General features: G+C 44.6%; 3 protein-coding genes across 12 annotated transcripts; 2 read left to right on the top strand and 1 right to left on the bottom strand.

The window, feature by feature from the left end:
- The first annotated feature begins 1,835 nt into the window (after positions 1-1,835).
- Positions 1,836-43,169, top strand: Dyrk4 (dual specificity tyrosine phosphorylation regulated kinase 4). 8 transcript variants are annotated; one of them, XM_042274148.2, is made up of 16 exons: positions 1,836-2,043; positions 6,871-6,964; positions 10,677-10,706; positions 19,191-19,271; positions 19,990-20,106; positions 21,332-21,470; positions 23,424-23,587; positions 25,237-25,373; positions 25,673-25,813; positions 27,384-27,522; positions 31,127-31,208; positions 33,499-33,671; positions 34,862-34,922; positions 38,492-38,621; positions 41,865-42,043; positions 42,815-43,169. In XM_042274148.2, the coding sequence occupies exons 1-16, from the start codon at positions 1,979-1,981 to the stop codon at positions 43,042-43,044; spliced, it is 1,962 nt and encodes a 653-aa protein (XP_042130082.1). In that variant the 5' UTR covers positions 1,836-1,978; the 3' UTR covers positions 43,045-43,169. The 8 variants fall into 8 exon arrangements, with proteins under 8 accessions (XP_042130082.1, XP_076424128.1, XP_042130084.1 ...); XM_076568013.1 differs by having other exon boundaries at positions 1,851-2,043; positions 41,790-42,043; XM_042274150.2 differs by having other exon boundaries at positions 1,861-2,109.
- A 1,790-nt stretch (positions 43,170-44,959) lies between these two features.
- Positions 44,960-75,663, bottom strand: Akap3 (A-kinase anchoring protein 3). 3 transcript variants are annotated; one of them, XM_006987881.3, is made up of 6 exons: positions 71,672-71,839; positions 69,098-69,203; positions 68,216-68,326; positions 64,881-64,976; positions 58,399-60,696; positions 44,960-45,308 (listed from the first exon to the last, which is right to left on the bottom strand). In XM_006987881.3, the coding sequence occupies exons 4-6, from the start codon at positions 64,974-64,976 to the stop codon at positions 45,153-45,155; spliced, it is 2,550 nt and encodes an 849-aa protein (XP_006987943.1). In that variant the 5' UTR covers positions 68,216-68,326; positions 69,098-69,203; positions 71,672-71,839; the 3' UTR covers positions 44,960-45,152. The 3 variants fall into 3 exon arrangements, with proteins under 3 accessions (XP_006987943.1, XP_015861891.1, XP_015861892.1); XM_016006405.3 differs by lacking the exons at positions 69,098-69,203; positions 71,672-71,839 and adding an exon at positions 75,273-75,663; XM_016006406.3 differs by lacking the exon at positions 69,098-69,203 and having other exon boundaries at positions 71,672-71,832.
- A 5-nt stretch (positions 75,664-75,668) lies between these two features.
- Ndufa9 (NADH:ubiquinone oxidoreductase subunit A9) lies at positions 75,669-101,909 on the top strand. The gene is made up of 11 exons (XM_016006408.3): positions 75,669-75,799; positions 78,317-78,487; positions 78,838-78,935; positions 80,884-80,975; positions 82,471-82,612; positions 86,349-86,451; positions 87,929-87,996; positions 89,942-90,018; positions 94,870-94,965; positions 98,158-98,224; positions 101,661-101,909. Exons 1-11 carry the CDS (start codon positions 75,751-75,753, stop codon positions 101,829-101,831), a joined length of 1,134 nt encoding a protein of 377 aa, XP_015861894.1. The 5' UTR covers positions 75,669-75,750; the 3' UTR covers positions 101,832-101,909.
- The last annotated feature ends 8,622 nt before the right edge of the window (positions 101,910-110,531 follow it).

Here is a 110,531-nt window from a genome sequence, read left to right as displayed (position 1 = left end):
CACCCAATCTTACCTAATTCCAGTCATGCCTTGAAAACAACTCCTTTGGCTCATGCAGCACTTCCCTGCCCACTACAGCTTTCTGGTCTTGTGTTACCTAACCCCACTTGCCACGGAATCATGTCTGTGTTTAGACTTAACTACATCTTGCTTGCAACATAACCTATTGCCTAGGCCATTGATAGCTGATGTAAATCAGTCTCTAGAGCAGTGGTTCTCAACCTTCCTAATACTGTGACCCTTTAATACAGTTCCTCATGTGACACCAACCATAAAATAATTTTCATTGCTACTTCATAACTAGTTTTGCTACTGTTAGCAATCATAATTAAATATCTATTTTCCGATGGTCTAGGCAATCCCTGTTGGACAGCTTCAAGGGGGTCTTGACCCACAGGTTGAGAACTTATCTCAAATCTTTCCAGGTTCACTAGCCTGCCTGCCTGCCCTCCTTCCTTTTCTCCCATTTATTTTTCTTTTACTTTTAAAATAAGCTTACAGAGTGATAGGTTTCCATATGTGGGTTTCATTCATATTTCCTTTCAGGTGATTCCCCTCCTGCTCCCCCCCCCCCAATACACACACTTACCTCCCTCTTCTCCCAGGCTATACTCTATTCTTGTTTTCAGTCTCATGGGTCTCTATTTCCTGGTCTTCACCCATATTTTCTCTCCCTAATGGATATACATATTCACAATAACAGAAGCTAGGATCCCCATAAGAAAACATGCTACTTGAGCTCCATTATTTAAAGTAGCTTCCCAGTTCCATCCATTTTCCTGCAGATTTCACAATTTCATTTTTCTTTAGCTAAATAAAGTTCCAGTGTCTGTATGCCACTATGCTGTATACTGCTAGCTGAGTTTATTTCCTTGCTATTGTGAAAAGAATAGTAATGGACATAGCTTTCTGTTAGTTACCGGCACCACCATCAGCACAAGTGCCCAAGTGCAATTCTAGGATTTGTAGTACATTTGCTCACCTTCACAGCCAGCCACCACTGTTCCACCAACCGGGTTCCTCAAAGCTGCTCTTCATCTGCCCTGTTCCTTCCTCTCACACATCACTGACCTGTGCCCTCGCCTCTACTCTTCACTCCTTTGCTTATCCATACTGACACAGCATTCCCAAAATAAAATCAGCGTGAACAGTGGATGTGGTGGCACACACCTTTAATCCCAGCAGAGGTGGGTGCATCCCTTACAGTTCAAGGCCAGCCTGGTCTACATAGTGAGTTCTGGGCCAATCGGCTACATAGTGAAACTGCCTCAATTAAGAAAAAAAGAAAAAGAAAAGAAAAGAAACAAACAAAAAAATTAAGTCAGCATGGACCAGCCCTGCTTACAGTCCACACCAACACGCCGCAGTCTGTCCTCCACAAGCTGCTGCGGGTACTGCCTTGTTAAAGGGCTAAGTACTGGAACACTCAAAACTCAACTCTGCTTCTTTTCAGTGAGTCCCCTCCTTGCATCAGAGCCCTTCAGGACAAGCCACTGTCACTTATAATTCCATATGGTGCTTTCTGAAACTTGGAGCAGACTAAACACTCATGGACATCTCATGAGGAAATTCTATTCAGGGCTTTAGTCTACTTCTACATACTGTTTCTGAAGGGGCCTGGAAATTTTCCAGTCTGGTCTGTCCAACCAACTTTAATCTCGGGGTCCTGGAATTTCTTTCATATCTTGGCTGATCCATGAATTGGGAAGATAGAAAACGAGGAGGTGAGGGGGAGATGTATTCTTTTGGCTTATGTGAAAGATAGTTTGGGCCTTGACTGGGGTAAGCCTGTTCAGCTCAGAGTCACAAAAAGGGCCTGAGCCGTTTCTACAGCAACGGAAAGAGGGTGTGGCCCTCCTTGGGCTGGTGGCTCACCCTAAGCCTCTGCAGGGGTCCCTGTCTGTGACAGCCCGATGCAGCTCCTCCCACTTCCTGCCCTCACCGGGACAGAGTAAGCGCCGGGGAGAAGAGGCTTGCGATGGGCGCGAACCCTGAGCCAGCTAGGGCCGGGTCCTCATGGGGCAAGTGGAAAGGGAGAAGGAAGTAAGAGAGAGGGATGGGCCGGGTGCGCTAAGCAGAGGAGCTTCAGGCCTCGCCAGCTGCACGCTGGTGAGCGCCCTGACCCTCCTCCTGATGGAACTTTGTGTTAGGGACGCCCGCGGAGTGCCGGCAGGGAGGCGGGGCCTGACTCCAGCAGCTTGGGGCCTGAAACCATTCTTTCCCACGTTATCATTATCACTGCATGTGGATGTCGTTGTCACATACACACACCACACAAACACACACAGAGAAACACACACAGCTCAGCCCTTGGACACAGGAGTGTAGGGACCACATGTCCAGATCAACTTTCCTCAGTGGGACTTGCTTGCACTGCAGGAAAATCCCCAATATTGGCAATAGGGTTTGTTTTGAGAGGTAGTGGGCACACAACTCTGAGCATTTAGTATCTGAAATGTCCAGGCCACGTGGGGCTTAGGAAACTTCATCCTTTCAGATAGGTTTTAAAAAGCATCAGCTTCCACAATCTTAAGTTTGGATAGAAACATCTCTTGAGAACGTCCTTTGTCTTGCTAGAGAGGTGAGATGGGGGTAGTTGGAATTCTAAGGAATCTTCAAACATGGCCCGTGCCTCTAATCTCAGTATCCAGAGGCAGAGAAGCAGGAGGGATGGGCGGTAAGTTTGAGGCCAGCCTGGGTAATATAGCAAGTGTCAGGCCAGCCTGGGCTACAGAGTGAGATTCTGGGCCATGCCTTACTGGTCCTGGGACTCAATCCTTCTCTATTTTCATCTTTATCCAGAAGAAGATGGGAACCTAAAGGTCTGTCTGGCAGTAGGCCAACCATTCCTCTGACTTTACGCTCTCCAACTCCATATTGTCTACACCCAAGCTAAAATGCATGCTTCTCAAATGTGGAGGATCCGGGGCAGCCAAGCGTGGTTTTAGCTGACTCTAGCCCCCATGTAAGTTGGTGTGACCAGCTAAAAAGGGGGAAAGGCTAGCATAGACGATACTCAAGTCACCAGAACCATCAAGGGCTGCAAACAGGCACAGTGCCTGAGCTAGCGATGATAAGAACACAAGACTCCTGGAAACGGTAGCCACTTTCGAAGAGATCACTGAAAAAGGAGAAAATAGAGTAAAATAACCACAGTGCAATCTTAACCTGCCATGCCTGTGGGATGCTCTTATCATGGAAGAAGTTTGGACAAAACCCCACAGGCTGCCTGGGATGGGGTACACATAGGGTAGAAAAGTTTTTTACGTTCTGAACACTCAAGAATTCTTGGACAGAAAGGAGGATAGATTTGGTCTTTGTGCTTTTTTGAGGATAGCAGAGAGAGGTGGGGAGAATATCTTGTGTAATATCAATTACCCTCCTCACAAATATTTAACAAGAACCTACCATATGAAAATTAACTGCTCAGTATGAAGTGGGCTGTTGGGAAAAAATGTTCACTGTCTCAGGAACACTCCAGCTCTGACAGGTGATTATCAGGGAGACTAAAGGTCCCTGCACTACATAAGGGCATGGAAGAGAGGGTTTCCCCAAACCTCCAGCTCTTACAATTAAGTCACTGGACCATGAGGGGTTCAAGGACTCTCATAAAAGGGCTGAGTTGAATTTGCTTTGTCAGGGGTGTCACTTAAGTAATTAAATAATCATGTCCCTTTTTGAAAAAAATGCAAGGAGAGTCACTCTACCCCTATTCTACCACCATATCTGCCCCAAAGACAACCCCAAGGTCACAAAGGTCAAGCGACTGTCACCTGCAGTAGAAATCATGAAATCACAATAGGTAACCTCAAGAGATATATTTTCCCTTTGGACATTAGTATCCTTTATACACAGATGCATATGTTTAAAATTCCACACAATAGGATTTTAGTAATGCTGACACCTCCGTGGTTTCCAGATTCCAAACTTCCTGAGAACAAGAAATCCATTTTCCTTATCTTTCATCCTTCATACTTAGTACAGTTGTTAGCACTTGGCCGATGCTCTAAGTTCTTTGGTGAATTAATTTAAACTCTCTTAGCTTTCTATTCTTTCAGCAAATTTGTACAAAGAGTTTTCAATAGAGACATATCACCATGCTCAAGCTTATGAGGAACTGAAAAAAAAAAAAAAACAGCTCACCACCCATGGTCCCACGAGACTCAGGATCAAGATGAGACAAAAATTTGAACCCCTTGCCAAGACAAGTGACACTAACGTTGTTAACAAAGGGAGTTCACACAGAAAAGTGCTGCTAAATCCAGGAGGAAAGAGAATGGTGTGAGGAGAGGAGGAAATTCTGATCTGTATGTAAGATCATCGTTTACATTTTAGATTCATTTTTCAAATGGTCATCACTCCCGCTCTGGGCAAAGTTTGTTATCTTCAATCATTCCTGTAATAAGATGCAAAGGAAATATTAAGTAATTTTAATTTGTTTTCTATTCAGCTCATTGCAATTTTTGTGCACTGTGCTTCAGTGGACCCCAGGACCTTATGGTGTGCTCTACCACTGAGCTACATCCCAAGCCCTCATATCATATTCTGAAGATTAAAAAGCATTTGCAAAGTTTTGAGTCCCACTTAAGTGTTACAATTAGAAGCCAGATAATGCATAAATGGAAACACAGAATACACAGAATAGAATCTTTGGTAATCACTGAATCATCACAGGGAAAGAAAGAAAGAAAGAATTTACAGTTCCCTCTCTATCTTTGTCTCTCTCTCCCTCTGTCTCTCTGTCTCTGTCTCTGTCTCTGTCTCTGTCTCTCTCTCTCTCTCTCTGTGTGTGTGTGTGTGTGTGTGTGTCTGTGTGTGTCTGTGTGTGTTCAGCCTGACAGTGTATTGTAGGATTAGAATTAAAATTACTAGAAGGGTCTTTAGAGTTCATTCGGTCTGGTCTTAACATTTTACAGATGAGGGAATGGATTACAGAGAAGACCAAATGGCTCATTGGCCTCTTGGCCACATGGAGATGAGGCTCCAAGGTCCCTCAGCATCATCTGTAGGCCTTGGTCTGGCTTTTTACCTTCAGCTGCCAGGGAGGGAAGAACAGAGGAAAGAACCCCAACTATATGAAGGATGTACTTTACTTCACCCACCTTTCTTGTGAAGTAGACAAAGAAGGATGTGGTACAGGACCTTGACAGGAGAAATTGTCTTCATTTCTCCCCAGGGTTGGGAGCTGACCAATGCTGTATCCAGTTGAAGGCCAAAATTCTGCCTACTTCATCTCTCAGCTTATTTCCTAGTCCAAATGTGCCCTCTGTCCCTGCCTTGACTGAGACCCTCACTATGCATCAATAGGTTCACAGAACGGCTTCCTAACCAAGTCCCTCCAAGCTGTGCCCCATGGCATTGCCATGAGATGATCCTAAAACACAGAGCTATTGTGTCAGCCCAGGTGTAGAGAGATAACACAGGCCACAAGGCTAACCTGGGCTATGTGACCCTTCACCTATATAGCCCTTCAGAATGTCTCAGGGCTACTTGCAATTCCTGGAAAGCCAGAGAATGATCCTTCATACTTTGTTTTCTGTGTGTGCCTTTGCCTACCTGCTCTTCACTCTGTCCTCTCTGCTCACTCAATTCTCCAACTTTACTCCCTGGAGGAAGGTTTCTTATCTTTGTGTGTTGTGTTTTAGTTTTTAACAGTCCTCTCCTTCTAGATTCTTTTAGATGTCTGTATGGATGTTAGCTTCAAGCCTCTTATTAGATAAGTATGCGATCCTATTACATACTGTTCTACTGGTTTTACTCAATTTGCCGTGGGTATTGTAAGACCCACCTCATTTTAAAACTAACTATCATATTCCATAAAGCATATATGTCATGTTTTTAAATTCTTATTGGATATGGAAAGGTAAAATCTTGTTTTAAAAAAATGTAATTCCTCAGTGAATGTGTACCTGCTTGTCTTCAGTTCTGTGAATAAATGAAAAACCATGGTGCTGCCATGACTAACTGGCTATAATGCTTGCAAAAGCTAACTATAATGACTTTACACTAATCTTCATTCTGGTCCTGTTTCTTGTATTTTTTTTTCAAGTTCCCTTTGCTCTTGCCAGAGCTGGAGACTGTAAAGAGACTCCATGAGACACAGCAGGATTTCAACAGTACTCCACGACTAACAAGAACTAAAAATGTCCTGAGAGTTCCCCAAGACTTGCCTTCCATTTATATACCACAGCTCTGTCTAGAGTCCATGACCATATGCAAGTCTTTTCTTATCTTGTGCAAGTTAATTATTCATTGAGTTGTGCTTTGAATGAGGAAGGCGCAAAAAAAAAAAAAATGGTGACAGGACATCAGCTCTCCCTTTCTTTTTTGTAGACATTAAATCACTCAACTATCCACTCTATGTATGGGGCATCCATATCATAGGGGCGGGGAAGGTGTGCTAAGAGAATGAGATTGGCTTTGCAGTCAGCTAGGGAAATGGACTCTGGGCTGGCCCTTGTAACTAACTGCTGCCAGCTAACTTTGCCGCCCTGCTTCTTGGCTCCTGCCTCTCCCTCCACACTCTTGTCTTTCCTGAGCCCAAGAAGGAATACAAGAGGAGCAGAGCTTGTCCTTGCTGTAAGCTGGTCCCTGATTTTCTCTAAGCTCTTCTGCTTTAGTTCATCCCCAAGTGCATAGGCCTTTATTTGTATTTTATCCCTATTGCCACCTTGCTGTTGAATTATTACCGCTTCCACCTTCATCATCATTACCATTATCACCACCACCATCTTTGAGACAGAGTCTTCTTATGCAGCTCAGGGTAGCCTTGAACTTGAGATTTTCTTTCCTCAGATTTCTAGTTCTGGTATTACAGGTAGATGCCTCCATGCCCAGAGTCAACTTTATTTTTTGCTCTCTCTCCTGCAGGACTCCGATGGATGGAAACAAGCCGAGGAAGCGCAGTTTGACGACCTTCCCGATTTTGAAAGCAAGGAAGAAGCAAAGTTTTACCTCTGTGAAGGTAAGCACCATCAGGTCCCACATGAAGAGTGGAAATATCTCCCAGAAGATGTGGAGAGCCCCAGACCCAAGGGGGTTCTCCCACCCAAGCACCTCAAGGATAGTACTGAGGTGAAGATATTCAGGACCCAGTTGGATGGTAGAGCCAGTGCTGACTTTTTCTAGTTGCTATGGCAAAATAGTTGAAAAAAGCAACTTGAAGGAGACAGGGTTTGTTTTGGCTCCGAGTTAGAAGGTACAGTGCACTGTGATGGGGAAAGCATGGTCGGTGACAAGAGCTTGTGGTGCCTGGTCACACCGCATCCGGAGTCAGAGAGCAGAGAGATGAATGGTGGGGTCCTGCTTGCTCCCTCTTTATTCATTCCAGGGCTGCAACCCATGGAGCATCACTGCCCACATTCAGAGTGGATCTTTCCCTGGGAAGCTTTCTGGAAGCATCCTCCCAGCGCTGTGCACAGATTTGTCTTCTGAGTGGTTCTGAATCCCATCAGGTTGACAGGATTACCCATCACTGTGGACTCAAGGGAAAAACAGCCAGACTTGCGAGGCCTCCATCCAACAGGCGGCTTGTGTTGGAGAAGCTGCCCGGCCAATGACTTGTCCACAGTTGCTGCTTCTCCCTTCTGTCTACCTGGGACTACCTCAGAACGTTCTGCCATAGTTCCCAATAAGTATTCAAGTTCACTTCTGGAAAATATGTTCTTTTTCCTGACAAAAACATCATTTATTTTTTTCCTCGGCCACAAACCTGAATGAAAGGCGCAGCACAGACGTTAGATCAGGATGCAGTAACCATGTTCACCGTCTATGAACTAAGTAAAGGGGAGACTTCTTAATTTAGTACAATTTAGTGTGTTCAGAATATTACATTGTTGAATGTTGAATTTCAGAATGTTTTGCAGCAAACTTTAGGCCAGACCCATCAGGTGTGGAGACCTGAAGTCCACCCCTGCTTCCGTGGTTGGAGGCTCCAGGATTAGCAGCCTTTGTGGTAGCTCCAGTGACCACTTGTCAACTCCCTAAACCTAGGATTCCATACCTCCTCCAAGTAGTGTTACTGATTGACCTCCCCAGCACCTCAAGATTATAACTCACCAAAAGGATCCAGGCAGGTGTGGTGGCACAAACCTGTATTTCTAGTGACTGGAGGAAGAGAGTTGGGCTTGGGTTTTTTGAATAATGTCGAGACCGTTAAAACTTTGAGAGTTCTTGGTAATGAATGGAATGAATTTGCATTATTAGATGAGAATAAGCCTTTTGAGGGGCAGGGACAGTTTGAGGAGACACGTGAGTATCAAGTTGACGAGAGATAGGCTTACCTTAGGTAACGCCCATTGCCACTTGATTGGTTTGAGAAGGCCCAAGTAGATTTAAAAAGCACACTTGTGGGCACATTTGGGAGGGAGTCCAGAGAGAATGAACTAAGCTGGGAAACACCTTTCTAAGTGTGGGCTGCCTCATCCTACAGGTTAAGTGCCAGCATTCCACCAAAGGGAGGAAATGGAGAAAGCCTTCATTTCTTCAGGCTCTCTGGGCCCCCTTTTTGGAGCCCATGGCATGGCTTGCTCTGCTGTGTCCTCTCTACCACAAGATACTAAAACCTCTGAATCCATGAGCCAGACGAAATTTTCTCCCTTTCAGCTAGGCCAGGCTTTCTGTGTTTTTCAAGAAAGCGATGAGCACGATGAGCTTTGCAATTCGAATTGTTTTAAGCTTCTTGAACTTGCCTTCATGGATGAGATGATTCACAGATGAACCTGAGAGGCAGGTGTTCTCCTTCTCCCCATTTCACAGATGGGAAAACTGGTAACAAGCAAGAATCCCCAGCTCATGCGGGGAAATATAGGGACTGCAACCCAGAAGCCAACCCCACATTCTTTTTTTTTTTTAATATATATATATATTTTATTTTACAATACCATTCAGTTCTACATGTCAGCCATGGGTTCCCCTATTCTCCCCCCTCCCACCCCCTCCCCTTACCCCCAGCCCACCCTCCATTCCCACCTCCTCCAGGACAAGTCCTCCCCCGAGGACTGTGATCAACTTGGTAGACTCAGTCCAGGGAGGTCCAGTCCCTTCCTCCCAGACTGAGCCAAGCATCCCTGCATAAGTCCCAGGTTTCAAACAGCCAACTCATGCAATGAGCACACGACTTGGTCCCACTGCCTAGTTGCCTCCCAAACTGATCAAGCCAATCAACTGTCTCACCTATTCAGAGGGCCTGATCCAGCTGGGGTCCCCTCAGCCTTTGGTTCATAGTTCATGTATTTCCATTCATTTGGCTATTTTTTTTAAATAACTGAGTAAAACTGAAATTTATTATATGCCACAGTCATTCTAGGGACCTCCATGCTATATATATAGCCTCTATGGTTCTATGGGTTGTGGTCTGATTGTTCTTTATTTTATATCTAGAATCCACCAATGAGTGAGTACATACCATAACTGTCTTTCTGAGTTTGGGTTACCTCACTCAGGATGATTTTTTCTAGTTCCATCCATTTGCCTGCAAATTTCATGCTTTCATTGTTTTTCTCTGCTGAGTAGTACTCCATTGTGTATATGTACCACATTTTTTTCATCCATTCTTCCGTTGATGGGCATCTAGGTTGTTTCCAGGTTCTGGCTATTACAAATAGTGTTGCTATGAACATAGCTGAGCATGTATCTTTATGGTATGAATCAGCATTCTTTGGGTATATGCCCAAGAGTGGGAAGGCTGGGTCTTGAGGTAGTTCGATTCCTAATTTTCTGAGAAACCGCCATACTGATTTCCACAGTGGTTGTACAAGTTTACATTCCCACCAACAGTGGGCCAACCCCACATTCTTAATCTCACTGTTCTTTGTCTCTGAGCTAAGAGGCATCTGCTAAACCAGGAGGCAGTGGTGGTGCACGCCTTTGATCCCAGCACTCGGGAGGCAGAGCCAGGCGGATCTCTGTGAGTTCGAGGCCAGCCTGGGCTACAGAGTGAGATCCAGGACAGGCTCCAAAGCTGCACAGAGAAACCCTGTCTCAAAAAAAAGGCATCTGTTAAATGTTGCTTTTTTAAATTTTGTTTTGTTTTGTTTTTAGAGACAGGGTTTCTCTGTGCAACCCTGGCTGTCCTGGAACTCACTCTGTAGATCAGGCTGGCCTCGGACTCACAGAGATCCACCTGTCTCTGCCTCCTGAGTGCTGTAAATGATGCTTTTTAAAGTTACTTATGTAATTAATTTCAAAAGCTGGGCATGATGGTATTAATGAGTGATATTAATTAATTAAGAAAGTATTAATGAGAACATGAACTCTTTGGCTGGCAGATCCTGCTATCTCCCCTCTCTGTTTAACAGAGAGCAGATTCTTGTGAGAGGCATCATCCCTCATCCAAAAAGCCCAAGGAAAAAACACCAAACCAACCATTTGCTATTGCAGAGGGTTAGAAATCTCAGATAAAACCAATGGCACACAAAGCAAAGGTCTCGCTTGTCGATCGGCTCTAGCTCTTTTACGCGGCACATTGGTATCTAGGGTGATCCATTCATACTTTAAATGCAAACAAAAGGTTCAGAGGAAGAGTTTGCCATGATCACAGAACATTTTAAATAAAAGCATCTGCTAGAGTTGGTAGGTGATGAAAGCCCAGCGTAGACTTCTACCCAGTGTACATCTGGATGAAACTTGGCATCCTGAAGAGGAACATTTACATCTTTTTTTCCATTCTCCCTCAGGGTCCTACCCTTCCTCCTGAGATCTACACGGTGAGTACCAGCTCCTCTGCCTTCACTCTCACAGATGCCCTACTTTGGAGAGAGGGGAACAAAGGTTTGAGATTACCATCAATTGCTGTGTAAAGGATATTAACATAAACTGTCATAAGAGAGTGTCTCTGAGTGCTGGAATTCAGCAGAGCGAATACATACTTCAGAGGGCAGCATCTCTAAGTTGTGAAACAGCATGTTAACAGAGAGGATAGAGATGTTAGAAATACAGCGTGGCTTTGGCTTTTCTTATTTTCTCCTTACATCTGTGTTGAGATAATCTCCCTCAGTTCACAGAGAAGGAAACTGAGACCCAAAGAGATTAAACAAGGTATCTAAAGCCAGCCTGCTAATAAAAGCTGAAATCAGGACTCAAGATTTATTCTGTAATTATGAGTATTTTAAAAAATATTTTCATTATAATGTATTTTAAGATCTATTCTAAAAAGAACAATACACAATGATCCTCTCATGTATCCAGCATAGTATAAGTAGTCACCTCAATGTCCCTTCCCATTTCATTTCATCCCATTCCTTGTCCTCCGAAATCATCATTCTCTTGAGTTTTACATCTATTATCCCACTGCTCTCCCATCTGTGCATGCTCACGTGTGTCTGTGACCAGTGTCACAAATGTGATAGTGTTTCCAGACTATTTATCCAGGGATGGGCACCCTGGGTGATGAGATTTGAAGACTCTGAACTTTAGCAGATATTGCAAAATCTCCCAACACTGTTATCAATGTGTTTTGCCCCTGGTACTGTATACAAGTTTCATCTCCTCACCATTTTGATCAGTTTATACCCTGGAAGGCTATAAACTTTGTGCTGACTTTGTCTAGGAGGAAGTTTCTCTGTGTCCTGCCCAGCTCCGCAGTCATGACAAATCTCTCCTACTAGCAGTCCTGCAGCTGCTTATAAAATAATTACATAGAGCCTTATATTAATTACAAACTGTATGGCCTATGGCTTCAGCCTCTTGCTAGCTAGATCTTACATCTTAAATGAACCCATTCCTATTAATCTATATGTTGCCACGTAGCCGTGGCATTACCGGTTGGCTGGCATCTTGTTGCTCCTTGGGAGGTGTGCTCTCGTCTCTCCCAACCCTGCCCTTCTTCTCTCTCTATCTCTTTAGGATTTTCCCACCTGAGTCCATCCTCCCCTGCCACAGGACAATGTAGCTTTATTTATTACCCAATGGGAGCCACACATTTTCACAGCATACAGAAAGACATCCCACAGCAACTTTGAAACTAAGTGACATTTTAATTGTCTTTAACTTGCACTTGATGATTGTACTAATGAGATTGAACTTCCTCTCATCTGCTCATTGGCCATTTGTGTCCTTTTCTAAAAAGGGCCTGCTCGTGTCTTTAGCCCTTAAAGGTTTTTCTGTGGTGCCACCATTTCTATATTGACGCTAGAATATTTTATATGTCTATCTACTAGACCTTTGCCAGTTGTAAATGGCATCTCCACATTTGTTGGCTCAAATGTTTTCCTATACTTAATAGTCATACAGCAGTTTGGGATCTATTAAAAAATGGAGGACAAAATTCCTCCTCACCTGTCAAAGTCTACCTATTATTGGCATCTATGGCAATGTATAGCTGTTACAATTGATGACACAATACTGGGAAGTTATTATCAACCAAAGGGTGTAGTTTATATGTGGATATGCCCTTTATATTGTGCAAAAATTTGACAGTGCATAATGTCATGTATTTATGTTCACAGTATCACAAAGGACAGATTCACTGGCCTAAAAATTCCCCATTCTCTACCTATCCACCCATATCTTCTCCTCTGTGACAGCCCTACCCACCACTTTTCTTATGTCAATTATTTTATCTTTTCCAGAATATCATATAGTTAGGATCATACAACATGCAGCCTCTTCAAATGGCTTCCTTTCAGTTAGCAGTAAAAGTGCTTTCACATTTTGTGGCTTGATACGGTTTCCCTTTATTAATAAGTAATACAGCATTATGTGAATGCAACAGCTTGATTACTCACCAATTAAAGGACATGTTGATTGCTTTTCATTTTTTCAGAAGTTGTGTGAATAATGCTGCTGTGGAACATTCATGTGCAAGTTTTAGTGTGGACAGAAGTTTTTAATTCATCTGGGTAAATACCAAGAGCTTGGATGCTGGGTTGTAGGTTAGTGCTACAATTAGCTGTTGTAGCTAGAGTTTTCCTGCCTGGCCCACAGTCAGGAGAAATCTGTCACCCGCCAGTCCCACAGCCGCTCAGACCCAACCAAGTAAACACAAAGACTTATATTGCTTACAAACTGTATGGCTGTGGCAGGCTTCTTGCTAACTGTTCTTATAGCTTATATTAATCCATTTCCATAAATCTATACCTTGCCACATGGCTCGTGGCTTACCGGCATCTTTACATGCTGCTTCTCATGGCGGTGACTGGCAGTGTCTCTCTGCCTTCCTGTCCCTCAATTCTCCTCTCTGTTAGTCCCGCCTATACTTCCTGCCTGGCCACTGGCCAATCAGTGTTTTATTTATTGACCAATCAGAGCAATTTAACATACAGACCATCCCACAGCAAGCTGTTTTCAAAAGCAGCCAGACCACCTCCTAAAGCAGCCACAGCATCCTGCCTTCCCAGCAATAGTGAGTGAGAATTCCTGTGGTTGTCACTTCCTTTTTGTCTTTTGATATTGTCAACATTTGGGACTTTAGTCATCATAAAGTGTGTATAGGACTAACACATTTACATTTATAATTGGCTAATGACTTCCGATGTCAAACATCTTTACCTATGTTTGTTTAAAATGTCTGTATATTTTTGATTTTGAGACAGACTTCAAAGTCCACATACTATTATTCTTTAATCTATGATTTGTTAAACGTATTATATTTAATTTATTTAACTGTATGTGCACATGCACATTAGTGTGTGTATGTGTGTTGGGGGATGAGTGTGAGTTTGGCACAGCATGTAAGTGAAGGACAGAGAACAATTTCTAGAAGCCAGTTTTCTCTATGCATTGTGGGTCCTGGGGTTCACATTCAGGTCTTCAGGTTTGGCCGAAGGTACCTTTGCCCACTGAGCCATCTTGCCAGCCCTATGATATGAATCCTTAAAGACCAGTCATTGGTGGACTCTTTTAGAAATCATTCTACCAGAGCCAGAGCACTGTCCTCAGTGCTGTGAGACAAAATGATGCACTTCAGGCCAGACTGCACAGTAGAGACAGGCATGACCATGCACTAGACAGGCACGGCAGGGTACAGTAAAGGCTCTCACTGAGGAAGGCATGATGAGGGCTCTCACTGAAGTCGAAGCAGGTTTCTCCGGCAGTTCAGTGAACCTCTTCTTCAGCTACTGTCAAGAACACTCCATCGTGGTTCACTAATGGACCAGCCAGCCACGACCTCATCACAGAGTATAGAAATAGGGCTCATTCATTGTATTGTCTTCTGTTAATGCTGCCTGGAGTTGTTCAAGGAGGCTGCGTATGAGGTGGAGGGGAGCATTTCAGGAAGAAGTAACATAAGCAAGGTCATGGCATAAACCTAAACGAACAGAACACAGTATTAGAAATTATCTCCTTTACTGCTTCCATGGTACACATACCTCTATGTTGTGGTATCTTAGTGTTTCATGCAATAAGTAATAGATAATTTCTGAAGCCATATCCAGATAGTATCTGCATAAAAATATGAAATTTACTTAAAGATTTATTTTTTAAAAATTTTTATGTGCATTTGTGTTTTTGTCATGGGTGTTGGGGTCCCCTGAAACTGGAGTTACAGACAGGTTGTGAGCTGTCGTGTGGGTGCTGGGAATTGAACTCAGGTCCTCTGGAAGAAGAGTCAGCGCTCTTAACCCCTGAGCCATCTCTCCAGCCCCTTATTTTTTATTTTATGCGTGTAAATGTTTGCTTGTATGTATGTCTGTGTACTGTGTGTATGTCTGGTGCCCAAGAAGACCAGAAAAGGTATCTCATCCCCTGGAAATGGAGCGACAGATGATTGTAAGATGCTATGTGGGTCCTGAGAATGAAAGCCACGTCCTCTGAAAGTGCTCTTACCTGCTTCAGCCTCCTGAACATATTTTTAATTCGAGAGTTTCAGAGAAGAAGTATTTCCTATTTCCGTGTCCCTCGGCTTTGTAGACCATGAAGAGGTCAGCTGGGGTAGCCGCATGACTCAGGAAGAGGGCATTTGAGGGCTTGGGTTCCAGACTCAAGTTTGCTACTGTCGGGGGTGGGGGGGGGGGCGGTCATCTTGGACAACTTATTTGGATAACTTTGGCTTTTCTTTCTCCATGTGTAAAACAAGGCCATTCTGTGACATATTTCCAAAGACTGTCCCCTGGCAACATGATTATCCAAGATTCATTGGTGAAGTCATGAGGGGATGTGTCCCCCGATGCCAGGCACTGAGAAGTAGGAAATGACTCCAAGTGTCTGCACTTTCAGGCCTCGGTTTCTGCCCTTCTCTCAAGTATGGCCAGGTGGCTGGTGGGCAGGTCTCCTGGGAGGACACTGCATCCATGACATGGAGCTGCCGCTCCCATGTGAATGGTCACGTCCATCCCACTAATGGGTCTCCAGAGTCCTTCCTTGTCTGTGGGAGGACCCAGGAGGCAGTTCCTTCCTGCTTAGGCATCCTGGGCTTCCTCATGCACAGCAAAGGAGCTTTCAGCAAAGACTCTTAGCTAGAAATGGCAGTCAGATAGAAACCTTGATTAGCTGAGATCTGCAGCTAGTAATGTAGCTTAGTCCCTTTGCTGGGCTGCAGGATCAAGGCACCTTCCCCTTTCCCAGCTCTTTGTCTGGCTTGGATGGGCCTAGTCATCCATTTAAATTGTGTTCAGCATCAAATCCCTAATGATTTTTCTTCTCTCTCATCATCACGCTCTCTCCTTACAGCAAGCGTTTGTTTTGAACTCATGTTTGGTTTTTTTCTTTCCTGGTCTCTTGGAGAAGATTCTGGAGCCTGCAGGGAGGAAGCTGTGAGCTGATAGCAGAGAACTTAAACCTCATCTGCCTGCCAGGCTCATCCAAACTCTAGGGATTTTTTTTTTTTTTTAGAGAGAGAGAGGTGGGGAGAGAAGGAGGAGCCAGTTGAGAAAGCAGAGAAGTAGCCAGTGAGTAGTGACTAAGGCAGTGTTGTTTGATGGTGTACCTCTGAAAAATCTAGGTGGCCTAGGGGCATGGGACCAGGGGAACTGATGCCCACCTAGAGCCCAGATGCTTTCTTCCCTGGACATCACAGATGAGGACATCCAAGGCTCAGTCCAAGGTAATAAGACCAGGAGATGCATCTTGGGATCCTGTTAAGACTAGATCGGAATGGGGGGAAAGAGCCATTGTCTTTCAGCTCTCAGAATAATGGTGTTGGACATAAATCCCCCCCCCCCCCCCGCCCACCGTGGCCCTTGTAAACAGCACAGAGCTTTTCATCTGAGGTGGGGGAAGGGTGTGCGTGTTCACTTGGGACCTGGTGTGATGTGAACAAAAGCCAGAGGAGAAGACAGAATGTCACTGGGTGGCACTGAGGATTTCATCCTCGTATGGTTCTGGGGAGTCCATTCTTCTATATCCCGCCTTCATTCTCCCAAAGAGGTCACGTGATCGGGTCGGTGTGACTCACACGGGAATGAACACCTGTCTATTTAGGCTTTCCAAGACTGGGTTTCCTAACACGGACCCCTTGTTAAGCCCCACAGCCCCTACACTACATTCAGAAGAGATGCATTTGTTGGGAACAAAGCAGTGAGGGACCAAAGGACAATGCCAGAAAGTACGCCACCTAAAAAGAAAATTTTGTTCTGCATTGTGGATGTGGGAAAGCACAGTCGCTTCCTCTTGTCCCTTGAGGAAGCTATTGTAGAATGAGGTGCGATGGGATCTCATGCCTCTTGAAAAAAGTGGTCTGCAAGTCCATCATCTGGTACAACACACCACTTTCCGAGGCTCTCTGCCCCTGCCCTTGTGTGTGTGTGTTTGTGTGTGTGTGTGTGTGTGTGTGTGCTAATCTATGTATATGCACCGATACAGAAGGATTTCTGTGTAGCCATCTGTAGGTATATTAAGTTAAATGCGAGTTCTTCTGTATCTAGTCCTAGTCAATTATGACATGATGGTGATGGAACCTCGCTGATAATGTAAATCTTCACCTCAACAATGAGAAATCTGCCATCTTCCTTCCAGACACTGCATTCAGTTCCAGTGCACATGTCGGGCAGAATCTGATGTTGTCTCCCAGAAGTTCTGTTTTGTTTTATTCTTTTCTCAGGTTAAGCATTATGATACTTTAGGTTTTGTGGCCACATCATCTTGTTCACCGTCCATCAGGTCTGTGTTCATAGCTTTTCCTGTTTCAGGGAAAATGAGCAAGATCACCCCATGCTCTTCACAGCTAGAGACAATGAACTCCAGTCGGCAGTCTCAGTGTGTGTAAGGCACAGGTCTCAGCAGGTTACATGTATACTTTATTCCTCACACTAGCCCTCTGAGGGTTTCATGGATAACATCCCCATAATATACAATGAACGACTGATAACTGCCCAAGCTCAGTGATTAGTGGAGTTGTTGAATTAAAAACTGTCACCAGGCATGCACCATCCTGGCATTAGAAGGAGAAGGATGAGGATGAGGATGAGGAGGACGAGGACGAGGACGAGGAGGAGGAGGACGAAGAAGAAGGAGAAGGAGGAGGAGGAGGAGGAGGAAGAGAAGGAGGAGGAGGAGGAGGAGGAGGAGGAGGAGGAGGAGGAGGAGGAGGAGAAGAAGAAGAAGAAGAAGAAGAAGAAGAAGAAGAAGAAGAAGAAGAAGAAGAAGAAGAAGAAGAAGAAGAAGAAGAAGAAAAGAAGAAGAAAAGTGGCGGCGGTGGGGGGTTTTGGGGGGTGATTTCTGAATCTTCATGCCCCTGAGCATTATTTTATTCCATACCACTGCTAAAGGGGTCCCTCTGAAGTACCACTCTGCACATATGGTATAAACTGCCAGTGCTTCATAGTTGGCCACGGGATAAAGGCCAAGTTTCTTTGCTTTGCTTCCGGTGCATTCCAAAATCAGCCCCAGGCTACAAGCATGGGCAGTGGAGAGCCCTAGTGCATGCCAGACACTACCACTTTATGCCATAGTATACTCTCTCTCAGCCCCCATGTCTTCCAACCCTCCCTGCTCCTCAGGCTCGTAGCTCTCACACTGGCATCTCTGTTGGTGATGTCTGATAGTTACGTATTATTAATATAATTCTTGTTAATCTGTCAGTCTCTCCATTGCATTCTCAAGACTAGCTTGTTGATCTGATGGTCATTTATGAGGTTTAACCCCCATAAACACACTTAGTAACATTCTTTGGGTTTTAAAGTTAATTTGCAGCATTTCTCCAGACACTAGGGTCCATTTGACGGACAGGAAAATTCTGAATTTAGCACACACTGGCAAATTAATGAAGGTGGTCTGAAACCATAGCTATTGCCCTTGTATATCCCTTTCCTTCAGTCCTCTTCCAAAGTCTAGGAGATCACAGCTGACTATTGAAATAGTCCCCATCTGTACAGCTCTGAGGAGGGCTTAGCTAGAGGGTCATAAATTCAGGCATTGTACCCAACTGCAAAATTTTACAGAGGTAGTCTGTCTCTACTATATTTTTTACTTAAATTTTAATCATATCCCTAATAATAACAAGCACATAATCCAGGCCCACTGTTCTGCTAATAGCTTCCCAAGTGGATCATGGAATGAAAGGCATAGCCACTGGACCACTGTTTATCTGTGTGCAGCACACAGTGAGGCCGTTTACCTCCGTGATGGCTTTCTTGACCTTGGTACACACTGTTTGAGGAGTTGATTTTTCTCTCTCCACCCCATTCTAGATGTGAATTCTCTTCTAATCAGATCATGGGCATTAAGGCTGGCCATCTAGATTCGGGAAGGTTCCACTGAGGTGCCTTCAACATATTGATGGTAAAGACAGTTCTGAGTTATAAGCATTTTATCATCTAATGAGCAAGAACAACTTGGATTTTATTCCTTTCCATGTCTAAGGATTCTGATAATGTTTTGTTGGTGAAAAGGTTATACTGACTACTTTGTTTTTGAGATAAGAATTTTCTTTATAGTCAGGCTGTCCTAGCACTCACAATCCTCCCATCTCAGGTATTCCACTGCTGGAACTACAGGCAGGTGTCACCCCACTTGGCTTTACATTGCTTCCATTCTTTTTTTTAAGTGTGGCAATTATAGGAATTAGTCAGTTGATGCTTAACACTTCTGGAAAGAGCGTTTCTTTGGATAACAATTCATACATGCATTCACTGAATAACAATTCATTCATGTATTAATTGAGTACTTCTTTTAGCTTCTCTTGACTTTTCCTAACTTTAAAGTTAGGAGAGTTGACTTCAAGGGCACTTTATCATAATGGAAAAAAAAAATGCACAGATGGTTTGGGATGAAAGCAGGCAAGCTCTATTTCAATTCTCTCCCGCCTGACCCAGGTTGAGAGTAAGCCTTTGGTTCAAGTCCAGAAGCCATCCTCCAAGATCAAGAAGCTAAGAATGACCCGGTGTTCACATAAGGTAGGACATGATGATGATGGCCAGTGCCATTTCTCTAGAAGAGGGTGAAGGCAAGTGGATGGTTGGGACACAGTTTACCAGGCCATTTTGTTTAACAATGACCACACTCTAAATAAGGCTGTGTGTTGATAGGTGAATTCCCATTCAGTCCATAGACCAATCAACATAGGATAATAGGGATCAAATTATAATGTACCTGTAGAGAAGATTAGGGTTTGTGTTGCACATATAGCAGGAAGAACTTCTCCACATTTTGGATGCATTTTCATAGCATTGTATGAAAGTCAGACAAACACTTACTTTGAGAGACACATTAAGAAACTTACTATTTCTTAACTGAAAATAAATCCTGGTTGGAGATAGGTCTTTTAGGTCCCTGATATTGCAATGGTGATAATAAGGCCAGCACCTTTGGAATACTCTACATATATTTCCCCATAAAAGTCTTATGAGGTAGGTCCCATTTTGTCACCATGGTAACAAATGAGGCTTAGAAATCAATATGACCTACTCGAGGCTTACAGTTCATAAGTGGTAGAGGGAGGATTCAAACCCATAGCCCAACTGATTGATTACTCTGCTCTCTGGGATCTGCTTTTTCTTATGAACCTGAGTTAGGTGTCACATTATTGTGGAGTTTAGGATAGAAGAGATAACCCAGAGTACACTTCCTTTCCTGGGATGATGTTTGTAACATATTCCCTTTCTCCTTTTGTAGAGTACAAACACCAACATCACTGCACTCCCTTTTGTAGACACAAAGGGGAAGAAGAACACAATTAACTTTCCACACATTGGCAACAAAGTCCAGTCAAAGCCATCCACGCTGTATCAGGTGAGTAACATGATGGTCATGCCCTAAGCAGATTTGAAGCCTGAGTTCAATGCAGGTCTGGGGAGGTCTGGATTCTAGACTTCTCACTTGATAGGAGTAAAAACTTGAACAAACGTGCCTTGACTTTCTTTTACCTATAAAATGGTCTCTCTGTGGCATCATGAGCATTCATCAAGGAAAAGAAAATGAAGTCCCCGCTGTATAAATGGCAGAGCTATTCAAAAGATTGTCTTCTAGTGTGTCCTCTACTTAAAAAAAAATGTAATTATGTGTAATGTCTGTGGGTATGTGCGTATGAACGTAGGTGCTCATGGAATCCAGAAGAGCATGGGGTCACAGGCAGTTGTGAGTCACCTGGTGTGGGTGCTGGCAATGAGACTTGGGTCCTTTGCCAGAGCACTATGCGCTCTGAGCCCCATCCCCCATCTGTCCTCTACATTTCCTGGGATGACCCGGTGAGACACTGTGAGCTAGGAACAAGTTGACCAGAGGCTAGTCTCACCTCCATTGAAGGCCCTGTAATCCACTAAGTCACTTAGCTTATTTGGAATTGGCCTATACTAGTTACTTTTCTCACTGTTGTGACCAAATGCCCGAAAGGAAGCAACTTGATGGAGGAGGGGTTTATGTTTGGCTCAAAGTTTAAGCCAGTGAAGTTCTTCATGGCAGGGAAGGCCATGGGCAGAAGGGGCTCAAGGAAGCTACTCACATTGTGTCTGTGGGCAAGAAGCAGAGATGAATGCTGGTGATCAGCTCAGTTTCTCTTCCTATTCAGTCTCGGGCAACCCCCAAATCTCCCTTAATGGTACTGGTGCTTCCCACATTCAAGGTGGGTCTTCATTCTTCATTTCAGGAAACCTCTTGTAAACAAATCAAGAGATGTGTTTCCATAGTGACTGTAAATCCAGTCAAGTTAATGCAAAGTAACAACCTTATGGCCTCCTCAAGAGAAACAGTAAACACTGTTGAGTCTCTCTCTACAGAGACATGCCACTGGGTTGCCAACTGCACAATGTAATACAGTGAATCTTCCAGGGAATCGCATGAGAGTCGGCTACTCTTTCTAGAAGGGCCAAGAGACCCACAATCTCTTAACTCATAACTGTTTTCTCCAGGGAGTGGTAGGACATGATCCGGGCTGGAGGTAGGTCTACTGGGTCAACTGGATGACCTGTGACCTCCAAGAGAATCTAGTCTTTTATTACAAACTTGTTTCCCTGGACAGGAAAATCATATTCACAATCAAGTGCTCTCCTCTGAGGTCAAGACTTCTGAAATACCTTACAACTTTAACCCTAAAGCCCAAGACACCAAGCCACATCCAGAACTACCAAAGAAACACAAGGTCCCTCTTACAGCAGCAGGTATGCCTTTCAGGGAGGAGCGAGGTAGAGTGGTGGAGGAGTAGAATGGTGGGGGAGTGGAGTGGTGAGGGAATAGAGTGGTGGGGGGAAGCATGGTTATAGATGTCTAAAAGGTTGAGAGCTGAGACAAACTGAGCTGAGCTACGGTGATCCAAGCTTCCACATACTAGAGTTATCAATTAAGGCAAAGAACCAAAATGAACAAAATTAATCCTGGGACCTCTCACTGTGGCTGGCTAAGCAGGAGGCTAAGAGGGAGCAAGCACCAGCTCCCTGTGGTCCATTGCTCACCATAGAACTGACAAGGTCAAGGTCGGCTGTGTCAGTGGAGACAGAGGAAGGGCACTGTCTCACTATGCTGCTGTATGGACTCAAGGGGGAAAGGCATGCGAGTTAGAATTAAGGTTGACAAGCGCTGAACGGTCACAGTCAGGTGTTTTGAAGCTTCCTCTTCCTCTTGATAGGGCCATCTACACAGGGAAGCCTGAGGAAAACCTCAGTCAGGGCCAGGTAGAGGGTTCCAAATGGCAGCACATGTGGGGTGCAGGGAGAGAGTACTCCTGGGTTCAACATGGAGGTACATAAGAATGCTGCCTGCCAGGGAAGTTTGATCCTGGGCTGTAGCTCTAGCAGGAGACCACCATGTGTGTGAAGTGCTTTGAGTCAGAAGGGAAGCTGCCCTGTGATGCCTACCAGGGCATTGTGCATTGGGCATGGTGGAGCCTGAAAAACCAGAAGCCAGACTCCTCCTTGGCTTCAGAGACTCGTGGCTTCCTTCTTAAGGCTCAAAGCAAGAGAACCCAAGTCTTCTGAGTGTCTTCCATGTGCCAGCGTTTCCCAGTCTGCAGCAGTTCCACCATAGAGCTGAGCTGAAATTGGCTGTCCTCCTTCAGCCATCCCAGGAATGACCCCAAAGCAGACAGCTTCTGTTGTGAACTAGCTCTGCCTTTGCAGGGTGTGATAGCTGCTTTCTTGCTGACTCAAGCCTTGGTTCTGCCTCTGAGTGGAGAACAACCTCTTTTAGTCTCTAGGTGACTGACTGGTCACACATAGGAAGACAGAGACCATGTGCTTCATTGTCTACCCCCCAGTAGTTCCTTCTGTCATTCTTCAGTTAGCAAAACAACTGGCGCTCCTCCCGAACCCTCTGTCCTGAGAAACCCCCATATATTAAAGTTGATATCACTGGGGCTGGAGAGATTGCTCTGGCTGCTCTTCCAGAGGACCCAGGTTTGATTCCCAGCATCCACCAACATGGCAAGTTACAACCATCTTTTACTCCAGTTCCAGGAGATCTGATGCTCTCTTCTGGCCTCTACAGGTACCAGGCACACATTTGGTCCACAGACATATATGCAAGCAAAATACACATAAAAATTTGAAAAATTATTAAAGTTGACTATTACCCAGAGTATTCCACCCCTGCCCTAATACACACACACACACACACACACACACACACACACACACACACACACACACACACACCCCTGCTGTGATCTGATCATCTAGTACAAATATTCTTCCCTGTGTCCTGAGGTGCTGCCTGGGCTGGCTCGGCACAGATCTGAGTGGGAAAACTTGCCAGGACAGAAACTATATTAAAGTTGTACTTACACTACCAGTCTGGCTCCAGTAACCATCACCACTTTCAAATCCTCTCTTGAGTATTATATGATTCCACATGAACTTGGGCAAATGACACCTTAATACTGCTGTTGCCACAGAATTTTCTCCTGAAGCTTTCCCCCCATGCTGTGGCACACCATGGTCTTGGGTTGCTAAATTCTCCTTGACATTTATCCCTGGTGCATTTCCATGGGGTTACAGGTTCTCTGTGTGGTCCTTGGGAAGCCAGTTTGCTGGGAAAATGCACCCTGAACTAGAAAGAATCTGTGTCTAGGGCAGATCTCTATGTGACTCAACTGAGCTGACAATGTTTTCCACACACAGAGGCCCTAAAGTTTTTTAAGAATCAGCTGTCCCCTTATGAGCAAAGTGAAATCCTGGGCTACTCAGAGCTGTGGTACCTGGGGCTTGAAGCCCAGAAGCTAAAGGTGATGCCGGAGAAGTTCAGCAAGACAAGCTTTGATGATGACCACGGCTCCTACCTGAAGGTGCGGGGCTAGGAGGACTTGTCTGGGATTTGGGTTGGGGTGGGGAATATTGTATCTAGAGGAAAACAGAGGGGGTATTTTACAGTACTTTATACTGGTGTACTAGGGGGTAGGTTTCCCAAAGGATTCTAGTGGGTCCTAAAAGAAATGCTATACTAAAAACAAAACAGGAAAATATGTGATTTATCCTACAAAACTCTGTTGTCAGAATACCAATGTTCTCTATGAATGCTGGGGCAACAGACCTGTATGCTGGGTGAACTACCATGGGCTCCTCTGAGTAACCCTGGACCCATTAAGAAAGGAGTAAGAGACGTCACCTTTGTGTTCCCTTTCCCATTCTCTTCCATACAAACCCCACTTGTGGACTCTTTTTCTATTTTATAGTGAGAGTCATTTTCCCACCAGGAAGGAAAAAAAGCTTTTGGTATTGTGGTCTCTGATGCACAGTACTGAATTTCCTTTTGTTTTCAAATTTTGATCGCAACAGCTCCTCTTCCACCTCTCTTATTGTTCCTCTGGGGTCCTGGGGCAATGCCTTCTCCCAGCCTGAAGTGATCCCCGCTTTTGGTAATGTGTGAAGGTGATGCTTCACCCACCAGACTGCGGTTGTCCAGAGTCTCCTCTTTGGGCATCTCATTGTAACTTGGTCTTAGACGTCAATCTTCGATGGTGTCTTAGAAGCAGTAGGTTTTCTTAATGGCATGTAAGCCCTGTTTCTCAACCTACTGTGCACACAGATCAACTAGGGATCTTGTTAAAGAACAGATTCTTATCTGACAAGATGTGATGGATAAGGGACTTCACGTTTATAAGAAGCATTTAGGTAATACCCAAGGTACCAGCCAGACCACACTTAGAGAATCAGGCATGTCATTTCTACTATACACACTACAGGAGAGGTCAGGTTCTCAACAATTTTAAGTCAAGGATCCTTTGGAAATCTAATAAAAGCTATAGTCCCTCACATCCGGGGTGGTGGTGGTGCATGCCTTTAATCCCAGCACTTGGGAAGTAGAGGCAGGTGGATCTCTGTGAGTTTGAGGCCAGCTTTGTCTACAGAGCGAATTCCAGGACAGGCTCCAAAGCTACACAAAGAAAACCTATCTTTGTGTGGCTTTGACTGAATGCCTGCTTCCTGCTTTCTGACCAAGAATTGGATGATAATTCTCTCTTCGAAGATGTTTTTATTCTTGGCCAAGAAAGGCCCAAGTTCCTCACTGCTTTCTCAGGCTAGGATTAAATCTAGACAAATGGAGGAGGCAATGCCTGGCCAAGAAATGGCAAAGCAGGCACCCAGCTTTCTCTTATGGACTGAGGGCAAAGCAAGGGTCAGAGTGGAGCTAATCTTTTTCTACCACAGGCCCTAATCCTACGGAAACACCAGTTCCCCCAAAGAGCATCCCGTGCTCTATTAGACACTATCAGACATGGATGAAGCCTTGTGGGGCATTTCCTGGTACCATATGTGTGGTCTGGGGTCCAAACAACCTAATCATTTATGAGGAGATAAGTTGAGAGCAGGAGTACAGAACCATTTCCTCCCCAATAGTGAGCCAGAATCTGGGTGGTGGGATCCAGGGGCCCTGGAGTGAGGTGAATCCGAGAGTCCATGGTTCTCTCCCTCACTGCTGGCCTGACTTCTGCAGGTCCTGCATGACCACATTGCCTACCGATATGAGGTTCTGGACATGATTGGCAAAGGGTCCTTCGGACAGGTGGTCAAATGCTTGGATCACAAAAACAATGAGTTGGTGGCCTTGAAAATTATCAGGAATAAAAAGAGGTATGGTTTGACAGGTGACATGTAGACACTGGACCATGTGACTCTGGCTGCTTCCAAGAGCCAATTCCCTTCTCCATTGCTCTTCTCATATCTCTCTTTGGCTTTTGTTGTTTCTCTCTCTACCTCTCTGATACCACAAAGGGGCAAGAAGAAGCAAAAATGGAGTTTTGGATGCATTCTGACATCTTAGACATTTCTGGGGTCGTTAGGCGGGACTGAGGATTGTCTGCAACAATGTGATATGATGCTTGTTTTCCGTTCTTATTGCCCACCACCCTGATCACTCCCAATTACCCCAGATTTCATCATCAGGCTCTGGTGGAGCTGAAGATCCTAGAAGCCCTCCGAAGGAAGGACAAAGACAACAGCCACAATGTGGTCCACATGAAGGACTTCTTCTACTTCCGGAATCACCTCTGTATCACCTTTGAACTCCTGGGGTCAGATGCTTTTTCTTTGTTCCATTACAAATGGTTGCATAACTGACAGAAGAGAAACTGGGGTCAGAATACTAGAATCTGGATGTGGTACTTAATGTCTAGAGTGGGCCTAATAGCCACTCAGATAGAAAGGAGGTTGACATCTCACTCCCTGCCTCAGTTAAGGCTTTCACCTGCTTGTATCCATACTTATGCTGGGCTTCCAGGATGCTCAGTATTGCAGTAGTGACATATCACAGCCCTTGCTCTCAAGATCAAAACTGAAGCGTGCTGAAAAGGACATCACTTTGCTTTCATGTCCTCCTGTCCTGGCTTCCCAGTCCTGTGGTGCAGAAATTAGAACACAGAATCACAGGCAACTGGCTACTTAGAGTGGGCAGATGACTTTGAACTAGAGTAAAGGCAAGAACAGAATTTTTTTAAAAAAAGAAAACAGGACCCTGAGTTATGCTGGTTGGCAGCAAATGACTGAGTATGGATCTGAAAAGACATGCTTGTGGGAAGGGGCCATGCTTATTTGATTATCTTTCTTTCAGTGAACACTGATGCATTTCAAGTCAAAGCAGAAACCCAGAATGCATTTCTCAAAGGAGAATGTTGAAAGGGAGCTCTCAGTAGCCAGATGTTTCTGGGTCATTGATTTAGTAGCTTGATGCTTCCATGACACTGTCATGGGACCTGCTCCACTTCAAGGAGAGAGTGGACATTGTTACCCTTCTCTGGTGACTGCAAAATGTAATCTACTTTCCAGTATGCACAAGTGAATTATCTCCCCTGTGGTCAAATAGACAGGATAAAGTACCCCTCTTAGCCATTTAACACCATGCCCAGGTAGGATGTCATTGTATTTAAGAGCTATGAGAAACCCAGCTACATTGGGGAGTTGCTCAGGGTCAAAGGCTGGGGTGTCTAGAACCAGCTCTCCTGTCTGGATTGTGCCTCCAAGACTGAACGGCTTTCTACACACTGCCACAGATCCTTTCAGAAATGAAAGAGGGGAAGGGAGTGGCCTGGTGTTGATACACATGCCCTTTCCTTCCTGCCCTCATCTTGAAGTCTGCACAGAAGAAAAAAGCCACCAGCTCACAAACGTGTGCTTCTTTTAAAGTGCTTGGCATGCATTTCCAAGACTTGCAAGTCAGCAGCTTTCACACAATACAGCATGGGTTAATGGAATGTTGAAAACTTCCACTACTGTGGAAAACTGAGGATCGTATGGGAAGAGGCAGCTTTTACACAGTTAAGAGGCCGAGTAGCCATACTTCGGTAGAGTGGGGCCTCCCTGGTTTATGGGAGCTTCCGTTGGCCCATTCTCATACCCCGCACATGTCACGATGCTGAAGTACTTGGCGAGTCCTATAGGCTGGGTGGGGCAAGTGTGGCTGCTTTGTCGAGGGCTCCCTGGGTCTTACCCAAGAGCTGGAGGACCTCTGGCTGTGTGGCCTTGCCTCCTGGTTTATGATCTGTTTGATATTAGAGAGAACCGTGTGACACAGGGTATACATGTGCGTCCAAGCTGAGCAGGATGTTTTGACAGCCATCTACATCACTTTCCCTCTCTTTTTCTCAGAATCAACTTGTATGAGTTGATGAAGAACAATAGTTTTCAAGGCTTCAGCCTGTCCATAGTTCGGCGCTTCACCCTTTCTGTTTTGAAGTGCTTACAAATGCTTTATGTGGAGAAAATCATCCACTGTGATCTCAAGCCGGTGAGTACAAAGTGTCCAGCAGGTGGGGCTGGCTGCCATCACTGGCTCCAGGGTGGAAGATAGGCAGTGTTCATGTGCAGGTGGGGATGCAGTGAGGACTATGGCATAAATGCTAGGGAGAGAAAGGGGGTGATATATTGAGGTATCTAGGAACAGGAACTCCTTAGGGCATTCCTACAGAAGTGGGGGCATGTTTGATGTCTTGAGCATCAAGGTGTACTAGAAGTAGTCCCAAGAGTACTCTTTTGGTACTTTGGATTACCAGTTACTGCAGGCTTTAGGAGTGTTCTTGTCAGTTAGGTGTGGTGGGAGATCAGGAGTTCAAGATCATCCACAGTTTATTAGCGAGTTCAAGACCAGCCTGAGATACCTGACACCCTGCCTTAGACTCCCTTTCCCAAATATTTATTACTGTATAATGAATGAGGGAATTGGAGATTACTCTATAACATGCCTCCACAAACAAAGCCAGTAAAATCTTGTTGGAGTAACTCATGCATAGCCACATTGGAAAGGCCCATCACGACATGTAAAGGTAGGTACATCCCTACTGATATCATACTTTGCATATTCAAAACTGGTGGACACATGGGCATGGCACACATGTAGGCAGATGGTCTCCATTCAATTCTCATCCTTACTGGCATTGTGTACATAGCTCTATAGCTGTACTGGTCACTTTATTCAGTAATTGCTTCTTTGGGAAGGGGTTGGGGTTTTTTTTTGTTTGTTTGTTTTGTTTTTTGTTTTTTTGAGCCAGGGTTTCATATAACTCAGGCTGTTCTCAAGCACCACATCTAGCTGAGGCTGACCTTGAACTATTGATCCTCTTGCTTGTATCTTCCTCAAGCGCTAGAAGTACTGGTGTGCACCACTGTGCCTGGTTAGGCATCCTTAGATCTGTGCAACCACTGGACTACAAGCTCTTCCTAAGAGCAGGGACCACTTCTTCTCCTCGTTACGTCCTCAGGACCTAACACGGAACCTAGTACCAGAAACAGAAAGCAACAAATGATTGTGACTTGGGTAATGGCTGTCAATTCAGAGCGGTGGACAAGCTAGAAAGAACTAATTCATGAACCAGCCTGACTCACAGAGAGGCAACTGTTCTCTCACTCTCTCTCTCTCTCTCTCTCTCTCTCTCTCTCTCTCTCTCTCTCTCTCTCTCTCTCTCTCTCTTTCTCTCTCTCTCTCTCTCTCTCTGGTTTTTCAAGGCAGGGTTTCTCTGTGTAACAGCACTAGCTGTCCTGAAATTAGTTCTGTAGACCAGGGTAGCCTCGAACTCACAGAGATCCTCCTGCCTCTGCTTCCCAAGTTCTGGGATTAAAGGTGTGCATCACCATCACCCGGCTTAGGGGCAACTATTCTTAACTTGTTCTTACTCTCTTCTCTTCATCCCTAAAAGTGGTTAATTATTTTTGAAAACTGTCAGTTCTGGGGCTAAATTTTTGCGATTAAAGATTTCCAAGGTAGATGCTGTCATAGCTGGTTGGGGTCTCATAAAGATGGAAACATATTGATTTATTCATCACACCCCGTTCCAAATCATCAGCTTTCCAGCTCCAAAGGGTCCAATAATACCTATGGTCTTTAGATTTAGGGGGCTGGATTCCACCAAGGAAATCTGCAAGATTTTTTCACCAGCCCGACTATCGGGTAACAGATTTCTTTGAGACATGAGTCGAGAGTACTCAGTAAATGTGTCCCTTTGGAAAATGAAACACAACCAGGAGGATGTTTTGTGAATGTGGATTAAATTAAAAAGCAGGGGCTCGTTCTGGTGTCTTTAGTGTTTACAGGGCATGAGTTCTGAGCACCCATAGCATTCCCCCTTCTAAGAGAACTTTCTCCCAGTGGGAATGGAGAGGGGAGGGTGTGTCTGTCGGTCTTCCATTGCGGTGACAGAATACCGATGGAATCAGCTTCTAAGGAGTGGGTAAAGTCTGTTTTGGCTGATGGCTTCGGTCCTTGGTTGTCTGGAGCATCACTTTTGGAACTGTGGCAGAGCAGAACATTAGGACAGAGGGAAGCTATTCCTTTCGAGGTGGCCAGGAAGAAAGGGAGTGGGGGAAGGGCTGCCTCTCAGTATGGCCTTCACTGCCAGGCCCCAGGGAGCTGACCTCCTCCCACCTGACCCCACCTCCTGAAGTTCCCACCATCTCCCCACAGTGCTGCAGGCCAGCAACTAAGCTTGCAGCACCCAGGCTGGTGGGTATATATAAGATCCAAGGCACAGCCTAGGGCTAGCCCCCATCTTGTGAAGGAGCCTCTCTATTGAGCTGGAGACACACAAGAAGTTCTTGTTCTTTTAAGGCTTCTGCTGCCCTGCCTATCTTCCCTGGGTTAACAGGTATTCTTCTGAGGTGCCAGAGGCTTCAGATTTGCTCTGCTATGTCCTATGTGTCCTTAGCTCAGTAAGCAATCCTCTGACAGGGAGACCTTTGAGACATGGGACATCTTTCTTCCAGCCCTAGCCAGCACAGGTTCACACTGGGACAAAGGGTTGGGGATTTAGCTCAGTGGTAGAGTGCTTGCCTAGCAAGCACAAGGCCCTGGGTTCTATCCTCAGCTCAAAAAAAAAAAAAAAAAAAACAAAAAAAACCAAAAACCAAAAAACAAAAACAAAACAACAACAACAAAAAAAACCCCACAAACTCAAATTGAGACAAGAGGCCAGAGCTCTGCCTTGATCCATAACTTGACTTAACACCTGGCCCCCAAAATTCAGTGTGAGAGCCATACAACCCCATCAAATCATTCTATCTATCTATCTATCTATCTATCTATCTATCTATCTATCTATCTATCTATTATCTATTTACCTATCCATTCATTGGTTCTATACTATCATAGCAGAGTGTTAGCGATAACATTTCTTATAAACATTGCATATATTCAGCCAATGGCATTTGTGAGGCCTTATGTAAGCCAAGCAAACAACCAGGTACCAAAAAGCATGTAAATAAACTGGTAATTGTCAGAAGTTTTTGCACAGCCAGTGAAGGGAGAGACAAACTATACACAAATGAAGGAATGCAAAGCAGTGAATACTGGTCCAGATCAGATACTGACCACAAGTCAATGCAAAATCCCAGGATGGGAGAACAATGGGCCGTGGAGAAGAAGTGGGAAGAGGACCTTTGAGGTGGTTGTCTTTGAACGGGACCATCCATGTACAGGAGTGTGCTGTGGATATTGCTCTGTATAAATAAACACTGATTGGCCAGTAGCCAGACAGGAAGTATAGGCGGGACTAACAGAGAGGAGAATTGAGGGAATGGGAAGGCAGAGGGGGAGACTGCTGGAGCTGCTGCCAGGACAAGGAAGATGTAAGGTACCAGTAAGCCATGAGCCACGTGGCAAAGTATAGATTAATAGAAATGGGTTAAATATAAGAGTAAGAGCTAGACAATGATAGGCCTGAGATAATGGCCAAGCAGTTTAAATAATATAAGCGCTTGTATGTTTATTTTATAAGTGGGCTAAGGGACTGCCAGGGCTTGGCGGGACCCAGAGAGAAAACTCCAGCAACAGGAGGTAGGTAAGAAGAGAGCCTAGGTAACATTCATTTCAATAAACTTAACACACATTTTCTTCTCTCCAGGAAAACATCGTGTTATACCAGCGTGGCCAAGTCACTGTTAAAGTTATTGACTTTGGATCAAGCTGTTATGAACACCAGAAAGGTAGGCCCTTTGCAAACCTCTTTATCTAAGTTCTGCTATTATAAGTTCTCTGATCTGCAGCGAACTTATAACACCAGGTTACCTGGGTGCTAGCCTGGGCTCAGTCATCACAACCGCCAGTGTACATTTGAGCCAGGTGCTTCATATCTCTGAGTCCAAGTTTTTCATTTGTAAAAGGAGAGAGTTGTATCTAGGGAGCATACAGACTCTCTGAAGTTCTCAGAGTCCAAAGGTATGGAATGACCAATGAACATTGGGTCCCCAAATTGACTAGATATGCTTAGAATCACTCCAGGGCTCTGGAACATTATAGTTCCCAGGCGCTCACCTTACATGTGCCAAATCAAATTTCTGGCAGGTGCTCAGGAGATTGCACTTTAGAAAATAGTCACTTTACAGTTTAGACTCCACTGCCCTTGAGTCATTCTCTGGACCTTTTCAAGCTAGAACCTAGAAAAGAACCCTGGAGCAGATTCACACCAACCTTCACTCAATGTAACTTGATTTATCATCTGCTTCTTTTCCTTTCACAAGTCTGATTTAGAGAATATGTCCCAGCTATATGTCATTCATTAGTCTAGGTACAAAAAGACAGAACCCAAAACTCTAACATTGTCTCACAAAACTGAGATAGCATCTGGCTACGTGTTCCAGGCTGGCCGGGAACCAGAGGTCCTGCCTCTACCTCTCAGATGCTGGAATCACAGATATGTGCCACCACACCCAGCTAAATTCATGTTTTAAAATGCCTTGTGTAAGATAGGGGATGTAGCTCAGTTGGTAGAGTGCTTGCCTAGCATACACCTCGGAATTAGTGCATCCCAGTACCACATAAACCAGGCATATTAAAGGATTGCAGCATGAGGAAGGTTGACTATCACCATTCTAGGTAGTATTCAATGCTACATTGTGAGTTTGAGGTCAGCTTGGGCTACACGAGATCTTGTTTACAAACAAACACAAGCAAAACCAAATGAAGGTCTGTATGTATAAGTGCTCTTGACAAATCAAATCAATTTTATAAGCAGGTAGGGTAGAATGATCTAGTTTTTAATAATGAAATCTTTAAGTGGAGGGATTAGTATATCTTCCCTTGACCAATTTAACAACAGAGATGTGATTATGGGACCATTGCCTCTCTCTGCACCCACTCAATAATCAGAAATCACGGTCATTTGGAAATAACCCAAAAGTTCTGTCTCTCTGCCTCCAAGCTCCTCATGTACAAAATCGAGGGTTCCTGTAGCAACATTGTCTGTGTGTCCTCCCCTGCTGAGCTTTACTGACTCTTTGTCTCTATGTTTCATGTTACACCACGAGTCATACATAGTGTATCAATAGACATTCAACTTAAATTACAGGGTTTTTTTTTGTTTTTGTTTTTTTTTAAACAGGGTCTCTAGTGTGTAGCCCAGGCTGGCTTGGAACTCACAACTCTTGCCTCAGCTTTGTGAGTGTATGGGCTACCGGGCCTGGCTCTGAGTAAATTATGCATTTTGCAGGTTTCCTTTCCAGTTGTGACTTGCTTACTTCCATAGCAAATGGCAACACTCTCAGAAGCTGTCCGCCCAAAATTTCAAAACTTGGTTTATATTAGCTTTAAGGTTTGCATTTGCTGTTACTGTTTTTTTTTTTTTAATTTTTATTTTTAAGACAGGATCTTTCTATGTAGCCCAGAATAGCTTTGAACTAAATAAGTAGCCATCCATCTGCCTTAATTTCCTAAATGCTAGGAATAAATGTGGATAGCACCATGCACACAGCTGGTAGGTTTTTGGGCAGGGGTGGGGGGTTGGTTGTTGGTTTCTTTCTTTGGTTGTTATTTTGTTTATTTATTTATTTATTTATTTTAAGTTTTATTTATTTATTATGTATATAGTGTTCTGCCTTCATGTACGCTTGCAGGCCAGAAGAAGGCACCAGATCTCATTATGGATGATTGTGAGCCACCATGTGGGTGCTGGGAATTGAACTCAAGACCTCTGGAAAAGTAGCCAGTGCCCTTAACTGCTGAGCCATCTTTCCAGCCCTTGTTTTATTTTTAAAACAGCTAATTTAAATGAACTTCCTTGGTATTTACTACTTTGGAGTTCCTTATCAATAAGATGGCAATAACAAGCAGCTACCAGGAGGATTAATCTATTGGTAGATAATGGAATAGGACCCACACTTTCTTCTTCCTGAGAAGCCCACAGAGGGGGTCCTTTACGAGGGTGAAGCTCTGAATTAGTTACCACAGAGGCATCTGGAGAAAGCTTTGTGGCGATGTTTCTCTCCCTTTGCATCACAGTGTATACGTACATCCAAAGCCGGTTCTACCGATCCCCCGAGGTGATTCTGGGCCACCCCTACAACATGGCCATTGATATGTGGAGCCTGGGCTGCATCATGGCGGAGCTGTACACGGGATATCCACTGTTCCCTGGGGAGAATGAGGTGGAGCAGCTGGCTTGCATCATGGAGGTAAGGGGGAGGGTCAGGCACCAGCGTAGATGATGTCCTGGGATACATCCTTTCTCAGATACTGGGTTTCATCAGATTCAGCAAGGGCAGTGCCCTGCATGTTCCTCCTACATCTGAAAGCATTTTTGAAGTGATGTACCGCTTGTATTTTGCTGAGCTGAGAGCTAACTTTTTCATCATGATTTAAATAGTTGCCAATGATGTCCTTTCCTTTGCTGCAAATACTGACATTTTCAAATGAAACGGTGAGCCTAGTCTTCCAAATACATCACCATAATGATGATAATAACAATACTGAAGCAAGTGTGGTCTGGTACCCACCAAATCTACCTGAAAATCAGGTGACTGTGTTCTTAAGCAACCACGTCTTTCCCTTGCCTTATGCTTCTTTCTCCTTGAAAAGGCAGGTAGGGTAAAAATAGCTGGAAGTGGTAGTCAATGGTAGTTAGCTGGTCTAGGAGTTAGTAAACCAGGGGTCCAGCCTTGGATTTATCTTTATGGCATGACACATTGTTTGCTGTGGACTGTTGAAAATGAGGGTCAGGGTATGTGTTGTTGCTAAGGCTGGATGGAGTACTCTTGAATCATCCTTGTTTCTAACACATGGGAAACTGGAGTGTGTGAGCTGTTTCCTACTGCTCTAGGACCCACTCTGTTTCCTTTGGACCTCTGAAGGGCTGCAGAACCAGAGGGTGGGGTCATGCCTAGGCTGTGTCTGCCAACCAGGGTGGAGGGTGTGCTAGCTAATTTCTCTTTGTCTGATACACATGTAAGTTTCAGAGAAAACAGTGACCAGTCAGTACTAAATTTTCTTTCCAAGAATGGTCTTTTGTCTTCTCAGGGTCTAGGGCTTCCCTCCTTCCCCCTTCCCAACCCAGTGCTCCAGGCTGGGAGAAGTCACTCCTCATTCCCTGTGGTCTGCATGGGCTGACAAGGAACCTGGATGCTACCACAGTGCCTTACCCATCTAGCATGGCCAGTGTGCATTCGTAGGATACTGAGGCAGCCTGGAGCAGGAACTGTAAGACCTAGTGTCTGGGTCTGCTCTGCCACTGATGTGATGCTGTTACTTAAATCCTTTGAGCTTTAAATGTAAAAGACAGAGTTTGGCCACAGTCCCACCTAGCACTTGCCAGCCTTTGGACTTGTGACTCCGTGATAGTGACACAGCCACACTGTACTTGTTGAAGGTGCTGGGTCTGCCACCTGCCCACCTCGTCCAGACGGCCTCCAGGAGACAAATATTCTTTGGTAAGTCCCATGATCTCTTTGTCCCATTGCGTCCAGTGAGGCGTCACTGGACTTGAAGACACCCCAGGCAAACAGATAGGCAGACTGACGGATCTTTTTCTTTTCCCTGGCCCCATATGGAAGTGTGATGAGGAGCTGAAGAGATGATAAGTGGTACATGGTAGTGTGAGAGAGGGTGTCTCCCAGTGGAAGGGGGTCTTCACAGTACAATACCAGGAGCGTGGAAGACCCTGTTCTTCAGATATATCAGCTAGTACTGAAACCACAAAAGATTAAAAACACACTCCCTCCTAGAGGTGCTCCCCAAACAACTTGGCCTCTCTTGCCATGCACTGTCCTAAGAAATCAGGGTGGAAACTTCTGGCATAGTGGGAAATTCTGTTTATAGTCTCCCACTAATGGAGAATTATTATTATTGTTAAGTTTGTATGTGCAGGGGTGGGGTATATGTGTATGGGCACATATGTATGTATGGGGATGCCAGAGTTCAGCATCATCTGGTCCTGTTGTGTGACACTGTTCTGGGGACGGGGTGAACAAACATAGACTCACCCCAGACAGGGAACTGACGACAGACAAAGTAAGGAGAGGCACCAAGTCCAGCTGGTGAGCTGATGGGTTTTACTGGGGTTATTTACAGGGGCCTGGGTGAGGGTCACAGGGGGCAGAAATGACTTCAACACAGCTGCATCACCCTAGCCCAATGTGAGTGACAGCTGGAAGTCTGAAGCTCGCTGCACAACCTGCAGGCACCTCAACAGGTTGGAGAGTGGCTCTTTCAGGCAGCCCAAGTGGTCTGGGCCTCTTCCAGGTAGCTCAGCTGGTCTCTGCTTCTTCCAGGCAGGAGAGTTATCTCTCTAGGCAGTTCTTATAGCTTATAAATGTTTGGGGGAGAGAAGGGACTAGCAAATCTGTTTCAGGGACTTCCTGAAGCTTTTGAATTGCCTCTTGAGTCTATTGAGCTTTGCTGTAGGTTGACATCCTTCACCTCCCTTTGGAACACCCCAAGTCTTAAGGAGCTTCCCTCTAAGATGGACGTTTACCTTGGAAGGAATTGCTACACAATGGGTATATTCTCCTGTCACTCTGACCTTAATTTTGAGACAGCACCTCTCTCACTGAAGCCAGCACCTACATTTTGGCTATACTACTTGGCCAGCAAGCTCCTGGGATGATCTTGCCTCCATCCCCTGGTGCTGGAGTTACAGGTGCTGTCCTATCTACCATTTCCATGGGTGCTGGAGATCTGAACTCATGTTCCCATGCTTGCACAGCAAGCACATCACAAACTCAGCCTCTGAGGGTTATCCAAGTAGAGGAAAGCCAGACCTGAAGGAGCAGAGACTCCGCAGGCCAGGGGGCATTGCTAAGCAGCCACTGTTGTCAATCAGGCTTGCCAGGCTCACACCAGCTATGGGATCAGAGTCTTTTTAGTCCTCTCTGATTGTTGACTGGGAGTGGTCTCAGAAAAAGTAGGAAAATCATAGGTTACTCTCAGCCTTCTCCATCAGCAGGAGAGTTAAAATTGTCCCCACAGGAGGCCACTAAGACAAAATGGTTTCAGTCTTGTTGGTCAGTATGTATTGGTTTCCCCTCTGTACCATTCAGTAATGAGCCATGACTTCAGACTTCCTGGCTCCTCCCTTAGGTTTCCTCGGATGCTCCATGATATAAAAACCAAAAATTGAAGGCCCAGCAAGCAGACGTACTCCATTATGATTGGTCTGTCCCACGCCATTCCAGTCTTTCAATCTCTTAAGTGTCATCTCATATTTCTGGCTAGAGATTTGAAGACCGTGCCTCTGAGCAGGGCAGTGTCCTCGTTCCCTTAGAACAGCACCCCCATACTTACCGTTCCTCCCCACACTTTGAGGACAAGCACAGGCTCTGGCTGACTCCCTGGTGAACTGATGTGAGCTGGGCTTTGGACTGCAAATGCTCTTCCCACTAGCTGCTTATAGAACCGAGTCTTTAGGCCTTGAAGAACGTGAGGGGCAAACAATGGGGATGGGGGTCCCCCCTCTTGCTAGACTTCCCTGCTTCACACCAGGGGAGAGGCATATCTTAAACCTTTAACACTGACCTCAGGAGACAGCATCCAAGTGGGGACGTAAGGGGGTACAGGGCTACTCTGCGTTACACTCCAACTCAGCAGAAAGAGAAGCTGCCTCAGGGTAGTGTGATCAATGTTCCAGGTAGCAAGAAGGAGACGGGGGAGAAGAATTGGATAGTAATTGGGGCCAGAGGAGAGAGAAAAAAATTGGACAAGAAAAACAACCATAACAATGACTTTAAGTGCTAAGTTACTTACAAGGCCATGAGCTTGATTCTTCCTTTGCAACATGGGGAGAAGATGAGTGCAGGGGCCACCTCTAAGAGGAACCAGAATTGGTGTGGGGTTATAGGCACTATATAATCCTCTGGTCCATTCATAACCTTGTCAACACAAGGATATCCATGTCCACACATTCCCATTCACACACTTCTGGAGTCTCTCCTCAGGAATTCAGTCAGAGTAGATATTTTGGAGACTCTGCAAATTACATTGGTTACAAAGCCAATGGAACAAAATTGAGCATGGGGTCTACAGCTTTAATTCTCAGAACTCAGGAGGCAGAGGCAGATGCATCTCCGTGAGTTCAAGGACAGTGTAGTCTCCACAGCAAGTTCCAGACAAGACAGGGCCACATAATGAGACCATGTCTCAGAAAAAGGAGTGGCAGGGGTGAGGAAAATAACAGAACTTCACTATGTGGCCTCCATGATGCCCACCACATGAACACCACTGTCTCTGAGCACACAGTGAAGTACACAGATGTGTAGACACACATATTTGCTCACCCACTTTACAAGGTGTGAGGTGAACAGCCAGCTCTTCTGAACATCACACAAGAACTTCAACATGCAGTTGGTTTCACCTTCAAAGCACTGTACAAAACATCCTCAGGCAATCTTTAGAATCTTCTGGACTTCACACTTTAGGCATGTCAATAACCACTCCAGTTATTGACAAAATTTTGGTGTGACCCCAAAGAATGAAGGAAGCACATTAGCTTGTGTGGCTTGTAAATGAACTCTGAAAGCACTGTAAAATGTCTTCCTTTATTCTGCCCCTGAATGGCCTCATTTTTACTTTATTGGGCTAGTGAGTATAGATAACCCAAGAAGATGTATCATCCTTCTGCCCAGAGGTGGATACTCTGGCCATTTGAAACTTATTTTTATCATCAGCACTCCCGATATCTGCTAAGACTGGTCAGTGGCAAGTGATTTAAACTATTTGCCTGCTGTGGGAAGCGTGTGGTGAGAAGAGGCTCAGAACATACAGGATAGTAGGAGACGTTGTGGTTGGCATCAGTTGTATTCACTACATGACGTATGTGGACTGTTTCAACCCAGCTGAGACTGTTGGATGCCTTCATGTGGGTGGGTGGAATGGGGCAGGCATGTCAGACGGGACAAAAGCTGCAGAGAGGCAGGCAAGAGGCAGCATGGTTGAGTGGACAGCTGCGAAGTCATCGGTGAGTATTCATGCCTGCAACTAACTACAGAATGTTGTTTCTCTGAAGATTCCAAAGGCCTTCCCAAAAACATAACCAACAACAGGGGAGAGAAAAGATACCCAGACTCCAAGGATCTCACGATGGTGCTGAAAACCTACGACACCAGCTTCCTAGACTTTCTCAGAAGATGCTTGGTGTGAGTTTGTCTGGGCGTCTTGGCCTGTGGGTTTCCTGACTTTTAAGTACTATGCTTTCCCACGTGTCCGCTAGTGAAAGTCTAAGGCTGGGAGATAGGTGTTAAGAGTCACTGCTCTCATGGTACAGCTTTAAAGTATTCAAGTCATTTAATGTGTGTCTGGTCAGACATTGCTCTCCCGTAAGTCTAGGCTCAGCCATTTTCTCTGGACTGCCGTGTATGTGTGGAAATTGTTACTATCTTAGTCTCAAGCTGCCTGACAAGGGACTGCCTGGCAGTCCTGCCATTGGGCACTTCATGAACTAAAGCCAGCTCTTCAGTGGGCCTATTGCATTGTATGCCAAGCTATGCCATGTACCCGGCTCAGGACCCTTTTGAATACCCCCTACATTTAGTGTCCAGACCTCCACATACTGGTTAGTTAGAGCTGGGTGAGCTGTAGACTACTATGCACAGCTGTTTAGTCAGAGTCTGAGAAATCAAGTTCTTCACCTTGGTCACATCCTCATGAACAAGGAGTGGCCCATGATCCATGTAGCCCTGTTCCAGTTCTATGGTGTTCGGCAAAGCTTGGCCGTGGCTGCTCTCTAAGAGGACTTGCCAGCCTGTCTCTGTTGAGTCTAAGTAAACTGGCCATGTGCTTTTTAGTTAGTCACCATTGCTCTCTGGGCCTGTTTCCTTTTCTCTAAAATGAGGGATTACTAAGGTACCTTCCACCTATCAGCCCTACAACTGTTCAGTGTTTTCAGAAGAGTGTGCCTTTATAATCGTCCATTCTTCTGGAGGAACAGAGTGACTTTAGCAAAATACTCTGGGTACTCATGCCTTCCAGAACTGGGGAAGCAGCCCAGATGGCAATCAGTATTGCTAGAAGAAGAACCCTCTCTTCCATGGGGACAGTCATATAACACAAATTGCTAAATGGTCTTATTAATAAAAAACCCAGAGCCAGATATTGGGGTGATAGCCGAAAGTTCAGAAAAACAGAACAAGCCAGCCATATTCTTACCTCTATGAAATCCTCAGCCTCAAGAGAGTGAGTTGCTGTTTCCTCACGCCTTATATACCTTTCTGTGTCTTGCCATATTACTTCCTGGGATTAAAGGTGTGTATGCTTCCCAAGCAAAGACATGAGATCTCAAGTGCTGGGGTTAAAGGTGTGTGCTACCATGCCTGGCTCTATTCTCAGTGTGGTCTTGAACTCACAGAGATCCAGATGGATCTGTCTCCCGAGTGATAGGATTAAGGGTGTGTGCCATTACTGTCTGGCCTCTATATCTAATATATAGTGGCTGGCTCTGTCCTCTGATCCCCAGATTGGGGTGCACAATATATCACCACATAGTCATGCGATTTTCCACCTGAAATCAAAGAGAGGGCTCCTGTACCTTATCTTTACCCTCCTATGTCACCCCAACCTCTGGCTAAGGCTATAGTATGAATGTCCCTTAAAAAATGACAGAAACCATCACTGAGACTGGATTTGGGTTACCCAGAACTCTAATCATCTAGAACCTAGTTCAAGAGCAAGACAGATTTATTTATTGTTTGCTTATTTATTTATTTATTTATTTATTTATTTATTTATTTATTTATTTATTTATTATTTATTATTTATTTATTTAAAAGGATCAACTGCTCTCAACTCATACAAGGCAGCAATGTTGACTGGGCCTGTTACTCAACCCGAAATCGCTAAGCAGCAAAGCTTTGGAATGGCAGGCTAGAGGTTCTGAGCCAAAGCCAGCATGTATGTGTTAGATGGAGCATGTTAAGACCTGCTGCCTAGTCTTAGAAACTAACTGTAGAAGTTCAGGAGAGCGGAGACATAGCTCAGCAGCAGTTCACTTGGCAACCAAGAGCTTGTGTGGCTGATGACTTTGATGAGCTAGAATGTTCACACTGCCTCCCTGTAGTTGGAAGCTCTGCCCAGCATGCTGGACAGAGATGGAAGTGCCCACCATGAAAGATGGCCAGCCGACAGAACCACAGCAAACAGCCAATAGATTGTGGTGACTGAAGTTTGCAGAAGAGCGTGTCTTTCTCTGTCGTTCTGGAGAAATAGGGTGTTTTAGCACTAGTTTTCACATAGTTCAAAGGACTAGGACCTAGAGGCAGGGTCAGCTATTTTATCCTGTATAACGCGAATGGGCAGAATTTAGACTTGGGTGAAAGTTACAGGGCGATAAGTCGATCTTGGCTCCATAAGATTGAACATGAAAACCTTTATCAGATTGGTGTTTTTCAGCTGAGTGAGATGGCAAATGTATATAAACCCAGCTGTTTGGGAAGCTGAAGCAGAATTTAAAGTCTGAGTTCAGCCCTGGCTAAATAAGATCCTTTTTCAAATACAATTGAAAAGTACTAGGGTGAAGCTCAATGGTAGAGTGATTTCTGAGAGTACTTGAGGCCCTGGGTCTGTTGTCTAGCATGAAAAAAACAAAAGAAATTCAGAAAACTTCAAAATTGAGATCTGTGCTAGTATAGTTCCTGAAGGCATTTTACAGTGGTAGAATGGTTTGTTAGAGTTCTATAAAATGCATTTTGTTACTATGTTAGAAATTTCCTTGAATTACAGCCTCCATGGATAGCTTTTTTTTTTTTTTTTGATACATGATCTCATGTAGCATAGGCTAGCCTCAAATTCACTACATATTTGAAGCTGGACTTGAACTTCTCTGATCCTCCTGCCTCCACTGCCCCAGAGCCGGGATTAGGCATATGCCATCATACTCTGCCTCCATATGAATCTGATATCCTACGATTTTCTTTTCCCTTATCTTTGGAGCCCCAAATCCCATAGTTTGAGAAGCATGCATCTTGTTTCCATTTTCTTAACTTGCCAAATCATATGTTTAATTGGCTAGGATTCTTTAATATTTCTTCGAATTGTTTGTTGCAGTTCTGGAGACTGTACGCAGGGTCTCACACATGCTAGGCAGGTGCTCTACTCCTGAACTACACCCCCAGCCCTAAACAGTATTTCCTGTAAGAGAATTTCTAGGAATTCTAGACAATTTAGTATTAATAGAGTACTTGGTTCATTATGCAGCTTTCCTTTAAAAAATATCAATAGCTGTTTGCAGCCATTTTACAATTATGTCATCTCCTCTGTTCTTTGACATCTCTGAGATACAACACAGCTAAAATGGAAAACATCTTGATCAGGTTTACAAACTGTTTTACTATGAGAAGGGTTACGTCAACAGCAACAGGCTCATGTTGGGCTGTCTTGGTGTCCAGATGGGAGCCTTCTCTCCGCATGACCCCCGACCAGGCCCTCAAGCATGCCTGGATTCACGAGCCACGGAAACTCAAAAGCCGGCCCAGGCCGCAGATCCTAAGGAAGTCCAGTGTCTCTACTTCTTCTGAGATGAGCAAGGACAAGGTTGAAGAGCATCGGTCCAGCAAATGCAAAACAGGTACAGTCCAAGGAGCCAGGCACGGGTGAGCGAGCCCTGATGTCTGCATGGGATGTGGGCTGATTCAGCCCCGACTACACCAACAGGAGCTTACCATTTCTTATTTTTGTGAGTTTCCTCTTTTGGGAGACTTCATTCTAGATGGATTCCTCCTTTTGGCCTTTTGCCATTAGGATTTTCCATTTTTCAATATTCAATTCCCTTTCTCCTTCTTCGTTCTTTTATTATGCTTACCCCTTGTGTCCTATGACCACCTTTTATGTTCTTTTTAAAATGCATTTTATTATTTTTGTGTGTGCTGGTGCCCACAAAGCGTTCCAGAGTCCCTGGAGCTGGAGTTACAGCAGTTGTAACCTTGTATGTGGGTGCTGGAAATGGAGCTCTGGTCCTCTGGCAGAGCAGCAAGTGCTCTTAACTGCCAGGCCATCTCTCCACCCCCTTTTACGTCATCAGAATGACATACAATGGCATGAGGCAAATTTTTCTTTGCAGTGCAGCCTAGTAAGACAGATCACTGGACTCAGGTGGGACTAAATTCTGCTTCTGCAGTACCAGGTGTGGCTCTTAGGCAATTGACCTCTCTCTGTATCAGCTTATAAACATATGACAATAGTGCTTATTCTGTGGGGATTAGAAAGGGATCAAATGGATAAGTACAAAGTGCTTAGAATAATGCTGGCCACAGAATGTTCAATTTCCCTAAACTGATGTAACGTCTAGTACACAGTGGCTATTGTTTGAAGGATTCTCTTTGTTCCTTCCTTCCTGCAGAAGAGACCACCAAAGAAACTACAGACAAACCGAAAGATGATACTGAGAAGCACGGTCAGAACTCAGGCAAACGGCAGAGCTCTCTCCAGCACACAGCTGACACAGTCCAGCTGCCTCATCTAGCAGAAGCTTCTGGAAAGCCAGAGACTGTTTCTGGGTCAGAGGTGTCCACAGAACAACAATGCACCTCCTCCCCTAAGAGCACTAACATTTTACCACCCATCATGTGACCCTTGTGGAGGGTGCATCCTGTTCCTTTCCACCAGCGATTTGTATTAGAGAAGGCACTTCGATTGTACAATACTTCACATTGCTTTTTTAATGCATAAAGGTTTGTAAGAAAAATCAAACTCTATTTACATGGTGAGTTGGCATGATTCCTCCAGTGAAGGTTGACGGGGGCCGGGGGAGGGAGGGGCTTTACCTGAACTTACTTTTTAAGGTGTGTGTATGTTTGTGTAGGGGGCAGCGTCAGATGCTACAGCCTCATTCACGGAACTCCAAATAAAATCAGATCTTGTTTGTGACTGTCAATCGGTGCCAATCAGGATTCTCTTGTTTTGTTCGTGCGCTTGTATATATGTGTGTGCAGGTGCACATGGAGGCTAGAGAATAACCTTGGGTGTCATCCTTCTTACTGTCCACATGGTTTCTTGAGGCAATTTCTCACTGGCCTGAAACTTGCCAAGTAGGTCGGACTGGCTGGCCACTGAGCAGAGATCTGTCTACACAGATCCTCTGGAGCTGGAGTTGCATGTGGTTGTGACCTGCCTGATGTGGGTGCTGGGAACTGAACTCGGGTCCTCTTGAAGAACGAGCAAGTGCTCTACCACTTAGCCATCCATCTCTGTAGTTCCATGTCTGGTCTTTTTCCATTGGTCCTGGGTATCGAACTCAGGTCCTTATGCTTATGTGGCAAACATTTTGCCAGCTGACCTAGGTCCTCAGCCTGGTGTTCTTGTTGGAAAATGCTGGCTGCTGTCATACCAGCTTGTTGATTTGTACAGTTAAGGAACAGTTCAGATTCCCCATTCATCTATTAGCCTTGCCTCTGGCCTCCCTCTGCTTCTCTGTAGCTGGCTTTGTTCTGATGACAGGCTCAGCCGGGAAGTTAAGGGATTACACACATCCTCTCCAAAGTGCAGTCTTGGGGTTGGGGATACAGCTCAGGTGGTAGAGCGCTTGCCACATAAGCAGGAGGGCTTGAATGTGGTCCTTAGTACCCAAGTGAAAAGCTGGCTGCAGTGGTGTTTTGACTGGCTGGAACTCAGCCAGCTCTGGGTGAGGTAGGCTACTTCAGAGCCCACCTCACCACCAAAAACATTAGCCGCATCCTCTAAAATAAATCAATAAACAAATGTAAAAGAAAAAAAGTCTGGGTTAGCAAGATGGCTCAGTGGGTAAAAGTTATTGCCGCCAAACTTAATGAATAGTCTGCGTTTCTTTCTTGCCAGGAGTAAGAGCCCCAGACCTCACATGGTGGAGGAAGAGAACTGATTCTCTCGAGTTGTCCTCTGACCTCCACACCCGGGCTGTGGTAGGCACGTCTTGCCCCCAAATAAATGCATAAATAAATGTAGTTTAGAGTGGAACTGGATATGGGGCAGAGGATCACTTTAAGCTACTGAACATACTGTCTGCACTGCCCAAGCGCAAGCATTGCAGCCTGAACTACCACACTACCGAGAACTCAGCCTTAGTCCAGTGCTTTCTTTTTTGCCACTGGGATGAAACCTAGGATCACTGTATAGGATCACTCGGGCTACATCTGCCACACCCACAGCCCCTGGGCTGTTTCAGCTCTACCTTGAACTGTGGGTACGGTTGGAGGCGGGCAGTGGTTCCACAGCTGTGCAGACCACATGAGGCCATACCCACAACAGCACAGTGTGAATAATTTTGCCTGGCTGTTAGAAACTGTTTTCTGGTTGTTGTGGTTCTAAAGGATGAGAACGAAATAGTAAACCCAACTGTGGCTTATTTTAAGGGACTGGTTTAATCAGCTCATAGCTGGGGACGGCAGGGAACTGAGTGGGTTGCTGGGCCGTTCTTCTCTGCCATTCGGTCCCTGCCCTCCCTCCGATGGCTTTCTCTGATAGAGAGTGCAGCCTTACCTTTCAAACAAAAGTAAGCCAAACTTGTGCAGCCCTTTAATTGTAATCTTTTAATTTATGTCCTTGCTCGCATGGACAAGAAAATCTGCAAAATCCAGTGAGTAGCGTTAGATGGTGCATCTGGTGTGGGTGGTGTGAAGGGAACTTTAGGGCTCTGGGTGACAGGGAGGGGAGCTGAGGGAGTGGGGACATGGCCCACTGCTGGAACACCAGGTGGGCCCCAATCACAGGTTTGCCATCAGCCAGTCCAGCAGCTGCAGTCGCGTGACGTTTCCCACCGCCTCATCCAGCTGTCGCTCCTTCTCATACCTCAGCACCGACTGCAGAACCTCCCCGACGCTGCGGCCTTTCTCCACAGCAGCGGCTGAGAGCTGAAGCAGCTGTGGAGAGCGGAGAGACAGGTGTTGGAGGAGTAGAATATCCCAAAACAGGCCAAAAGGAACCTGCGTGGCTGCAACCAAGAAGCCATCCAATGGGGGAACTGAAGTAGGAGGGGCTCAGGAGTTGAGGACAAACTCTCAGGGATTCACGTAGCTAAGGCTGGCCCTGAACTGCTGATCCTCCTGCCTCCACCTCCCAAGTGCTAGGATTACAGACATGAGCCAGCTTGCTCTGAAGAAATGGATTTTAACTATTATGGTTCAAGGACCATAGCTAGGGCTTTCTGCATGCTTAGCACTTAGCCCAGCGCAAGAAGACTTTAACTCTAGCTGCTGTTGCTAAAAGGAAACTTGTCTCATCATCCACAGTACAAACAAGTGTTAATATTCCCTGTTCATGATATGGATGTAATCTCTTACTGAGTCAAATCTTCCCATTTTCTTCTTGAAGATGGCGCTTAGTGAACGTTTGTCAATACTGCTCTTGTTCCCCAGTGCTCACCCTAATGCAAGTCTCTATTTGTGATGGTTTATATTGATTGCCAACTAGACAAGATCTAGAACCACTTTGAAATCAAACTTCCAGGTGTGGTGAGGGGTTTTCTGGCCAGGGTGACTGAGGTGTGAAGGCCCGCTCTGAATGTGGGCGGTGGCTCTATTCCAGAGGCAGCACAGAGAGGAAAGCTAGCTGGGGGCAAGCACTCATCTCCCTCTACTAAGGGGAACTAAGTGGGAATGTTAGGGTTGAAAATTACATTAAACACATAAAATGTGAGGGTATCAGATGGAGGAGACCACAGAAGGAAGATAACAGAATGAAGAAATTATCCAAGACCAAAGACATGATAAGCAGAACTCAGGGTCCGAGAACATGACTCAAAAGGTTTAATGTTCCTATTCTTAGAATCCCAGAGAGGAGGTGTGGTGTGGGACAGCATCTGAAGGAATGCGGCCCAAGAGCTTCCTCAGTTTACCTCAAGTCAAGAAGCTCAGCATAGTTAAACAAAAGAAACTCACCCCAAGACCTACCACAGAGTTCTCAAAGCTAACTTTGTTTTCACAAGACTTATATTATCTTACAAGGTCTTATCTGTACTCTGGGCTGGCTTCGAACTCATGGCAATCCTCCCAAGTGCTTGCACACCTATGTCAGGCAGCTCATAACTGCCTGTAGCTCCGGTTTCCAGGTATCTGATCCCTACTCTAGCCTCCACAGGCACGCACACACATACATACATATACATTTAAAATAAATTAAAAAAACACCTCTAGAAAGGCATTAAAAATATATTTTCGAACTGGTGATTGAACTGAGGACCTGACATATACTAGGCAAACACCACCACCAATGAGCAACATTCCTAGAGCAGAAAACATCCTGAAAGCAGCCAGGAGGAACTAGAACATCACTTAAAGGGAACCACAATTCAAATGACATTGCATTGTTTTTAATCAAAGACTAGAGGAGTCAGAGGAAGGGGAATATACAGAAAATGTTGATGGAGATAGGGGCTGGTGAAACGGCTCAGAGGTTAAAGCATTTACCATGCAAGCAAGAAGACCAGAGTCTGGGTCCCCAGGACCCACATAAATGCTGAATGGGTGTGATGGCCTGCCTGAAGTTCCAGCCTCAGAAGACAGTGGTAAGGTGTTTGAACACAGGATCAAACCTGCTAGTTGTAAGAGTGTCTCAGCAAGCTCTGGATTTGATTCAGAGATCCTACCTCCAAGAATTAAGTGGAAGAGGAATTAAGAAAGAGTCCCAACATCAACTTCAGGTCTCCCAGACATGTACACACATGTACTATACCCATACACATGTGCACACCCACGTGTAAACTCACATATATACACATGGGGAAAAATGAAGACAGACCATGCCAACAGAAGAGAAAGGCCAAACCAGAACTCTTCATCCAGCAGAAATACATCTCGGGAATGACAGCCAAATAAAAACATTTTCATACAGTATTTGCGTAGTGTGGCCCACACCCAGGTTTGAACTCTAGTACAAAACAGACCATGACATTCTTAGATTAAAGAGACTAAGAAAACTCATTGGCAGCAAACGTATTCTAGGAGAATCACCGAAGGAAGTTCTGTGGAGGACCACACTAGCTGAAGCCAGCAGGAGAAGCAGTGGCTCCCAGTGCAAATGGGTGACTGTCCTTAAGTCTTGTGGAGCTAACACAGATGCCTGGGGCACATAGAAACACATCTTGCAAAAACAAAGCAAAACAAGCAAACAAGAAACCAATCAAGACACCTCCGAAAATATCACCAAATATTGCCACAGTAGAGAAATCATAATGGAACATTGGAAAATGTTCAAATAAACTAAAAGATGCAGAAAAAGAAAAACAAAGAACGTTAGACAAGAACTGATCCAAATGCCAACAACATTTCTGGTTTGGCCTTTCTCTTCTGTTGGCAAATGATGTGCACAGAATCCACATCAGACCTGATGAGGGAAGTTGTAAGAAAAACCATAGGGAAAAAAAAATGTAACACACAATTGTCTCTAGCACCATGACCTCTTAATGAAGGGGCTGGAAAATTCATAGGGATTGGATACCCATGGCCAACCAATAAGGCAGAAACATCCGCATATCCTCCCATGAAGGAATAAATTTATTCCCTTCCTGCCAGGTATGCAGAAGCTAACTCAAAGTAGACCACCTATAGGTGGAGCTGTAGCTCAGTAGTAGAACCTGCCCAGCAGGTACAGGGCTATGGATTTAATCCCCAGCACTGAGAAAACAAGATCAGACAAAGAGCAAGGACCCCACATCAGCACACATAAGAACACAAGGAGGAAAATCCATGTGACTTTGGGATGGGTCAGGTCGGTCCGTGCTGTTCCCTTTACAGGTTCACAATTCTTCACTGTGAAGCTGCCGTGTGCTTTATAGATGCTTAATTATGTCCTTGGCCTTCTGCTTCACTAGCAACTGTCTTCTCCATTTTGACAGTCAAATTTCCCCTGGGGACAAAACTGCATGCAGCCAAGAAGCACCCGAAAGAGTTGGGGTAGAATGCCTTGCCTAGCATTTGAGGCCCTTGGTTCAATTCAAACACAACAAAGATAAAGAAAAGAAACACTAATTGGGCAGAAACTATTTATATTATTAGATGACACAAAAAGCACACAGCTTTAGTACCCTGAGGTGGAGGCAGGACGATCAGAGTTTAAACTCATCCTTAGCTACTATGTAGTGTGAGGCTATCATGAAGACAAGGAACACATAGCAAAGCCAAACAAAAACAAAAAAAGCAAAACAAAAGGACCCCCCAAAACAAAAACCAACAACCAGATAAATCAGATAATTCATCATTAAAAACGGTTGCTCTTGTTTCTAGAACATATAGAGAACTTTGGGTGGAGGGTGTGTAGCTCCGTTGGTAGAGTGTTTGCCTACCATGTACAAAACCCTGAGTTCAGTCCCTAGCACCACATAAACCGGGCACAGTGTCAGACACCTGTAACCCAAACACTGGCACCTAACACATGCTAGGCAGGAGGTTAGCATCAGAGGTTCAAGGTCATCCTCAGCTATAGAAAGAAGGGGTAGCCTAGGATACATGAGATTCTGTCTTTAAAACCAGGCAAACTAGCCAGGCAGTGGTGGCACACACTTAATCCCAGCACTTGGGAGGCAGAGGCAGGAGGATCTCTATGAGTTCGGGGCTAGCCTGGTCTGCAAAGTGAGTTCCAGGGCTGTTCCACAGAAAAACTGCCTTAAAAAACAAAACAAACAACAAAAAACAGGCAAACAAGCCTCTTTCAACTCCAAACCAGAAGAAAAGAACTCAACCAGAACGCGGGCAAGAGTTCTTCACAGACTTGCTGGCGATTGATTGCACCAAGGAATCTACAGAGGGGGCGAAGGAGCACCTCGGGGTATGTTCAACAGCTTTAGTCATTGGAAGTTACATTGATCAAATCGACCCACAGTGATCTGTCACTATGATTCCTATAATGAAGTCATGCTGAGGAGAACAGGAGGAGTGGAATCCCATCTAAACAACCAGTGAGACTATCAGACGAGATGGCTACTTTAGAAATCTCTCACCATTTTATTACTATTATTTTAAGTCAGTGTCTTAAAATATAGCCCAGATAGTCTCCAGTTCACTGTGTAGCTCATCCTCCTGCTCAGTCTCTCAAGTGCTGGGTTCTAAGTATGCATCATTATTCCCAGTACAGTTGAGCAGTTTCTTAAGAAATTGCCCCTATCATAAGATAGCAATACTCCTTTTTATCATTCAGAGCTAATGAAAACACGTGTCCACACAAAGGTGTGAATGGAAATGCTCATAGTGGCATTATCCATAACAGCAAAAATTGGAAACAATGGAAGAAATGGACAGTGTATATTCATAAAATGAAATACTATTCAACAATAAAAAGGAATGAACTACTGATACAAATGACATGGAAAAGCCTCAAAAAATATGGTAAAGGCAAAGAGCTAGATGTAAAAGACTACATATTTTGCTGGGGTGCTGGTGGTGGTACCTTTAATCCCAGCACCTGGGAGGCAGAGGCAGGTAGATCTCTGTGAGTTCGAGGCCAACCTGGGCTACAGAGTGAGTTCCAGGAAAGGCCCAAAGTTACACAGAGAAACCCTGTCTTAAAAAACAAAACAAAACAAAACAAAAAAGACTACATATTTTATAGCTGAATTAATGAAAGATGAAAACTTAATAAAAAGGTCAACAGTTGTCTTTGGGTAGGAGCGGTAAACACACACACACACACACACACACACACACACACACACACACAGGTAAGCCTAGTGCTGCAGTTTGAATGTGACCATAGGATCCTGCAGTGGGATCCTTGGTCATCAGATGGTAGCACTATTACGGAAGGCTGTGGAACCTTTAGGAGATAAGCATTGCTGAAGGAAGTGAGTCACAGGGGAAGAAGGCACTTGAATTTCTTAGCCTGGCTCCACTTCCTGTCTGTAGATACATGTGACCAGCTGCCTCAGCTCCTGCCTCTACGCCTTCTCTGCCTTGGCTTGTATCCCTCTTAAACTGTAAAGCACAATAAACCCACCCTCCCTTCAGCTGTTTCGTGTCACAGCCAGAGAAAAGTCACAGATACAACCACCTCAAACATCGATACTGACCATCAAGGAGTCTTCAGTGTTAGGAGACACTTTAAAATTCATAAGACTACAATAAAGAGTCTGCCATTGGCCTAAGAGTAGACAGAATGGACAACTCAATGGCACAGAACAGAAAGTTCAGAAAGAATCAAGCAGAAGCCAGGGGGGAGGGTAGGAACATGGACAGATGATGACAACAGAGATCTGCCTCCCTACTTTCCACTTTATAGAATGCAAACAAAAAGAACAAAGCTGTAAATACTTGAAAATATTTTAAAGCGCTAAAAGAAAACCCAAGCAGGATCCAGGAAATAATAAAAGGAAAAACGATCTTAGACTAAATTCCATATGGTGAAATCAAATTAAACTCCAAACACTAATACATAACCTAATGGCACTTGGTATGATGAGGTGGAAGCCTGTACTCCCAACACTCAGGAGGCTGAGGCTGGAGGCTGAGGCAGGGGTTTGAGACCAGTCTGGGCTACATAGTGAGTGTAAGGCCATCCTGAGCTATGCAGAAAGCCCCTGTCTCAACAAACAAATTAGAGAGCAAAACAAAAACACAAGTATGAAAACTCTGTTTGGGAGAATGTGTATCTTCACATATATATATATATATATATATATATATATATATCTATGTAAGTTATATCATATGTGTGCATGGGTATTCTATCATATTTATGTGTGCATGTACATATCATATGTGTGTTTCTCTTAAATGTATGTGTGCATGAAATTATATGTATCATATGTATATGTTGCATGCATATTCTGTCACTTATATAAGCATGTAACCACTTGTATTAAAGAAAGACAAACATACATTAGCTCTACATGTACATACATATGTATTTCTGGAAGAAGAATAGATTGAGTGTGTTTTTTCTGCAGGAAAAGTAATACAGAAATGATCTAATGAGGAGACAACCTTTATTTTTGGTGTTCATCCTTTTTTAATTTGGGGTTTGATCTTGCATCCATATGACCTATTAAAATAAATTCTATAGTGTTGAAGGCAATTGGGTTCCTGGGCACCCCAGTCTTACTAGGTTTAGTGAGCTGCATCAGCATGATGATATTTGCATACAATAGTTTCTCCCCCCACAGCCCCAAAATCACTTCAGCTGGTTTCTTTGTTGTATGTCTCATTCAACTGGACTGACATGAAGAAGTCAAACTGCACTCCTTCTACTTTCCTTCAATAAAATAATAGGTGGATATACCTCTCTTCAGAATTAACAAAGCTGTGTACAGGGTCTACAAATCTATTTTCCTATTTAGATGAATACATTACAGAATTCTAGTTCAAAATCTACCAGTAAAATGTATTATGCATGTTACATAGGGTAGGTATAACAGAAATATGGCTATAGAACTGAACCTTCTTCACACATTGCACATGGAGGCTGTGCTTAGTTTTTGCTTGTTTATTAGTCTAAACTGTTTCCAGACTCTAGTCTCCCTTCCTCTTGCTCATCACCATGGGCCAAAATAGTTGCGCTGTATAGACCAGAAACACTGAAGGACACAGAATTTGCTGGGGTCCCTGTGGAACAGATCCAGTGTCGGAGCTAGAAGATGACGGGTGACTGACTGGTTGACTGCATTTTCTGGCTACTAGACAACCTAGTAACTCAGTTACTGAGGCCATATGCACATACATCAGTTGGGTATTTTGCTAAAGATGAGGATTGTGTCCTAGTAGGTCAGGAGGCTCAAGCTCCTGTACTTCTAATGGACTTCCAGGGGTTGCAGTGAGGATGCTCCATAACACCCACTGAGTATCAGCTGTAGCCTTGCTGAGACTGGAAGAGCTGACCACACTGAAGTTAAGCTCCACTGTTTCTTGATACAATCTAATCTGCATGCTGTGCAGTTCCGTGTCTTCCCAGTCATTAGATAAACCCAGTTTCAGGGGTGATTAATGCAACTTATTAAAAGAGAAAGCCCTTTTCCTCCATGTCTTCTGGTTTCTAAGAGGATATTTTTTTCTGTTTGGTCTGGAGGTTGAACCCCTCTATCTCCCCTGTCTATTCTAGGCCTCAAAACAAACAACAATGACCACAACCACTAAAACCCAAGATGGTTAGAACACCCTACCCCCATCTCTTGACTTCACCCCCATGTATTCTTGGAGACACTTCTAAGGGTCACCACCAAAGGCTTAGAAACTCTGGTCTGCATATAAAAATGCCACTCCTTCCTTCCTGTGTCATTGATGAGAGTCTAGAGACTTGTCTTTCTCCTTAGGATCATCGTGGGAAGTTTGTTTCGGTGTTCTTAGACTCTCTGTGACAAGGTAGTCTCAAGAGTTAGAAAACTAAAGAATAAGAGGCTAATGTTTTACTGTAATATTGTCTGACCTCAATATAAGCTGGGTGATAGGAAAATTTGGCCAAAGGCTGGAAGCTTAAGTTCAAGTACTCCTCCAGTGGATCTGTTCTGGAGGCATCCAGGAAAATAGTGTAACGTGCCAGCCTTTACAGCCTCTCCATCAGGAAAGGGGCTATGGCAAAGAGAAGCCCAAAAGAAAAACTCATAATCTTAGATGATCCTTGTCTTTGTCCAAACTCTACTTTTCAAATGAGAATCAACAGAACACAGGAACCGGAGGATATACCTTCTCCTACCCCAGGGAGTTCCACTCCATGCCTACATTTCCCCCAAGCCACCAGAAAAAAGAAGCCAGCCCACAGGGCACAGTGAGAGTGAAGCCTTCTTCCTATTGACTAGCCTCTCATGCCTATACTACTCCCCTTAAAACAAGTGCCGATCCCATGAGATTATCCACATCTACATCCTGTTTTCAATCAAAGACCTCCAGCAATGCAAGGAGGAGCTTTGAAGGACCCACACAGATTTAACAGTAACTTTCAGACCTTAACTTTAGTCCCAAATTTTGATTCCTTGCTGTGCCCCTGGGGAAAAACAGACACTCTGGGAAGAAGCTAAAAAGCAGGCAGACTATTAGTCAATGTCCTAATGTGCAGGAACTCACTGATTCTAACAAGCTAGCAGAGAACCACAGGCATAGAATGATGATAAACAGCCCCAATACATATGTAAACATTTGTTTTAAAACTATTAACTATGACAGTATCAGAGAGGACACACACACACACACACACACACACACACACACACACACACACACCCCTTATTTCTCAACAGGCTAACTGAAGCTTTCAGGAAGTCCATCAAATAATCTCTCATCTCCTAAAAGACAAGTCCTTTAAGGTCAACATTTTATTAGCCTGTCAGCTATTAGAATTTCTGTAGAAAGCTTCAGAAACCACAGATGGGACCTCAGACCCCTCAGGCTTAGCAGTTGGATACTGTCTTCTGAGATCAGGAGGGAAACCAATGAAGAGGAAAAACAATGCGAAAGGAACCCAGATGACCGTACTTGCCCCTGATGGCACTTTTGGCTAGACCAATACACCAAAGAATCCTTATAGTAAGGCCCTATGTCATGCCTGCTTCAAGTGCAAAAGCCCAGCCATTAGAAATGTTACTAAAGCAACATCTCCTTTCCCTGTGGTCATGTCCGACATGTAAGGACCCAAGGGCCTGCCACCAGAAGGTAGACTGGACAGTCTCAAAGTAGGAAGGGGCTAATCCCCAACATCATGGCCACCTTGTAGAACTGAGGGTGCCAGGGGACAGGCTGGATCCAGTTCCTGACATATCCAACTCTGCTGAAGCGGCTCAGGATGCCATGGACATGACAGGTAAGCAAGTTAATCTGCTCAAAGATACTAGGGCCTCTTGCTCAGTCTTTACCATTTTCTCTGGAACTTTCCTCCCAATTTATAGATAGTAGGGATAGAAGAATTTTCCCACACACAGTATTTTATACTCCCAAATATCCTGTCAATTTATATAGTTGGAGAGAAGAAACACCCCAATTATACTATTTCATACCCCCTCCAGTATTCTGTCAATCTCAAGACCAGGTCAATTATACATTCCTGGCCACTTCTCAATGCCCTTAGTCCCTGTTGGGAAGGGACATATTGAGTCACCTAGGGACAATCGTGCAATTCAGTCATGAGAGCCCTAGCCTCTGAAGTTCCCTGGGGAATTCTAACAAAGGTGGACTCAGTTATTTGGGATTGCTTACCCAATAAAACCCATTTAAAGCCTGGAGGAAGTTATCCTAATGAAACACTAGGATCCATCAGGGGCAGGCTCTAAACTAGGATTATGACCTATCATTAAACTTTTTTATCAGTAAACATACCTTACTGGTCCCATGTAGGTCCCAATCCTCCTAGTAGTCAAGCCAAATAGGGAATTCCACAGGATGCAATCCTGACGCATCAGCGGGTGGTTAATCCCTATGCTCTACTACTCAAGTCCCTGAAGCTACTGAATGGCATATAATACAGGTTTTGGACTTAAAGGCCGCTTTTCTCTTTTCCTTTCTTTTGCATTCCTTTGCACCCTGACTCTGATACCTGTTTGCTTTAGAATGGGAGGATGCAGTCACTAGAATTCTCTGGCAGCACATGTGGAGAATCCTCTATCAGAGGTTTAGGAACCTCGTTTCCCAGGATGCTAGAAAAAGATCTTAAGGACCTAGTTTTTTCAGAAGGAGCCACCCTACAATAGGTAAATATTTTGATATAAAGCTCTACTGAGGAACATTTAGATCAAAATATCAGCGTCTTATGTGTCCTACTCTCTTGAGGCTAACATGTCTACACACACACACACACACACACACACACAGCTCAGGTAATCAGTAGGAAGTATACTATGTTGGATGCATGTTGGCTCTGGAAGCATGGCAATCCCCCTGCCTCCAATGACAGCAATAATTAAGCCAGTTCCACCAAAGACAAGTAGCTTTGACCCTTTAGGGAATGGCTGCATTTTTATCAAATCTGTATTTTAAATATGAATTGGGATGAAAGCTTCTACAAGGGGTTTTGGCTCTTAGCCCTTAACTGGGACAGCCAATTAGAACAATCCTTTCATCAGATAAAGTGGGCTCTGACAGAAGCCCCTGGCACCGGACATGACAGCTTTCTAAACGCTCTTCTTGTTATCTGTGGCAAAGCAGCGAGGCTTTGCTCTTCCGGTGTTGACTCAGTGCCTAAGGACAGCATGGGAGGCTATCGTGCTCCAAAGAAATCAGATGCAGCATCAGGGTGGCCCCTATCTCAGAGCTGAGACAGCCACCACAGTGCTTTTGGTTGAAGACATCTTAAGATATTTGGGGGGTAACCATTAAAAGCCCTAAAAGCCTACCAGGTAAAGGTCATAGTAATTAAAGGTAATGTAGTTAGCTGGAAATAGACAAATGAAACATCAGATAGTCCTCCTAGAAGCCCAGAAGGAACTGTTAAGATATGTGGTACTCTACATCTTGCCTCACTCACACCAGTGGAAACCTTTTTTAATCTGCTACACTGGGCACTAAGGCCATTTTCTCCACCTGTCCAGCTGGGCTGACTTCAGTGACCATGCCCTGGATCATCCAGAGGAGTATGGTTTGCGAAGGAAACAGTTATGTTCTACAAGGATAATGTGAGGCTCTGCTAGAGAGCAGTAACTCAATCTTTCTCATTACTCCCTTCTACCTTGGCCCCAAAGGCCAAACAAACAGCCCCAATGAGAGGACTCATTTTCAAAAACGGAAAAAAGATTAGTATCTACCATGATTTAAAGAATGCCTTCCTGGTCTATGTGCCATGCAAAGACTTCTGATATCCAACAACTCATCCATAATATATAAGTAAGAAATTCTAGGTCTACGAGACACATTCCAACTCTAAATATCTCCCTGTACAACTTCCGCACCATTTATATTAAAAAACAGAGCACTATACTGGGAACTGAAGAATGATGAGGACCCAGGCTATAAATCCTCTAGCCTAACTTTCCCTGTGTTCTGGAGCAGTAGGGTGTCTAAATATACTTACAGGAGACATTCTTCATACACAACATTATTAGTCAAGGGTACCGAGCACAAACCGTTTGCATAACTCTCTGAGGGTAAAGCTTTTGTTACCATTCAACCATGTTAAAGCCTCCCATGCCATTTTCTGCAATTCAGTCTTCTTATCTTTGTCACCAGCATGTGGTCCGTGAAGCTCCCCACAGTGGTTCCTCCTCTCCTCCAGTATGCACAGAAGATAATTTCCTTGGAAACCATCTCTCTTCTGGTGGGCCTCAGGGAACATAGGATCCCTCTGTCTCACCTCAGAACTTTAACATATCTGTATCTCATAAATATATTTGGATCCAAGAGTCAACTACTGCCGTAAGATTACATGGCACTGGACACTTTCTATGTGGAACAAGGGCATTTCTATCCTCTTCCAAGATGGTGAGGTTCCAATGTACTGTTGCAGCTGCCTTCCCAGATCTAATAAAGTGTACCCCTAATATTTCCCAACTTCTGGGTATCTTACCAACTTGCAAGTCTATTCTCCAGATCTTGCTGTTACACCCTCCTTTTAAAACAGATAAGAGAAAACAGAGTAATGGCCCTAGGGTTACCAATGATTCTTGAGTTTAGTGGCCTGAATACTGAGAATCCACTATTCCTGACTGATCAGGAATGAATAAGGGTACACCAAGGTTTATTCCCAGTTTCAGGAGTTTTAAGTTTAGAAACGTCAATCCAAAGCCTGTTCTTAGCACCACAACAAACATGGAAGGTCACTGTAGTTGCTACTGAGGCATGAGAAAGCTTTAACTCTCTTAAACATATGGTTCCACAGAACCGAATCACAGGTTCTAGAGAAAAGATCTCTTTACCTGATATGATTCAAGTGTCTTTTTCATTGTGGAAGTGTAAGAACCTGGAAGTTCCAGCTGCTGCCCTCTGGATGCAAATCCACACCTATCATGGTACTATTTGTTAAGTCCACCAAATCTCCAGTACCACTAGACAACAAGCTGAGAGACTAGTGACAGGTTTAGCTGTCCATAAATCAGGCTTGTAAGATGGCTTAGTGGTAGAGGTATGCTTGTTGCTGTTCCTGATGAGCTCAGTTTGATCTCCAGATCCCAATAGTGAAGAGCTGACTCCTGCAAATTGTCTTCCGTTCTCCACGTCCTCCACATATGTAACTTGCCGTGCACGTGCACACACATAGACATACACACACACACACACACACACACACACACACACACACACACACACACACACACATACCATAAAGTGGATAAAATAAGAGGTCATTAAAGCCAAACCCTGTTTTCTTCCTCAACCTGTTCCAGAAGTAACATTTCATGTTTTGGGCAATCCTGCTCAATCGAAAGCACAGCATGTGGGGCTGAGGAAACGGCTCATTCAGTCAAGTGCTTGCCACACAAGCATGAGGACCAGAGTTTGATTCCTCGAGAACCCATGTGAAAAAAAAAAAACCCTGGGTGCAGCAGTGCACGCCGGTATTCCCAGCACTACGAAGTGGAGACAAGAGGATTCCCCAGGACACACTGGCCAGCCAGTCTAGCTGACAGGTTCAGAATGAGACCCTGTCTCAAAAATTAGGCTGGGATGTGATTGGGGAGGATATCCAATGTTGTTCTCTGGTCTCCAGGTACACATGCACACAACTGCACTCATGAAACCCAAGTACATGTGTGTATACACACACACACACACACACACACACACACACACACACAAAGAAAGAAAGAAAACAAAAAGTCAGCCTAAAGTACAGACTTTTGTCTGATTCCTACACCAAGTCTCCTGGAGAATCTTAACTTGTGCTCCTGGCACCAATAAATTCAGAAAACAGACAACACTCCTTCTCGCCTGAGTGGGTTTCTGATTACTCATCATCTCCTCTCAGTTTATTCTTACCTGCCGAGAGGCACCATCTTCAAACTCCTTCTGTCCAGTTCTCCCCTTCCTACAGCTGTGTTCCCATTCAGAAAAACACACAGACTGTAAAACCCAAGTTACCACCCAGAACAGCTTTCTGGTTTTGCTTTCTTACCTTCTCCTGGATTCCTTCATCATCACCAGCAAAGTACAAAATAGGGACATTGAGCTCTGAGGCAGCTACCCACTGCAGGACAGCTTGCAGCTGCTTGTTCTGAACAGTGTCAGCCAGATTGTGGTTGCTGACGATGACCTTGGGTATCTCGCATCCCTCGGGCGGCTGTCCTGACAAACCTCTCAGTTCGTTATGGATGGCTTGGTAGGCAGTCTGCAGGAGGGCTTCGGCTGTCCCCGTGCCCTTGACTGGTAAGCAGCATTCATATAAGTTATCTGGGAAGGCAGAACTTGGCCTGCTGGCATCCCCACACTTTTCATCTCCCAGCTCGGCCAAGGGAGAGTCACAAGATTTGGCAATAATGAGGCATAACTTCATCACAGAGTCCATGAGGTGTTCCACCATCTGCCCATTCATGCAGCCATCTAGCTGGTTGGCGACCATCTTGGTTAGTCCAGAAAAGGCACCATCAGTCTCCTCATCCTCACAGAATTTCGGCGCAGGAGGGGTCATAGGCCTTTCGCACATATTGATTTCTTCTTCCTTAACGTTCTGCCCCTTGGATTCACTTCGGTTACCCTTGAAGATGGTCTCACTGAGTAAGTTCCGGATAAAATTGAAGATGACACTCATCAGATCCTTCTTTTCTGTTTGTTCTTGGTCACATATCTTATGAGGAGACTTAAGTCTGGACTCATCGTGAACTACGGGCTGCTTGTTGGCGGGGAAGTTGGTGCTGGCAGCAGCTTCCAGGAAGCTCTGAGCATCCATCCTTCCTCCCTGGGCCAGGTGGTACTGAATCAGAAGCAGGGCTGACACAATCAGGTCCTTGGCCCAGGTGTCTGATTCACACATAAAATTTTCAAAAGTCTCTGGCTGCTGTGGAGGAGGGCTTAAGTCACAAGAGTCTGGAGACTCAAAGGAAACCTCTTGCTGATGAGGGCCACCCTGCTTTGCGGCACGATCGAGGCCAGGAGATTTACAATCGTCTTTTTGATGAGTTTTGTGCCACATGCTCAGTCCCTCCTTAATAATGTGCTCGCCCAGAGTTTCAGCACATGTCTTCTCTTTCTCTGGTTTGCATGCAGCAAACAAACTTTCTCTCAGTTTTGATTCTGATTTCATCGCAAAGTTCAGGTTTGGTTGCCTTGGGTCACCACCCCGTGATTTCATGGAGATAAGGGAATAGCTCTCAGACTTGTCCTTGGCTTTTCTGCTCTCAGGGAATTTCTTGGCAAACATCACATTGTACAGCTTACCCATCATGGCATCCATGATGTCTGTGGCCTTTTGGCTTCCATGAGAAAAAAGGCTTCGCTTCACGGCTGAGACAAAGTCTGTGTCAGTCATTAGGCTCCCTGTGACATTGTGGAGGTTCTTCATGAACGAGTCGATGAGATCAGAGACGACCTCTTTTGCATGCTTGATCAATACCTTCTTCAGCAGAATAGTGGCAATGGTTGTGTCTTTCACCTGGATCCTCAAGGTCTTCATGATGGAGACCATCATGTCAGATACCACACTGTTGGCATAGGTCATAATCCCTTGACTGACAGAGCTTGTAAAGTCATCAGTTCTGTCCTGGCCCCTGAATATCTTTCTTTCTCCAGGAAAGGACCTTCCACCGTCCTTGGCGTCCCCTGCATTCCGAGATTCAAATACTTCCTTATAGAAGAAAGACTTCTTAGACCCAGGCTTGTCATCTGGACACTTGCCATCCTTGGTGCTCTCCTTGATCTTCAAAGTGCTTTTGTATCTTAGACTAGGGCTCTGTCCTGACCCCAAGGCTCTGTCTCCAGAGCCTGGAGCTTTGTCACCAGTGATGTTCTTGGAACACGCAGAGACGGTCTCATTCACCAGCTCAGAGGCTACTGTACTCAAGCTTTTGTGGGGCGTGGGCTCATCCCCCATAAACAACGACTGATGGATACATTTGTTTTCAGAGCCATGGATCTTCTCATTGATCTCCTTCCGGGCCATGGCTATCACTAGGTTTGTGAGGCGGTTGGCATAGAAGGAAACTTCATCGATGGAATTCCCATTACCAGCTCGGACACAGGGGCCTTGGGAAGGGATCTCCTTGTGAGTCATCTCAAAATGCAATCTCCCTGGACTGCCCTTGTGGGTGGTATTGTAATAGTCGACACAGAAACCTTTGCGTTGGTCTCCCGGGACGGGCGCTTCCTCCATAATTGATGACTCTCCAGGCTTGAACCTCGAGTCCTGGAACCCTGCCGTACTTTTTTCCAGGTCTCTGCGGAGCCAGCTGAGCACTCGGACAGGATCTGTTGATGCATCCTGAAAAGTAGACATGGTTTCACCCAGTTGTAGCACAGCAAAGATATGAGGCGTTCAGGACAACCTTGAAGGCCAGCCTCCCAAGCTGGCTCCAGCATCACAATTTACTGTGCAGTCACTACACATTATCAGATGCTGAGGATTTGAGGGCTACCATCCCCTTTAAATTACCTTCACAGTAAACTCAAATGTTAATTCTCTTGCTTTCTTCATTTTACAAGGGGGAGAAAGAACTGAGAGATTAAGTTAGTGAGTCATTTGAAATTATAACATTAATTGGTGATGAAGCTGGAATTCCAATCAGGCCATCAGCTCCTACATCATGTTGCTTCTACTGCGGCAAACCAGCAAGATCCTGATGACCATGGGGAGTTGCTATCTGAACTGAGCTGGCACTGATGCTCATCACTGCCTTCTCAGATCTATCTGTTGGGTTGTTATTGTCATTTCTTTTTCTTTTTTGAGACAGAGTTTCTCTGTGTAGCCCTGACTATCCTCAAACTCAGAGATCTGCTCATCTCTCCCTCCTGTGCCACCCTCATCCAGATATGTTGTTTTTAAATTTATGTCTTTTATTAAAAGTACAGTTTTAGAAAAAGGGGAAAATTGTACCTAATTATTTGATACAGCAAAATCTTGACATGCTATGTGGCTTCCCATGACTAATTGATATTAATGAATTAATTTATAATTGGGGATTAATAACTGTGGGTGATTAGTTTTTTGCAGTTAGACTCTGATGGATGTGAGCTGTGATGAGCGCGTGTGCGCCAGCGCGCGCGCGCACACACACACAGTTATATATTTACTCTGTATCTGTATGTGGCAAAAACTTTAAACCTGAACATAGTACCATGTACATATTTATGCTTTCTTTCCTATCAAATGTAAAGAATTTTGTCAATCTAAGAATGACTACAAATATGGCCATTTTAAAAAGAATAATGCTTGGTTATAAAATTGCTAATATATCTTCAAACTACTAGTTTATTATGAAAGTAAAAGTTACTAGCTACTGGGCTAGGGGGATGGCTCAGTGTTCAGAGCACTTGCTGCTCTTTCAGAGGACCTGGCTTTGATTCTCAGCACCCATGATGGTCACAATTGTCTGTAACTCTGGTTCCAGGGACTCTGACACCCTCTTCTGGCCTCTACAGGCACCAGGCATGTGCTAGGCACACAGACAAAACACCTGTACCCATAAAATAAAATGACATGAAATAAAACATAAAGTACTTAAAAGTTACTGGCTACTATTTGTTCCATAGCAGTAATTTAAAAAAGTTTTCTTAATTATTATTATTATTATTATTATTATTATTATTATTATTATTTTGTGTGTGTGTGTATATACATGCACGTGGGTGCTTGCAGAGGCCAGAAGAGGTGTCAGACCTAAGTGTGCTCAGGCCTGCTGCAGACTGTTTTTCAGACTTGACTTCTTCATCTCATGATGGCAAATAATAGAGAGGGGCCTTTTCAAGTCCACCCCGAGCTTCCTCAGAACTCCCAGCAAAGCCAATGCCATGAGGCAGTCAGGCCAACACAGATGTGATCAGCCTCCTGTTGTAATCAGCACAATTCTTCTTGGAGGTTGTTATTATATTTTATCCAAGTGGAATGGAAGAGACTTGCAGAAAAAAAACTTGTGCTTTATTATAAAACTATAGATTTGTCTATCATCTATGTCCAAATGCAACGTATTCTCTACACTATATATGCTACCTGGTTCTGCTTCTGGGGATGCTCTTTAGAACTCTCTAGGCTGCATGTACTGATGGAAACACAAAATCACCTGAGTTGCCTTGGAGACCAAGCACTCCGCTTTCTCTTCTGTCAAGAGTGTGCTGGTCCTGCAGCCCCCCTCTTCTTACTCAATAGTATCCTGAGCTGTGTGCCAGGAGAGTGCCAAACCACTCTTTCCCCTTTTCAAAACCAAGACAGTTTCATGCCCATGAAGGAGTGAGCGCACAGAAAAGTGAATGGGCTCAGTTTCTCCCTTGGTCATGGTCTGCTTCAGTAGCTTAGTTTATGCTAACTAACTCCCCAGCCCTGCTTTTCCTTTCCGTGTCTAGCTCGTTAAAGATACCTAACCCAATTGTTTTCCATCTCCACCTTCGGAGTGCTGGAGTCACAAGGCATGTCACCGTGTCCTGCTTGCAGTGACCCATTATTTAAACTCTAACAACTACTGTTCGGAAAATTACTTAGCAAATGACCGTAAACTGCTTTTTTTTTTAAATTAATGTCCAATGGTTATTTACATAACTTCAAATGCCAGATTGATATAAAATTATACTTACATCTTAAATTATATTTAAACTTTACATTATAATTATATTTCCCCATGAGTGGTAAGGTTCACCATGGCAGAATTTAGTTTTGTTTTTGGATCTCCTAGGGTACTTCTTGCTTAGTGAAAGGTGTTGGGGTTTTGTTTGTCTTGTTTAACTGAATCTGATTTGTATTTTGTTTCTCTACATAAAAGGGCAGAGGTGGATAAAATATCCAACACAGGCAGTTTGGGGGTCTTTGGCAATTTGATATGAGTGTCTGTATGTCTTATGAATATTTCTCAGGGTTTTTGGCTCCTATTGATAAGAAAATATTTTTGGTATAAAAAGAAGATGGGTCACATGACATTACATGCAAATATGTATTGGGCAAATGTTAGTATTCTGAGCAAGGATACAATGATGTATGCATTGGATTAAGTCATCTTTAATTTTACAGTGTGTGTGTGTGTGTGTGTGTGTGTGTGTGTTACAGTGTGTGTGTGTGTGTGTGTGTTACAGTGTGTGTGTGTGTGTGTGTTACAGTGTGTGTGTGTGTGTGTGTGTGTGTGTGTGTGTGTGTGTGTGGAGATGCGTGTGCGAGGATGAAGGAGGACAAACTGTGGGAGACAGTTCTCATCTTTCACCCTTTCAGCATGTGGGTTCTGGGACACGAACTGAGGCATCAGGCTTGGTGGCAAGCATCTGTACTCTCTGAGCCATCTCATTGGTCCAAGAACTTCAAAAAGAGAATTCTGTCCAATTTGTTTAGATGTTTCTGATACCAGAACCTGCTGTCTGTACAGGTCCATATATGGTCATTTAGTGCAAATTTGTCTCGCTTTGTGACTCTGGACTGACCCCTTTAAGCATCTCTCTCCTTGGGCAGTGGCCTTTGTTAGCAGAGGGAGAAGAGAGCTGTGCCCTGGCCCATCTGTGTCCAAACAGCCGTGAGTGAAGGCTCTCACTATGAGTTTCAGCTTAACAGCTACTTTCTATGTTAACTTCTAGAATCCCAAAATCCTTGTATCTTTCAGGGATTACCTTTTCTCAGGAAATAATTTTTAAACATTAAAGCATAGGTGTGGTTTATTATTACTTTATTTTTATTTATTATTTATTAATATCTTCTTATTGGACCCTGACGGATACAGAGACCCCTTCTTCTCCCCCACCAAGAGCTTAATAAGTGCTTACTGAACACCCAAGGAGCAGTGGCTGAGAGGGGAGTTTAAACTTCTCAGAATTTTAAGATTTCCCGAATTTCAGGAATTATTTCTGATGAACCTTGGAAACATTTATTATATTTCTTACACTGACTGATTGGGAGCAAGGTTTATTCCACAACATTTATATGGAGGTCAGAGGGCAATTTGTCCCGAGTTAGTTCTCTCCTTCCACTGTGTGGGTTCCAGGGGTCTGATGGCAGGCACCTTCACCCACTGAGTCACCTCTCCAGCCCACAGGCACTTCTGATCCGTGGTTGTTTAAAACGTAAAATGCTGTCATTGTAATACATACTTTTTATTAATCATAGCATATTTCTCTACTAAATACCAAACATAGGCTCAGCAGTTAGGAGCACATGCTGCTCATACAGAGGACCAGAGTTTGGTTTCCAGTGCCCACACAGTATCTCACAACTGCTTGCAGCTCCAGTTTCAGGGGAATCACACCCTCTTCTGGCCTCTGGGGTACCTGCACTCACATGCTCAAGCCATGCTCCCAGAACACATAATTAAAAACGAAAGTGTCAAATATCATAAGCTGCAGAATTTGTTGCAGTAGATGGGAAATTTTTGTTCTACAGGAGCTCATTTTAACCACCTTCAAAATGAAGGTCAGAATAAGGCTGCTCTTGAGGACAGTCCAAATGTCCCTAACTAGTGCTGCTGAAGAAGGAGACCTTACCATTTTCCAGTCCTGGTGTTGGTTGTCTCCAGGTGAATAGACATCAACTTTGCATACGCCATTTTGGCTTTGTAACCAGTCAACCCTATCTGCCATCTGGCAGCATTAAAAGAAAAAGAAAAAGAAAAAATCACCAAAAGGTTACATGAACAGTAGGAGAAACAAAGAGAATGGCAGAGATACAGGAAGCAGGAGCCATGCTTTCCACAGAGACCTATAGAAAGAGCTCCTTCAGCCCTCTCAACCAGTTATCATCAGCCTCAGCTCTCACCTGCGACACAACTTCTCAAACACGTTTACATCTCTAGAGATGAAGCTGATGCCTGGACTGTATTGTTCATACTTAATTATTTGTTAAATGAACGAATCTGTCAGCTGTGTCTTACTTTGTTCCCTACCAACACCCCGCTTCTGATTTTCAGTAGACACTCAAAACCAAATGTGACCAAACGGATTAATTTACATTTTCCTTGCCTGTTCTGTCTACATGAGCTAGTTTTTAACAACGGAAGCTTTGTTTCTCATCCCTTTCTAGAGCACTAACTTACACTGGTAATCTTCCTTGAGATCATTCTCTCTCCAATAAGCTAAGATGCTGGGAGATGCTCAGACTCCATGGTCCAGGGTCCAGGATGCAGTGGTGACTTGGCTAATGCGTCCTTTCACGGCCCTCTTGACACTTTGCTCTGTTCTCTCATTTCAGCAGTGGTGCAACCAGCTACCTGGTCCTCTGGCTAGAAGGCTGAGATTCATTTTGCCTGGCATCCTCTACATAAGATACCCGCCCTCACCAGCCGCTAATTCTTTCACCCCCAGTCGCCAGCCATTGTCTTAACCCTTGCTGCTTTACTGCCTCCCTCAGAGTCCTTAATCCAAATCCTCTTTGTTTTCAGTCTCATCCACTCTTCAAAACCTGGCATTCTACGTTGTAGTATTTGAAAATGTAGCCCAGTGCCACAGAGACTTATGTATCCTGCTTGTCAACCTGAAGTGGCAAGAAAGGTCTCTTTGCCCTCACTTTCCTTTCCCATGCCCAACTTCCCCTTCTGGGTTCCACACTGAAAATTCCCTATTACAAACTCGGCTCCCATCCATACCCTTCAATGGCAAGATGAAGTAAGACGTCCAACTCCCCCCACCCTCCAAACGTCCTGACAGTCTCATGAAACAGACATCTATCTGTAGATTTGGATTACAGCAAAAAACTGCTTTAAAATTCCATTAGAGTAAAGGTCAACATCTTGCTCGAAGCTGACATCATGATCACAAACAGCTGATTGAAAAGCATGGCAATTTTTAGTGGTGTTCATCTGATTAACTGGAAATGCTTGTTTGAACAGATGTTGGCTGACGTGGGGGCATGCACCCTTGCTCAAAATGAAGACAAACTCAAATCCCAGGTCACCAACCACATGCTGAAAAAGTAATGAAAAGGAAGGTCTGCCGGGATGACGCCTACAGGTAAAGATGTCTGCTGCCAACTCTGATGATGTGAACCTGACCCCTGGGGCCCACATGATGTAAGGAAAACTGACTCCCACGAGTCTTCTGTCACACGAGCACCACAGCATGTGTGTGCCTGCCTCACTGCCATACCCGTACAATCAAGAAAAATATAAAAAGAAAAAGAGAATAATGTTTACAAATATATGGGCATGTTGCCTTTGTTTTGGAAGGTTATGGATAATTATTAAAGGGAAATCAAAATATAAAATCACTCAAGAGCTGTTTTCTGTTCTCACAGAGATTCTCATTTTCACACTCTACTGTCTCTATTCTCATCCAGATGACAGAGATTATCTGAGGAAACATTGGATTTTCCAAAATGAAGAACTCATGCAATTACTCAAGAGTGGAAAGAAACTGAATCTGGGGCTGAGGGTATAGCTAAGCAGTAGAGTGCTTGCCCAGCCTGTGGAAGGCCCTGGATATGACTCTTAGTAAAATAAATAAAATAAAATAAATCTATCTATCTATTTTATCTATCTATCTATCTATCTATCTATCTATCTATCTATCTAGAGAGAAATAAAAATTCTAAATAAAAATCTCCTTTCTTATGGTTTTTGCATTGAGAGAATTTAGGCATTAGATTTCTTTTTTTTTTCTTTTTTTTTTTTTTTTGGTTTTTCGAGACAGGGTTTCTCTGCGTAGCTTTGCGCCTTTCCTGGAGCTCACTTGGTAGCCCAGGCTGGCCTCGAACTCACAAAGATCCGCCTGGCTCTGCCTCCCGAGTGCTGGGATTAAAGGCGTGCGCCACCACGCCCGGCGGCATTAGATTTCTTAAAAGGGGCCAGCGAGGTGTCTCAGCAGGTAAAGGGCATCTGTCACTAAGCCTGACAATGAATTTAATTTCCAGGACCCATGTGGTGAAAAAAGATACCTGACTCCTACAAGTTATCTTCTGAGCTCCACATGCACATTATGGCATGGGGTACCCCTTCCCCCAAATACATGTAATAAAGAAATCGTATATAAAATGTCCTCACACGCTTTCTGGGTGATTCTGATGGACAACAAGAATGGCCTGTGGGGCAAATCTATGGGGCACTTTCTAGATCAGTAATTACTATAGGATGGCCCAGCTCACTGGGGGGATGTACCATGCCTGGATAGATTGGCCTGGATTATCTAAGACATGTAGCTGAGCAAGCCTGTAAGCAGCACTCCTCTGGGTGTCTGCTTCAAACTCCCGCCTTGGCTTCCCTTGAGGAGAGACTCCTTCCAACCTGTAAGAAGAAATAAACCCTTTCCTCCCCAAGTTGGTTTTGGTCAGTGTTTTACCACAGCAACAGAAAGCAAAGTAGGACAGATAATTTAGAAGGTTTTCTAATCTTTGAAATTTTGTATTTTAATAATTTGTTCCCTTTGCAAAGAAGTTTATACCAATGAAGTTAAACCATGTATTGTTCTCAGTAGCTCATGATTATATACACATTTTCCTTTTTTTTTTTTTTTTTTTTTTTTTTTTTTTTTTTGTGATAGTGGTGCCAGAGATGGAGTCCAGGGCCTCTTACATGCTAGGCAAGTGCTGTATTCATGAGTCACACCTCTATATACATATTCTTATGCTTTGTGTCATGGGCATGAAGAAAAATGATGAATAGTACTGCTATTTGGCCAAGAAAGGCAAGATTTAGTAGCAGCTTGACCTAGAATATTGATAGTATAAGATCCACAAACAATGGTCTTTTCATCTCTAGTTTATATTTCATCTAAGCAGGTTGCGTCTGGTAGAGAACAACTACATCAACAGAACATTTGCCTTATTCAGGCTACCTACATACTAAAATTAAGACAGATATGAATTAAGCGCAAAAAAGTAAGTCACTTACTCTTACTGAGGATGGCTTCTGAGATACAAGGAAGACTCCAGATGAGCTTTGTTGGTGTCTTCACTATCCCTAAGTCTACCCGCCCCTCCTGCCATGTAATATATAAGGACTCTGTAAAGAAAGACACAGAGAAAAATGACTAAGTTTACACATGGACCCCACTGTTCTTATTACCAAATGATGACTCTAACTTATTTTCATGTATACATAGAAGTGAGGGGCACAAAGTAACATGGAGACTTCTGGGAGGGATCCACATATTACTCTTGGTGTATTCTGAAGAGTTCTTAGATAACAAATCATTCAACTTTTGGCCAATGATTTCTTAAGTGACTACTGTTATTATCTGCTCTTAAATGAATGGCTTACTGAATGATGAAAACAATTGGTTAATCTCACACACTTCACTTGGAAGCTTGAAGATGAGCAAGTGGGATGGGAGAATTTTTGGATTTCAAAACGTTTTGTAAGCATTTTTTTCAGAAGAGAAAAATATATGTTCTCATAAAGAGAGTTCATAAACCACGTCTCCAGTTCAACTAACTTCCTTAGTCTATCTCTTCTGAGACATTAATAGAAGACATTAATGCATTTTCTTCTTGGAATATCTACCCAGCATTAACTGTACACATGCCTCCAAGATATTCCTCTAAATCTCATCCCTACTTGAGCCCAAGCCACAGTTATCCTCCATGACAAATTTCTTAAGTTTCTAGTGGAAGTACTGCTTCTCCATCAAAGTCTCTAACATAATTCATTTTAGATTCCCATCCTACCTAATATGTCAAGTGTTCATATGTATCCTGTCTGCTTTATTAAATGGCTTCATGAAGACAAAGCAATTTTCCTACTCATCTTGGTATCCTTCATAATAGCTAGTACCTTTAAAGTTGGTGCTTAGTAATTTTCTGTTGAAAGAGTGACTATACAAGTCCTGCCCATTTGTAATTCCAGGCAGCTCATTTTCTCTTTCTTAAAATTGGAGAACCTGGGAACAAAAAAGAAATGGCTTGCTCAAATGAGTTATGATGACAAGCCATCTATTCTGATTTTTTTTAAATCCAATGCTTTAGCAATAAGTTTACCTCAGAAAGTTACTTTATGGTCAGATCTTCCTATTCCAGTAAAGCAAAGACATGAACATCCCAAATGTTCATTACTCTTTTCACAGAAAATGTTTTATTAGTTTAGTATATCTTGCAAACTCTTAGCTTACATATATTCTAGTGTTTTTAGTCTATTTTCTGTATGTTTATCTGCAAACATAAAGTTTGTTTTAGTCAGCTAAAACTCCCTAAGTCATCTGGAAGAGGCATATATACACAGGCTTGTAAAAAACTTTGCCTTTTGTTGTTGTTGTTGTTCTAGTTCTAGACCATCCTGAGTGACAGAGTGAGACCTTGTCACAAACAAACAAAATCAAAAAGTAACAATATACTGGAGTCACAGCTCTATGTTATCTACTAAATCAACAGAGGAAAACAAGTCAATATATAAAATGTAAATGTCATTTACTTTTCAATTAATTCATACTGTCATCTTACAGATTGGGAAACTGAAGCCCAGAAGAAGAAGATTAGAACCCATGGACTTCTTTCTTTAGCTATTCTAGCTCTTTATGTTAACAGCTTGGGAGATTTGGCATTTTCTGTGGTCACAAAGGACTGACTTAAAATGTTCCTCAAAAATTCCAAAGTGAGGCTGGAGAGATGGCTCAGGGAGCAGGAGTACTTGCTAAGCAGCAAGGAGACCTGAGTTTGAATCTCTAGCTAGAAACTCAAAAGCTAAATGTGACTGCTCATTTGTGCCTGTGACTCCAACCCAGTGTTGGGGGTCGGGGGAGGCTTGCTAGTTTGCTGGCTACCAGCCTAGCTGCAGGTTCAGTGGAGAATGAGGTAGAGAGAGATTAGCAGCACACTACTATTCTGGCCTCTGGGCATGTAGGTATAGATGCATACACCTGCGCGCTCGCACACACACACACACACACACACACACACACACACACACACACACACAGAGTGAGGGGGCTGGGAAGATGGCTCAGTTACTAAAATGTTTTGCTATATAATCATACAACCATAATGATCTGAATTTCATCTCCAGCATCCACCTAACAAGTTGGGTGTGGTGGTTCACATCTATAACTCCAGCACTGGGGTATCTAACCAAACTGGTAAGCTCCAGGGTCAGTGAGAGACTGTCTCAAAATAAGTGGAGAGCAACTGATGAAAATACTTGATGTCAACCTCTGACCTCTCCACGCATGTTCTTTCTCTCACACACATATGTACATCACACAAATGCCAAAGAGACAGCTGGATCTCAGCACTTGGAGGCTGTGGCAGAATGGTGGCTGCAGGTTTGAGACCAGCTTGGACTCTACAGTGAGCTCTAAAGCCTGGGGTACAGCTATGAGGAAAAAAAGATCAAAAACAAGACCAAAAGATGGGGTGGTGTCAAAGTGATTGTTACCTCAAACTGAAGAGGAGTGCAAACCATGAATGCCAGCAGAGAGCTGAGTGAGGCAGGTACTGTTAGCCTGCTCTACACCAGGCCACAACTCTACCCGAAAACCCCCCCCCCCCAAAACCCATTTCCTAATTTCTCAAGATTTCTAAACTCATGAACAAGCTCAATTGTAGGCTATAGAAATGAGGCCCTTATGGGGTTGCTTCATATCTGGTCCCATCTTGAAGCTCTTTCAACCAAAGCTTTTTAGTGTTCATTTTAATATGGATGAATGTCTCAGTCTCCATCCCAACTCCCTCCTCTGTCTGCTCTTTCTGTCTGGAACACTGTAGAAACCCAACAAATCTTGTTGACGCTGACACTGGAGTTTCAACTGATTTTCTCACCAAGGACATTAGGAGTGTGCCTTTCAGTATTCATTGAGCCTTCGTGTGGCGTGCCTGTAGCTTTACTGTCCCTTAATAGTACTTTCTTGCCTCATATAGATGCTTTTCCATGAGCTACAAATAGCTTGCCCATTCCCAGGGCTCTGCTGTCTAACTAAAGCTTCAATTTTTTTAAAAATGGGAGGCTTCAAGTGGGTAAGAGTCGGACTCGGCTATAGCAGCATGATTTTACTCAGAGCACAGGAGAGAAAAGAGCAGGGAAATTAGCCACACAACAGAGCTGGAGAAGCCAGCAGGCAAGCAACACTCAACACCACACTGGGGGGAGAGAAGGAGTCAGTCCCTCGGGCCTCCAAAAGGATGGCCTGGGATATCAGGCCAAACCCCTACATAACTCAGAACTTGAGGAGGAGGAAGAGTGTGTGGGATGCTGCTGAGGGAGTCCACTTATTTCCACAGTATTCAAAGATGAAATTAAAACTGGCAGGGCTGAATCATGAAGCTAAGTTGGAAATAAAAAAGCTGTCCATCGCTTCTCCTTTCTAACCACAGGGGATCAGAAAATGGGCTGTTCTACCAACCCAGTGGGCTTTCCTACCTCTGTAGCTCTGGAATAGTGAACCACAGAAGATTCCAGAATATACTTTTAAAGTCAATGAAGATGCTGGGATGTTCTTGCTCAGCTGAAGATCTTGTTTCCTCCCCCAGCCTTCCATGCACCTCCTCCTTGTTGGGACTAGGGAGTGACATCAGAATTGCAACTGGTGACATCACTGTTCCTATAGCAACAATGGGAGGCTGCCTAAGATTGAGTGCTCAAAAGGATAAGAGGAGGACTGGAAATACACTTAATGGCTCTGACATTTAGTTAAAAGGACTGGGCTTGCTTTTTCCTATTAATTCACTTCTTTGAGTGTCTGAGATAGGGGAATACAGGGGGGACATCATGCCAATGGATTCCATTTAAAACAAACAGCAGAGTATTACCAACAAATTCAGATGGCAGCAGAGGAGAGGATCCTGTTTCACACTGGCTCATCCTGAAATTCTCGTGTGTGTGTGTGTGTGTGTGTGTGTGTGTGTGTGTGTGTGTGTGTGTCAAAGCTAGTGGCATGGCCTAACTGTGGGACTGTGTCTCTATAATTGTTGCTGCTGACTATATCACAGGCATGAGCCACCAGGAAAAAAGTTCCAATGAAGATGACCTAAACACACACACACACACACACACACACACACACACACACACACACACACACACACACACCAAACAACAAAACCCCAAACCAAATAAAAACTCCAAACCAAAAAACCCTAACAGATTCAAGATTCAAAAGTAGCTGGTTGGTTATCGGCATCCTTCAATAAAGCTATTTGTCAACTATCACTTTTTTTATTGTTGATCTTTTTCATCTTTAAAAAAAAAAAAAAAAAAAAAAAAAAAAGGCGAGTTGGCTTCTGCAGAGCCTTTCCAGCTCAGGCACTCTGCATCGGGTACTTCCCTGGTGTTTGAATAGGCACACCTGCCAACAGCACTTTGCAGCTGACAAAGGTCCTTTTTATTAAGTCATGTGAGCCTCTAAGCTTTTGAGGCAAGTAGCAAGTGTTCCTTTCCCAGTTAGGTATTGAACTGAAAAATGGATCTAATATCTGGGTATAAAATTAGTTAGTGGTTTCACTATTGGATATCACCTTGATACCCAAAGTATGAGCAGGAGGCAGCGCTTGATGCCAAGATATCAAGTGACACAATTACCACACAGGGAGATAGGGCAGCTGCAAAAGGGGGTGAGAGCTGTCAATTTACCAGAATTTGGAAAGTATGTTAATATTCTTATCAATCTGAAATCAAGCACTAGCAAATTGTAAGTTCTGAGTCGTGAAAGGATAAGGCCAAGAAATGCAAGGCAATTTGGCATTACTGAGCTTTGCAGTTAAAGGGTTTCTTCTAGATTCAATCTGGGAAATGACACTTCTTATAAACAGTAGGGTAAGCTGGATCTGGTGGTGTAGACCTGTAATCACAGTGCCTCAGCTATTCGGAAGAACTGAAGTTCAAGGTCAACCTCGGCTACAAAGAGTTTAAGGTCAAGGCAACTCAGACACTGTCTCAAAACAAAGTACAAAGAAGACTAAAACACTTGCTTTGCGTATCTGGTGCCCTGATTTCAGCCCTTGGTACCTTAAGTAAAAAGCAAACAACAGTAGGGAGCATACAGATCTTCCAACCCTACTCACAAGCAGTCCCTGCTCACTGCTAGTCAGCTGCCTATCCCAGCAACACACACTTTCTTCCCGGAAACGAACAACGGACACTGTTACTGCTGAACACTGAAAGAATGACAAAGTCTAGAATGATTCCCCCAAACTAGGCAGTTTATTGATAAGTCCGAGGTATGTTTGACCATATAAAAACCAGCTCACCTCAAAGGGGGACAAGAGGTAGTTTATTATGGAGCCAAATATGAATGACCAAATCCAGGTTACCCTAAATACCATGGTCCAACAATGCAAGTTCTTGTAGTAACAGAACAAAGAGAGTTACAAATAAACACCTTTTAGATACATGTGTAGAAGCATCAGGTGGGCAGGTTATAGTAAACCAGGACACCCTGGATACAGACAGACCTCAGATGCTCTCTGGTGACATTCTTGCTCGGGGTTAGTGAAATCTAGTAGTCACCTGATACAACCTCAAAGGCTTCAGGCAATGGTCACAAAGATGTTAGAGCACACAAAGGTGGACAATAAATGGCTATTTAGAAGGTTAAGGATGGGCCATGATAATCTGGCTTGGGGTCTGCAATATTCCAACCTCTCCACTATCATTAAAGTTCTAATCAATTAGTTGGCTTTTCTAGGATGCTCAGTGTACTTGCAGCTTCTTTCTGAGAACTCTAGTTCACTACTGGTTGTCTACTCAGGTATATCAAGGTTGACTGGGATGAAGTTTTAAATTTTTTAAAATTTGAGACAAAGTCACCTAGGTTGGCCTGGAACTCCCTGTCCTCCTGACTCTGCCTCCCAAGAGCTGGGATTACAGGCATGCACCACCACATCCTGAAAAAGATTTTAAAATGCAAGTGCTTTAACTTTTTCAGAATATCCTCAGGCTCCAGGTGTCTCTTTCTAGAACTATACAGATTTTCAAAGAGACCCAGTTTAAAAAACAAACAACTGCCTGTGGTGGTATTGTGTTCCCCAAAATATTGTGTACTTTAATAAACTTATCTGGGGTCAGAGAACAGAAAAGCCACTAGTTAGGCAGTGATAGCACACGCCTTTAATCCTAGCATTCCAGAGGCAGAAATGCATCTGGCATCTCTGTGAGTTCAAGGCCACATTGGAAACAGCCAGGCATGGTGACTCACGCCTTTAATCCCAGGAAGCAAGCCTTTAATCCTAGGGAGTGATGGTAGAAAGCAGAAAGGTATATAAGGCGTGAGGACCAGGAATTAGAAGCATTTGTCTGGTTAAGCATGTGGCTGGTTAAGCATTTGGCTGGTTAAGCTTTCAAGCTTTGAACAGCACAGTTCAGCTGGGATTCATTCTGGATGAGGACTCATAGGCTTCCAGTCTGAGGAGACAGGACCAGCTGAGGAACTGGCAAGGTGAGATAGCTGTGGCTTGTTCTGTCTCTCTGACCTTCCAGTGCTCACGCCAATAACTGGCTTCGGGTTTGATTTTATTAATAAGAACTTTTAAGATTCCTGCTACAACCGCCACCATCAGTTTTTTTTTTCCATAAAAAAAAAAAGTGCTGAATGACTTGCAATTTTATATCTCATTTCAGGAGGTTCACGTTTCAAATCCATTTATGTATCCCTAGATCAGCCCGAGATGGCGACTCATGCCTGAAGTAGTGCTGTGAATATCACAAGTTCGAAGCCAACTAGAGCTTCATAAGGAAACCCTGTCCGAAAATTCCAAAAGAGATCTTTCAGATTCACAGGACAGGTAGTGATCTGTGCGCGTCTATAAACAATATTCAAAACCAAACGAACACATAAACCCCAGCCAACCAAAATCCATGATACGGGGACTGATCACCACCTTGGAAAGGTCAGAAGTCTCTGGAGAGGTCACCTATCAGCAGACTTGAATTGGTGTAGACACCTAAGTAAGCATTCTATGAACTGCGACCGTGAGCACTGAAGCCCCAAAGAAAGGATGTTCTCACGGCGTCCACGTGCACTTACTTTGGCAGCGGGGGGCAGAGGAGGGCACCTCTGCGTTCCTGTATCTCTCCCCGACTTGTGCACTCTGTGCAGACTCTCGCTTTGCTTTTTCAGTTTTTCCTCCCTTCAGCTTGGCGAGTGCGGGGCCACGTCTCCGCCTTATCCCAGCCCCTAGCCCGCAGGGCTGTCTGACACTGTCTGGTAACAGCCCACCAAGTGCTGGACTTCGAAGGCTGGGCATTTTGCATGCAGACTCCCCAGCAATATAATGATCTTCACAGCTCATTCCAGAACGAGGATTCTGTTTCCCCCTTCCTTTTCGTTTTCTCTCCTCCAGTCCGCTTTCACTCCCAGGCTCCCTTGTCTACATACACAACCTGCTACCCGCCAGTTCCGTCCTCAGTTGGCGCCTGCGCAAAGAGGTCCGTGAGATACCATTTGGCCCTGCGTTGTTGCCGTAGTTGGCGGAAGCTCCGGCCGTGGGGCATTGTGGGAGAAGATGGCGACCACCGTCCACTCCCGGGTTGTCCGAGCGCTGCCAATGTCACGTAAGTGTCACCGGGCGCCGCCGCTCGGTGCCCGATTCCGCGACGGGAACCTAACCTTTCTTCCTCATACTCTTGGTTTATGTGTGAAATTGTGCACTCGAGAAGGGGTTGGCGAGCTGAAGCAGCGGGGAGGAGAGGAGAACCTGGGCGCTTAAAGGCTCGAGATAGTGCGGAAATTGTTAGGAAGGCTGAGGTCAAGGGAAATACTTATTCAGGGAGGAAAAGGGGGTCGGACAGCAGGACATCGATTGGCTTCATGATAGTCATCGCAATGGAAAACCTCCCCTCTGCAGATGGAGACTGTTAGGTTGTGGCACTAGGGTCTGCAGCAGAGAGAAGCTTGTGGAGAAAGAATTGAGAGGTGAAAGCGCAGAAAAGTGAAGGATAGCTTAGAATTGGGCGGCATTATTTATTTACTCTTCTGTTGTGATTGCATTTGGTCTCAGTCCTCAAATGGAAAACATGCATTTGCTCTTCCAAAATATTGCATTCAGTCGTTACGCCTCCCCGCCTTTTCACCCTCCACCCCACAAACGTGCCCGCTTCGGTTATGTCTTTTCCAGAGTGTCTTTTACTCATGACCGAATGTCATTCGCTGTCAGGATTGCTTCATGTCAGAATCACTTAAAAGAGCTTTGGAGGCAGCGAGAGAACGTCCAACAGCTGCTAACCAGAGAGTCAGATGTCCCTATGACAGACACTGCCTCTTTCATCGCCATTTCTACTGCTTCTTTCTTCGTGTTGCCAACTTAGTCCACACTACTGAAAGCAGACAGAAAAGGCTACTCCGAAGAAGCCTTTTATTAGGCCCCTTTGCTACACTACCGGGAAAACCACAGAAAAGAATGTCTCTCAGGAGACTCACCAAAATGAGCCATGCTAGAGAGGCAGAGAAGAGATGTTTGGAGCGAACACAGCCTATTGCTTTCCCCTTTAGTACCAGTCACAGCAGGCCCTCTGTGCCCATACTCTGGCCTAGGTGGAAATGTTTGCAGGGTCATCTAGAATTAGGCTGTGATAGCATAGAAGTCTGGTACAGACCGTTTCAAGTAGCCTGGCTGAAGTGGGGCTTTCAGGAGTCAAGGCAATCGGCTTTGGTCCTGTAGTTTTCTCAAGGCATCCTGGGATATGCCGGCCCCCGGGTGCTGCTGTAAGGGTAGGTGACTGTTTGATAGTCTTTTTGCTCAGGGTGACCAGAGCGGCAAGAGAAAATCCAACAGCTGTCAACTGGGGAGTCAGATGTCCCTGTGCCCCAGTCTTTTCTTATTTACTGGTTGGACATCAAAGGAACACTTAGAGGAGGAATGTAAAACAAAGGCATGGTAGCTCACACCTGTAACTCGGTACTTGAGAAGCTGAGGCAGAAGGATCATTGTGGGTTCAAAGGCAGCTTGGACTATGTAGGGAATTCTAGGCTAACCTGGGTTACAGAATGATAGCCTTTCTCAAAAAACTTAAGTTTTTAATAGTGGATAACACCAGCCCAATGCCCTAGGTTGAGGTGGCGTCCTGCTGTGGATACCTGCTTCTGTCTTAGTTATACTAATTTACATTGTCACCAACCCCTCACCAAAAATTGCTTTTCAGTGGTTTTTACATCAAAACTGCACTCCTTTTGTTTATCTAGTTTTCTGTATGTGTATTTATTTTGGGTAGAAGCATCTATATGTGGATATACTTGCGTGTGGATACATGTGAATATGTGTGCATGTGAAGGCCAGAGGTCAATGTCTGGTGTCTTCCTTAATCACTGTCTACCTTGTCTGTCTGTATATCTCTGTCTGTCTGACTATCTATCTACCTATCTATCTGAGACAGAATCCTTCACTGAACTTGAAAACGCTGATTTGGCCAGATTGGCTTGACTGAGCTGTAGGGATCCACCTGTCTCAGCCTCTCTATCACCTATCACTGGGATTACAAATGAGTGTCAGCATGCTTGGCAGGATTTTCTTCTCTTCTCTCTCTCTTACCTGAGTGTCAATGATTCAATCTTCACACCTTCATAGCAAGCACCTTATCAACTGAGCTAGCTCTCCAGCCTTTTTTTTTTCCTTTTTGAGATGCCAAGAGTCTTCTGCCTCCAACCACATCATCACCTTTACTTCTCACTTGCCATCAAGTTTCAGTCCTGTCCAGATAGTCTTTTGCTATCTCTCCACTCCAGTCTTACTCATTCTTACTTCTACTTGGTTGTGTATGTTCTGTGTTTCTCATGGGATTCTAGTTTGTTATTCCCCTTTAAAACCTTTCTCAAAACACTTTACCCAGAAGTCCTTTTTTATGATAATATGGCTTAAGGTTATATATCCCATAGGACATGGTATTTGCTTTCTAATTTTATATAGTTCCTGTGGATTTTATGCTGCAGTAATTTGTGTTTACTGTTGTTGGTACTTAAGTCCCTAAGGTACTATTTACAAAATAAAGTTATAAATTTCTAAGGAAAGAAATGTATTTATTGGTTGCTTTATGGTAACATGTGCCATGTTTGCTGGCTCTGCTGTTTTCCTGAAGGTCCTGCCATTATTGCAGCAGCCACATCTGTGTTTCGTGGCCCACCCCATCGCCAGCTTCATCATGCTGTCATGCCTCATGGGAAAGGTGGCCGCTCATCTGTCAGTGGAGTTGTGGCCACTGTGTTTGGAGCAACAGGATTCCTGGGACGGTATGTGGTCAACCATCTTGGTAAGTCAAATTCTTTTAGTTCAATGTGCTCCATTGCCCTGAACTAAGATTGCCCCACTTAAGACTGTGAGCCATAAATTTTTGTTTTAAGGATATTACAAGTTACTTTTATCTTAGCTTTATATAAATTTTATCTGCCTTTGCATATAGAGAACATTCATGCTTCCTCTATAGGACATTATGGGAATAAAAGACCCTGAGAAGTTATGGCATCTCTAGAATGCCAGAATATACTTTTTATTAAGCATTAAATTAATTTATCTTATTCAAATTTAATATTTTATAAGACACTATTGTGTGACATATCCATATTATGTTGATACTGATCCTTGTTTCATTTCATCTTTTAGGACGAATGGGGTCACAAGTAATCATACCCTATCGGTGCGATGTATATGACACCATGCACCTTCGCCCCATGGGTGACCTGGGCCAGATTATCTTTCTGGTAAGCCTTTATAATGGGCATTGGAGTTGTTAATGTAATTTCTGAGGTCATTGTTAGGGGTATGAGGCAGTGTAATAAAGCAGTAGTTTAACCCCAGACCAAGAGCATCGGCAATTCTCCTAGGATCCTGCAGATCTTATTTAGCATGCAGACCCTAGTCTGATCATAAGCAAACTGCTTTTGTAAAGCATTACACAATGAATATTTACAGTTTGCAGATGATAGAATCTCTGTCAGAGCTGCTGAGCTCTCCTCTTATGGCCCGAAAGCAGTCATGACAGGATGTGAATGAATGGATATGGCTGTGCTCCTGTATTACTTTATAAACTAGGTGGTAGGCTAGAGACGGTCTGTTGGCTCTCGTTCGCTAAGCCCTGCTCTAGACAGGTGCTTCTGGGTGGTAGACGGTGCCCTGTGTAGCTACTGAGCACTTGAATTGTCCTTAGTCTAAATTGAGATGTACTATAAGATCAAAATACAGATTTCAAAGACTATATGAAAATTATATTCAGTATAAGCAAATATTTCTTGTTTCTCATTATTACATATTGAAATATTTTAGATGTAATGGGAGAAATAAAATATTAACATGAATTTCTCTTGATTTTGTGTTTAATTGTGGCTAGTAGAAGATTCTGAAAGTAGTAAACTTAGGATTATGTGTATGCCTCATATGATTACAAGGTGGTTTACAAAGAGCGTCCCGAGGAAGAAGTTCCAGAACTTGCTTCAGTTGCTATGGATTTAGCTCTGAAAGTCCTTTCTCAGCATCCCATCTTGTTTTTCTTTGGTCTTTAGGCTTTTTAGGCCAGGAGTTGCCAGAGCGCTAAAGAGTGATCTAGCTCTTCCTAATCCCTGTAAGGGAATGATTAGGTTGTGTGGGCTCTTTCGTTGTCCAGTGAATGATGAGCTGCTTGTAAATCATGTAGATGTTCAACTCAACTCATAAACTTTTCCATGGTGACTAATGGATTAAGTAATCTCAGGAAAAAAAAAAAAAGAACCAGAATTTTCTATACTAAAATGAAAAGTAGGAGTCTGAGACAGGAGGATTATTGTGAGTTTGAGATCAGCCTGGACTGCATAGTGAGTACTAGGCCATTCAGGAATAGAGTGAGGTTCCACCTTAACAAACAAGCAAGAGCTAGGCATGGTGGCACAATCCTGTAGTCCAAGCAGTGGAGATCAGGAGGCGATCCAGGTTAGCCTGGGCTATGGAAGACCCAAGCAATATTAACAACAGAAACTTGAAGTTTTAGACACTTCATTTCTTTAATTCTTGTTTTCATGCTTTAAAATAGATCTGATGTTATAAAGAGTACTAGGGGCTGGAGAAGTAGCTCAGTTGGTAGAATCCTTGTCTTACGTGCATGAGGTCCTAGGTTGGACTTCCAGCACTGCAATAAAAATGAATGAATGAATGAATGAATGAATGAATGAATGAATGAATGAATGAATGAATGAAAAAAGAAAGAAAGAGAGAGAGAAAAAGAATTGAAGAGAAATAAGGAAATTGTCCTGAGTTCCCTAGTTCTGTGCTGCTCCTTTTGGCCATCTCCAGTGGTGGGTGCCCAGAAGGTTTGCTTACATCCTAAATCATGCTTCTTTACACTCTTGGGGAACAAAAATTATTAATGCCTCCATCATTGGCCTCAGTGAGCTGGACGTCAGCTTGAGCCTCATAAGACCCAGTATGCCCCACTAAATATACACAATTAGATATGAGCTTCCTCTTTCTAGTGCTTGATTTCATGAATGACATGAACTTTTACTGCCTTGTCTAGCAAGAGTGGGAGAGTGAGTAAGGAGTCTGAGACATCAGCTCCATCTGTTAAAATCAGTGGAGTCTCTGAAATGGAACCATACCACAGATGACCTTTCTGAAAGCTGCTGCAAGTGCTGAGGTGTACCCCATGTGTTTTAATCTGATTGGTTCCTGCTCTTGTAGGAATGGGATGCAAGAGACAAAGATTCTATCCGGAGAGCAGTGCAGCACAGCAATGTGGTCATCAATCTTATTGGGCGGGACTGGGAAACCAGGTAAGTAAGTCTTAGTCTCTCCTGGGTACTTTGTATAAGTCTTAGGGTTCAGTGGCATTTACCAGAGATTTCTGTGTGCTGGGGACTATGTGTCAGTTTCAGTCATACCATCAGTAATGGTGACTAGGTCCATTGGCAGCATGTCCTGTGGATGTTAGTGGTGGTGGGGGAGGGAATGGGGGAATGATGCATCATGTCAGTGTGGTTGGTGGTGGGAATTTGACAGTGACCAGTGTTGACTCTGCTTGAACCTGTCAATCTGGGGTACAGTTAGGATGTAGGATTTGCTTGACCCACTGTTCACCAATGTTTTAGATTGCCTCTGCATCATTAACTGAAAATGGTGTAAGTATTGATTTGAATGTTTAGTTTTTATAGGGATTATCAATAATGATTTATTGTTCTTCTTAAAAGACAGGGTCTTGTGTATCCCAGGCTGGCCTTAGACTTATAATTATCCTCTTCCACCTTGCAAGTGCTAGAGTTATAGGTGTGTGCTACCACACTGGGCCAAATAATGTTTTAATCTTATACTTTCATAGTCCTTTGTTCACACTTCTTTTTTCCTTTAGCATTAATTAAATGTCTGACTTAGTTTTTTTGGTTTTTTGTTTTGTTTTGTTTTGTTTTTTAGTGCACCTGTTTCATTAAATAGTTAAAATCTTTGATGACTTGTAGGGTTCTTTCAACCTTATGTCTCTGGTAGGGACTAGCACAGTGACTTGTACAGAGTAATCATTCAACTAATGTTAGACATGGAACTGTGGTGTAGCTCCCTCCCTCCCTCCCTCCCTCCCTCCCTCCCTCCCTCCCTCCCCTCTCCTTCCCCCCTCCCTCCCTCCCTCCTTCATTCCATCTCTCCCTTCCTTCCTCTTTTCTTTCTTCTTTCCCAGTACTAAGTACTGAACTTCAGGCCTCACTCATGGCAAGCATATGTTCTACCACTGAGCTAGATCCCTAGTCCTCTGTTTCTTCTTAATTTTGAGATAAGATCTCAACTAAGGTGCCCAGTTGCCCAGTTAATCTTGACTCACTCTGTAGCCCAGGCAAGCCTTGAACTTGTGAGCCCCCTGCCTCAACTTCCATGTAGCCAGCATATAGTCCTTGCCGCCAGGCTCAGCCATGACTGATTTTTTTTCTCTTTAGGGAAACAAAGTTTGATGAGAAGTGAGTCCCTTTCCGGACCCCATACATCCCTGCTTCCCTCTAGCTAGAATAGTCAGGTTTTCTTGATGTGCCTTGGCCTCACGACTCCTTGAGAATATAAAGTACTTCCTATGCTGGATTATAACTTGGAGTAAGCCTTTAGCTAAATTTATTGATAATAAGCAGGGCTGGAAACCTTGAGAGAAATTACTTCTGGCTTAGAGTTAAGGCATTACTGTTTAAAAGTTTAATTGTTACAAATTCTAATACTGTCATGAAAACCAAAGAGTATAGAACACTTTGAAATCCTCAATCTTCTTGAATCCTGAACTGTTACCCTTTCTTCCAGAAACTTTGATTTTGAGGATGTTTTCGTGAAGATTCCTCAAGTAATAGCTCAGTTGTCCAAGGAAGCTGGGGTTGAGAGATTCATTCATGTTTCACACCTGAATGCCAGTATGAAGAGCTCTTCTAGGTACCTGAGAAGCAAGGTGAGTGCTGGGAACTCAGCAGGCCCTCCCTCCACAGGCCAACGGAAGTGCTTTGGAGCCTGATGGGAGTGAGAAGGTTTTCTCCACATGTGTTGAGAAGCCAGAGGGTTTCTCGTTGGCCTTCTAGAACCAGGTGCACTTGTGTTGTGGTTTTAATTTGTTTGGTTTTTGGTGTCGAGAACTGAACCCAGGGCCTTGGCCTTGCTAGGCAAGTGCTCTATCCTGAGCCGTGGCTCTAGCCTCTGTGCACATGTTGTGACCTTTTGGTTCAGTGGTCTTTCGAAGAGTTTCAAGTATGGTGGATCATATTACCTGCCTCCAGATGCTTGAGGTTGTGGGGAGACCTGATAAGAGACACTCAGCAAACACCAGCAAACGTAGAGTATGGTTCCTGCCACAGGAGACATGCCTGAGTCACCACCTGTGATTACGGGACCCTCTTTCCTTCTGGAACCTTCTGTAGTCACAGGTTTCTGCCAATCCCATTTGGGCAGTGTGAAGGCTGGGAATGATGGGAATAGACAGTGCTAGTGAAGATGCTCTTCGCATAGTTCATCTTTTCCTCCTGCAAACTCCACTGGAGTCTGGGATTGGCCACCATGGCTCAGGCCATCTGGAACCAAAAGTGTCTTCTTTGACCGGGCTCATTAGTGTCTGGGCCCATCCGTGAGCATTTCTCTTCTGCCACAGGGAGCTTGTCTCGTGTCATCCTGACAAGGACAGCAGAGTTCTTGATAATGACTCCAGGTTTTTGACCCATTGTATATATTTATTGAGAAAACTATTAAGCACCAGTTTTATGCTGTAAATTCATGCAGTTACTTATCTAACAGATCTGATTCTAGCCCCATTAAGTTTCTAGTCCACCAGGCAAAACGATGCCAGTGGCATGAAGCTTTGTAGAGCAGCAAATGTGCCAGAGGAGCAGGGAATACTGGGGTGGTGGAAGTGAACCACACCTGTGGCTGGTAGCATTTAATTGCTAGCATCAGAAAATTCAGGGTAAGGCTGGAGAGATTGGCAGGCAGTTAAAAGCATGTACTGCACTTGCAGAGGACCTGAGTTCCCATGAGGTCACTTACCACTGCCTGTGACTCAAGTTCCAAAGGGTCTCATATCATCTCCTGGCCTTCCTGGGCACTGCAATCATGTGCCTGAACCTCCACTCTCAACACACACATGTTCACGTAATTTAAAAAATAATAATTTTTTTCAAAAAGGAAAATTGGATGTAAACATAAAAGAAATTTATCGGCTCACATATCTAAAACCAGCACTAGGTAATCTTCACCATGATTGGTGGCAACACTTGTCAAGCCTGTAGCTTGTTCCTGGGATGTTTCTCAGCTCTGACTTTCTTTTTATAAGCACTGTCTCCCATAGCCGCAGGACTGGCTGCCAGCTCATCTAGACCCCCCCCCCCCCCCCATTACACTGGAGGGAAAAACAGGAGCAGTGAAAACACAGCATGGCTGCTGCTGTTCATTGAATCACTTGACGTCACAGCTGCTGGAGGGGTGGGGAGGCTGTATTTGCTTTAAGGCACCTGAGGCTGCTGGGACTATTGAGTAAGATGGGAACACTTGAGTGGGCTAGGATTTAGACCAGTGATCCTTAGCCTTAGTCACACATTGGAATCACTGAGGGAGATTTTCAAAACTCCAGTCCCTGCTCTGTACCCCTGACCAACAAAGCAGAATCTTTTGGGGTAGAACTTGGATGTCACTATTTTTCAACTCTATATTTTGCGTGATCTAGAGAATGATCTGTGGAAGCTGTGCTTTCTGTTTTGAATGAGTGAGTTTATTAAGAATATAGCAAGCAAAAGTACAAGACTATGCAGCAATTCTCAGATAGAGGGAAGCAGCAGGTGGATGTCAGAATGTCATTAAATCAGATGGTCACAAAGTCTAGCTGGAATGACCGGAGTGGCCCAAAGGAGAGAGCAAACAAAAGCAACATCACCAAACTAGGGCCGACAGACAGACATCCAGCAGCAACTGACTTGGGGAGCCCTCTTGAGACAGTCAGCTGGAATTTCTGACCATGCTTCAAGACCCAGGCGGAGCAGAACATCCCCTCAAAGGAGTTTTCAAATAAAAGGACAGACAGCAGCCGATAACATCATCAGGTTGAACTCTGGTAGTCTCTAGCAGAAATGACTGGGGAAGCCTTGCTGAGTCACTTGGGACTTCCTGATGGAGAGTTCCAACCTGAGCAGAGCATTCTCCATGCATGAGCTTCTGGCTTCTCTCCCACTGCAGGACATTGTTACATCTTGAGAGAAACAGTAGTAGTCTCTGTTGGAAACTGCTTGTCCTCTAGCTGTTCTTAAGGATGTGATGCTTTAATACCTTTAGGTGCTGCTGTTTTCCCATCTCCCATTACAGAGCCAAGCGTCCAGCCTGACATAGAAAGGGGTGTTTGAAAAGTACTTGACATCCACATGCTATGTCTCGGGGAGGGGCGGGGACTCAGCTCTGCTCCCAGAGCCAGCTTCTCAGCAGCCTCAGAAGAACACCACACTTGACCAATGTGATGCTCATTCTACTCTCCAGGACATTCAAACTCAGCCCAGATTCAGAGGGACTGTTTTACTTGAGAGAACGCAAGGGGGCCACGTTTCAGACTTAGGTTTCAGTAGTGTCCCACAGGGTTTATGGCCCCGGAGCTCCGAAGAGAGATCTGTGCTGGAGATAAGTTGAGAATCAGCAGAATCTGTTTGTGGAAGAACAGGAAGGTATAAGAAGGCTGACCAAGAAGAGAGCTCTGAATGGGCCAGAGGCATGCCAATGCTTGCAGTATGGTGGAGGAGGATACTCGCAAATCCCAAAGCTAGTCACGTGGACATGTGTGGTAGACGGGAAGCCGGAAGAGAGCAGTGCTACCGAAGCCTGCATCACAGGAGGGAGGAGGCACCGTGGGTGTCATCCAACAGTCAGAACTGCAATGTCAGGGCTGTGGACATCTATGATCTTATCAAAAATAGTTTCAGATCAGACGTTGAAGTTGTTGAAGCAGAATCCAGAGTCAAAGTGAGTGGAATGTGAGCTGGAGCTTGGTGGTGGCGCAGGAAGGGTGGGCTTAGGTCTCTCTGGCTTGGCAAGAGAGAGAAGGCAGGAGAGAGGAGTTTGTGGTGGAGTTGGATTTTTTTTTAAGGGTAGAGGCTCTACCTTGTTTATGCATCGAGTGAAGGAGTTGGTGAAGAGAGGGAGACAGATGTGGACGGTCAGGAAAGTGGGCAGGTTCTGTAGACAGTGAAGGAGGCCACTGTCCCTGCCACCACACTGACCTCTGTCAGCCTGCTGGGTTATTGACACAACGCAGAGAGTCCTTAAATAAGACAAAGGAAGTGAAGGCTGGAAAAACCATACTCCAATTTTCCCCTTCATTGTGGGGTTCCCTAGCATAAGAATAGGAAGAACCTCAACAGAATTTCTGGGCCTAGGGTGTTTGTTCTCTCTCTCTCTCTCTCTCTCTCTCTCTCTCTCTCTCTCTCTCTCTCTCTCTCTCTCTCTCTCTCGTGTGTGTGTGTGTGTGTGTGTGTGTGTGTGTGTGTGTGTGTGTGTGTAACATTGTGTTAATTGAGTTTTATGAGTAATACAATTATCTTCAAAATTATGGTCACCTAATGAAAACTGGGCCTTGGAAATGTCAGGCAATCTGGTGGTGGGGAGCGGGAAAGCTCTGGGCACTGGCTGCAGAACTTAGAATGCTTTTGTTTTTGGTTGTCTAGGCAGTGGGAGAGAAGGAAGTGAGAAGTGTGTTTCCTGAAGCCACCATCATACGGCCGTCTGACATCTTCGGAAGGGAGGACAGGTTCCTCAATCACTTTGCAAGTACGCGTCTTTCTTCCCCAGGAGAGGAGTACTGGTGACTTAGCATGGCAAGCTGAGCACCAGCTGACCGTCCTCCCCGAGCTGCGGGGCCGAGTTCTAGTTCCTCTGCAGTTGCCTTTCCCCTCAGAGTTTGATTTTCATCGTCATGTGGTCCTTTCTGCTCTGGGTGATGAGGGTCAAGTTCAAGGTTGTGGTGTGGGTTTCGGGAGGTACAGTTTTACTCCCCCCAGCCACTGAAGGCAATGGTCATGCTTGGCTCAGAGCTGGAGACTTGAAGTTTAAACTACAGTAACTCTGTGACCTCGGCAGAGTACTAGCAAATCTCTTGAGTTCTACAAATTCCCTCTTATCTCTGTCCTGGGTGCCTGCCAACCACTGATCTTTTTACTGGCTTGGTAATTGTATCTTTTGCAAAATACTAAGACATTATAGTCACACACTCTGAAACTTTTCCCATTGACTTATTTCCCTTATATGCATTTAGGACTTGTCCCTGACTCCTGCGGACTTGTTCTTTGTGTGGCCGGATAGTATTCCTTTATGTGGCTATACCCATTTGTTGATGCAGTTTTGCTGTTTTCTTGTTTCTCCCTCTTGATTGTGCTGTCTGGAATTCTGCATTGATTTCCACTTTGTTTTTAAATTCACTGTACACTGTATATAAAATATAAAACTTATCATCTGCTAGTTCTTTCGGTTAAAGCTTTAACTCCTGATGTAACTCAGTGTGGACAAAGGGATTTGGAGGTTTTGAGTCTACATGATATCATAAGGGTTAGGTACTAGTTGATGGGGTTGGTGGCTGTACTAGGAGAGAAGGTCTCTGTGTGCACACACTGAAGAAAGGCCATGATGAGGACACAGTAAGAAGATGACCACCTACAAGCCAGAAAGAGAGCCTCACCAGGAACCTGCTGACACTTTGGCTTTGGACTTTTCAGCCTCCAGAGCTGGGAGAAAGTACAATTTGGGTTTTTAAGCCATCTAGTCTGTGGTATTTTATTGTGACAGTCTGAACAGACTAGACAGATCTGTGTGTGGAGAGGCGAAATGCTGACAGGATCTGAGGATTAGTTGGCTGTCAGGTAGGCTAGAAGAGCATGGGAGCTGTGTGGACAGGAAGAAGCTGTGCTGGCCATGTTCTCATGGCTGTGACTGAGTACCTGGCAGGAAGTGCCGTAGAGAGGTTTATTTCGGCTGACATCTTGAGGGACTCCAGTCCTCCATGGTGAGGAAGGCGTGGTAGTCGGGAGGGGAGGCAGCATGCACCATCACAACACAGCCTCTTTTTACTTGTTTGTTTGCTTTTGTTTATTTGTTTATGAGCCATCACAACCCAGCCCCCTTTCTACTTATTTATTTGTTGTTTGTGTGTTTATTCAGTCTAGAGCCTCAGAGTCTGCTGGATTTGTTACACTATTTTCGTTATGTAAACAGCTTAGACATTCTCAGGACAGTTTCTCTTTTCTTCTTCCAGATATTCGTTGGTTTATCGGTGTCCCCCTTATTTCTTTGGGTTTTAAGACAGTGAAACAACCAGTATATGTAAGTACCCTGCATGAGGGCTTAGCATGGGTGTTAGCTTGATTCAGATTTCGTTCAATTTTCTGTTTTCATTCTCATCTACTGACTTTTTTTTTTTAACTTGGTCAACTTGCTTCAGCTGGTTGCCTCAGTTTACCTAATAGGTGCATGTCTTCTCAGTGTCTTCAGTTGTCCATTCACCTAAGAAAGCTTAATTGGAACAAGTTGTGCCAAGTTGCCCAAGCTAGCCTTGAACCCAAGGTGTAGCCCAGCCAGGCCTTGATACTTACAGCCTCATTTTGCCAGGTAACCAAGGTTGTGTGCCTGGTTCTCCAGTTCTGATGTGTTAGTTCAGTAATTGCTTAAACATGTCTTATGATTTATATAATGCGCTGGCACCCTATGTTTCTGGGCGCATAGAAAAGATAACCAGTCAGACACACAGTTTTGTCCTCAGGTTCTTCTGAGGTAAATAAAACAGTCGTTATCCAATATGATAAGTGCTAGGGGAAGCAGAAGGTTTTATGTCATTGTATGAGAAGGCCGTGAAATCCAGCTTTGGACTGGTTCAGAGTCAGTTGGTAGGCCCGGGGCTCTGTTCACAACCAGGGAACAGTATACACTAGGGCGCAGAGGGCAAGGAGAAGGTGGGGCTCCATACTGGTCGGACTGGGTTGGGCCAGGGTTTCTGTCTTAGAGTTTCTATTGCTGTGACAAAACACCATGACCCAAAGTGAGTCGGGAAGGAAAGGGTTTGTTTCACCTTACAGCTTAGAAGTTCTGCACTTGGGAAGCCGGGACAGGAACTCACACCGGTCAGGAGTCCACAGGCAGCAGCTGATGCAGACTCCATGGGGGGCGCTGCTTACTGGCTTGTTCTCCACGGCTCACCTTAGGGCCACTTGCTGTTCTGTAGACCTCAGGACCACCTGCCTAGGGGTGGCACCGCTCAGAGTGGGCTAGGCCCTCCCACATCAGTCTTTAGTCCAGAAAACGCCCTGCAGATTTGCCTACAGCCCAATCCTATGGAGGCATTTTCTCGATTAAGACTCCTTCTTTCCAGATGACCCTACCTTGTGTCATGTTGGCACGAAAACTAGCAGTTTCCCAGCTGGCACTACTGGTATTTGAAGCCAGATAATTCTTCACTTCTTCATTGTGGGATGTTGAGTAGCCACTCTGACCTTTAGTCAGTAGATGCCAGGAGCAGCCAGCCATACCCCACCCCCATGACAAAAATTTCCATCGGTTGTCAGAAGGTTCCTAGAATCAAAAACCACAATTCTGGTTGTGGATTCTGGGTCTCTGGGTCTAAACTGTATGTAGTTCCTGTTTTGAACAGAATGGCAGAGCATCAGCAGCTCCGTGTGGTTCAGCCTCTAGGTTATGGTGGTTTAGGACAGAGTGGGGAAAAGTGGTAAGAGATCACATGGCTGAGATGGTGGCCTGGCCAAGTCAAGAAGGCCTTAGACTAACTAGATAAGAGTTCTGACTAGGACACTACCTGGATGAGCCTTGACTATGATTATTTGAACACCGGAGTAGACAAGTGCTTCCTTAAGGTGTCTGAGAAGAGATGGTGTCATTGTTCAGTCCCGTCCCGGTGACTGCAGCACCTGTGGTCCTCTCTGCCTTCCTTTTTCTTCCTGTCCTTCCATCTCTTTCTAAACATTTGCATATGTATGTTTGTGATCCCAGGGGTGAACCCAGGACAGCGTGAATGTCAGGCAAACACTCTACCATTGGGCTACACTCCCACCCCAATACTACCACCTCACTTTAAAAAAATGAGACATGCTGTTCTGAGTTGCCCAAGCTAGCCTTGAACCCAATGTGTAGCCCAGCCAGGCCTTGAGATTGATTCTTCTGGCTTCATCTTCCCCAGTAGCCAAGGTTATGAGCCTAGTTCTACAGGTCTGATCTCTTAATTCCACAATTGCTTAAACATGTCTTATGATTTGTATAGGTTGTGGATGTTTCCAAAGGGATTGTTAATGCGGTTAAAGATCCAGATGCCAAAGGAAAAACCTTTGCCTTTGCTGGGTAAGTGCCTAGAGTTTGCCTTTATGAAAAGATGATGGGGTTTATAAAACAATACTTTGGGCTGGAGAGATGCCTCAGCGGTTAAGAGCACTGACTGCTCTTCCAGAGGACCTGGGTTTGATTCCCAGCACCCACATGGCAGCTTACAACTGTCTGTAACTTCATTTCTAGGGGACCTGACACCCTCAGACAGACATACACACAAGCAAAGCACCAATGCATGTAAGATAAAAATAAATTTAAAAAATAAGTAAATAAAAAAAAATAAAAATAAAACAGTATTTCCTGAACAGGTCACTCACAGGATCAAAACACCTGGTGCTCACACTCAGCAGCTGGGAGAACCCAGGACTCTGCCTGACAGACATGCATGCATGAGTCTGCTAACAGTCTGAGACTACTACAAAAGCAGTCAGCACTTGGTATCTGTGGGTTCCTGTCTGCAGATTCAACTTTTTTGATAAAATATTCAAAGAATCCAGGCATGGTGACTCTCACCTATAATCCTAGTGCTTGGGAGCTGAGACAGGAGGATCACCACAAGTTTAAGGCCAGCTTCAGTTACATAGTAAGTTTAAGGCTACCCTGAGCACATAGAAAGACCCTGCCTCAAAAAGCAAAATAAAACAAAAATCACAGGGGGAGATGTCTGCACTGACAATGTGCCTTTTTTCTTAATTCCTAAGCTCGCTGATTAAGCTAGACAGTCTGGGCATCAAGCCCAAGGTACCCGCCTGTTTCTGCCTGCCCAGCATTGGGATCGCAGACATGCTCTGCTGTGCCCGGCTTCCTTATGTGGGTGCCGGGGATAGAAATTCAGTCCTCATGCTTGTGCGGCGAGCACTTAGCAACGGAGCCGTCTCCCCAGCATTTCCTAGGTTTCTGGTAGTATTAGTTGTATTGCTTTATTCTGTCATCCATTAATTAAGGATCTATAAAACACACAGGGACACACGCATATGAGAATTAATAAACAAGCTCAGTGAAGACACAAAGTAGATCAATATAAAAATCAGTTTTCATCGACTAGCGAGTAAGCGATCTGCAAACAGAATTGGGTAAATCTTACTCACAGGCTGGGGAAATGGCTCAGCAGTTAAGTGCTTGTCATGCAAGCAGCAAGACCTGAGTTTGATCTCCAGGCACCTGGTGAAAAGAAAAACAGCCAAGCAGGGCCTGAGTCAGGAGGCTCCCTGGAGTTCATTAGCTAGTCAGCTTAGCTCTATCAGTGAGCTCCAGGTTTAGTGAAAGACTGCCTCAAAAAACAAGGCACAGAGTGGTAGAGGAGGACCTCTGGCCTCCATGTGTGTGCTCAGGTGCACTCACACACGTGCCCACCTAAACGTGTACATGCACCACAGAAAGTCGTGTTCACAATAGCATAAAAAGTAGAATACTAAGGTAAATTTAGTAAGACATGCACCTAAAAAACACTATGAAAGGAAAGCAAGGAATAAATGATAAGACCTTCCAAATTCTTCAGTTGGAAGTGTCAATATTGTTAAAATGGTAGTTGTCCTTAAATTGCTCTCTAGATTGAATCTTGTCAAAATCTAGCAGTCTTTTGCAGAAAGAGACAAACTCTAAGTTTAAACAGTAATAAAGATAATATAAATCGGTAATAGGCTAAACCCTTGATCTTCCCAATTGTAAAACTTACTCTAAAGCTGTAATTATCAAGACAGTTAGTGCTGAATTAGTAAGATTGGTCGGTTAATCAGAACTGGCAGTGCAGAAACCACCTTTGTTTGCTTGTTTGTGACAGGGTCCTGCCACCTCGGTAGCCCGGGCTGCTCTAGGACTCACTGTAATCAAGACTAGTCTCATACTCCAAATCCTCTTCTTTCTTCTTCCTGGGATTATAACTCTACACCACTGGGCCCAGCTTCCAAATCATATTTGTGGACTATTGACTGACTATGAGCAAAAGTACTGTGGCCCCTGAGTGGAGAGAGGGTCGTCTTTTCAACAAGAAAAGACTCTTGGACTTCATACTCTGTGCAGAAAAGAACAGAAACGTAAGCTTTAAGTTATAAATATTTAGAACAAAACATATTCTAGACCCTGGGTTAAGCAAGATGTTTTTAGCTATATTGTCAGAAGCTTAATCCATAAAAGGGAAAAAGTTAAGTTCGACTCATCAGAATTTGAAACTTTTGTATTTCAAATGATACCATGTAAAAACGGAAAGACTGGGGCTGGAGAGATGGTTCAGTGGTTAAGAGCACTCTTTTCCAGAGATCCTGGGCTCCATCCGCAGCCCCCTTATGGTGGCTCACAGTGCCCTTGTCTGGCTTCCGTGGTCACCAGGCATGCACATCGTATGCAGATATACATGCCCACAAACAGCTCGTATACGTTAAATTAACAGAAACTTGAGTGAAGAAGGTAATATGAATGTTGAAAAAGCATATACTGAGACGGTTGATATCTTGTAGTTTCTAGGGAAAATGTAAAGTGCATCGAGGGAGCATATCATAGAGATAATAGCAAATGATAGTGACAGTGTAAAAAAAAAAATAGGAAATCTTGCAAATTGCTGCTGGCGGGAGTGTAAAATTGCACAGCTGGCCACATGAGGTGGGCCTGAAGGTGCACCTAGGATCCTAGCACTCTAGAGATGAAGGCAGGAGAATCAGAAGTTAAGGGCAGCCCGAGGTACATGGTAAGACCCTGTCTCAAAAAAAAACAAGTAAAAAAGTTAGCGTAATGGGTATGAAGGTGGCAATGGGGGGGGGGGGGGGAGAAAAATAGTCTAAGGCTGGATTATGGTTATGGGTGTACAGTTTTATAAATTAAAAAAATTGAATTATAACTTGAAATGGGTGAAATTTATAGTATATGAAATATTCTAAAATAACGAATTACACAGATAAGGGTTCTGTTTTGATGGAGCTGATAGACTAGTTATAACACCCATAAGTAGTAAGCAAAGCCATATAAAATAAATCCCCAAAAGGAAAGCCCAGTGAATAGAGAAGGTGGCAGCGAGGGAGTGACAGTGACGTTGGACGCTGCAGAGGGGGGGTGGCAGCATGGTGACCTGTGGTCACCCGCTGCACGTGAACCTGATTGTGTTGGATTCGGGGGTCTCCTTGGGAGGATAGGAGGTGGAGGCAGTGGGCAAACAGCTCCAAGGAGATGGTGGTGGGGCTGGCCAGACGGCTTACAGGGTAAGGGCACTTGGCACCACATGGCTGGCCTCAACCTCACAGCAATCCTTTAGCCTCAGCCTAAGTCACCATGCCTGGCTTAACCAGAATTTCTTTACTATACAAGACCAATTTTTCTTCATGTTTTCGGTCATTTATACAACTGCCTCCCGCAAGTTGTCCTGACACCCACGTGCTCACCGTGACGGACATTGTGACCACACACAAGACACACATGGGGGAGGGGGTCAGTCAGGGGAGGTCCCAGCAGGGTTTAGACTGTAACGATTGCTTGTGTGTTGAAGAATGATCCAGTGAAGAGTGAAACAGTTGATTCCAGGGGCAGAGTAAAAGCGGAGGCTTCAGGAGTGATACATGGGACAGTGCAAAGGACGGCCTAGCCACCCCTAAAGCCATCCTTCCTCCACCTTGCCAGGGACCAAGTGAGCCTATGTAGACCGCTGTGAGAGACAGGAGAGTATCGGCTGGTAGACAGGATGGCTTGGCTCAGAAAAGCCAGTGGAAATGCTGAGGTCATAGGTCAGTTCCCCCAAGAACTCAATTGACAGGCAGACCTGAAAGTATCATTTGAAATCACTGAGAGAGATGAGAGGTGAGGTCAGTTAGTTGGGAGGTTTTCTCTCCTTTTGGTATTTTTTCCTAGAGAAGGAAGGCAGTATCTACCTTAACCGGTGTAGGGATTTGGCTGACAAGCATAGTGGAGAGGGTCTCGGACACAGGCTTTGCTGAGGATGTCTGTGACGATGATTCTTAACGCTGAACTGTGACCTGCAGGCTGGGAAGGATGTCGGCTCCCAGGGCCCCTTTCTCTGTGAGCAAGGGGTCTTTGCTTAGTCTGGTCACACTTAATGGGACGTGTTGCTGGAGGAGGCACCTTGCACACAGGTAGCTTAGCCCTGGTCTAGTGCTGCCCACAGTGTACAAACCAGAGAGCCTTGAAAACCCTGCTGGGATCTAAGGGCTTTTTGAGGGTTCTGTGTGATACTTCCTCTAGCTGACATCAGCATTTCCTTTTACATGGTGGTTTTGTTTTGTTTTTAATGTTTGTTTGTTTGTTTGTTTGTTTTTGTAAGCTGTTGAAATAATAAGGTTTGTAACAAATTCTCTTCACTTTGCTCTCAGTAATAGATCTTTCTGAGGCAAATAGCGTTAGGAAGATGGGTGGGCAGAGCTGAAATGTAAGTGACGGTTAGTTATTAAAGCTGGGCCCACATTCATGTGTGGAAAACCTATGTGGAAAGGCTGACAGTTCAGAAGATGGCCTTGGTTTTGGTCATTGTAAGGGAGAGAAACTATCAGGAAAGAAAGGTGTATAAATGACCAAAAATACGAAGAAAAATTAGTTTTGTATATTAAAGAAATTCTGGTTAAGCCAGGCATGGTGACTTAGGCTGAGGCAAAAGGATTGCTGTGAGTCTGAGGCCAGCCAGGGAGGGCTACATAGTTTGCCCCAATGTCAAAGGGAACAAAAAGATAAATGCATAGGGTGCATCATAAACATGTGTACGAGGATGGGAAGGGTGTATAAAATAGGTCGTCTTTGGCAGTAAGGTTAACAGGTGATTTTTCTTTGCTTAACTCTGTTTGTTGCAGTGTGCTTCTTTTTTTGTAAGTGTTAATTGTTTAAAAAAAAATTGTAGGGGGCAAATAATATGAAGTTCTGTGTTTTGGTTTCCAGACCAAATCGATACCTGCTCTTTCACCTGGTGCAGTACATATATGGCATGGCCCACAGGACCTACATCCCCTACCCCTTGCCACAATTTGCCTATAGGTAAGTACAGTGCTGTCTATCTGTCTGCTCACAAGAAGGTTGACTTGAGATGCTATTCCTAATCCCTTCCCAGGGTGACAAGAAGTACTTTTACAGAAGGCCAGTCTCCACACCTCTAATGAGGCTACTCCTGTTTTAATACTGACTAAGAAAGGAACTGTGGGTGACCTTAACAAGCAAGGATGACCTTGACAGCATTTGTTGGGTAGTTCTTCAGATTGTCCAATTTAAAACCCTAGGGCTGGGGATCTGTCTGAGAGGCAGAGCATTTGTGGCAGTGTGAGGCTCTGGGTTTGATCCCCGGTGTCTTGAACAAATAAGCAACAGTAAAAACTGGGTTTTGATTTGGAGAAGTGTCTTGCTTGGGACCTGGTGAGGGAACAGTCAGCTCTCCTTTCTTTCTAGCTGCCCACCAGGGAAGGCTCTCATCCCTTGTTAAGGCAGTCTTGGTGTTGCTGGGGAGGAGGATGCTGACCTAGAACCGGCTCTTCATCTTTAGTCTCTCCCTCCCTCCCTCCCTCCCTCCCTCCCTCCCTCCCTCCCTCCCTCCCTCCCTCCCTCCCTCCTTCCTTCCTTCCTTTCTTTCATTCATTCATTTCTTCTTTTTTGGGGACTACAATTTTAGACCTTCTGGGGATGGTAGCTCAGCATGTGCAAGGTCCTGGGCTCATTCCCCAGCATGGTAACACTACATTCATTCTTCCGATATGTTTTTCATTCTGGACCCATCAAGGCACGTCTTAGTAGTCTTGGCAGGAAGATTTTCACATCTAATGTGCCAGAGATGGATTTATAAATCATTTCTTCATTTACTCAGCAAATATTTATTGACTGCCTTCCATTTCTTAGGTCCTGTTCTAGGCACCTAAGACATTACAGCAAATACTTGAGTAGCTTGTGGTCTATAGGCTGTAGGTATAGCTCTGTGGTTGTACGGTGTGCTGAGCACCAAAAACAAGACAAAAGAACTTCAACAACAAAAAACGCAGCACAGCATGCTGCCTTTAGAGGCTTTTCTTTGACTTCTTTAACACTCATAAGTCAACAGGGATAGAGTGTGGACAGAGGGAGCAGAGGAAGGCCCCAGAAGCCAGAAGACTGGCCACACTAAACAGGTAGCAGATGATGAGAGCTGCTGAGTGGAGGATGCTTAAAACATCAAGAGAGGTCGAGAGGAAAAGTCGTTTTGTTTATTTCCTGGCTCCATATACCACACTAGCTTGGAACTTGCTGGGCAGGCTAGGCTGGCTTTGAATTTGGAACAGTCCTGCTTCTGCCTCTGGAGTTCTGAATCACAGGTGTCTTTTTGAAGGGTTGGTTGGTTGATTGGTTTGTGGTGCTAGATCAGACCCTGAACCTCTTACATGCTAGGCAAGCATTCCACTGCTGAATTGAGCCCTCACCCAGGAAGCGGGGATTAAAAGCACAAGCATCTGAGGAGGAGAATGCTGCCCTTTTGTTCACACTCCTGTCTCCAGTATCTAGAGCAGTTACAGAGGAATCAGGCCAGGTGTTTCTTGGCCTCTTATCCTAAGGGTGGAAGATAAGGGCTCACTTTGCAAAAGTAGCAACACAACTATTCAAAGCAAACTGGTGGCGCAGATTAGAGAGGGGTATGCTGTTAATACTGACGGCAGGCCACATCAGAGAAGGTACTTGGGGGGACCAATTATTGTTTTGGGATTCCTCTTAGGAGGTTCAAGAGAAGGAGGAATTTGGTTGCTAAGGAGAGTAGCTAGTGGAGTTCTTCATTTTGATTAACAGATTAGGTCATATAATCATTTTTCTATATGTCTATATCCATAATGCAACTGATTTTAGTCACATGCAAGCCCCGCTTTACATAGATGTGAGATGGTAAATTGGTTCTTCTTAAAAGTTTACTTGAGGACACAATTTTACTTGACTGTGTATGCACTCAAAACCAGTTCAGGCTGGATCAGAGTTTGCATTCTTTGTACCCAAGTGCACTGGGAATACATTTGAAGAGAAACTGCCCCAAGATTGATGGTCATTAGGGAAGGAGAAACTAATCCATTCAGAGAGGAGTAGATGGGTAGCCAGATGCAGGTAGGGGTCCAAAGTTGCTATGTCCAATGTTTGGAGAGGTGTATACATGCATAGTACATCCAGGTGAAGGAGCTAGACCAAGTGCATTATGAGAATGGGCAGGTGTGCATGACCCACGTCCAGTTAGAGTCTGAGGTTACTGAACTATCCCCTATGCTTGTCTGCCTCAGCATCCTGCCTGGTGCACAGACGGCCCCTCCATTCATATTTGTGGACTGGCATGCTAGTGATGTAAAGAACAAGAGATCTCCACAAAGGGAGGGGAAGTCATTTGGGACACCAGCTTTAGTGCAGTGGAGGACTATGAACCGCGAGGCAGGGAGGCAGTTCATGTTGCACATGAAGGTGCGGGTTAAGTCAGGGTTGGTAGGCACAGGTGGTGTGGCCCACTGAGGATGTTGTGTAGTCCATACGAGATCTGTTAGTGTGGATCCAGACATGGGAGCTGCTCTTAGGAAGAGTGACTATAGCTGGGATTTTATATGCTGCTCCAGCACTCGGAAGGCAGAGGCAGGCAGATCTCTGTGAGTTTGAGGCCAGCCTGGGCTACAGAGTGAGATCCAGGGCAAGCTCCAAAGCTACACAGAGAAACCCTGTTTTGAAAAAAACACAACAACAACAAAAACCCAAGAAATTCTGAGCAGACCCAAGGCTTCCTTTTTCATGGATTTCTTTTAGCAGTGAGAATGTTCTTTCAAGCTTTTAAAAAGAGGGCTGGGATCATTGCTGTCAGCAGTAGAGTACTTACTTAGCACATGTGAGGCCCTAAGTTTGGTCCCTAACACCCCACCCCCCAAAAAAGCTGTAGATGTAGACAGGTGTGGTGGCACATGCCTTTAATCCCAGCACTTGGGAGGTGGAGGCAGAAGGATTAGGAGTTCAAGATCATCATCAGCTGCATAGTGACTTTGAGGCCAGACTGGGGTACATGAGACCCCGATTTAAAAATCCAGGAAAGGAAGGGCGGGAAGAAGGATGAATTTGATATACCTTCACAACAGTAGAGCCAAGGAGATGGTTATGGTCTCAGAAAACCCCAATGACAAAACCTCCTGGAGGTCTGGCCCCTGAAACCCGGCTCAGAGACGCTTTTCACCTGTGCCGTACATGTCTCCACTCCAGGTGGATTGCCAGGCTCTTTGAAATGAGTCCGTTTGAGCCCTGGACATCGAGGGACAAAGTGGAGCGGGTAAGTCTGGGCATAGCAAGCCTCTCAGCAGGCAGAGCGCTGCAGAGCTGAAGAAGCCAGTTCAGTTTGATTGACTTGCTTGGATGATGGCAGGGCTCCTGTCGGGGATATTTCTGCTGCCAAGGCTAGCTCTTCTGCTTCTGACTGATGTGTATTCATTCTCATTTCCTGTCCATATTCAAGCATGCATAACGGTTACCTGTCCCTTACTGAAGGCCAGGCTCTCCTGCCCGGGGCCCTCTAGTCACCTTGCTATTGGTTGTGTTCCCCTACAGCCCTTTTGGTTTCCGAAACTCACTGTGTAGGTGAAGGTGACCTTGGCTTCCTGATGTCTTTGCTTCTACAGCTAAGTGCTGGGATTACAGGTGTGCCACCATGCCTGGCTTTCCCTTCATACCTTAACCTCTGAAGAGCAACCCATACCTGCTCCCAATATGCTCTTGCCTCGTTCTTTCTTTAATCCATTTAAATCAAATTTTACCCCCTCTACCCTAAGCTGCTCTTTCCAAGGCTGCCCACAACCCAGTGCTGCCACCTCGCAGTCAGTTTCCTGATATCATCGTACTCCTACTATGCAGCACTTGTTAAAGGACCTCATTTCTTCCATTTGAAATGGTGTTTGCAGCTGTCTGACCCAGGCTGCATTCTCTGGCTTTCCCTTCTCACATTGGGCTGGAGGATCTGTTCCCACTGCCCTTCAAATCCTAATTGCTGTCTGTTCTGATTGGGGGGGGGGGTCACAGCCTCAGCCATTTCCATTTCTGTTTGTAAATTATGCTCATCCCAGTTACCAGCTGCTGCTGCTAAAGGGCATGCTACAGGTTTTCTCCCATTTTGTAGTCTCCTGTTGAACTATGCAGACATAGTAACGTGCTGTAACTAGAACTGCAACCTGTTTGTGTGTCCGTATGTGTAATTTTTGTTGTTGTTGTTTGTTTGTTTTTTACTGTTATCAGGGGTTTTTATTGTTTTGAGATGGGGTCTTGCTATGTACCCCAGCTGTCCTGGTGCTCACAGTGCAGCCCAAGCTGACTCTGAGCTCGTCTTTTCTCAGCTCCCAAATGCCGGGATTACGGCATGTACCACCACCATGCCCAGCCTTTGCAAACTTGTGTTCTGTCCTCGGCTTTCAATGATGGCCCTTTCTATGTTGTCCATGTAAAACAACTAGTAATCTCCTGTAGTTGTGATGCCTCTTCTAGACCTGATCCAGCATTGCCCATGGGACTTCCCGCAGTGTTCAAAGTGGCCTGTCTGTACACCACATTGTCAGCAGCAATGTGTGATGTGGAGGACTTGATACGTGGCTACCATGGCTGCAGAGAGCAGATTTGCACTCTACTTAATTTTAGTTCACTGAACCTGAAATTTGAATCACACTTGACCAGAGGCTTCTGTGTTAGATGGTAAAGGGCTAGACCCTCAGCAACCCTCAGTAGATGCCAGGTTGGGCCACTCCTAACTCCTGCCTGTTCATCTAGTGTTCCATTAGGAACATGCTTCTAGTAATACTGGAAGTTTGCCACGTACTGAGGGCAGAGTGCATGGTTGTGTCCCTGCCTACGGTAACCCAGGCAACAGTCCTCTTCCTCTCGGAGAGCCTCTTGCTGCCGCTCTTGTCTGCCTGCAGTATGCTGAGCTTCAAAGCCCTGGCTCTTCTTCCTCACCTTACCACGCTTGTCTGACTCATTGATTATTTGCTCTGTGTGCCCAAATCTTGCTGGGAAGATGCCAAATAAAATAAAAATATGACAGCATCTCAGCCAGAATACTGTAGATTTTCTTTCTATTGACAGGATGCAGCCAAACTGTCCCCTAAGAGCCAAAGCATAGCAAAGAATTGAGAACAGTCCCAGAGAACAGATAGCCAGTAGCTGTTTACCTCCCTCTGGCAGACTGCCTGGAAAGCAGAGACATTTCCATGGTGTCCTACTGTGTTTGTGAACCCCGTTGTCTGACACTCGCTCTTACCTTGGTGACTGAGAAAGTATGAGTATAGTGGGCAGGGTCTCGGGTTTGGTTTGCAGACAGCCCTAGAGCACTCAGTAAACACCCTGTGCTCCTTCCGTGTTGTTCATTGGCGGTCACAGGATGGGACCTGGTCCAGTTCCGTGTACAGAGGGGTCTATTTGCTTCAGTGCTTTTTGTTCATTCTTCCCTAAACAAGATGGGTTTGGCTTCTGGCTTTGTAGTGAGCATTCCTTAACCCAGGTTGAGTATAATTGGAGTGAAAAAGGCAATGGGGCCAGACATGGTGTCCTAACCCGCAGTCCCAACACTTGGGAGGCTGAGACAAGCATCACAAGTTTGAGGTTCGCTTGGGTTGCATAAAGGGTTCCCAGGGGTTACAGTGTGAGACGCTGTTGTGGGAGATTTGTTTATGTTGTTGCTCCGAGACTGCCAGTGGATTGGGACCTTGGTTTGGAGGGTGAAGTCCACCTTCAGCTGGTCAGAGTGGACCATAGAGTTTTCTGGCCGACTCAGAGGGAGATAGAGGGACACACAGAGGGAATAAGAAGGGACTTAAAGAGAAGTGAGGACCTTTTTGATCTGGGAAGGTGGAGAAGAGGGTCGGGTGATCATTTCTCCATTGCTCCATCGATCTATCAAGTTATTCCCTAATATTTAACTCCTGAGCATTATTTTTTGATAAACAATAAAAGAAGCCACAATATCTGATGCTCCCTATGGAGTGCCAAATATAGTAGTACTTTCTTGTTGGGACCACCAGCCTGCAAATAATGACACAGAGACTTCTTATTAATTGTAAAAGCTTGGCCTTAGCTTCGGCTTTTTTAAACTAGTTCTTATAACTTAAATTAACTCATATTTTTTAATCTACCTTCTTCCATGAAGCTCATTACCTCATCTCCTTCCTTCCCTTCCTGCTTCCCCCACTTCTGACTGGTGACTCCACCTTTCATCTTCCCAGAGTTCCCTCTGTGTCCAGAAGTCCCACCTCTACTCTCCTGCCTAGCTATTGGCCATTCAGCTTTTTATTACACCAATCACAGCAGTACATCTTCACACAGTGTACAAATATCCCCCAACAAGACACTGTCAAAAAATTCCAAAACCAAACCAGAATAAAAAGTTAAAACTTAAGTAGAGAGCTGGAACGCAGAGATTCCGCATAAGAAAGCGGAGGTGGGCTTGTTCTAGTCTAGCTCCTATCTGAATCCTGGCTGGCGAGACAGCTCCTGCCTCTGTACTAGGTTCAGTTCTGTGCACATGTGCCCGTGGATCTGCTGGTCCAGGGTCTGTCCTGGGTCCTGGGCAATGGGAGCCCTGCCTCTGCTCTTTGATGATCTTCGTGTTTGTTCCAGAATCAAAGGTTGCTATGGCTTCTCGGCAGGTGTTTGCCTCGGGCCAGCTTGAGAGTGTGGGTACTTTAGAGGTGGTGGTTCCAGCGTTCTCTGTGCTCCTTTGTTCACAGATACACATCTCAGATGTGAACGTGCCTGACCTGCCTGGCCTGGAAGATCTTGGCATTCAGGCCACACCACTGGAACTCAAGGCCATTGAGGTGCTGCGGCGGCATCGCACTTACCGCTGGCTGTCTTCTGAGATCGAAGAAACAAAGCCTGCCAAGACAGTCGACTATTAATGTCAGCCAGGCCACTTGAGTTCTTCAGAACGCATTACGTAGTAACGGGGTCACGCCATTAAATGTCTGTGGGTTCAATCTGCTGCATGTTTCTTTCTTGATTAGTCAGAGGAGAACTCTCAGGCATTCAGAGCTGAGCCTAGTTTTCTTTAAATAACTATTTATAATATTGACACATGTCACTGTTCTCTGAAATGTTGGAGGGTTTGGAATTCTTAGACCAAGGCCCTATCTTCAAAGTCGAAATATTGTTATGATCTCGGGGAATGCATGGTTATGTAGAAGTATTCAGTATAAATGAGCACATACACATTTAAAACTGGTCTGAGTTTGTTGGGCTCTTGTTCTCACGTGATGGAATGAACGTCGTGTTATCTAATGGTAGAAGGAGACAGAGGGGTGGGAGGGGAGCAGGGAACTCAACTGGTCTGTTTTTTCTTTGATGCAGTGCTGGCTGGGGATGGAACCCAGAGCTTTGTGCATGTAAGGCAAGCGTTCTGAGACCGAGCTACACCCTTTCCCTCTTTTGTGACAACAGTGATCACTTATGATGGCAGAGCTCTTAAAATCTAGTCACCTAAACCAAGTCCAGGCAGGGGTTCTGCTGCACTCGGACTAAGCTTCCGTATGAACTTTGGAGGGAGACACACTTTCCAAACCACATCAGTTAAGGCAGCCGTTTCACCACCCAGGCTCATTCGGGTTCTCTTGAGTGCAGATCACACATACGGGGCTGTGAGGACTTAAGATCTGGGACAGCTGCTTAGGGAGCCGTTTCATGAGGAAGAGGGCTGGTGGAGTTTCCCTAGATAGAGGTTATTCCTCTGGGGACTTCAGGTGTGCCCTCATGGAGGTGAACTTACAGCTTGTAGTCTCTCGCTTCAACTTGCTCCTTACCTGATCTTCATAGCTGACTTGAGCCTGCAGGACCCTCAGCCCCATTACCATTTCCTTTTCATTAGTCACTGAGACTTATCATCAACTTGTGTAATTTAACAAATTACCCTCTGCTGTTACTCTGAATTCCTTCCATGTTCATTCAGAGCCCTCCTCATGTGTCCTTCAACCTTGCTTAGAACCTAAGAGCATCCCCCATACTGTATCCTACTAGTAAACGTAAGTTCTATCATGTCTGCTAAGAGCTCAGAGAGGATGAGGAAGAGTCCAGGGATGTCTGGACAGATCAGGAAAAAAATCTATAGAAAATGAACTTTTTAAGTTAAATAGTAGGTCTAACCAGGAATGTATGTGGGGTGCAAATGTGTGCTTACATGTGTGTGGGGTGTTTGTGTGTGTTTCATTTGCATGCCGATCACTCATCCATTCTCTGTGAAGAGAACACTATGCACAGATACCTATGGTGTGACCGTAAAGGTAATTCTCAAGAGGAGACTGTGTTCTGGGACAGGGCAGGTGACCTCTATACAGATTGGCTTCAAATATGAATTCTAAGAGAAATTGTTGGTGGGAATGTTAACCAATGCAGCCACTGTGGAAATGGAGGCCCGAAGGATACTCAAAAAACTGAAAATAGAATTCTTATATGCCCCATGTGCCACTCTAGAGTATACAACTGAAGGACCCTACGTCAGCATACTATAGAGATACCTGCACATCCATGTGTACAGTAGCACTGTTCACAATATCAAGGTATGCAGTCTTCTAGATGCCCGTCAACAGATACATGGATAAAGGAAATACGGTGCTTATGTACAGTCAGAGGCTTTTGGTTGTGTTTTTTCTCTTTTGGCCAAAAAGAAGAATGAAATCATGTCATTTGTAGGAAAATAGGCTGGAGATCATTAGGTGAAAAGCCAGACTTAAGAAGACAGTATCACATCTTCTCTCATGTGGACTCTAGACTTCAATATATGTGGACATGACAGTAGGATGGAACTACTGGAGAGAGGATGGGAGGGGAGGAGGGAATAAGAAAGATAACAGGTGGGGATAAAGACATAATATTACATATGTTATCTCATACCAAGCCTAGTTTTAAGTGTGTGAGTGCGTGTGCATATGCACACTTGTCATGGTGTATGTGTGTCCTCTATATGAGATCAGAGGACAACTTGAAGAAATTGATTCTCTTCCACCACATGGATCTCAGGGATCAAACTCAGGTCATCTGGCTTAGCAACATGTGCCTTTACCTGCTGCACCATGTCACCAGACCCTTTTCTTTCTTGTGTGCAGAGTCTCAGTCTAGTTCAGGATGGCCTAGAATTCACTGTGTAGTCCAGGCTAGCCTTGGGTTTGCAGCAACTTTCCTGCCACAGTCTCCTAAATGCTAAGATTACAAATATGAGCCACTATTATTGGGGGGCAGGGCAGAGGGAGACCAGCAGAGATGGAGAAAATGGGGGACAAAGGGAAATATGAGTAAGATACAAGGATGTATATGAAGATACCACATACATAACACAGTCCATTATTTTGTAGATACTAAATTTTAATGTAGAAAATAAGTAGGCATTTTAGTACTTCCTTGCTGTAAAAGTTGGGTAAGTCTACCAGTCTTCTTTTCTCAGCCTTTATTTTCTTGTCTGTAAAATCAGGTGACCATAACTACATTCTGGGATTGTGGTGAGAAGCTGAATGAGATAATGCATTTGAAATACTGAGCTTGTTTGGTTGCCCACCATAACTAGATGGTAAGGATACCACACACTTGGTTGTAGGAACAGAGAGATCAATCTTTAACTGATGGGGACCCTTCCTCCCTATGGGCTTGCATTCATAGTGCTGGAAGGTGCTATTCAGGCTGCTGGGGGAGGAAGGCCATCCAAGTCTTACCCAGTGCTGGACCTGCATGTTACAGTGACGGCCAGCCGGTGCAACAGTGGTATGACTGTAATGGTCATAACCAACTGGTTTCTAGTCGGATCTGAGGCCTACTCTGCAGGACAGGATTTATGGCTAATGCCATAAACCTGGCCAAAAGTCCAGGGATGGATCAGAGGCTGTAGGGGGAACCTACAACTGGTTTTGCTAAATGCTTATGTTTCAAACTGTCTTCTAAATATTTATGTTATACCTATAAATTAGTGTGCTCTCAGCCTTGGTCAGAGGAGCACATGGTATGCCCTAAGTCAATATGAACTTCCGTTCTTTCACTACGAACATTGTCCTTACAATTGTTTCCTGACTTAATAAAGCAGCTGCCATGCCAGGTATGGTGTTGCCGGCCTCAGGAGGCTGAAGCAGGACAATTTCCAGCTCAGTGTCAGCTTGGGCAACTGCCTGGGACCTTGTTTTAAGCTAACCTTTAAAAAGCGCTCGGGTGGTTGTGGAGAAAAGTCTTAGTGGTTACGAGCACTCGCTGGTTCAGTCCTCAGCACCCATTACGACATTTATGCACATATAAAAGACATGAAAGGGCTTGGGACATTAGAGTTCTTACTTAGTTGTGCAAAGTTCTATCTCCAGAGCTACAAGAACAAACCAACGGTGGCTGTTTCTAAAAGGGAGGAAGAGACGCCAGTTTTCTGAAAAATGACAAGGACTGAGAGAAGGTGAGTGGCCTTATCCATCAGCTGAGTTGGGTTTCTGAATCTCGTAAAAATGATGGCTTTTGTTTCAGGAAAACATGAAGGATGCATGGACAAAGCTTGTCAGATTTACATTCTGGAAGTGCACAGGAGGTGTGGTGGAGCAAAAGTGTGTTTGGAGAAACCTTCCCCGTGAAGGAAGGGTCCAAGAGAATGGGAGGGGGAAGTGTGAATAGTCAGGAAGGTTGAGGGCATCCATGAAGAACAAATCCCGACACAGTAAGCCAGGGCTTTGATCTGGGAAGATGCTGCAAAGGAGGACGGGACTGGTAGAGGAGAGAGGGCAGAATGAAGTCTGAACTCAGCACCGCGGGGTCCGTGGGCAGACTCTCAAGGGCCGGGTGAGATGGGAGGTAAGTCTTCGGGCACTTAAGGCCACTTGGCTTGTGTCCAGGAGCTCCAGGGCTATCTGTAGGGAGTCTAGGGTCTCATGTCTGGGAGCAGCTTGTCTGGGTGGTTAGGCTGAGGGGAATTTTAGGCTTATGACCACCTTGGTTGGCAGAGGCAAAATTTTTAAGTCCGTCAGTGTGAGCTGGCACCAATGGTCACTGCCACTTGTCTGGTCCTGGAGAGGGCATGAGGGTCACAATCAAGTGCCCAGATGGAAAAAAAATCCCTCAAGGATACAATGTGTGACTTTATTCATTTATGAACAGGGTCACATATGGCCTAGGCTGGTCTTGGACTCACAACTGAGAATGACCTTGAGTTTGTGATTCTCAGTGCTTCTACCTCCTGAGTGCTGGGGTTACAGATGTGCACCACCACACACAGTTTATGTGGAGCTTGTTCGTGCCAGGCAAGCACTCTACCCACTGAACTACATCTCTACCCTGTGCTTTTATTTTTTAACACTCCACCTTCCTTTAAAATCTTTATACAGAATGTAAAACACACGGGAAAGTGGTCTGCACGTCTGTGTTTTGTTGAGAATGTCTGGCATCTATTGAACAAATATGAGTGTGGTGGTTTGAATAGGAATGACCCCCATAGACTTTGAAAGCTTGGCCCTTAGGAAGTGGCACTATTTTGAGGTGTGGCCTTGCTGGAGGAAGTGTGTCACTGTGGAGACAGGCATTGGGGTCTTATATCCTCAAACTAGGTCTCCTAGGAAAGTCTCCTGTTGCCTGTGGATCAAGATGTAGAACTCTCAGCTCCTTCTCCAGCACCATGTCTGGCTGCATGCCACCATGCTTCTTGCCATGATGGTAATGGACTAAACCTCTGAAACTGTGATCCAGCCACAATTAAATGTTTTCTTTCCAAACAAAAAGAGTTGCCTCAGTCGTGGTGTCTCTTCACAGCAATAAAACCCTAAGACAGAGAGCCAGAGAGATTCTTTCCTTGTATTTAAATGGATCAAGGAAGCGAATAAAAATAGAGTAGAATGGGTTTGGGGCATGTCAAGAGGAGCCAGGAGACCATTGTTGTACTGGGTTTCTGACAGGTCCCTAGGAAAGCCGCTCTTTGACTTGAACTGCAGAAGGCCATTCTCCCAGGTGCACTGATCTGTGAGCAAGGACAAAGGAAGTTTCCTGAGGCCTTGGTCTGTTAAATTGCATTCTAGAGACCCAGGCTGTACCCAAACCCTTGCATGACAGCTTCCAGATTATCTACAATTAAGTGTATTTTTCCCTTGTTCTTAACCAAGTTAAATTTTATTCTCAGTTAACAGATGAAAATTCCATCTAACCCCCAGATTTTCTGGTCTTGTTCAAGTAACAAGAATTTAAATTGCAATTGCTTTTCAAAGCTTTCAGCTAGGATTGAGTGTAATTATTTAAATTCTCAAATATCTAATGGGTTCATTTAGTAATTAGGATGCCTAACTCTTGTAGTCATTAAAACCTTGCTTGGTAGCCTTGAGTCTCCTCTGAACTCCAGCTGGAGAGTTAAGAAGGCAACGTGGTTGCCTGACTTCCTGCATTCTCATTTCTCTCCATTCCAGATTGCCAACCTAAAGCATCCTCTCTCTGGGACTGAGTGGGAGGGTAGAGGAGTTGAGGATCTTTGAGGCACATATCTTGTCTCCTTAAGCAACGGCTATTGAAAGTTGATGCCATGGGAATACTTTTGGTAAAATGATCGTTTGAGCTGTAACTGAAGCTGTAGAAATAGATGTTGAGGACAGAATACTGCATTAACAAAACATCTATCCACTAACACCTTACCATAAATTAGAGGAGTTTATGGATGAGGTTGGAGTGAGGAACTGGATGGAAGCAAAGGAAATTTGGAGGAAGTATAACTGGAGTTTTAGGGTGAAAGGCTGAGCTCCAACAGGCCAGGCTCACCACACATCATCATATGCCAGTTAAAGGTGAGAAACAGATTCCATCCAGTGGCTACATACAGAAAACAGATAAAGGAGTCTACTCCCCCACGTCATCTTTTTTTTTTTTTTTTTTTTTCCAGGTTACTTTTTTTAATTTATTTTATTTTATTTTACAATACCATTCAGTTCTACATATCAGCCACGGGTTCCCCTAATCTCCCCCCTCCCACCCCCTCCCCTGCCCCCTAGCCTACCCCCCATTCCCACCTCCTCCAGGGCAAAGCCTCCGCCGAGGACTGTGATCAACCTGATAGACTCAGTCCAGTCCAGGCAGGTCCAGTCCCTTCCTTCCACAGATTACTTTTTTTTTTTTTTTTTTTGTGATATATATTTTTTATTTTACAATACCATTCAGTTCTACATATCAGCCATGGGTTCCCCTATTCTCCCCCCTCCCACGCCCTCCCCTTACCCCCAGCCCACCCTCCATTCCCACCTCCTCCAGGACAAGTCCTCCCCCGAGGACTGTGATCAACTTGGTAGACTCAGTCCAGGGAGGTCCAGTCCCTTCCTCCCAGACTAAGCCAAGTGTCCCTGCATAAGTTCCTGGTTTCAAACAGCCAACTCATGGAATGAGCACAGGACTTGGTCCCACTGCCTAGATGCCTCCCAAACTGATCAAGCCAATCAACTGTCTCACCTATTCAGAGGGCCTGATCCAGCTGGGGGCCCCTCAGCCTTTGGTTCATAGTTCATGTGTTTCCATTCATTTGGCTATTTTTTTTCAATAATTGAGTAAAACTGAAATTGATTATATGCCACAGTCATCCTAGGGACCTCCATGCTATATATATAGCTCTATGGTTCTATGGGTTGCCCCACGTCATCTTTTAGGTGCTGATATGTAAGGAATTGTTAGAAGGTCTTAGTAATAAAAACAAACCCAGTGCCAGTTATTGGGGTGAATGCCGAAAGATCAGAGAGACAGAACCAGCCACAGCTAACCTCACCTCACCAATTCCTCAGCTGGTCTTGTTTCCTCAGACTGAAAGCCTCTGAGTCCTCATCTGGAATGAATCTCAGCTAAAAGCCTAAAAGCTTAACCAGCCAACCAGGCTCTAGTTCCTGGTCCTCACGCGTTACATGCCTTTCTGCTTCCTGCCATCACTTCCTGGCATTAAAGGCGTGTGTCACCATGCCTGGCTGTTCCCAGTGTGGCTTTGAACTCACAGAGATACAGATGGATCTCTGCCTCTGGAATGCTAGGATTAAAGGCGTGTGTGCCACCATTTTCTAGCCTCTCTAGTGACTGTTCTGTTCTCTGACCCCAGATAAGTTTATTACGGTGCACAGTATTTTGGGGAACACAATATCACCACTGATATGAACTTTAAACAGAAGAATCAAGGCAAAGGTCAGTAGGTGTGCTTGCTGAAGCAAACCTGGTCAAAGAGTCATCTAATTGATCAGCCTTAGCATGTAGACAGGCAGGTGTAGGGAAGACTTAGCAACCTGGGACTCCACTTGGCTGGGCTTTGTCCGCACTCATCTGACAGTGCATATAGCAACCTAGGACCTTGCATTGAGCCGCATACACACCTTACTCCAAGCAATGTTCCCTAAACTCCCTTGGTGACTCCTTTTGTGGCCACTTCCCATTTAGATATGGTCAGAACATGGCTAGGAGCTGGGAACAGGAGGCTGGTCTAACTGGAACTAGTTTGGGTGCAAGCCCAGTAAGTCAAATAGTCGCTGCTGGGTGACTCTACCTCTTTGGCCTACGCATAACTGGATATGCATATGATTAGAATTTGATGATGCGTGATGAAAAAGGACATGCACAGTGAGCTGAGCAAAGACTCTCATCATCCAAGCCTGCCAGTTACCCACAGTACACCCCTAAGCTACAAACTTGTCCTGTACCAGCCCCAAACAATAACCAATGTCCTTGAGTACTTTAACTCAAGGAGCTGACCACTGGCTGGCAGCATGTCTGGTCTGTACTGCCTTTGTTACCAGTACTTTGCTTCTGAATGAACCTGCTTGCCTCTTTGCAGTCTGTGCAGCTCTTCAGTCCTTTGAATAAGATGTCAAGGACCTGCAGACAATGGGAGCCAGCAACCAACAGTAACAGCTCCAAGGCTGCAAGGTGGCCCCCAAAGTCCTTGCTGCCAACGCTGAGGCAGGGTAGACAGACCGGGAATATTAAGGGGGATGGACAAAAGCCCCTCATTGTAGAGTCTGTTAGCAGCCTTTCACCAGGTAAGCATCAAAAATTCTAGCATCGTGAACATTGGCTTTGAAGGTTACCAACAGACAGTTCTCTTAGAGAGAAATAGTTTCAAATTAGTATGTTAAAGTAGCCACCAACTAGGCTTTCGGTGGGAATGTATGTGAACGACCTCAAACCTGCAGTCGGCCTGCCTCAGCCCCCCAGGTAGCTGGATTACAGGCATACACCACAGCCACATTTTAGCTCTGTACTTTACGCTGCTCCTGTTAGCTGATGTCTTATTGGGAGAAAATGGGCTGGGGCCTTGCCAGGGCAGGGAAGCTGCTCCTGGTTCTAAAGAGATGTGTGCATCCCTGCCATTTGCTATTGGACTCTAATCTTTTCTCGCTTTTGTTGAACAGAAAGACAGGAATTGGCGCTTAATGCTGGCCTCCAAGGAAGTTTTTCATAAGGTTTCTGCCCTACACTCACTTATCAAAGGAATGAACTGGTAGGCAGCTCTGTCAGGCATGCAGATAAATGGACTGGACCTTCCTCCCGTGATCCATAAGATCCTTTGATTCTTTTCTCCTTTGAAAATTGGAAGGGGTGTGTATCTTTTTAAGATGGAATGTCTGCCCCATTTTCTTCAAGCCTGGATT

This window comes from Peromyscus maniculatus, chromosome 3 (assembly GCF_049852395.1).
Source record: "Peromyscus maniculatus bairdii isolate BWxNUB_F1_BW_parent chromosome 3, HU_Pman_BW_mat_3.1, whole genome shotgun sequence".
NCBI lineage: Eukaryota > Metazoa > Chordata > Mammalia > Rodentia > Cricetidae > Peromyscus > Peromyscus maniculatus.
The sequence above is the reverse complement of the archived record's forward strand: the minus strand, read 5'-3'. Positions and strand labels throughout refer to the sequence as shown.

Excerpts from the sequence above, each read along its gene's own strand:
- Dyrk4 (XM_076568013.1), top strand. The coding sequence starts at position 1,979 with ATGGGCGCGAACCCTGAGCCAGCTAGGGCCGGGTCCTCATGGGGCAAG. Across the intron at positions 25,374-25,672 it reads ATTATCAGGAATAAAAAGAG|ATTTCATCATCAGGCTCTGG; the intron begins GTATGGTTTGAC and ends CAATTACCCCAG. Across the intron at positions 25,814-27,383 it reads ATCACCTTTGAACTCCTGGG|AATCAACTTGTATGAGTTGA; the intron begins GTCAGATGCTTT and ends TCTTTTTCTCAG.
- Akap3 (XM_016006405.3), bottom strand. The coding sequence starts at position 64,976 with ATGGCAGATAGGGTTGACTGGTTACAAAGCCAAAATGGCGTATGCAAA. Across the intron at positions 60,697-64,880 it reads AACACCAGGACTGGAAAATG|GATGCATCAACAGATCCTGT; the intron begins GTAAGGTCTCCT and ends TCTACTTTTCAG. Across the intron at positions 45,309-58,398 it reads ATGAAGGAATCCAGGAGAAG|CTGCTTCAGCTCTCAGCCGC; the intron begins GTAAGAAAGCAA and ends CGCTCTCCACAG.
- Ndufa9 (XM_016006408.3), top strand. The coding sequence starts at position 75,751 with ATGGCGACCACCGTCCACTCCCGGGTTGTCCGAGCGCTGCCAATGTCA. Across the intron at positions 80,976-82,470 it reads GGGCGGGACTGGGAAACCAG|AAACTTTGATTTTGAGGATG; the intron begins GTAAGTAAGTCT and ends CCTTTCTTCCAG. Across the intron at positions 94,966-98,157 it reads TTGCCACAATTTGCCTATAG|GTGGATTGCCAGGCTCTTTG; the intron begins GTAAGTACAGTG and ends TCTCCACTCCAG.